This window comes from Fistularia commersonii, chromosome 18 (genome assembly GCF_037954325.1).
Source record: "Fistularia commersonii isolate RoL2024-O1a breed Wild chromosome 18, RoL_Fcom_v1.0, whole genome shotgun sequence".
Classification (NCBI taxonomy): Eukaryota; Metazoa; Chordata; class Actinopteri; order Syngnathiformes; family Fistulariidae; genus Fistularia; species Fistularia commersonii.
In genome coordinates, this window is record NC_141301.1 from 12,399,565 (window position 1) to 12,521,460 (window position 121,896).

The 121,896-nt window shown below is 45.2% G+C and overlaps 5 protein-coding genes across 14 annotated transcripts; 3 read left to right on the forward strand and 2 right to left on the reverse strand.

Annotated features, from left to right (window-relative positions):
- The first annotated feature begins 49,070 nt into the window (after positions 1-49,070).
- Positions 49,071-89,839, forward strand: dock10 (dedicator of cytokinesis 10). Of its 7 annotated transcripts, XM_086164804.1 has the most exons (56): positions 49,071-49,310; positions 57,411-57,530; positions 59,228-59,317; positions 60,632-60,714; positions 62,176-62,248; positions 62,569-62,742; positions 62,892-63,026; positions 64,233-64,419; positions 65,141-65,226; positions 66,303-66,386; positions 66,462-66,620; positions 66,719-66,967; positions 68,024-68,146; positions 68,578-68,660; positions 68,747-68,869; positions 68,954-69,033; positions 69,109-69,296; positions 69,389-69,454; positions 69,535-69,627; positions 69,712-69,835; positions 70,703-70,824; positions 70,907-70,990; positions 71,787-71,879; positions 71,971-72,089; positions 72,192-72,261; positions 72,778-72,891; positions 73,007-73,078; positions 73,160-73,306; positions 73,437-73,520; positions 73,616-73,712; positions 73,884-73,916; positions 74,099-74,277; positions 74,717-74,833; positions 74,924-75,041; positions 75,121-75,242; positions 77,321-77,435; positions 77,660-77,726; positions 78,033-78,080; positions 79,959-80,069; positions 80,607-80,719; positions 80,811-80,926; positions 82,278-82,415; positions 82,492-82,674; positions 82,784-82,894; positions 82,982-83,197; positions 83,293-83,350; positions 83,834-83,935; positions 84,219-84,325; positions 84,814-84,936; positions 85,019-85,132; positions 86,600-86,746; positions 86,831-87,041; positions 87,136-87,326; positions 87,411-87,511; positions 88,470-88,608; positions 88,892-89,839. In XM_086164804.1, exons 1-56 carry the CDS (start codon positions 49,152-49,154, stop codon positions 88,937-88,939), a joined length of 6,609 nt encoding a protein of 2,202 aa, XP_086020930.1. In that variant the 5' UTR covers positions 49,071-49,151; the 3' UTR covers positions 88,940-89,839. The 7 variants fall into 7 exon arrangements, with proteins under 7 accessions (XP_086020930.1, XP_086020936.1, XP_086020937.1 ...); XM_086164810.1 differs by lacking the exons at positions 49,071-49,310; positions 57,411-57,530; positions 59,228-59,317; ... (1 more) ...; positions 62,176-62,248; positions 73,884-73,916 and having other exon boundaries at positions 62,537-62,742; XM_086164811.1 differs by lacking the exons at positions 49,071-49,310; positions 57,411-57,530; positions 59,228-59,317; ... (2 more) ...; positions 73,884-73,916; positions 79,959-80,069 and having other exon boundaries at positions 62,537-62,742.
- A 4,695-nt stretch (positions 89,840-94,534) lies between these two features.
- On the forward strand, positions 94,535-96,887 carry LOC147224416 (uncharacterized). Its single transcript, XM_086164163.1, has 3 exons — positions 94,535-94,849; positions 96,354-96,579; positions 96,652-96,887. The coding sequence occupies exons 1-3, from the start codon at positions 94,555-94,557 to the stop codon at positions 96,779-96,781; spliced, it is 651 nt and encodes a 216-aa protein (XP_086020289.1). The 5' UTR covers positions 94,535-94,554; the 3' UTR covers positions 96,782-96,887.
- Positions 96,888-97,784: 897 nt separating this feature from the next.
- cep57 (centrosomal protein 57) lies at positions 97,785-102,657 on the reverse strand. Its single transcript, XM_086164161.1, has 11 exons — positions 102,430-102,657; positions 101,891-102,050; positions 101,333-101,527; positions 101,083-101,204; positions 100,628-100,756; positions 100,208-100,285; positions 99,938-100,033; positions 99,702-99,764; positions 99,388-99,617; positions 98,760-98,904; positions 97,785-98,669 (listed from the first exon to the last, which is right to left on the reverse strand). The coding sequence occupies exons 1-11, from the start codon at positions 102,472-102,474 to the stop codon at positions 98,502-98,504; spliced, it is 1,431 nt and encodes a 476-aa protein (XP_086020287.1). The 5' UTR covers positions 102,475-102,657; the 3' UTR covers positions 97,785-98,501.
- A 279-nt stretch (positions 102,658-102,936) lies between these two features.
- Positions 102,937-109,998, forward strand: mre11a (MRE11 homolog A, double strand break repair nuclease). Of its 3 annotated transcripts, none has more exons than XM_086164812.1 (20): positions 102,937-102,979; positions 103,365-103,417; positions 103,584-103,716; positions 103,845-104,005; positions 104,104-104,191; positions 104,654-104,795; positions 104,926-105,040; positions 105,573-105,758; positions 105,841-106,012; positions 106,107-106,187; positions 106,255-106,381; positions 106,854-106,954; positions 107,040-107,210; positions 107,284-107,343; positions 107,423-107,594; positions 107,693-107,770; positions 108,629-108,693; positions 108,781-108,833; positions 108,972-109,062; positions 109,644-109,998. In XM_086164812.1, the coding sequence occupies exons 2-20, from the start codon at positions 103,398-103,400 to the stop codon at positions 109,683-109,685; spliced, it is 2,058 nt and encodes a 685-aa protein (XP_086020938.1). In that variant the 5' UTR covers positions 102,937-102,979; positions 103,365-103,397; the 3' UTR covers positions 109,686-109,998. The 3 variants fall into 3 exon arrangements, with proteins under 3 accessions (XP_086020938.1, XP_086020939.1, XP_086020940.1); XM_086164813.1 differs by having other exon boundaries at positions 102,955-102,984; XM_086164814.1 differs by lacking the exon at positions 102,937-102,979 and having other exon boundaries at positions 103,030-103,417.
- Positions 109,999-110,176: 178 nt separating this feature from the next.
- tmprss4a (transmembrane serine protease 4a) lies at positions 110,177-121,576 on the reverse strand. 2 transcript variants are annotated; one of them, XM_086164816.1, is made up of 13 exons: positions 121,359-121,576; positions 115,856-115,904; positions 115,540-115,683; positions 115,140-115,292; positions 114,921-115,047; positions 114,033-114,152; positions 112,556-112,599; positions 112,307-112,469; positions 112,046-112,212; positions 111,814-111,909; positions 111,586-111,728; positions 111,340-111,492; positions 110,177-111,231 (listed from the first exon to the last, which is right to left on the reverse strand). In XM_086164816.1, exons 3-13 carry the CDS (start codon positions 115,649-115,651, stop codon positions 111,220-111,222), a joined length of 1,290 nt encoding a protein of 429 aa, XP_086020942.1. In that variant the 5' UTR covers positions 115,652-115,683; positions 115,856-115,904; positions 121,359-121,576; the 3' UTR covers positions 110,177-111,219. The 2 variants fall into 2 exon arrangements, with proteins under 2 accessions (XP_086020942.1, XP_086020941.1); XM_086164815.1 differs by lacking the exon at positions 121,359-121,576 and adding an exon at positions 118,952-119,298.
- Between the last annotated feature and the right edge of the window lie 320 nt (positions 121,577-121,896).

Genomic DNA, 121,896 nt, shown 5'->3' on the forward strand with positions numbered 1-121,896 from the left:
GAACGGGGGCCCCGGCGAGGTCACGCTCTATAAACAACCAGTCAAATCAGGATGCGAGGTCTACGTTATACACAAAGGGTTCGCTCGACAATTTGCGCGCATCTCTGGTCATTTCGGGTAAAATAATAAAAAAAAAAAAAAAAGTCCGTCTGAGTCGGCAGAATCAGAAAATCCCCCTCGCTTTGCACGATCGACAACTTTTAGAGACGTCTCTTTTTCTCCGGCTGTAACTTCTGTTTGGTTCACCAGTGTATTACAAGCTGCAGCCGCGCTTGACTTAAAATATATTCGAGTTTGATCAAAAGCCCCGAAAGGGTTCTGTTTGTTTTAACTGTAACGTCGAATACACAACGTTGAATCGCGTGTGCGATCTCGCGCTTTCGCACCGTGGACCGGGAGCTGGTAGAGGCTCGCCAGGCTCAAGGTCGCGCCTTCCGCTGTTCGCTTCTACTGAGCCGTGTAACCATAACAGTTTAATGACATGCTATTACAAAGCTATCACACTCGCAGCGTCGTGTTAACACCACGACCGCCGCCTCGCTCGCGCACACAGTAGGCCGTCTCACATTTAGTCCCGAAATCCTTCTCAATTAGGCTTCTTTTCTCTCCCACTTTCGGCGGCTCTTTCTCTCTTTCCCTTCTCGCTTCCTGCGAGGTTTTTCATTCGCTAATGCGGAGTGGAAAGTACCTGGAAGTACTTGGAAGGCTTGCTTTTGATTTTTTTTTTTTTCTAAAAGCCTGATGTTACCAGCCGCAGGGGATATTAAATCAACCATTCACCCTCTCATTCACACTTCATGCAACATTCACCCTCTCATCCACAGGCCAGATAGAGGCAAACCACTATTCACGTATTATAGATATTCAATCATTCACACATCATTCGCACAACATACAGTCATTCACCCTTTCATTCACGTGTAATAGAGTAGTTCACTCTTTTCACAAACCATACAACCTGTCATTAACACATCATATAGTAGCGTGCAACATTCACCCTTTCATTTCATTCACACAACATGGAGTCATTCAACCCCTTTCACATGTAATACAGATATTCAACCGTCCGCCTTCTCGTTCATGCGCCATTCAACCATTCACCCTCTCATTCACACAAAATACAGAGACATTCATCCACTCACTCCTGTGTCATCCAACCGTTCACCCTCTCACTCACATGTAATAGTAAACATTCGCTCTCTTCACACTCATTACATTACATTACATTACATTACATGTGGCAGACGCTTTTATCCAAAGCGACTTACAATGGAGGACATAAGGACTGCAAATAACACTTGCAAATACAAGATGCACAGGAAATATACAGAACAGTAAGCTTGGGTTAGTGAGTTTTTTTTTTTTGTTTTGACAAAGACGCACACAAACGTACACATACACACACACTGTATAGCCTAACTTGGTGCCTCACCTGATCTGGGGCAACTCAAGCATCAGTGCAGTAAATAGTCCTGAAAGAGAAAAGTTTTTACCTGTTTCTTGAAGGTTGAGAGAGATGATGCTAGTCATGTTGCTTCCGGAAGTTTGTTCCACCACTGAGGTAGTAGAACTGAGAACAGTATACTCCATACAAACATTCACCCTCTCATTAATACGTCATACAAAGGGATACAAAACTCACCCCTCTCATTCACAAAACATACAGTCATTTACCTACTCATGCATGTGTCATATTGAGGCACGCTACCATTCACTCTTTGCACACGCCATATAAATATTCACATGCCATAAAACAGTTCACCCTCTCATTAATACGTCATACAAAGGGATACAACATTCATCCTCTCGTTCACACATATTAAGACATGCAACCGTGCACCCTCCTCTCATTCACATGTGGAAACCCACGCAGGCCCGGAGAGAACACGGATTCTACACGCTGAAAGCGCCCTGGCCGTGGGAATCGAACCAGAGACCTTCTCGCTGTGAGGCAGAATCCTGAACCGCAGATTAACAGCGACGACCGCTAATAACGCATGATTTGGCTTTTCTGTAAATGGCCTTTCCTTTGCCCTTGTTGACCAGTCCTTCCCAAAAACGAGCCGCGAGATCCAAACACGGCCCAGACCTTGAAAGAGGCTCCTCTATTTCTTTTTTTTTTTTTTCTCAGCCCTCCCCGCTGTCAACATGTCTCCAGGAGAGCTATGTAAACAGCGAAGCCACAGCACAGGGCCCACTGTCAAAGTCTGATTGCCGAGAAACAACCTCCCCCCCCACCCCGAACAATCAAATGGAAATAAATCACAAGTGACTAGCTCTGCTTCAAGGGCTGGCGTCGGGCCGCCGTTGTGGCCGAATCTAAGGATCGGGTTTAATGCATCAAAATAAGCCTCGTTTGTTGTGTTCAATCAGCGTTTCTCTCGTTTTGTCGTTGTTATTTTTCTGATCGAGCTGAAAGAAGGGTTGCTCTTCGTGCTGTTTGCGGAGGAGTCCGGGTTGCAGATGTAGCCTTCCTCCGACGACGCTAAAATAGCGATGCTACAATTTACGGACGTGCTATTGCAAGTCAAAAGGACACATTCGATGGAAAGTACAAAATTATACTTTTAATCGAGAGAGGGGTCGCCATTATACAGACAGACAACCATTCACTCACTCGGGGCAATTTTCCCAATTTTTTTTTCCCAATAACCTGCTGCATGTTTTTGGACTGCGGGAGGAAACCGGAGAACCCGGAGGAAACCCACGCAAATGTCCCTTGTTGAACCACGGTTCTTCGTGCTGCGAGGCCAAAGCGCTAACCGCGAAAGAGAGTGAATTTTTCATCGTTATTATAATTTTATTTCTATATGACCGAGAGGGTGAATGGTTGGATATGAAATGTAAGTGAGGGAGTGAGTGATAATTCTCCGGTTTCCTCACACGTTTCAAAAACACGCAGGAGCGTCACCGGTGACTCCAAAATCCAGAGGATAATAATGAGAGAGTGAATTTTTTATTTGTTTCTATATGACGTGTGAATAAGAGGGTGAATGGTTGGATGTCTCCCTATGAAATCTAAGTGAGAGGGTGAATTATTATAATCTGGTTTCGTCCGACGGTCCAAAAACATGCAGGAGCTTCACCCGAGACCCTAAATGACCCAGATGTATGAATGAGAGGGTGAATGGTTGCATGTCCCTATATGAAATATGAATTTTTAATCTATTTCTGCATGATATGTGAATGAGAGGTTGAATGATCGGATGTCTCCATATGACACGTCAGTGAGAGAGTGAATTATCATTCTCCTGTTTCCTCTCAAGGCCCAAAAACATACAGGAACGTCACCAGGGACTCTATAATCCAGATGTTTGTATGAAATGTATTTGTAAGTGAGAGGGTGAATGGTTGTATGATTATATGGATTGTTGTCTTTTTTTTTTTTTAATTTGTTTCCATAGGACGTGCGAATGAGCGAGTGAATGGTTGTCTCTGCACGAGGTGTGAACGAGAGGGTGAACGTGTGATCGACAGGCGAGCCGTCCACATCTATCCGTTACATTACATTACATTACATTGCATTTGGCAGACGCTTTTATCCAAAGCGACTTACAATAGAGGACACAGGGACTGCAAATACACTTGCAAATACACGATGCACAGAAAATATACAGAACAGCAAGCTTGGGTTGGTGAGTTGTTTTTTTTTTTTGACAAAGACATACACAAACGTACACACACACACTGCATAGCCTAACTTGCTGCCTAACCTGATCTGGGGCATCAGTGCAGTAAAAAGTCCTGAAAGAGAAAAGTTTTTACCTGTTTTTTGAAGGTTGAGATAGATGATGCTATCCATCCTTTCACACAACGGCGACTTAACTGCAGGACAATCGATACCGACAACAAATTCCTAAATGAATGAATGAAATTTATTGTTCCTCCATCATGCAAAATGACCCTTCTCTCAAGGTTTGTGTGGGAACGAAAGTTACGGAAGCCAACAAAAGTCTCTAAAACCTACAATCCCAACACGTCCCTCCAAAATAAAAAAAACAAAACAAAACAAAAAAGCCGTCGCTGTCGCTCGAGCAAACAAAAAACCCTCCAGTCACTGCCGGGGCGGACGAGGGGAGGCGGGTTGGCGTTTGAGAACTTCCCAATACGAACCCGGCGGAGTATTGAACTTTTTACACATAACCTGGGAAGTTTCGGAGTGCCTAATCAATTTACCCAAAAGAGAAGAAAAGAAGTGTTTTCTTTGACAGCGGAAATCTTTGAAAAGCAGAGCCTGACATCTTCGGGAAAGGAAGGAAAAAAAAAAAAAGCCATACGTTAACCCACCCACCACTCTTTTGGTTTTTGTTTGTAGAGGCTTCGAACATGGAGGAGGAGGAGGTAGCTGGATCTGGGTATCAACCTTAAGTAATAGCTTCACACGCACACACACACACACACACTTTTTTGTGTTCATTCTTTAAAAGAAATGTATAATGCTGTTAGATATTATTTTGAGTCGAGAAACTGATTTCAATGCCAAATGTCAAATCAGATGTAGATGACTGGGAGGGCTCTTTATGCTAATGAGGTAGTTAATATTCTGATGATATGTCTACACGGAGCCTGAGTGTGTTTTAATGTCCCAGAGAAGGTGTGTGTGAGTGTGTGTGTGTGTGTGTGTGTGTGAGTCTACCTCCACGCAGAGCAGAAGATGGTGCACCCAGGGGCGAGCCGGTGTGCTAGCTAGCCTGTGTCAACTCAACAGAGCGCCTCGCTGTTTTACCGCAGGAAGTAACACTCACACACATACGCACATGCACACACTTTCTCTCACTCACACACACACACACACACACACACACAAAGAGCCGTAGAAATGTTTATGAACACCTCCATTCCCCGAGGACCTGCGGCTGACCTGATTATCGCCTGTCTGTAATTCCACAGTCGGCAAGGTGCTGTTACTCCTGGAGGGGTTTGAAAAGAGTGTGTGTGAGCGTGTGTGAGTGTGTGTGTGTGTGTGTGTGTGTTCCATCACTGATAGGTATCATTAAACATCATTAGAGGGTTGGAGGAGTCTCAAGCTGCTTTGGTTTTGCATGTAAGACTGTTTCTGTCAGACGCACTCGAGGAAGATCACTCACAGCGCAGCCCTGAAGATACACTCATATTTAAACACACACACACATACACACGCGCGGTGAAAACAGGGTTTTTATCAGTCAAGCTTGTTTTGTTATTGCATGCATTCTTTTGACATGAGCTCTGACTGTGGCCTTTGTAAAAGAGGAAATCAAATAACAGGGCCGACAGGAGCAGAGCTACCACCCCCTCCAGCATATACAAACAGAAATAAACCTGGGCTGTCTGTGTCTAACAATAGGACGGCAACTCTTACTTCAAGGCTATTGTGAAGTTCGAGCATAGTCATTTAAAGGTGCTGCGTGTATTTGTATATTCCGACGCAAACCTCCCCCACCACCGCCACAGATGGGGATTTATGTCACATGTATATATTTAGTATTCACCGCCGGGGTTGCGTCGATTCACGGGCCGCCCCGCCGATGCAGACGGCTCGCCGGCCGAAACCGGTCGACCGGGCCGCGGCTCGGTTGTGCGGCTTCTCCGACCGTCGCCGGACGGCGAGAAGGGCGGAGGGTGCGGGTCCGGGAACAGACGAGTGGACGCAGTAGGGTTCCCCCCATGCATAGCCGGGTGCTGCCATCTTCTGGGCGGATGTAACACCGGGGAGGTCGTCTTCTAACGCGGGATCTTTCTTGCTTTTTTTTTTTTTTTTTTTTTTTTTTTTGTCAGGAACACCTATTTAGCCGTTAGCCGCCGAGTCGGATTCCGCAGAAATGCCATCGACGCGAGCTTCTTCTTTTTCTTTGTATTTTTTTGTCCGAGGCAAACTTCACTCCTTTTCTCGCTTCAAACGGAAAAACACTTCGGGACGGTTAGCCGACCGGGATTCTTTAATCTCGGCGTCCGAGGCGAGCGGCTAATAAAGGTTCAAAAGACTAAAATAAGTATTTCTTTACCGTGAAAATACGTCGTATCTCCTTAGGTGATTCATCAGAACTGCAGAGCGACGGCTCCTGGATGCCCGGCTGAACACATCAGCGCTAATGTGCGGTGACACCCTGTGAGTTATTGCACTGACTACCAGGCCGCCGGTTCTGCTCGCAGGCCTGGTTTGATCTTTTATTTACACTCCTTTTTGCTCGGGATTTCAGGACAATTTTCCCGGCTCTTTGCAGTCAACAAACTACAAAGTAAGGGCCGCGTCTCTGGGAGGCATGTCGAGGGTAGCGAGCGAGCGAGAGAGAGAGAGAGAGGGAGATCTTTGCTTTCAGAAACACAGAGAGAAGCACGGTTGAGGAGAAAAGGTGCGCGAACGGGTGGATCTGGCGCCCGGAAGACTGACTGACAGGAAAAAACGGGCGGATGCCGCAGACACAAAGAGAGAAGGATCATTACATAGTCGAGGCGGAGGACAAAACATTTTGACTCCCCGACTACGGCTGCATAGTCACTCAAGTGGTTGTCTGAACCCCTCCTCCCCCCTCCACCGCCACCCCTTAAAACTATTATTCCGCCATTAGTTTTCTGCAGGTCACGATTGTGGCATAATGCAATAGCATTCATCTATTTCATTCATTTTAGGTCTTAGAGAGCGACACACAATTTAATTACCCATTCTCCTCCTCGGCTGCGGGAGCGGCAGCGAGCGTCTCGGCCCCCCCGCCCTCCCTCCGCTCACTCACTTCTCGTAAAGGATCGAGGGTGCCGAAACAATGATGGATAGAGTCTGAAAAGTGCATTATTTCTGATGCATTTTTGATTATTTCTACCCCTTTCCCTTTTTTTTTTTTCTCTCCAGGTAATGCAATAAACTTGATCCGCCCTGAGTTCTGTCAGAGACATGGATATTGCAAACAGCTCAAGCATCGCTTTCCATCGGCAAGAAAGTCATTGTTTCTGAAACAAGGGGTTCTCTCCTCTTTCCCAGTCTTTCTTTTCTACCTTTTTTTTTTTTTTTCACGGGCTTTACGATTTTTTTTTTTTTTTTTTTTTTTTTTTAGGTCCGTCTGTCTGTCTCCAGCTCGGAGACATTCTCATTTGGACCGGTGCCTCGGATGCCCCAACAGATAGTTCCTCATTGAAACAATATCAAGGATCTCTTCAAAGTGAATGAATCAATAGTGCTCATATGTGGGGTTAAAGCAGAGGTTACGCTGATATTGTTCAACTCCAGACACTCCCCTTGGCCCCCACATGCCAGGAAGAGACGGTACCCTGTTGTTTGGTTAACATAATTCACTCTGCAAATAGAGGATATCAATCTCTCCCCAAATATAACCTCGGTTTAGCCAAAAAAATAAATAGATAAATAAATGCATTAAAAAAAAAAAAAAGAACGGGTAGTCGGGCCTCGGGGCTAATTCTCTTATGTCTAAATTTGGGTTTTCCGCAGTCAAACAATGCAAATGTTTTGTGATGTCTGAGACGCAGGCGCCGCGAGCTAGCATTGATCCCCCCCGCGTCCCCCCGGCGGAGCTGCTCCCCGCCCGGCCAATCGCGAGAATAGTCGTCTTCATCCGCGCTACCTTTGACGAACACGTTTCTTATGCACGCGCGGCGCTTCTGTCCGTCAGCTCCCGTTTGGAGAAAAGTCACGCAAACGTCTGAATCCCGAAAACTTCTCGCGACTTACGTTTTTTTGCATTTGAAAAAAAACCAAAAAACAACTTAACTAAAATCAGCACTATTCAATATTACTTATAATGATAGCAGCCGTTTGCTTTCACTGCAGAGTATCGGCGGTGTGTGTGTGTGTGTGTGTGTGCGTGTGTGTGTATTTCACACACAAAAAGCGAACCTTAACTAAAACAAGGACTGATGCTACTTCATATGAAGTGCTAATTCAGTTTAGCCTCGGCTAAAAAGCTTTTCTGTTCCCGGTTCACGGGTGGTTCCGGCCCGACGTCCCTCCGACCGGAGGGTCGACGGTTCTATTACCCGTTTCTTCTGTCTGCACGCCGAAAACCCCCGGTTGATCCCGATGCCGTGGCTTTTCCCGCCTTGCAGTGTGTGAACGGGTCGAATGCTTCCCGTTGAAAAGCGCCTTGACACCACAAGAAATGAAAGTGCCATATAGTGAAAAACAGAGCGCTGGTTCGAACACATGGGGAGGCTGCTGGCCGTGCACTGTTTACACGTCAACATTTGACTTTTGTCCTTTTCTTCCCTGCGTTATCTTGATTTTTTTTAATCTCCTTTTTCTAATCTTAAGGAAAAACAACGCTAACGATACGGTAAATGGTATTTCATATCGTGCTTTGATACGTTTGCTCTTTTTACCTCCGGGTCATCGAATCGCGCATTTGGAAGTGTTTGAATCCGTCACTCGTACGGATGTGCAGCGGAGGAATCATCACGCTATATGTCATCACGAGGAGGCGGTTTTGTTATTTGGCCAAAGAACCATCATTTGGCACCGAAGAGCGTGTCTCATACTGCGAGTGTATGTCCTGCACCTCGCCAACCTTTGTCTTACACACCGGTGTTACACGCCGGTTTTCTTTGATTGACAACGCCGTTTACACGCACGCGGCGCTGCACCACACCACTGGGTCACCGACGCGGGTGAGGCGATCCAGGTGAGCTTGGCAGGAGAACGCAGACGGCCGTCTGTAGGGCGTGAGACTCAGATGGGCTCTGAAGCTTCATCTTGGCATCCCACTTCACACAGAAACACAATGTAACCCAGGTACGGTAATAATATACCGCGCACAGCCTTGGCCGAGCTCCATCCCGCGTGTTATTGGCCACGGTCCTTTATTTGTATACGATGAAATGCGATGACTGTTTAATTGGTGCAAACCCAGGCTTTATCATTCAAATCTGCGTCGTGAAAATTGATTTAAAGATTTAAAAATTTCAATGACAGCATATTATTATTATTATTATTACTTTTGGTTGTTCGGGGTCGTCCCCACTGCCCTTTTGCTGTAAGAGGACATTATTGTCGTCTTCACCGTCGATAATATTCGGTTCACCCTCGGTTGCTAATAAGTCCACCTGTATTAAAGGCTTTCAGTGTGTGTGTGTGTGTATGTGTGTGTGTGTGTGTGTGTGTGAGAGGCCCTCTTTCACCTACTTACATGCTAATAAGCAGTCCATAACCATCCTTCTGTTCACCTGCATTCTGATTCTTCTAGCTCACCTCCTGTTACAAAACACACACACACACACACACACACACACACACACACACGTACACATCAGTCGGCACATAACAGGTCTCCTGACACGGCCTCTCCAGTGACATTTCGTCAGAGGGAGAGTGTGTCACCTCGGCCATGTTGATGCGATTGGCTTTGTGCTTTGCTGTCGTGCTGACCGGGGGGGAAGATTGATCACGCAGGTGTGTGTGTGTGTGTACATGTGTGTGTGTGTGTGTGTGTGTGTGTGTGTACCAAAGGGTCTCATAGGGAGGGGACAGCGTGAAAAGGTCAGGCTCTGAGGTGATGCCTCTGGTATTGACTCTGCAAAGGTTTGATCTGAGGAAACGCCTCGACACCTGCGATCCCGCCAAAGCCGAGCGCCTCGGTGCAAACACGTGCGCGGCCCGCCGCCCCCGGAGAGCGATCCTCGAGTACGACCCGAGGCCCGATGTGAAGTGTGTGTTCACGCTGTAATCCTCCAACACTATTCCATCCTCCATGGTATTAGACGGATCCGGTGCTGCGCTTCTGATATCTGGAGTAGGAATGTCCGGCAGGTAAAACGCGAACAGCGTCGTACCGTCACCTTCCTCTCCTGCGACGTCCACGACCTCCCGTGTTTCCTCTTCTCGTCCGTCCTTCGCTCCCGCCTCTCCGAGACGTCTCTCACCGCCGGCTCGCGTGTTTTCTCCGGGACGTTTCCCGCCATTGTCCCCTCGGGTTCACAACACGACGTCCGCGCCCATTCGTCCAGCGGCCACCTGGCAGAGGTTTCCTCGTGTGACGCCGCTCTCCGGGCTCGGGCCCGTCGCCCGCTCAATTTGACGCACAAACAAACTCTAGCCGCTTTGTGCAAAACACCGCTTATTAAGAGTAAAAGTCCAAACTCCGTGATTCATTAAGGAGAGGAAGTCTGAGCAGACTGGACAGATGAGTGGGGTTGGAGAGCAGTGGAGGCGGAAATGGGTGTGTGTGTGTGTGTGTGTGTGTTTTGATTCACAAGCACAGGGCGGGAGAATCGACATAGAGTCAAAGACTTGAATCGCTTTTTTATCGCGGTAATTTACCACACTGAAGTGAAAATGGTTTGTTTCACAGTAATGAGTCGTCATTTCAGACTTTAAAAATTGTTTGAACACAAACACACACACACACACACACACACACTCATATTCACACACCCTCCCCTTTACCCCATGTGGTGCATGTCTGTTCTCAAATTGCTGTAATTTCCTCTAGTTAATGGGTTGAATGAAATATGGATGTGTGCGCCAAGGAACCGTCCGCACCTGACTTGGTCGTTGCTCCAGACCGCCTTGTTCCTCGCCGTTCGCAGATAAAGTTGCACATGCAAAAGATCTGCGCCCGTGTGGTGTCATCGTGCAGGTTTTAGACTCATCGGACCTTTTCATGCAGAGCCTCTACATGTCCCGATGCCATCTTCCGGGTCGGCATGGTAACGACGCGTCAATGAGATACCTGCATCTTCCCTCAACGGCGGAGCGGAGGTTGCCGAATCCTCCCGATGACCTTGACCGCCGACCTCCGGACGGGAACCCCTTTTACAAAAAAAAACAAAAAAAACATTTGAATTGCTCTGCTCCTGAGTTATGTATCACGGCGCTAGCAGTTAGCGGCAGGCCTCCTGGCTCGAAGCGAAAAAAAAAAAAGATCCGCAGAGTGTGTGAGAAATGCGCGCTATTAATGTAATTACCGCAGTCGTCGCATTACGGGAGTTTTTTTAAGTGAGTGCACCAGATTGCACGGCTCTGCGTGCACCCGTGCAATCGCTCATGCGCGTCGGTGTATATGTGCGCCGGCGTGCGTGTTTACATATGTCACCGGCACTTTGGTGTAACAAAGTAGTGCACATATCCGTATGAGTTTGTGTGTGTGTGTGTGTGTGTGTCGTTTCTTCTCTCTCTCCTCCAGCCTTCCTCAGTGTGATGTTTTCCTTTGGCTCTAATGAGTTCTAAGTGGCCAATACTTTCTTCAGCAGGAAACTCATGTCAAACTAATTAACTTTTAATGAGAGGAAACCCACTGATTAGAGTGTTTTTCTTGGCAAAGCATCCTATTAATTCTGTTCGTTTGAGAAGCGCGGCCGAAAGAGTCGGGTGAGAAGGCCTGTCTTCTGCAGTCTGCGCCTCTCCTTCCATCTCCCACACACACACACACACACACACACACACACATGCGTGCACGCGCTGGTCAAACACATCAAGTCCGTGCTCAGTCTGTTTGACCAGCTGCTGATTCCTGGACTTTCTGATTCCAGTGACGGAAATCTCTCTGCTTTCCTCTCGCTTAAATACACACACATGAATACGAGACCCGGAAATCTCCTCTTCTGCTGCCCAATACTGCTCTCTAGTGACTGGATAGACGCAGGAAAGCATTGTGAGGTTTTTTTTTTTAACACATTTTATTGAACACAAATAGTATAAACAGATAATACATGTGTACAAACAAACATGGCAAAATAGAATTGAATGTCAATGATACAAACGGGCATGAGGAAACATTGGTTTTGTACGCGATCAAATGCATGTAAGAGTGAACAGGATTAAAGGTTTGTGAGGAATGTTTAATTCTAGAAGAAAATAAATAAATCAAATAATGCTAAAAAAAAAAAAAAGTTGTGAGCTGTTTCTCCAACCCCTGTAGTTTTCCCGCTTCCCCAGGGAGCGGGAGAGGACTGATCACCCGCCGTTCCCACAGTCTGTCTAAAGATAAAAACACTTAACTGCTTTAAACTTGTTTGTCTATTTTATTTTATCTCCCCCTTGACCCAATGTCTTTATAACTTGAACACTAGTGGGGGGGAGGGTGCGTTTACGTACAGTTACACATACTTGTACGACAACCATATTTGAATTTGTAGACATGTTTAGAAACGTGTTTCTAATTTAAAAAAAAAACAAAACTGAAATATAATATTTATATGGTTCACGCGTCCACCGGGTTGGATTCTGTGTGTCTCATCACGTCTACGTTGGTTTCCTCGAGGTTCTCCGGTTTCCACGCATTTGGAGACCAAACGTGAATGAGTGAATGTTATGACGTGTGACTGGTTGTATTCAAGGATTCAAAAGCTTTAATTTAAAAGCACGGTGTCCCGTACGATCAAATGATTGTTTCGCTGTCTGCAATGCATCCGGCCGCCACGCACTGCGGAGCTAGCAAACACGTCAGCCACGTTGTGTAAAGAGGGAGAAGGAGGACAAACGGGGAAGGAGAGGGGAAACGCTCGTGAACCAGGCTGCTGTAGGGGGGGCTCAGTGTGGGATTCGGAAAAAAACACCTCGGCACATAAGCAACACGATAAGACGTTAGAAAAGTATTCAAGGCTTTCGTGTTGGGCGGGGACGGCCGGGTGTCTGGAGGCCGTGCACGCTGCCCGACAAGCGCTCGCACGGGCTTCCATAACGTCGCTCCGCAACGACGGGAAGGAGACGGGTTGGGAGCCGAAGAGGCGTTTAGCCGTTATGTGTCTTGGTGTCTTGGTGTCTTGGTGTACGTGCGAACCGGCGACTTCAATCTCCATTCAGTCCATCCAAAAATGTCTCTGCCGCCTGATAGCGATGACCAAAAAGACCTCGGAGAGTTCTGATACGGAGGCAAAGTTCAAAGTTTACCTATAAGATAAGATAAGATAAGAGCAACTTTATTTAACCCGAAGGAAATTGTTGTGCCAGAGTTTCAAGCAAAAACATCACAATAATAGATAATAGTAGGAAGGAGGGAGAATAAGAAATACAATAAAATATAAATTGTCAAGGTTAAGGCTATCAAGTGTTTTAAGGTCTTAAGTACAAAGATTTGAAGATTCCCTGCGGCTGAGGGAAGAGGAATTAAAAAGTCTGATAGCCTCAGGTAGGATATACTATCGACCGGCTGCTGCTCCGGGGGGGAACACGACCTCGAACCCCACCAAGGTGGTTTGGATGATGAATGAATGAATGAATGAATGGATGAGGGAATGAATGAATGAATGAATGAACCCCCTCGCTTTACCCGCTCTAAGATCAGAGAGCAGAATTGTATCCATTCTGCAGGCGACAAACCATAAAAAGAGTCAAATAACATTTCGGTAATCGTTTGCATGACTCTGTGCAAGAAATAAATCAAACTCCCATTATCTCAATGTAGTGCGTGGCGGAGGAGGCGCAGCTTCACCTGAGAAACGTAACTGACGGAAGAGAAATTCAATTTCTGCTCGAAAAACGACGGATAAAGTCAAATGAAAATGCGTTGGCGGCGGGGAAGACTTGGCAGTTCAACAGAAGCTACCGGGAAGCGGCCTCGTATTTTCACATATATTTTGATTAAACGGTAATTAAACCGCAGATTAAACATTAATGAAACTCTACAAGAGACTCCTCCTCTCCCGTCCTCGCTCTCCCTCCCTCTTTTGTCATCCATCTACTCTCTCTGGAAACCTTTCCCAAACAACTCTGCAGGTTTTTTTTTTTTGGTTTTTTTTTTTCCCGCGCTGCGCTGTTTCTGTTGGCGAGCGTTATTCCTCATAACACACAGCGCTGACAAACAGCAGGCACGTGGTCCAGGCTCCAGCGACGGACAAACAGGAGTTATATCAGGGTTTTTCAGCCGGCGTCAAAATCGGGGTTAAGACATATGTTGGGCAGCTCGTAATATAAATATTTAGCTAAGATAAACTATTGATCCCCATGGGGGAAATTCTTTTGACACAGCAGCGTAACAGTTATAGTGTCAATAAATAAATATAACTAGAGGGACAATTAGAAGATAGCAAAAGACAAAAAAAAAAGGGGTTAAAAAAAAAAAGGTAAAAAAAAACGACAACAAGGATGCAAAAACAGAGTGACATTGGCAAAGACAAAAATGAAGCAAAAATAAGCAGGATGCTAATGGGCTGAGATCGACAAGGATGAAAATAGACAACGGAGTTAGCGTGAGGCAGTGAGGTTGTGGTAGCACAGATGCACCTGTGGTTTGTGCCGTCCCGACCGCGATTGTATAATCTGACGGCCGTGGGCAGAAAGTAGCGTCCGAAGCGTCGGCCGAATGAGCTGCCTGTCAGCCACAGCTGGTCGTGCAGGGGGTTGGGAAGGATTGTCCTGGAGAGCTCCCAGGTTGTCCTTCGCCCTCCCCAGTGCCGGCGATGGAAGGTGCTCCAGGTTCAGTCCCGCCGTCGAGCGGATTTTCCTCGCCGGTTGACCTCACCAGTCCAGGCAGGCTATACCGAAGAAGAGTGCGGTGGCTACCATAAACTGGTGGAAGCTCTTGAGTAGCCCGACCTCAGTCTCCTCATGAAGAACATCCTGCATCTGAGCCTTGTGTCCGATCCGATTTATTGTCAGTCACCCCGGCTGGTGTTCGGTACCCGTCTCCTCCGATTCTCCCCCAAATCCACAACCACCTCCTTGGCCTTGGAGAAGTTGAGCAGGAGGCGATTCTGGTTGCTCCGCTACACAAAACTCACGATCAGACCTCTCAGGCCTGTTTTCATAGCGGTGTGTGTGTGCGTGTGTGTTACGCGGGGATCAGCCACCAGCCCATTTGACTTGTATTTTCATATTAAAGTTGGTTTCACTGCCAACAGACCACATTAAAAACTACATCTTATTTACGACGGCGTTAAATCCAGCGGGGGAGCGGCGAGCCGGCTTTCCCGCGAATCCCGAGTGGGAGGGTTTGATGTGCCGACTGCGGCGGGGGCCTCTCAGAACCTGCAAAATGTGTCCGTTTCATCTCTCAATTACTGTCAGGGTTTGAAGTGCTGATGTTCTACCTTTATCTGTCACAATATGGCTCAAGTTTGTTAAAGTATCTGGGAAAAAAAAAAAAAAAAACGAAAAATAAAAAATGCAAGCCAACGAGTCCGACGCAAGAGAGAGACAAGCAGGCCCGGCAGCTGGTGCCGTTTCAAAGCCTGCCCGAGCCCTTAAAGATGAAATCCATTTTGTTTCATGTCTCGCGCCCAGCCTGCCTGATGAGGGCTCAAGGGGTGAGGAAAGAGAGAGACGGAGATAAAGAGAGGAAGAGAACGACAGAGCGAGAGAGATCCGTTTGATTTGTCAGATGTTCTTTAATTTAATCTACAGCTGTCAGGATGCCGAGGATCCAGACCTTGTCGCTGCCTTTTATCCGGCTGATTTCACCCCCGGGCGCCCGCGCGCGCACGTGCGCGGCGCACACAACCGCGGGGAGTCGGCGAACGAACGAAGGGACGAATTTGCGGCGTTCGTTTATTTGAGAACGCGAAGAACGGCTGGGAAGAACAAAACAAAACGGAGAAGGTCAAGTCTTCCTTCTCAAGCGCGGCTTACATCTCTCGATTCGGAGAAGGGGTCGTCGGGATCGTTCCCGGCGAGTGGCGGCGGACGCGGCCAATCGCATCGTCTTATCTCACACCGCTTTTCCAACCTCCGCATCCTTCTACCCAGACCTTCACCATCCCTCCTCTGTCCAAGGCCAAACCATCTCAGCGTGACTTTATCTCCAGAACATCTAGCATGTGCGATCCCTCCGATGGACTCCTTCCCGATCCTCTCCATCCTCCTCACTCCCAAAGAGAACCTCAACATCTTCATCACTTGCTGGTCCATCTTCTACACCAGGGATGTCAAACTCAAATACGCAGTCGGCCAAAGTTCAAAATTGGGGCGAAGTCATGGGCCAACATTGATATATTCCTTCAGATATAACAATGAACCTTTTCATATGGACCCAAACAAGGTTTGCTTAAAAACTGAATATGGAACAAGCAAAGCTGAATACCATACAATATTTTGCACACATGCAAAATCGAAATTCAAATTAAAAACACATAAATGGCATTCATTTCTAAAATAAAAATCGTATATTTCTTGGCCCCAAATACAAGACAAACAGGTCTGTCCTTTACATATGTAAACAGATATTCTGCCTCCCACCTGTCCAGAAAGCTCCTGTTTTCTGCCTTTCTTTTCACCATTGTTCAGATGGGTAGCATTAGCTTGAGGTCGCTATGACGACTGTCAACAGAGGAGAGGGCATCTATGGGTCCTGTCGTGATTTTTGTGACGAAACACCAGCAGAGCATCCTTGGATTTGTAGAACTAGCGGTACATAGCTATAATACCGTTAGGCCAGCTGTAAAAGTCCTTCGATATGGCTTCGCGGACCAAATATAATAACACCTTGGGCCACATTTGGCCCGGGGGGCCAGAGTTTGACACCCATGTTCTACACCATTCGTCCTCACTCATACTCTTTTTATAACTACTGATCCTTTTCTTCAGCCATTCCAACCTGCTTGCATGTTTCTTCACCTCTTGTCCACGCTCTCCGTTGCTCTGGACTGTCGACCTCAACTGCTTAAAACCCCCCACCTTCTTTATCTCCGCTCCCCGTAGCCTCAGTGTTCCACCAGAATTCCTCTTATTCACATACATGTATTCTGTCTTGCTGGAACTAACCTTCATTCCTCTCCTCTCCAAGGCATACCTCCACCTCTGGATTTTCCTCCAACTGCTCTCACTATAGATCACAATGTCATCTGCAAACATGACCTGTCCATCACCATGTCAAATAAGAGGGGGCTCAAGAGTTGATCCCTGATGCGCTCCGACCGCCACCTTGAACCCACGGCTCTCATTCGTGTCCTGCACCACGCTAACATACCTCTCCGCCTTTTCAGAACTCCTCTTACGACCACAGTCGCTCTCTTTGCACCATGTTGTATGCTTCTGTTAGATCTGCAAAGGCACATTTTAGATCCCCAGGACCTTCTCTGTGCTTCTTTAGCAGCATTCTCAAAGCTCACACTGCAACTGTAGCACTCCATCTTGGCATAAAACCAAGCTGATGCCACCAACAGTCTGCAATGTGACCAATTTCCCAGTCCAAAAAGCACCAGAGTTGATCTGGATGTGCCCTGCACTCTGTCTTTGCGCCATGTTGTATGCTTCTGTTCGATCTACAAAGGTGCATTGCAGCTCCCTCTGACCTTCTCTGTGCTTCTCTAGCAGCTTTCTCAAAGTCCACACTGCAACTGTAGCACTCCATCTTGACATGAAAACAAGCCGATGCCACCAACAATCTGCAATGTGACCAGTTTCCCAGTCCGATAAGCACCGGAGTTGATCTGGATGTGCTCTTGAACCCTAAACCCAAATGGCTCATGTTTAGAAGGTGAGTGAGGAGGAATAACGATGAAGGAAGAGCAGTGACGTATGGAAGGCAAAGGTTTTCCGGTTAAGTGAAATTTAGATTTAAGTGCCGTGACTGTCGGTGCAGTCGCGCGTCAGTCAAAGTTCAGCGCTCTGAAGCTTACCGACTTCTTCGCGGTCCCGGATGACGGCGCAGCAGCAGGCATTCACTGGCAGAGACAGGCAGACTCAATCTCCCAAAATAGATATCCGTCAAAAACCATTTGGGACCTGTCATTTTCAGATGAAAGAGTTCCATGATTGTGTCTCAAGAAGGGAAAACATCCTGAATGCATTTCCTGAAAAGGCGCTGTCATGTTCCAAAGATTGATATTAACATTTCAAGAAAAAAAAAAAACAGAAATATATCTGAAGTGACGCCCCGGCTTCGCTCGACTTCTACTGATTTCATATCCTCGTGTGGTTTCGGATGTTTAGCTCCGCACGCTGAATTTTTCCAGATGACTTGCCCGTCACAACCGGAGCGGCGCGAGTCCTCGAACCGACGCTCCATGCGTGATTTGCAGGAGGTCTTTTACGTTTTCCGTGTTTCTGCCACGTCTTTAGTACTTACGGCGGACGCTCCCAGCAGAAAGCCTTGTTTTGAGTCTCAAATTATAATACTAACCATTTGGTCCACACCCACACCTCCCTCTCTCTGCCACCTTTTACGACGGACGCACTCCATTTTTATGTTTTAATGTCAGAGAAGAAATAAGAAACGGGTTTCGGGTCGTACCGTATTTTGCGGACCATAAAGCGCACGGGGTTATAGGGCTAAATAATAATGAACGGGTCTATTTTCACACATAAGGCGCACCACATTATGGCGCATGATAAAACATATGGTATCTAAAGCGAAACAAAACTGTCAGTTTAGTCGAACTTTATGCATCTCATTCATCTCGCTTCGCTCCCTCGGAAACTTGGTCTTCTTTATTTGGCGAGGTTCATTTCCGTACGTACCGGTATTACATTAAGTGGCGGAGGTTAGCGTACTATGTACTGTTCTCTGATTGGTTTATTGTTGTTAGCGATAGCGGACACCTGAAGTTAGTGTGAGATTGGAACAACATTGTATACCAGCATTACATAATTGGTTATCTAGCGTTGTCGACCAAGGAACCACTTTCGTAAGACGTCCCTGTGTCCGACAATCAATCAAGCGGAGCGGTTTCCTCGCTTGCCAAAGTCGCACTAAAACATTTTGACAGATGTTTGAGCGCAGTGTGCCACATAAAATTGGTTGGAGGTCAGTAAGTACAATAAAAATTCGTTCATAAGGTGAGATTGTAAGACGCACAAATTTTGAGAAAATGTGAGGATTTCAAGTGCGCCTTATAGTGCGAAAAATACGGTTCTGTTTTTTTTCTTTTTGGCTGGCATGTGGCTCAGTTGTAGAGGAGGACAGCTTTCCAGTCTGAGGGTTCCCAGCTTCTCCTGTCTGAGCATCGAAGAGTCGAAGTGCCATCGCTACATCTCACCTGCGCCTTCTTTTCTGGGCATAGGCACAACAAATATTCGTACCACCAGCGGCAAATCCAAATTATAACGTTTATTGCTCCCACGCAACAGGTATGAAGTCACAAACAACAACGACGAGTCACTCAGTGGAAGCAGCATTTGTGAAATAATAGCATAAAAAAAACAGGATTCTTGTCCCATTCGATTATCGGCTCATCGGGCGCACTGGGGACCGCTAGCTGGGAACACCGGATCTTAGCAGCCATCGCTAAATAGGATTGTTTAGTATAGTTTAGTATTTAGTAGATATACTGCAAAAGAGCGGTCCTCAACCTTTTTAGCATCGCAGACCGGACAACGATTGACAATTTTACCGCGGACCGGGTGGAGTGCTGTGTCCTCGTATGTAACTTTACTAACAGCTTCCTCATAACATTGCGCTAACAACATAACGTGAGTATACTGAAGGCTTCATTGCATGTTATGCAGAGCACGCTTGGTCTATGGGAATCACCTGTTGCAATAAGTCCATATTCCAAGTAGAACTCCTGGTATTGTCTGTTAAAAGCTTTCTTTTTCTCAAAAGTTGTACGCTCTTCACTGGGCTTTTTCCCCTTTTGAAAATAAACTACTGTTTTCTCACCTCATTTTGGAAGCTCGTGGGTTCAATTTTTGGCGCTCAAGTGACCGAGCGCTCATTTTTCAAAACAAAGATTGTTCAGACTCAGATAATAAATCCAACGGAAATAATTAATCGTTTTTTTTGGGGGGCCCGGCACTAATTGATCCACGGCCCGGTACCGGCCCGCGACCCGGGGGTTGCCACTGCTGTAAAAGCCCATTTCCAACATTTCTTACTGCTAAGAAATGAGTGAAAGTTGTGTTTTCAGACGGGAGATGAGGGGAAGGCGATTCAAAAATCACCTGAAATAGTGCTTTCAGATATTTTGTGATGATGGAGTCACATCTGCTATAGCGAGATCAAGCACTCGAGGAAGTCTGGAAAAGTTGTTGCTGCTCTGCCGCAACGAGTGGGATGCGGAGAAAATGCCAGAAAGCTGGAGGAAGCCGATGGAAAGAAGAAGCCAATCACCTTGATAGCTTATAAATGATTAATCGGTGGAATTAATGGCAGATGAGAGAGCGATCCGAGTATGTCTTCGGAAAAAAGAAGAGGCATCACACAAAAGTGGATTCAGTAAAGGGGAAGAGCGCAGTGGATTTTAATTATGTCTCTGGAGGATGAAATCAGAAACATTTCAAATAAACAGACAGTCAAGTGTTAGGGCCGGGTTGAGCCTCGTTCGAGAAGAAACCGCCGGCTCTGACCGGGGAAAGACTCCCGGCGACTCGCCATACCTGAGGAAAACACAGATGGTGAGAAAAAGACAAATATTTTATGATAATTTAAAAAACAGATATTGGAAAGTGAAGACACGGCAGAACTCGACAAGCATCCTGCAATCGGGGTTTTGTGTGTGTGCGCGCCCTCACATTAGATATAATAGTGAAAGAGTAAACAACTTTTGCATTTTTACTTTTATATTTGTATCACATGTCGACGAGGCTTCTCCAACTTCCTTCTACGTCATTGGGTGAAATCAAACTGCAAAATGCAAAATAACCCCCCACCACCACCATCACCATTTAAAAGTCGCAATTTGTCGCAATACAATTACCATATTATCACAAAACTATCTTTATTTTTGTTGTTCTTTTCACCCTTTTTAATTGTCTGTTCTATTTATTATTTACATTCATATTTTTGTTATTGTTGCGCTGCTGTGACAAACAAATTTCCCCTTTGGGGATCAATAGAGTATTATATCATCTTATCTTATAATTATGATCCTTTTTCAGCTGCATTGACTCTTTTGTGATATTTGTTCATTGATAAATATTGTGGCAGTGGTGCATTTTCACATCCAGACATATAATTCAGTTCTGTGAACAGTTTCAGCTCGTCCTTGAACAGGACGTGTGTGTTTCTGGCTGATGATGATGCAGGTCATCCACGATGTGATGCAGCCACCTAGAGATCACATTCGGTAAATCAGACGCGTCAAATTTCCCTGCTCCTGAAAAGTGCCACGCAGATCCCGTACAATTCTTTGTTGTTTTAATTACAATTGGAGTTTGACCCAGTCGCTCAAAGTGAAAGGCTCGCAGATTTAAGCTCTTGCACTGCAACCAAGCAAGCAGCTACTTTTGGGGAGGATGTTAAAATAACGGAGGCTATCGCTGTGCATTGTGACCTGACCACCTCCACCAAACCATAGCTTGTTTGTTTTGACATTGTGATCAAACTTGTATTTAGCTTCGCTAAGAGGCCTAGCAAACCAAGATTAAAGAACGTGAAACCTCGTCTTCTCTTCGACGCTGAATTAATTTCTATAGTATTGTGGAGAGCTGGGGTTTTGCAAAGTGTCAAACGGAGTCAACAATGAATTGCTCACGGGATAATGCTAATTAGAAGTCGGTTTTAATTTGGCAACCGACAAACAGGGAAAAACCAAGGGGGAGCAACTGTTAAACTAAGGGTGCAACCCCTGTTAAGACAGCTAATGGTGCAGGCTAGTGTAATATATCAACAAAAACATTTGGACAACTATTTGTACATCAGAACCATGAGAGGTTCCCAAAAGTCATTGGAGCCGCAAAGGATTTTGTGGCTACACACACACACACACACACACACACACGCAACAATATCCTCTATACGTGCGCGTAAAATATTGTTTTATTAAAACGTTCATTATCAAATTTTTATTATTGAATGATAAATAAAATACAGCTAAATAATTAACTTTAAAATTTCAAGAAAAAATATATTAACGTGATAAATTCCAGTTTCATTTTTCTTTGCTCTACATTTGTTGACATCAAGATATGCATACGCAGGTTGGTGTATTTTGGTTGCTAATATATCCAGCTGGTCTGCAGGATGCACACCAAATAAGATAAGATAAGATAAGATAAGATAAGATAAGATAAGATAAGACGAGATAATTTTATTATTAATTATTAATATTTATTATTTATTATTTATTTCATATCTTAACTCAATTCCCCATAGGGGAAATTCCTTTGTCACAGCAGCTTAACAGTTATTATGTCAAATAAAGAAATAAATACAATTAAAAAAAGTAAAATATGAATATAAATATGAATATAAATATAAATAGAGAGACAGAAGACAGAATATGGCGAGACATCCACGAATAAATAGACAGCAGCAATAACAACATCAGGGGTAAACAACATCAGGTGAAACAGATATAAATGTTCTTGATCCCGCTCCACTTTCAGTGCGACACAAATGAGAGAAAATCTGTTTACAAAATCTATTTAAATCTGTTTAAAAGCGATCAAATCTCTCCTCGGTGCACGGCCGTAAGCAAACACAAGAGGGAGCCACAGCACTGCAGCGTTCAAGTCAAAGCGGCATGAACGTCCGTTTGCCGCAGTACCGACTTTTGGCCACACGATGTCGCTGTTGTGCAACTTTTCTCCCCCCGAGTCTTTTCTTCAGCGCTGTAAGTGATGTTCCTCCTCTGGTCGTGACTGGACTGCAGATCAGCGTGTGATCGCTCACAGCTCCGCTTCCCGCACGGTGAACGAGGAGGAGGAAGCTTTTGTAGCGCAAGGCGTGTTAAAATGGAGGGGGGACATCCCACTGTGCTTGAACCCGTTTTGAAAATGTCCAGATCATTCAGATTAAAATTTCAATTTTTTTTTTTTTTTTGCTTATTTTTTCTGAAGGATAAACGTGTTAGTATATGTATGTTGCTTTGAGGTGGGAGTTACTCTCAAATTCGAGAAGATGGAGTCAAATCATACGCTTCCTTCATGTGTCAAGCTAGCGAAAGTCTATGTAGAAAGTGAATGCACTCAACGACGTGTCGCTCTTACAAAATAAAAGCATCGAACTGTTACGATCGATGATGACTTTTATTTTGAAAGTCTTACCGGAGGTACTGTGCGTGGTTGTTATTTAAAGTGCACCGACGCAGATACCGCAGGCATCTTCGGCTCTCGACTCGGTGTGTGTGGAAAGCGTGCGGGCGTCCTGCGTGTGCGTGTAAACACACTGGCACGGTCGGCTCATGTCCGGAGGAGCCAGGGCCGGGCGTGACTGCGGCAGATTCCCCCCCGCGGTCGTGACCGTGCAGATGTGGAGATGGCAGCCGAGTCCACGCGGAGATTCACCAAGAACCTGCTGAAACCCGGGAGCGCCGCGGAGATCCGGCAAACGGCTTGCAACGCCGTGAGGCACTCCGCAGTGGCGGTGAGTAGAACCCGCTGCAGAAAGAAAAATGGTGGGATAAAAAAAAAAAAAAAAAAAAAATCATCACCACCTGTGGACCGCGAAATATTTTCCTTTTTTTTTTTCTTTTTTTTTTTTTTTTTAATATTTGCATGCAGCCTCTTCCGGTTTGCACCGCCGCACCGGCGGCATTGAAATTCACGTTGCATCTTCACGATGCAGCTGCAGCGCCGACCCCCCCTCCCCTCCACCCCACCCCCCCACCCGCAGGTAACCGGCGGCTGCAGAAACAAAAACAAATCGTAAATAATTAAAACGTCACCGAGTTCATCAAACGAGAAATAAACAGTCGATTGCGTGGCCTTGTGTACTCTCGTGGGGGATTTTGAGTGGGAACCCCCACCATCCACACACACACACGCACACACACACCCTCATCGCTTGCAGGGGAGCGATGCAGTATATAAAAAAAAAGAAAAAAAAAAAAAGCCGCTTGTGGTCGAAGGGTCGTGGGGATGAAGCGTCCAACATCTGCCCAGATGTGATATAAGATTTGAATTTATGTTATCGTTTTATTAATATATGTGAAATATAGCTATAGTGTGAGTATGCACTGGTGGGTGTGTCACACCTTTGAATGGGAGACTAACATGTAAAATAGAAGAAGAGGAAGAGGAGGGTGGGGGTAATCCAGGAGAAACAAAACGCCCTCCACACATTATACACAAGGAGACAGGATTTGTGTTTTGATTATGTCCTTTTTATTCAGCTAGCAGACAAATCCTCTGCATGTGTGTGTGTGTGTGTGCATCTGTGTGTGTTTGGATCCATCCCGTAGAGATTAACATAAAGTAAGGTCACTCCACTCCGGCCTCTCTAGCGCTCTTCTTCATCCTCTTCTTCACTCGGGCGCTCAGTGTGTCAGTGGGACGAAACGTGTCGGAGCGCAGGATGGATTGGAATAAAGAGAGGGAAATGTAACGTTGCTTGAAAAGGAGGGGTAAAAACATCTCGGGGTTATAGCGTAAAGAAATTGAAAAGGTCTTTTTTTCATAGTCGGATGTGACTTTGACACATGGGGTGCAAAGGGAAGGTTCCCGTTGGCTGAGAACATCCATCGATTTCCTTACTGGATGCAGGAATGAACACGGTGCCGCATCGTCACCCGGGACGTGACATCGCGTGGCAGCGAAGCCTCACACACGTATATGCATGGGGTGTGAAAACCAAAAATTGAGAAATAAAGGGGAGGAAGTTGAGCGAGAGATAACCAGCGAGAACGTGACGCTTGGCTGAAATGAGACGAGACGCTCGGTTTTGTCAAACGTTATCGGTGATGTCTGTGGAGGTTATCAGTCCAAATCTTCTTGTCGTGGCAGCTGGACTTGAATTTCTTCACTTGTTCTTCGATTCAGAACTGAAGACGCCCCTCGGATGACTGGCTGAAAAGTGAAGAAATTCAGTTTCAGTTCCTAGCAATGCAAATCCAATGGTTTCAGTAGTTTTAACGGAATATATATATTTGAATCAAGTGAGACGATACTGATCCACATTGTGTGTGTGTTTGTGAGTGTGTGTGTGTGTGTAATGATGGCCTGAGCAAACCGGCGGCCGATGAATGCTGTTTTGCACTCGGTGGGAGGGGATTTATTGGAATATTATCATGGAGAAAAATGCTCTTTGTTTGCCTGCGAGCTTGGCATCGAAGCCGGGATCTAAAAAGTCACGCGTTTGACGTCGTACGCTGCACTTAATCTTACGGGGGAAACTGCATCTTGTCTGAAATGATCACTGAGTTCAAATCTTGCAGAGTTCCAGGAGGCCGCCTGGGCCCCTGCTGACGTCAAGCTCACGTGCTCTGCGAGATGTTTAGTTCGGAGGCACCATCTTGCGCGGATGATTGTAAGTCGCTGAACCGATTTCGCGACAGCGTGAGACCTCGCCTTCGCCGAGTTCGGGTCTTTTCGAGCGTGCAATGGATCGTGGAAGTGGAAGATGTCAGATCTTTTGCAGAAGGTGCGGAAAACACAGGCGGTTTTGATGTTAGCTCATTGTTAGCTCCATTGTATGGGTTGCAGACGGATGCCGGTCACGGCTAATAGTAGCAAGAGTTGTTTTCAGTCTTGATCAAATATTTTTATCGAGGTTCTTCTTGGTTCCCGATCCTGGTTGGGCATCTCGTGGTCTATCTTGTGTTTTTAGGTTGATATTTCTGAATCTCTGGACCTCAATGTTCTGCATGTCTGCACAGGGTTCCTCCGACAGTCCAAAGACATGCAACGGGTCCAATGGAGACCGTGAATCGTCGAGATGTGCACGTGAATGGTTGTATGTCTGTATCACGTGTCAAATGCAAGGCACGCGGGCAAAATGTGGCCCGCGAGAACGTCTCAAAAGGCCTGATTGTCTTAAAATAAATAAGACAGACGCGTGCATTGACCATAAACTACATTTCCCATAATTGTTACCCACAAAGTGACGGCTTCCCGCCATTAAATTGCAATGTGTCCACATCGATGCCATTTTCAACAATTGGAATGGAGAAAGACACTGCTCAATTAAATGAAGAGAACACTAAAAAAAACAAATCCTAGATCGGAATGAATGAAATATTCTTATTAAATACCTTGTTCTTTACATATTTGAATGCGCTGACAACAAAATCACACAAAAATGATCAATGGAAATCAAAGTTATTAACCCATGGAGGTCTGGACTTAATAAATTCAGTTTTATTTAACATTAAGGAATAGTTACATTTATTTTACATTGCATTTAGTTACATTTATACTGTTTCTGTTACATATGGCCCATCGAGGGCAACCATTATGCTGATTTGGCCCTCGATGAAAATGAGTTTGACACCCCTGGCCAGTAAGAAGTGGGGAATGAGAGGGTGAATGGTTGTGTTCAGAAGTCTAGATAATGAATGAATTAATCATTTAATGAATGATTGAATGTTTTCCGCTGATGTCTTTGGCATCAAAATGAGCAAATGCAATTCCTAAAAACCTCTGAAAACCACAAAGCGGATTAATATCCGGACAGTTTGTCAACTCCGCCTCCGCCGTTTAAGTTTCGCGCTTTCAGCGTTTACGATCGCCTAAATCGATCACTTCTGTTTCGGAAACCATTTCGTAAGTCCCGACCTCCGACGCCCTCGGGGAGGTTTGCCTTTTCACAACTTTGTGAAAAGGCCTCTGCAGCTGGATGCAAAACGCCTTTTTCGGAAAAGATATAGGGCGCGAAAGAGAGAGCGACGCCGCTCGCGGAGGCATCGCACCTATTTTTAGGCTGGTGTGCGCGCTGACGTTGTTGTGAAAGTGTTAATGCACGCGGGGTTTGTCGGTGAAACCAGGTCAGCGGAATTAGTCCCGATGGCATAACGGTCAGTGAAGCGTGAGCCCCTCTTTCTGTCTTTCACTGACCCCTTCTCCCTTTTCAGAGCGGTCCATTTTCCTCTTTCACCCCCGCCCCCCTTCCACCCTCTGACTTTTCACTCCCATCTCTTCCCCGCCCGGAGGGGATTCGAAGCCGCTTCTGTCCGTGTTTTTTTTTTTTTTTTTTATAAATAACATGCGTGTTTGCGGGACACCGGCCCCGATTATGGGACGTTTTCCCTCCCACGTTCTCCGCGGTCGCTCGACTCGCCCTAAGAAGCCCAATGTTTTCTCCGCCGGAGATATTCGTGTCGGTGGGCTAAAAAAATGTGACCTCATCGTAAATAGTCTCCTATGTTACTTCTGGAACCCTCCCACTCACGGGGTTCAACAATAAGCGCTCATTCATCCGTTCACCGTCTCACACATGCCAATGCTGATAGCAGAGGATGGAATCGGAGTCGAGGTCCGCGGCCTCCTAAACTATTGGACGTTATAAAAGTAGAAATCAAATGATTTTGCATGTGAATTTCTCAATTCGGTCGCGTTTCAAACGCCGCGTAGACACTGGTGTCGTTCTTGTTTTGACTCCGCGAGGTACCGGGAGGACGCCAGGCTCGCTAACCACACCGCCAACATACCCACCTGCCATCTCAGTGGATCTCTGCGTTTATTTGCCCAGAAGCACAGGGTCGCTAGTATGCCGTTCCCGCCACCGGCCGGCCGCTGTGGAACATTTGCGCGCTCCCGCCTTTCCCCACCTGGTATCCTAATTTTGGATGACATGTAAAACCGCGGCTCCTCGCTCATGTGGAGCCGTGCAGATTGCAGAGATGCAACCCTCCGCTCTCGACGTTCACGGTTTCATATCCAGACGCATTAGCTTTGTCTTCATCGCGACGAAAAAGGAAAATGATTTTGATGTAATGTATAAGTCCTTTAGGCGCATTGCAAGAAGGTCTCTTGTTGGATTCCGAGTTGGAATTGGAGTCTCCACGTTCTCCCCCTGTCTGCGTGGGCTTCCCCCAGGTTTTTGCGATTTCGTTCAAAAGGTCCAGTGAGTCGATCGGAAACTCTAAATTAGCCAGATGTGTCAATTAGGGAGTGACGTCTCTACGATAGAACCTCGGCTTACGGACGTCCCCAATCACGAGCAAATCGTCCTATGATCACAGTTTTGAATCGAGCCGCTAACAGGCTTCGGTGCGAGATCTTACAAACTCACAGGCTTTCCACGTTGTGGCGTTGTAGCGTAACAGCAGTCATGCGCGGGACTCCGTTGTTGACATCGTTCATAGTTGTGTTCTCGTTTGACGATGATTTTTTGGCTTTTTTTCAGTAGGTTGTGTCCAAGAAAGCTAGAATGTGCCTCTGATAGTGGTGTTAAGAGTTACAGTCAATCTGAAGAAGGAAATAAGAGCTAAACTTGAGAGCGGTGTTGGTGTTATTGATCTCACCAAGCACTGCGATATGGCTAAGACAACCATCTGCACAATCCTGAAGAACAAAGATGCGCTAAAGATGGATAAAGGGGTGACCGTGTTCACAACGGCCTCAGGTCTTAGAAGAAAGAGAAAAGTTATTGTTAGTTTGGATTAATGAAAGACATCTTGCTGGAGATAGCGTTAGTGTTAGCGTTAGCATTAGCGAGGGTCTCATTCCTAAGGGGGAAATTGCTTTTTGTTGAAAACAGCTCCTGCTCACATGGTAAAGTGGAGAAGAATCAAAATAGAACATCATACAAAAATAAAGAATAAGATAGCAAATAATAAAATAAAATAAAAAAAAAAACTGTAAAGATCAGAATAAATAGATAAAAATAAATTTAAGGTATGTAAAATTATAAAAATGAAAATGTATGTAATTTATATACATGTGTATTTACAAGTACATGTCTATGATTTCATGCAGAATTGATCCATTGCACAATGGAGAAATATTACACATGATGACTCCGCCGACAGCCAACCGACATCGAGTGTGCGATAGTCAAAGTGAGGAATTATACAGTCTGATGGCTGCCGGCAAAAGCGTTTTTCCTACGGCGCTCGATGGCGCATCGTGGCGGGATCAGTCTTGTGCTGAAAAATACGCAAGAAGGCTTTACTTCTGCATGCTGATTTAGCGACGGAAACACAGAGAACAAGTAGTGTGGCTGACAAAGGGGAATAAACACCAGAAACAGTAATAATTAAGCTTATCTTTAATTCCTTTCTGTATTTGTGTCACAACTGAACCCATAAAAAAGTTTCAAAAGAATACAATATGTGTTTTGGGGGCAGAAGAACAGATCAGTGGGATTCACATTGATTTCAAAGAAAAAAATTGATTTGTTCTAAGAACGAATTAAATTCCTATACCGACATTCTTCAGTATGTGGCTTGTCTTGAAATCTCACGTGTCAAACTCATGGCCCGCGGGCCAAATGCCGCCCGCCACGTAATTTTATGTGGCCAGTTAGAACGTCTTAAAAGGTTTGATTGTCTTAAAATAAATGAGTCAAACTCCATTTTCCACAATTCATGATCATCATGTTATCCGTGCCATTAGATTGCAGTGCATGCACATCTATGCTATTTTCAACAAGTGGAATTGGGAAATACAGATGATCCTTAAATATCCAGTAAGAGAAAAGTTGATGCAGATGGAAGGCTGTTTCACGAAAGATTGGAATGCATAACGTTTTGGATTTCAATGAGTAATAAATCCAGTTGTTTAACATTAACAAGGAGTAGTTACATGTATTTTACATTACATTCAGTTACATTTATACGGCTACCGTTACATATGGCAACCATTATGTTGATGTTGCCGTCGGTGAAAATCAATTTGACACCCCTGCTCTAAATGAAGTACGACCAATGACAGCTGAGCTCGGCTGCCCCCCCACCCCCGCGACCCCGAGTGCACGATAAGTAGTAAAGATAATGGATGGATGGCTGCATATTAATCATAGACCCCCCCCTTCCACCTCCAAGCACTGTATCTGCCACTGATCAAGCTGTAATGGTGTAGCTTTGGGTAAAACAGTGGCTTCACATGTGAATTTTTGAAGATACGAAGCGCGATCCGAGCTAATTTTATCCTTGAAATCCTAAAAAAAAATTGATACGAATACGAGCGCAAGCAAAAATTTGAAATTCGCTTGGTACGTGCCAAGGGAGCTCCCGAAACTCGAATCCGCTTCATGACGCTTCATCGATTAGCGCTGCTCGCTGTTTGCACATCCCGTATCGTGTTAATGTCTCTTTTTGCTTATGTTGTGTATTTGGGCCCTGAGAAAGCAAGCGGTGAACCCAGACAGAAGATGCTTTCTGTGGAAATGAAACACAAAATAATAGTGGACCCTGAATGTGGTGTACGTGTTACTGATATCACATGCAAATATAATTGCAATGTGAGTTCTGGGGTGCTACGTTTGGAACAAATTAATTTGTTTTCTGTTATTTAAAAAAAATTAATAAAAAAAATCAACCTACGAACCCACGGTATCTTAAGGGACCGCTATAATTTAGTATCTATAAATGCAGTGGAGTTCCTTATTATTTCTGGAAATGGTCTCTGCTTATGGAGCGCTGTCATACCTTGCAGTTCTGAAGCGCCGTTGCGCTCGATCACATTCGCTCGTTCACACACACTCAATGCCGGCCATCGGAGTGTGAGTGTGTGTGGCCACGCCATCGGGAGCCACTTTGGGGTTCAGTGTCCTGCCCTTCGACACGCAGAAAGGAGGAGCCGGGGAGTTGAACCTTCCACTTGGAGGGACGCCCCGCTTTCCCGACTGAGCCACGGCCGACCCATTTATAATCTTAAATTAGTGATGTTTGTCAAAGAGTTGATAAAAGCTTTGTGATGTTTCTCAAGCTAGTGGTTATGAATCTTGCACTTACTTGACAAATGGCACGCAATTAATTTTATCGAAGCTTTTGGAGTTGAATTTTTCCCGTCAGTCGTCAAAATAATGAATCACCCGGTCGTTTCCGCGTTAAACCGGCCTCGGTTCCTGATTTGAACTTCGCCCAGGTCCGCCAAAACAATCATAACTCCTCGTGGCCGATATTAAAAATGGCGTCCAAGTATTTACTTCATAAATCAGCCAAAGGAGCCTGAATGGGGAAGGAAAGCGGAATGGAAACGTTTGGACGAGAACGGCATTAATCACCCAAACCGCTCCGTCCTGCTCCAATATCACCTTGTTTTCTTAACCGCTTTTTTTGCAGATTTGACGAATGACCCAAAAGACATTCCCAGATTCTTAAACATTTTGTAGCCTATTGATATATCGATCACCCGTTATTGATTCGGGTGATGCGGATACAAGTTTTCATCTGCCAACATTGTCACATAGAATTCATTCATTATTCTGCCGGAGCTTGTCGTGCAAACGCACATATAGAAACATACATTCACTTCCATGTCTGGGAAATTTAGGGTCTTCATTGTACCTCCTAAATGTTTTTGGACCGTTTTAGGAAACCGAGAACCCGTTCAAACGCTTGGAGAACACGGAGACTCCGCGCAGAAAGGCCACTGTGTTGGAATCCAACCAGGAACCTTCTTTCTTTCAGACATCAGCGCTAACCGCTAATAATGTGATCGGTCCAACCGTGTCCCCACATCTGCACGGATGCGGTTCTTTAAGCCGTCTCAACATTAGTTTTTCCATTCAAAAAATAAAATAAAACATTATTAGTATGTGCTGTCAGAGCTGCATTACGTCGAGAGGTAACCATAATAATTGTATTTAATGTATTCCAGCACACCTCAGGTCACTGGCGAAACTGGATATCGGCCAATCGGGGTTCACCTCACTGACCGAATTTGCTTTTTCCATGTGCTCTGTCTGTCCGAGCGGCGGCCTCTGCTCGTCCGTCTGCAGATTTTTTTTTTTTTTTACACCGCCAGCGTCTGGTGATGCAAACGCGTGTTTGCGCTTCCGAAGACATACCACTACTGGGCATGTCTGGCTGTCTGGAGCTAATATGTGTGTCAGACAGAGAGCGGTGGCGGTGGCGGCGGTGGCGGTGGCGGTGGGGCACTCTGGTTAGACGCTCCTCGGTGACAAGCGCGCGGCGTGCGTTCGGCGGGGGACATGCTGTCGCCTCGACTCTCCTCTTTTTTTCATGACACACCCCGTCGACTGCCTAGGGTGCATCATGCATGACCGCCGCCCCTCCCGCTTCTGCAGGCGGCATGGTTGCGGACGATTATGTGCCAGTCTAGTCCTTCCAAACAAATAACAATAAAAGGAAGACATATATAGCACAACATATTTTGATGACATAGAATGTAGGTTTTTGTTTGCGGCTGCGTCTTTTTTTTCTTCACGTCACCGAAGCGTCGCACCTCTGCCGTGTTTCGGGAGGGTCGTCGGCGTGGCGGCGAACGGCCGACCGCGCTGAAAATGAATCGTTCCCGGAGGAGAGAAACCGGCTGCGTTGCGAGGAAGCCTCACTCTTCCCACAGCTATGCCTCTGTCACCATGGCAACAGAGAAAGGTCAATTAGGATGGAATTCTAACAGGAAGCGCTCCTATCACTCCTTGCATATCTCGCATTTGTCTGGAGCGGAGTATCTTATTTCATCTTATCTGCGGCTCCCTTGCTCCCATGCTCTTCGCCGCTCTGGAGCCTTTGCATGATTTTCAGATTAATTCATTTGTCTTTGCGGCTTCCACCGGTGCCGTTGTTGATGTCTACAATGCCGGGATTCGTCATTGTGTTCCTAAAATGAAGAAATGCTCTCTGGAAAAGAAAAAAAAAAGAAAAAAATTAAAGCAAAAGGTTTTTTTTTTTTTGTTTGTTTTTTTTTTGGCTCGGCGTCAAACCTACCTCCACCCCGGGAGTGGCCTTCACGCTCTCATCCGTCACACGCCTCTTATTACATCCGCACAGGATAAGATCAGACAGGACAAAATGTCAGTGGAGCCAGAGCTCGGCCGTCTTATCGCTTGCCACGAGGAGGGGAAGCCCGGGGATAAACTGGAGGAGGAAGGAGGAGACCGGGTCCCTCTCGTCCTGGTGGAGGAGCAGCCGCGGGAAAAACGAAGACGACTTTTTAGTTCTTCAGATTCTTCAGTATTGCTAGCTTGCGGTAGCTGATGTGTGAAATGGCGTGACAGAGTTAAGTGCGTTTTTCAAAATAAGGTCGGGAACGTCTGATAGAAAACTATAATTTGTACCGAGAAAGATTTTCTTTGCGTACCGGAACCACATGCTCTAGTTTGATAGCATTAGCATTAGCATTAGCATTAGCGGGCGTCTCATAAGTGAGAAGGCTTTACTTCTGCATCTTAGTTCAGATCTCAAGCTACTTGTCACATAAAGATGCAGAATTCATTTATTCATTGGGTCATTCTTAAGTATTTATACCGCTTATCCTGCAAGAGCCTATCCACAAGTCGTATAGAGAAGGAGTCACCAACTGTTTTTGCACCACGGACCACATTTTCATAGACCAGCCTTTAAGGTGTGGCGAACAAATACATATTTATCCATCCATCCATCTTCTGCCGCTTATCTTGCACTTAGGGTCGTTGGGGATCTCACCTGGTTGCCAGATATACCGACAAAACAACCATTCAGTCACTCATTCATCTGGGGCAAATTTCCCATTTTTTTTTAACCTGCATATTTTTGGACCGTGGGAGGAAACTGGGGAACCCAGAGGAAACCCACGCAGACACGGGGAGAACATGCAAACTGTCAGATTCGAACCAGGGTTTTTCAAGCGCCAACGTGCTGCCCTTAACGTATAAATATTCCTGCTTTTTTCATTCAAAATACACCAAAATGTTTGTTTTTTTTAAAGCAAGGTGCTTGGTCTTCATTGCCTCATTGGAGAGCCGATCGCCGGTTTGGAGCGTGGGAATCACCTGTTGCGATAAATCCATATTTTAAGTAGGTCTCCTGGTATTGTCTGTTAAATGCAGCTTTCTTTTTTCAGTGGTCAGAGGCTCATCTTCTGTCTCCTCACTTGGCCTTTGTAAAGAAAATTTGCAAAGACATTTTTTTTTTTTTTTTACTCATTTTGCTAGCTTGTGGGTTTAATATTAGCGTTAATGCATCACGTGACTGAGCATCTTGACACGCATCAACAGTGTGAATTCGGTCATTTTTCAAAATAAAACGTTCAGATTCAAATAATAAATGAAACAGAACTGGAGGAGGAAGGAGGAGACCGGGTCCCTCTCGTCCTGGTGGAGGAGCAGCCGCGGGAAAAAGGAAGACGACTTTTTAGTTCTTCAGATTCTTCAGTATTGCTAGCTTGCGGTAGCTGATGTGTGAAATGGCGTGACAGAGTTAAGTGCGTTTTTCAAAATAAGATCTGGAAGGCCTGATGGAAAAACTATCATTTGTATCGAGAAAGATTTTCTTTGCGGACCGAAACCAAATGCTCCAGTTTGATAGCATTAGCATTAGCATTAGCGGGCGTCTCATAATAAGTGAGAAGGCTTTACTTCTGCATTCTATTTTCATGAAGAAGACACAAACAACAAGAAGTGTAGCTGACAAAGGGGGAAACAACAGAAACAGGAACAATTAAGCTTATCTTTAATTCCTTTTCCTTATTTTTGCCACAAATGTACCCATAAAAAAGAGTCAAAGAGTACAGTATGTTTTTCGGAGGGGGGGTTAAGAACGGATGACCAGGATTTACATTGATTCCAATGGAAAATATTGATTCAGTTTGCGAATCGGAGTCAAAGAAATTCACAAAACTCTAAACTGCCACAGATCGTAGACAAATAACATAGAGGACAGTCCCGTGCCAAGACCGATGATCTTCTTCTCAGTCGTCACGTGTGATGACTCATCCGCTCGTCTTCACACAGGAACCTCAAGCTGCGATCTCCATCGCCGCTCTCGCGTACGTCGAGGTTTGTTTTTTTTTTTTCACAGCGCGCGTGCTTGCGCCCTGACATCGGGCCACAGGATGTCACGCCGGCGCTCTGCTGCGACAATATGCATCTTGTTTCCCTGCACCAGCTCAGCACGCCGCACGCTTCTTCACCTCCACCTTCAAAACGCATCCGCGCTCAAAGATGGCGAGCGATTATTCTCCTCCTTTCTCCGCCTCCTTGTTTCTCCTCCTTTTACTTTCACCTCCTCTTTTCTCACCACCCTTCCTATTTCCTTTCTCTCCTCTCGACTCACTCATTCTCTTCTAACCTCTCCTGGCTGCCATCCACACAAAATTCCCTAGCTACACACACCTGTATGTGTGTGTGTGTGTGTGTGTGTGTGTGCATGCAAGAGAACAGAGAAAGGGGATTACAGGAGATGAATAGCTCTTTGACATTTGTTATGACTGAGTTGCAGGCGACTCATCTCTGCTTGCCTGCTAGCTGCGGGACAGAGCGCTGCCAGGACCTGCTGTGTGTGTGTGTGTGTGTGTGTGTGTGTCGTTTCAATGACTCATTCAGGGAGGACAGAGAAATAAAAGCATAGAGGGGGGGAGGGCCGAAAAAAAAAATCTGAGCCTGTCAGTGTCAGTGGTGACAGTGTCTCTCGCTGAATTCCCTCACTGTTTGAACGGCGGGGCGATGCTGCTCTGCGATCTCTCTCCCCGGGGTGTCTGGCCTGCGAGCGTTTTAACGCCCCGGCGCCAAATCCACAGCTGGACGAGAGCCCCGGCAACGTCATTTTTGTTTATCGCATTTTTTTTTTTTATTCGCACATCCTACCATCCCGGTTAGAGACCAGCGTCGGCGACGAGGTCCCGTTTACGCGGTCGCTCGTATCGGCGCGTCTGTGCGCGTTCATGCGGGGTCAAGCCGGGTCCCCGGGGGGGGGGGGGGGGGGGGGCATGCATGCGGCGAAGTTCATTTACAACGGTCGCCCCATTCCTTTTTCGCCGCTGACTGGGCTTCGCCACACTTATCTTTCATCCTCCGAGCTCTCTCTCCGGCCCCTACCTTTTTCCAACGCCAACCCGGCCATCTAGACCCTTTTCACAGCCCCCAGGGGTGGAGATGGGGGGGGGAGATGGGAAGGGGTTGGAGGGGTCGCCGTCCACTTCACATAGCTGCACTAAGAATAGTCCGCTGACTCTCCGGCGAGTGAATTGAAGTGTTGTGTCTCTCCCTCACACTGCATTCCAGAGTAGGAGGCCTGAATATGCTTCAGCCATTACCGTCTGACCCCCCTCACCTCACACACACACACACACACACACACACACACACACACACGACGAAATGTGTGTGACTCCGGCGTGTGACGCGAACCCCTCCATCCATCACCTGCCCTCCCCGGGCAGATGTAAAGGAAGCGAGTGTCAAATCCGGGATTTCCCTCGTAAGAGTGATTGTTTTTCCTTACATGGCGGAATCCCGTCGCCCGGCCGGCTGTTCGTCCGACCGCTCTCGATCGGCGCGGCACGCCCGCCGTTAATCCCGTCTGACCGCGTCGGTCCTTTTGACCCTACATGGTCCTGGAAGGTATGAAAGGAAGAGGCAGAGGCACCACCCGAGTTCGCAGAAAAACACACCCGGATGATTTTATCTGCAGTTTCAGCGCGGCTGCGAGGAAACTTTCCGTGCGGAGTTTGAGAGAAAGTAATGCCCGGTGGATGATGCACAAAAAGAGCGTTGATAAATCACATTGAAGGTGGATTCACGTTTGTGTCACAGACGTCAACAGGTGCGTCCGTTTCCGATGTTGTCAAGCGTCACCGCCCACGTACTTCCCATGCTTCCTTTACGTCGTTGTGAAGCAGTTTGTCCACTAGAGGGCAGTGCAGAGTTCTGAGAACGACAAATATGGCGATAATGCATGTTGTCGCAGGAGACGGCGCCCGTCTACCAACCTCTTCTTCTTCTTCCCCGACGTTTTCCGAGACTCATTCGCATAAAGACGTAAACCGCTTCATCCTCACATTCATATGTGGAGACGTACATTCATATAACATACAGAAATAAACAACCTTTCGCACGTCGTATGGTGACAAAAAAAAAACATCTGCACGCACAACCATTCATCCGCTCGTCGAGACCGACGGCTATTCACTCTTTCATTCATTCACAAAAATGATTCTCTCATAGAGAAATACAACCATTTTCCCCCTCATTCCCGTGCCCTGCTTGTCCCCTGCTGGAATTGAAGCAGGCGCTGGACGCCTTCCCGATAAAGCAAGAGTTCAATGATGATAATAAGTCACGTATCAGGAACAAATGGAGCTCCAGCTTCGGAACCCATGTGTAATTTTTCTTTTTTTATCCTCATTTTATTTTCCTCCCTTCGGCATCGCAAGCTCTCAGCTCCACAAAAGCAAAGGCTGCGACCGTCGGTCCGAGCGTCGTTTTTCATCATCAGAATATTTTTTGGATGAACCGGGGAGTCAGTTGGCGTTTTTTTCTTTTTTGCCAAGTCAGCCTATAAACGGCGAATATGGGAATCGTAATAATAATGAAGTTGTTATTGGCAGAGCAGCAGCTCGGAGCCTGAAGACAAATACCGAGGTGAGCCAACGGAAGAAATCAAAATATGCAGGGATGAATACTAAAGTGTTGCTACGTGTCAAGGTCGTGTCCCGCCGCGCCGGCAGCTTCCTCTCCAAATGATCGTCGGTCTCATGAACGGCGCCCGCAGAAGGTCGTTTTTTTTTTTCGCGTACGACTTGAGGAGACGGATTTCTGGGGACGCAAGAGCGTCGCCTGGCGGCAGCCTGGATTGTTGACACAAAGCGATGAAGAAGTATGTACATTGCCAAAGAACGGAGGAAAAAAAAAACAAAAAACCTGAGTCTGCAAAAGAAATAAGGTCGCGGAAGAAAAAGTATGAGGAAGTGAGGGATGGATTCTAAATCAGCGAGTGGGGAGGTAAGTCGGGATAATACAAACAAAAACACAGGAGGAAAAGTCTTCAACGTCTTCCTTCTAAACCGGGACCTCTGGGACGGCGAGCGCTGCCGAGTGGGCGTCAGCCGGAGAGCCGGGCGCCGGCGTGGAGGTCACGCAGAGGTCACGTGTGGGCGTCGTGCGTCGGCGGTCCGAGTGAATGATTTATAGCGCAGGGGGGGTCGACGTCACGTATCGCGATTCCGCTCTCGAACGTTCTTGTCGGGCACGAATGCCTCTTTACGGCTGCAGCGCCGCGTACAAGTAAAATATATACATTTTTTTTCCCCATTCTTAATAAGGGAGGGAAGGTGATCTGCTCGGGGGAAAGTAAATGTTCACTCCAATCAGTGACCCAAACACGGGTCGGGAATGAAAGAGAGACTTGGGTATTTTTTAGAATTTCTCCTGGCGCTGTTGAAGAATGTAGCGGCGCGTCTGATTGGTTGGATGCTTTCTCACCTGGACAGGAAGCAGGGAGCGGAGAAACTGGTATTTATTGCGTCGTTCACCTTTCGGCGGCGTAGGGATTTAAAGAGGGGATGAATGCTGGCGCAGCTTCCTCTCCAGGGGACGAAGGGCAAAGGGAACCTTTTTTTTTTACCTGTTTTGGAATTAATGCCGAAGGAAAACCTCCGGTCGGAGCCGGGATAGAAAAAAAATGCGCGTCCAGGGCTCTGTCTGGGTTCCTCATTTAAAAGAAGAAGATGGAGGCCCTCGGTTGCGTTTTAAAACCCCCGCCCTCTTGATAAAAGGAGCTTCGCGTGCTCACGTATCGGTTTAAAAAAAAAAAAAAAAAGGGTCCGCCAGTGGGAGGAGGGGGGCGGGCAAGGAGGGACGCCATGTGGGAGGGTGAATTAATGAGGCAGCAGCTCCAGACAGTAGCTCCGTGTCTTTCTGCAACTACATTTTGACTCAATCACCCCCCTCTTCATCGAGCTCACCCTCAACTGTGTGTGTGTGTGTGTGTGTACGACATGTAGTTATATTACAAATACACGATTAGATACAAGTCTCCTGTGATAGACATCACTTCCTGTTCGGCAAGCTGGGAAAAGTTGTACATCTTGCACAGATGGGATAATTTGGAGGAGAAAGAATGGAATTTTTTAACAATACCTCCTCCACCCAGTCGCTGCCTGCATCCCCCCCCGTCTAATTCTCTACCTCATCTCCCCTGTGCCCCCCTCATTTCCCCCCTTTCCCCCGCCGCCGCCGCCTCAGGACTTCAGTTCCCCAGTTAATAGCTTCCTCCTCTTGCTAAACCGCCAGCCAGACGAGCAGATAGCATCTCCGACTCAAGAGCGCCCACCGGAGGCCGCTTGAAAAAAAATAAACCGGGCAGCAGGGAGCGGAGGGGGCCTGGCTGAGAAGCGTGAATGTTATCAAACTCTTCACAACTGGATTCCAGAAGATAGCTTGAGATTGAGGTTCCAGACGGTCTCGGCGGCCGCACGTCGTCCGTCCGCACAATGTGCCGTGTTGCATCGCCGGCACTAGAGGGCAACGGCAGAGCGTTGAAGCTCCGAACCCAAAACACATGAGCCAAGAGCTGTGCGTTCTGTTGTAGGTAAAAATAGAAAACATATCAATAACAAGGAGTTGTGCTAATAAAACTCCATTTTTTATTTGGTAACAAACAGCAAAGCTTTAGTGATACGTCTTTACACCAGGATTAGTTATGTACGACATGTCAACACACACACTGAATTTCCCACCTTGAGGTTTACACTAGATGGCGTTAACACACACACACACACACACACACACACATACACGCGCTCACACACTCGATGTCTCTACCCGGACCAGCTATCTTCCCGTTGGGCACGGGACCCCGTTCTCACACACTGAGAAAAAAATATGTTTAGATTATTATAATAGGAATGATAATGATGAATTATGATTATTATTATCATTCATAAGCATGGTGGTATTATTAAAAATGATAATTATAATAAAAGTCTTCATAATTTTGGTGATATTAATAGTCCTGATTACAGCTGGTTGCTGTTTGAATTAAATTATCGTGCTCACACAGTTCTGCTTTTCTTCACCAAGATGACTGTCTAATTTTCATCTGGCCGTTACTTAAAAAAGAAACCAAAACTAAACTTCTTGTAAGTTGGAGAAACTGACAGGTGGCACACCTTTCCACGAACACATCGTATATTCACTCCGTCGTGTTTATTCTTCTCTCCAAGAGTAACCCTTATGACAGACCTGGGCATTTTACGCCCAGTTTGCTTTTTTATCCGACCCACCAAACTGTTTTCTTTGAATATTTCAATAAGTATTTTCAATACATATTGAATTTAGAAACTCTTAATTTTTTCGTCTTGTTTAATTTTGTGTGGATGATTACATACAAAATAATGTTGTTTGTGCCCCAAAATTTAAATTGCAATTTTCATTTTGTTCAATGTACATGATACCAAGTTGGCCCGCGCATAAAAATTAAATAAGAAATATGGCCCGCCACCCGAAATTATTGCCCACCCTTCCCTTAAGAGGTTTTTATAATCGAATCCTTTGAGTGTTTGAAGCCCTCCAGTCGTACGGACCGCCCTCAGAGCACGTCCGTGTTCCTGTTTGTGCAAGAGAGTGGGGTTTTTTTTTGGTTGCAGGTTGAGGTTTTACTGAGAAACACTCCGGGGACTGCAGCCCTACCAGGCTCTGCAGTCGGTTCAAAAAGCTCCTGGGTCATGTGATGTTTTTCATCCACAACTCCTAACAACAACCCCCCACCACAAAAAAAAAAAAGAATCACAAGGTAGCTTTATCTGATTATGGTTGGCGCTGGCTGGTAATGATCCGTTATCTTTTATGCAGTTGTGTGTGTGTTTTTGTTGTGAATAAAGAGGCCAGCGCAGTCTGAAAAGGGGAGGGGCGATGTTTCCGAGGCCGCCGCGATCGACAGCATCCTTCCTTTTGTGGTTGCCATGGGAACAGTGGCGTGTTTTCCCGAGTAAACTCAGTGGAGTTCCGAGCCACATCAAAAACGCCGTCGCCATGAGTCACCCCCTCCGGCTCCACAGGGAACCCGGGTACGGCGGAGCCGATCGCTTACGACGCAAGGGGTTTTTACCGGGCCTGCGTTTCGTAAGCGGTCGACGCACCCGAAACCTTTTTCGCTGGCGGTTTGCCTCTCTCCGCTCGAAACAGTTAACGTCTCCTCTCCTCATGTGCGCGGCGAACGAATAGTCTGCAGGCCCGTCGTCTGCGTAATCCGGCCTGAGACAGAAGGATCACACAGACGGAGGCCGTGCAGCTGGTACACATTAGCTCCGCAAATGAGCGCTCCGCGCCGCATGATGTCATCCTTCGTTAGGAGTTCGCGTTTACACGGACCGTAACCCGGTCACGCCGGGAACCGCGGGCGCTCAGGGTCAACCGAGGGCGGTCGCGGTCCAGATAAAACGTGACTTTCAGCTATAGATGGTCTGATCGGTGCCTTGCATGGCAACTCAGCCGCCGTCGTTGTGTGAATGAGCGGATGCCTGCTGGTGTAAAGGTTTTAAGAAACCACAATGGTGTGAAAGTGTAGTATAAGTGGAGAGCGGTTCCTATTTATGACGGCGGCGCGGTGCTTAGCGCAGGCGAGAAGGTGTCTGGTTCGATTTCCTTTCTGTGTGGAGTCTCCATGTTCTCCCCGTGTCTGCTGGGTTTCAAAAACATGCACCAGTAGACCCTGCATTGTCCGGACGTGTGAATGAGTAAATTGTCATATGCCTCTGTATGAAATACGAATGCTTGGGTCTCTTTATGAGATGGTGAAAACAACCATCCACGTATGTCAAACATATTATGTGTGAATGAGAGGGTGCATGTTTCTATATGATGTGAATAAGTGAGTGATCGGTTGTATGTCTGTGCGATGTACGAATGGTTGTATATCTACGAAAGAGAGGGTGAACGGTTGGTCATCGGGCGAGAGGCGGGGTTCGGCCTCGACGCGTCGGCAGTCGATCACAGGACCACACAAAGAGACAAACCGTCACCGTAGAGACGTACAATCATTCACTCATTCACACTAACACGTCTGGACAATTCACTGGAGACCGACGACGATCTGAAAACATGCAGAAGGTCCATTCGGGACCTCGAATCGTCCAGATGTTTGGATGAGACTGAATGGTTGGATGTGTCTAGATGACCCGTGATTAACCGGCAATCGCCACTCGATGACCGCACATATCCCTGCCTTGGTGGCTGCAAGTCAGCCCTTGTTCGGATACCCAGGTAAACACACACTCGTGCCAACACGGACTACGGTTTTACGTGCTAGACTCCAGAGCGGTGCGCTGCCAACAAACTTTGCTGCTCATGTATTACTTGCGACCGCTATGGACTTCTTCTTCTTCTCCTTTCGGCTTTTCCCTTCAGGGGTCGCCACAGCGAATCAACCTTCTCCATCGAACCCTATCCTCTGTATCCTCCTCTCTCACGCCCTTGACTTACAGTAGCCCAGTTTCCATTGGTTCCCTGTAGGTCATCGGTACCAATGGCGGTTGTTGTTAACCTGAGCCTCGATCGATCCGGTTCTATCTGGTTATCATGATTGATTCGCATGTTTGTTTTTGATAAAAGCATCACGCCGATGCCCTTCCTGACGCTACCCTCTGCATTTTTGCGGGCTTGGGAGCGGCTCAGGGAGAGCATTATGGACAAGCAAGTGAAATTAGCGCACTGGACAGACAATTTTGAAACGACTTAGCTTCTTTATGGTGCTTCCAGTAATCGCGACCTTTTGAGCCTTAAAAGAGCAAAGTAGCCTGTCGCAGTGGTGTCCCTTGTTGTCGATGAGCCCTTTCTTTGGCAAAAGGGTACCGTCGGGAAATAAGGGAACATTTATTGGGTTCCCACCACAATTGGTCTGGTCTAACTTGGTAGTGTAAAATCACCTCTGTTTCTCTGTGCACTGTTGTATTGAGTTACATTTTAATATCCTTGGTCAATCTGTTGTTTAAACATCATGAGTTGTCCTGATGATACATCACCGCATGTTAAGTCATTGTTTGTGTTTTGTTGATGTGTGATAATGTCTCGTCCTGTGTTGGTAGGAAGGAGATTCTGCTTTTTTTTCCAGTGCGTTTGTCCTTGCTGCTATTTGTTCCCTGCATTCCTTTGAGACTTAGCAAGTTATTTCTGAGTCAGCAATTTGATTTTATCCGGTGTGTTCACCCTCACTGCAGAGTTGTTTGTTTATATCGGAGCCTCAGCAAGTTTTGTTGTGGGGATATGGTGACATATCCCAATAAAACATTTTACAGGGATCCCTCCTTTCCCTCTGCATTTTTGGCCCGATCCACCATCGCCTAGCTGTGTCCACTCGCCCGTCCCGTCTCAGTCAACCCGGCGACCCTCAGTGCACAATAAGTGTTATGGAAAATGAATAAATGAAATTGTTATTAATTTCTGTTTGAAGGAAATCAATCAGACACTTAAGGACCAGTAATGGCGTTTGACGTTCGCCGTAAACCTCTAATGGAGGTATTTGATTTCAGAGCAGATGGGAAGGACACAGAGGAAAAGGGAGGAAGCGTTCAGCCTAAGAGCCAATTGTTTAACTTGACACTTGCTGGTTTGGTGGTTTGCGTCGCAAAACATTATCTTCATTAAATTTTATTCTTTCAAAACCCAGAGGAGAACGGCAACCTTTTTCCCCAGAGCCGTCCAACTCCTCAATTCTCAGCAATCCTGCAAACAAGCATGACATATTTATTATATATATGCAGAGCGAGCATACTTTCAGTTTGTGCAACTCTATACAGTAATTTTTTAGAGCATACACACATTTATTTTATTTTATTTTATTTTATTTTATTTTATTTTATTTTATTTTATTTTGTTTTATTTATATATATGTTATTTTATTTCATTTTATTTTATTCTATTTTTTGATGTTCACAATTTGTTGCTGCTACCCCATGTGCCCCCCAATAGCCTCTTGGGGACAAATAACTTTTTTTCTCAGTCAGCAGTCACTGTCTTATTCAGTTCAAGCTGCCTCAGGTGTTTCACTTTCATTTCCCCTCTCCCTTCCAAAAGGGTGAAATACAGAATTTATTAAATTTTTCACATGTCGCGTTTTAATTTTTTTCAGCCATCTGAAATCACTTTTCATAGTTTCTCATCCCATAACGACCTCCATCTCTCAGTTACAACATATAACAGTTATCAAGTTATCAAATGGTTTTATCCCATCTTCTTCTTCTTCTTCTTCTTCTTCTTTCGGCTTTTCCTGTTAGGGGTCGCCACAGCGAGTCAACTTTCTCCATCTAACCCTATTCTTTGTATCTTCCTCTCTCACACCAGCTACTTTCATATCCTCTCTCACTACGTCCATAAATCTTCTCTTTGGTCTTCCTCGAGACCTCTTGCCTGGCAGCTCCAATTCCAGCATCCGTCTACCAATATATTCACTATCTCTTCTCTGTACATGACCGAACCATCTCAGTCTGGCTTCTCTGACCTTCTCTCCAAAACATCGAACATGTGCCGTCCCTCTGATAGATTCATTCCTGATCCTATCCATCCTGGTCACTCCCAAAGAGAACCTCAACATCTTCATCTCTGCAACCTCTAGTTCTGCCTGCTGTCTTTTGGTCATTGTAACAGTTTCTAGTCCATACATCATCGCTGGTCTCACCACTGTCTTGTACACCTTTCCTTTTATTCTGGCCGATAGTCTTCTATCACATAGTACCCCTGACACTTTTCTCCACCCATTCCAACCTGCTTGGACCCGTCTCTTCACCTCTTTTCCGCACTCTCCGTTGCTCTGGACTGTTGACCCTAAGTACCTGAAATCCTCCAGCTTCTTGATCTCCACTCCCTGTAGCCTCACCGCTCCACCCGAGTTCCTCTCATTCACACACATATATTCTGTCTTGCTGCGACTAACTTTCATTCCTCTCCTTTCCAGAGCATACCTCCACCTCTCTAGATTTTCCTCTACCTGTTGTCTGCTCTCACTACAGATCACAATGTCATCCGCAAACATCATGGTCCATGGGGATTCCTGTCTAACCTCATCTGTCAGCCTATCCATCACCATTGCGAACAAGAAGGGGCTCAGTGCTGATCCCTGATGGAGTCCCACCTCCACCTTGAACTTCTCTGTTACCCCTACAGCACACCGTACCAGTGTCTCACAGCTAGCATACATGTCCTGCACCAGTTTAACATACTTCTCTGCCACTCCAGACTTCCTCATACAATACCAGAGCTCCTCTCTTGGCACCCTGTCATATGCTTTTTCTAGGTCTACAAAAACGCAGTGCAACTCCCTCTGGCCTTCTCTGTACTTTTCTATTAGCATTCTCAACGCAAATACTGCATCTGTAGTACTCTTCCTAGGCATGAAGCCATACTGCTGTTCACAAATGCTGACTTCTGCTCTCAGTCTAGTTTCCACTACTCTTTCCCATAACTTCATTGTATGGCTCATCAACTTTATCCCTCTGTAGTTGCCACAATTCTGCACATCCCCTTTATTCTTAAAAATAGGCACCATCACACTTTGTCTCCATTCTTCAGGCATCTTCTCACTCTCTAAGATCCTGTTGAATAATCTAGTCAGAAAATCTACCGCTGTCTCTCCTAGACACTTCCACACCTCCACAGGTATATCATCAGGACCAACTGCTTTTCCACTCTTCATCCTCTTCAATGCCTTCCTCACTTCACTTTTACTATTTTTTGCTACTTTGTGGTCTACAATAGTCACCTCTTCTACCCTTGCCTCTCTTTCATTTTCCACATTCATCAGTTCTTCAAAGTACTCTTTCCATCTTCCCATCACTCTTCTAGCATCTGTCAATACATTTCCCTCTCTGTCCTTTATCACCCGGACCTGTTGTACATCCTTTCCATCTTTATCTCTCTGTTTCGCCAACCTGTATAGATCATTCTCACCCTCCTTACTATCCAACCGAGCATACAAGTCATCATAAGCCCTTTGTTTTGCCTTTGCTACCTCTATCTTTACCTTTCGCCGCACCTCCCTGAACTCCTGTCTGTTCTCTTCAGTCCTCTCAGTATCCCACTTCTTCTTCGCTAACCGCTTTCTCTGTATACACTCCTGCACTTCCTCATTCCACCACCAAGTCTCCTTATCTACTTTCCTTCCAGATGACACACCAAGTACTCTTTTACCTGTCTCCCTGATAACACTAGCTGTAGTTGTCCAATCATCTGGAAGCTCACCCTGACCACCCAGACCCTTTCTCAACTCCTCCCTGAAAACCATGCAACACTCCTCCCTTTTCAGCTTCCACCATTTTGTCCTCTGCTCTGCCTTTGTCCTCTTCATCTTCCTTGTCACCAGAGTCATCCTACAAACCACCATCCTATGCTGTCTGGCTACACTCTCACCTACAACTACTTTGCAGTCACTAATCTCTTTCAGGTTACCTCGTCTATACAAGATGTAGTCTACCTGCGTGCTCCTACCTCCGCTCTTATAAGTTACCCTATGTTCCTGTTTTTTCTGGAAAAAGGTGTTCACTACAGCCATTTCCATCCTTTTTGCAAAATCTACCACCATCTGTCCCTCTGCATTCCTATCCTGGATACCAAATCTGCCCATCACTTCTTCATCCCCTCTATTGCCTTCACCAACATGTCCATTGAAGTCTGCACCAATGACCACTCTCTCATTTCTGGGAATATTCTGCATCACTTCATCTAACTCATTCCAGAACTTCTCCTTCTCTTCAGATTCACATCCCACCTGCGGGGCATAGCCACTAACAACATTGAGCATCACACCTTCGATTTCCAGTTTCAGACTCATAAGTCTATCTGACATTCTTTTCACCTCTAGGACGTTCCTAACAAACTCCTCCTTCAAGATAACTCCTACTCCATTTCTCTTCTTGTCAGTACCATAATAGTACAACTTAAAGCCTGCTCCTAAGCTTCTAGCCTCACTACCTTTCCACCTGGTCTCCTGGACACACAGTATATCCACCTTCCTTCTCTGCATCATGTCGACCAGCTCTCTACCTTTTCCTGTCATAGTCCCAACATTCAAAGTCCCTACTCTCAGTCCCAGACTCTTTCCCTTCCTCCTCTCTCTCTGCTTCCGAACACGCACTCCTCCTCTTCTTCTTGTTCTTGTTCTTCGACCCACAGTAGCCCAATTTCCATTAGTACCCTGTAGGTCATCAGTACCAATGGCGGTCGTTGTTAACCCGGTCCGCGACCGATCCGGTATGGTATAGTTTTGGTTGTCTCGCATATTTGGTTTTGGCAAAAGTTTTACGCCGGATGCCCTTCCTGACGCAACCCTCTGCATTTATCCGGGCTTGGGACCGGCACAGGGAGACACTGCTCCGTGCCCCCCTAAGGCAGGCTTGGAGAGGCACGGGCCAGTGCCGCCCTGAGGCTGCATTAAATGGTTTTATCCCATAATGAATACATTTATGAAGTGTTGTGGCAAAATCATCACGCATGTGAAATAATAAAAACAACTCCCATGATGCCGCACTCTGGCACAAACTCGTGTTTTCTTCAGAAGAACCCAGATAGCCCAACTACCTTTTTTTTACTTAACTTCCCACACAACTGGACAAACTAGAGAAACCTTATTATGGGGTATTTGGCTACGGTTTGCTGTTGTTTGGATTCTGTGAAATTGCAGGAAATGCTATTCTGTTGGCGCACACGCTGTTGCTTGTCTCCACATGGTCGCCCTGTTTATATTTAGCCATGACGCATTATAATAATGACCCTCTGTGTGTGTGTGTGTGTGTGTGTGTGTGTCTGTGTGTGTCTGTGTGTGTGTGGGAGGTGGGCGGGGCTTACTGTCACATCAATATGGCTGTAATGACCCTAATTGTGACATTCCAGCGTCACCATGGTTACCTCCTCCCCTTTGCTAAAAAAGATCAAATTTCAAGACCTATACACTTGACTTGTTTGCAAATGTCGCAGTGACTTTTAAAAAACATGACAAAGACCGAGCCTGAGCAAGAGGGCACGCCACAAACGAACACGCGTGTTCTCTGGTTGATACCAATCACAATGATGCACATGAGTGAGGATGCGCTTCCCAAAAAGCATCTTCAGTCAAGAGTGCTGTTTTCAAGCATTTTTTAAAACATCCTCAAATCCCGTCAAGGACGGCAATTTGGGCCGTGTCATGTATTCACGTGCATTATCCCTGGAAGTTAGCGGTGAGCTGCAATAGCGTGATTTTTGATTGGACGCCAACAAAACTGTCTTTGTTTAACACCAAGCTTATAGTTAGCCAATAGTTAGCCAATAGCCAGTAGTTTGCCAAATACATATTTTATTGCCTGTTTATATATTGTATAGTTATTTTATTGCCTATCTGTATATTTTATATATATTGTCTATTTTGTACAGTTTTATATTTGTATTGTCCAGGACTACAGATGGAAATTAGCTATGAGCTACAATCTAGTACAAACATCTCTGCCTCTGTGCTTAATGTAATTGTACACTGTCCCAATAAACTTCTAAACAAACAAACAAACAAGCCCTAGGCTAGCCCCTATACTATTATATTTTATATGAAAATTAAATTCGCTGCAGTGTCTTGGTGTTTACAAAGCCGGAGTACTGTTTCACGTCTTCACGAAATGCAGTATTGCGGGCTTCCCTCCAATCGGAACATTAGCGCTTTCGATTCCGCACCCCAAAGATGTTCCCAATGGTCTGATTTGCACGTTGCATGGAAGCTTCACTGCCATCTTTGCATGAAAATGGGTGGACGCCATCTAGCGTGAAGCGCTTTGAAACTTCCAGCTGTGCAAAAGAGCCGATTGATGGGTATAAATGGAAAGAATCGGATGTTTGCTTTAAAATGGTGCCGCATCGCTGCAACATTCACCAGGTCGTCCCCTGTTTGGTCAAAACATGTCGCAGAAGCAGGGATTTGACATGCAAAGAGAACATCAGATCAGTGTGCCATTGTCTGTCCCGGCGCTCTAGTCAGCGGAATTTTTTCGTTCCCGCTCCAGTCCAAGAAAACGCCACATGCGTGCTCCATCTGCGAAGCCACCCACTCCTCACTTTTCCATCCACTTTCCGCTCGACAGCCTCAATCGACGCCGCCTCGTGTTTCTCATGCAGCCTGGCAGCCCCTCGATCCGCCCAAGCGCCTTTGATTCATGGAGTTAAATTAAATGTGCATTTGCAAAAGCCGCTCATCGCACCGTCCAAATTCAAAAGCAACAGTTTGTTTTATTAAATCAGCGCGAGCGTGCGATCCGGTGCTTTGGGTCGGATCGTCGGTGTTACCGGTGGAAACCGCAGATTCAGGAACCCGGCCAGCAGGACTGTCTTTAAAGGGCCGCTTCGACTGGGAGGGGAAAAGAAATCAAAGGGAGCGCAGCGGAACCGGGGAACATTTTGTAGACTCGCGCGCATGTGTGTGTGTGTGTGTATGTGTGTGTGTGTGTGTGTGTGTGTGTGTGTGTGTGTGTGCTGGAGAGGAGCGGCTGGTTCTGGTCAGCTGACAGCTGTTGCGGGCTCTGATTCGCTGGGAGAGCTGGGCTGGGCCTGGCTGAACTGCAGTCAGTGTGTGTGAGAGGAAGAGTGTGCAAAAGACAGGGAGGAGGAAGGCAGAGCCATGTAAGCCTGCCGGTGTACATGTTCAGCTCCACTGCCGCAAGGAGTCGGGCGGTGCGGGAAAAGAAAAGGCAGGATATTTCAAGCCGAAGCCGGAGGGGAAGGTGTGGGAGGGAGTCGGAAGTCAGGATGGAACCTCCGTTATCCTGCGGGGAGTGAACTCCTCCGAGCCGAGCGGCGGGATCAGGTGGACCGGCGCCGAGAAGCGGGCGAAGCCAGGCTGAACCGTGCGCCCCAAACGGGATTATGGGTTGCTCGGCCAGCGTGGTCCTACTCTTGCGGTCGGTGGGCGGTGCGGACTGCGGTCACATGTGTTCACGGCAAGACCAGATGTCGCTGGATGCTGCCACGCCCACCCTGGAGGGCTACACCGCGGCCACCTCGCGCCTGACCATCACTGTAATGGTAACCTCCAGCATCCCTCTCTGCATGAGGTCGGCGACACACGCCGTGCTTGCCCGAGTGTGTGCAGTAGCAATTTGAGCAGTACTTGTATGCTCGAGTGTGTCAGCCGTTGTCTGTCTCCACTTGCAGACATGAAAGAGCATTCGTCTGGAAACCAGGGTCTAGTTTTACTTTCCGCTTTTAAGTTCCGCCAGATTGGAACAGAAAGTCTTACCCTTCGTAAGATACCCGGGCTACTTGTTTCCCTCTCTATTTTCTCACGGGTCTCGTGTATTTGCTCGTCTTCTTCATACCGACCCTTCTTCTCCACTCCGTCGCTGAGTCGTGTGTGTGTGTGTGTGTGTGGGTTTGTGTGTGTGTGTGTGTGTGTGTGTGAGCCGGGCCGGGCTGTAACCCCACACAGCTGAGGGGCAGACGGAAATGGAGAAAGGGGGGTTGGTGGGTTCAAACTTGAGGAATCTAGTTTCTATGGGAAAACTCTGCAAAAGGCAAGAGAACATTAAAAATAACTGTCTATAAACAAACGAGGAGTAAGGTAGTTCTCAACGCTCGACTGACTGACTGAATGAATGGATGAAGAAATGTCTCCATGATTATGTACTCCGCAATATTCTCCCCTCGCAAACTTTTCAGTACAATATTGTGTGTTCAGCCATCTGTTTGGTGTCTGTGTCCAACAACATTGGCCAGATTGTAACTTTTTTTTTCTTTTTCTATTTCCTCAAAGACCATGGTTGCTCTTAGCCCAGTGGAAAACTGCGAGTTTTGCCAGGTTGTTTTCACAGTCAACCCCCCTCTTGTTTCCCGGCTTTCTTTCCCACCGTGGACCTCTCATCCATCCTGGAGTTTTGTTTCTAACTCTTGAGTTAAACTGGAGTCGGGGTACCAAATCCGTGTACATCAATACACGTCAACACAAGCAACAACGCCAAAGTTCTGAGTCTCACCCAGACGTAGAGCAAGGTATAAGACATTTCCCCCAAAAAACAAGTGGTTTCTGCACCAAAGATTGAAGATGGTGTGAGCGGAGGTGTGATTCAGATTGTGGGCCAGAGGTGTATTCCGTGAGAGAACTTTCCGGTTGTTAAGGCTCGTTCATGCTACCGTCACCTACGTAAACAGCCGCTTCCGTTTCAAACGTGGACAAACATCACCGCCCAGGTTCTTCCCCATTGAGCAATACGTCAAGCTAGATGGCGAAGTGCACTTCCGAGGTCCGAGCTAGCGAGAATGCACATCTGGAGACGGAGGCACCAAACGAGACGGCCAATAGATGCCAGCGTGTGGACAGAGAATTCTTCTCCACGGTTATACCGTCGCTATGTCGTCTTCTTCCTCTTCTCTGTTCCGTTTGCTGGTCATCCTTGAGCATACATGACTGCCTCTAAACTTCCAATGGTACCACCTATGGTGTCCACAAGCCCCTCCAGAACGTACACAGGAATTGACAGACAGAAGGCTTCAAATTTTACAATGAGAATAAATGAGTCTTTGCAATGATGGACAGATGACAACGAGGAAAACATGGCCACCGTTGTCAAAAAATGAATAAAATATACCTATAAATCAGCATTTGAGCATACAAAGAGGCCCCTGGAAGGCACCCTGTGGAACTCCAAGGCGTGATGTTCCATCCCGATGGTACGCGGATCAAATCGAAGGGACTCATGAGGTTTTCAGACGAGATGTTCCACTTCGACATCATGGGGGAAAAAAAATTGTCACGCGCTCGTGAATAACTCACCATTTTTTTCACCATCGAGATCAGTACTTCGGTTGCACGAAGGTCGTTCGACCTCCAGGTTTGATGTCCGTGATCCCCCGTCGCCGCCGTAGCGACAGACAATGCAGCTGTCACACAGCTGGATGGACTGTAACAGACGCCCTGCGTAGGCGGCTACTTCGGAGACGCGTCGTGTACTTTGGCACGAGACGGAGAATGTTCTACCACCGATCGAACACGTGGACTCCGGGGAAAGTGAAGCCGCTTTTTCGGCTGCTCCTCATCATGACAGGCACTCTTCCTGAATGTAAAGCAGATGGCTTCTATCTGTCCCTATCAATCCTTCTCACTTCCTCTCCTTTCACTCCCCCGCGTCCCCACCCCCTTCGGATTTCATCGGACCCGACTTGCGTCTCCCCGGCTGTGCGAGATCCTAAGCCCTTAAATACGTGCTTGAGAAACGAACTGGACGGCTCGGCGGAACATTGCGCGAAAGAGGCGAGCCCTGCTGTTTTCCCTCTTTGTCTCAATGGTTGTCAGCGGAGATTTATCGCGCTCTTCCTCCTTTCCTCGCTCCCTCCCCTGGGGAGAAAGCCACGTTGGGAGCCACCGGTCTGGTGGTGCTCTTCTCACTGCTTGTAGTTGACTAACATGGACGCCCACGCCGGCTCCTGCCTGTTGGGGGGAAACAGAGGCGCAGGTGACTGACTGAAGAACCTGAACAAAAAAAAAAAAAAAAGGATTATTAATAGGGTGAGAGAAAAGGCGGCCGCGAGCAGGCGAGGAGAATCAAAGGGAGGTGAAATGAAAACCAGCGGCGATGGTGTTTGATGGACCCGGGAGGTGACAGGAGGAGGAAGAGAGGGGGGGGGGGACCAAGGGATGGGGCCAGCTGGTGAAGAACAGAAGGAGGGAAGGGGAAGGACGGCGACATCGGTTGTGCTGGTTGTGTTTTTGCAATGACGTCAAACTTTTTTTTTTTCTCACCTCAGAGATAAAACCTCCTCCATCTCACCTTCTTCTGTCACACCAAGTAACATCACATCCTCTGTCACTCCATTCATAAATCTTCTTTTTGGTCTTCATCTACTCCTCCTGCCTGCCGATTCCCCTTCTATAAACATATTCACTATCCCTCCTCTCGCCATGACCGAACCGTCTCGGTTGAGCTTCTCTGACCTTCTCTCCGAATCGTCCGCTCCCCTCGGCCTCCTACCTAGCAGTTCCAACCTCCTTCTACCCAGATCTTCCCTCTCCTTCCTCTGTCCAAGGCCAGACCAGCTCAGTCTGACTCTATGTCCAGAACATCTAGTATGTGCCGTCCCTCTGGTCCCATCCATCATCCTGACGTCGATTAATTTAGGATATCAAACCGTAGATGGAGACATCTGTTTGCTTTCTCAAATTCCATTGTCTATATATAGATATATACATTTTATATATATTCATATTTAGCCCTGTTGGTGTCACTCCCTTTGCATCGTGTTTATTTTTGGCGTTGCTATTGTCACTGTTTCTCTCCTTATCCTTGCTGCTCTTATTTTGGTTGCCCGCTCTCACCATCATGCATTTTTTTTTTCTCTCTTGTCTTTTGTCCTTGTTGTTGTTTACTCTGCTGATGCCTCTTGCTATCTTTTAGTTGTTTCTGTTATTTATATTTATACTTTATATTCATACTCATTGTTGCACTATTGTGACAAAATTCCCCTATGAGAATCAATAAAACACATCTTATCTTATCTTATCTTATCTTATCTTATCTCTCCATTCTCATTCTGGTCACCATTCATTCATTGCAAGGTGCTACTGCCAATAAAAACAAAGTACACTGACATGTAAGATCTTCTATCTATTCGAAGGATGCTGAGGTCGGAGCTGCCAGGCTGGAGGCCTAAGAGGAAGACCAGAGAGGAGATTTATGGATGGAAGGGAGGGAGATGGGAACTTAGTGGGTGTGAGAACAGAGGATGCAGAGGAGACGGTTTGATGGCGGCAGGTGGTTAGTTGTGGAGATCCTGCAGGGGAACAGCAGGAAGGAGAAGTGCTTTTACTTGTTCGGGTTTTTATTTTTGTTCATATTTGCATTCTAACCACCTCGGGGATGCGCTTGACTGTCAGCCGAGGAGCGAGAAACCTTACAAACAGTTTCTGATCCTCAGTTCGGCCCGATGGGGGAGAAATATTCGCAGTTTAAAGCAGCGGTGATGTTCACGAATCCTGTACGGTTTGAGACATCCATCCATTCATCTTCTGCCGCTTATCCTGCGCTCAGGGTCGCGGGGAAAGCTGGAGCCGATCCCAGCTGTCATCAGGTGAGAGGCGGAATACACCCCGGACTGGTCGCCAGTCTGTCGCAGGGCCGAGCAGACATAGGGCGGCTCGGCGGCGCAGCGGTTAGCGCTTCGGCCTCGCAGCGCGACCCTGGTTGGACCTTTCTATGTGGAGATTGCACGTTCTCCCCAGTGTTTGCGTGGGTTTCCTCCCACAGGTCAAAAACATGCACATGGGAAAAATATTGGGAAAATTGCCCCGAATGAATGAGAGAATGGATGTATGCGACCCTGTGATTTTGCACCCTGTCTCTTGCCTGATGACGCCATCCCCCGTGACCCTGAATGCAGGATGTCTTTCACTTGTAAAGCGTCTTTGAGTACCATGAAAAGTGCTATACAAATCTTATGTATTATAGATATTATAATTATTATATGTTTTTGGCATGAACATGTTAGAGGCGCAGGGGTTCAAATAATAAAAACTTTGTCAGTTCACAGTATTAAATCTGAATACACCGATTTCACTTCATATTCAGCGATATTAAGTGGGACAGGAAGGCGAAGGTGGAAACAGTCGCCTTTCAAAAAAAAGGAAGGTCGAATTAAAAAAAAAACATTTGTACCTAGAAAGATTTTCTCTGCGGACCGGTACCACATGATGATGTTTGTATGTCTCTGTATGCTGTGTAAATGACAAAAAAGTAAAAAGCTGTAATTCCTTGTATGACGTTTGAATGCCATAGCGAAATTTTGAATATTGTGATAAAGTTCTTTATCTTCTGTAATGCAATAAAAAAAAAAAAAACTTTTTCATGATATTCTAATATTTTGAGATAGGATTTTTGAGTTTTCTTAAGATGTAAGCCATAATCAGCAATATTAAAATAATAAAAAGGGCTGCAATATTTCAATTGATTTGTAATGAATCCAGAATGTACGACATTTTTGTTTTTGTAATGAATAAAAATCACAAAAAAAAAAGAAAAACTTTTTCATGATATTCTAGTATTTTGAGATAGGATTTTTGACTTTTCTTAAGATGTAAGCCATAATCAGCAATATTAAAATAATAAAAGGCTTGCAATATTTCAGTTGATTCATAATGAATCCAGAATGTATGACATTTTTGTTACAGAAGATAAAGAACTTTATCACAATATTCTAATTTTCTGAGACAGTCCCGTGTGTCTACATGAGAGTTAATGTCTCAAAATTATGTGTAAATGAGAGTGACTGGCGGCGAGTGAATGGCTGCATCTCCCCGTATGACGTGTGAATGATCGTATGTGTCTATTTAGCGGTTCTATGATCGACCGGCCTCTCATCCAAGGATAGTCTCCGGCACCGCCATGGGCGAGAGTGCAAGATAAGCCGAATAGATGACGTCTGAAAGAATGAACCACTGATGTGGGATGCGTTCTAAGTAATACATTCTAGGTCAGAATATATAAAGGGAACACGTTGGACAAAAGCACCGTCTTCCTTCAGAAGATGTCATTCATCGCGAGAAAGTCCGTGTTTTGATTGCGGCCGGTGCTCAGAAGCTGTTAACTTCCTCTTCTGGCTCTGCTCTCTGTTCTGCCCTGAGGTTTGTACGTGAGGAAGTGAATGTTAGTGCGTGTGCATGTGTGCGAGCGTGCAAAGACAAATGCCCTCAATCCATCTGCAGCATGTGTCCATCACATTCACATATTTGTGATTATAATATATATGTTTCAGTATATGGACACACACACACACACACACACACACACACACGTGCAGTTCCACCATAACTTTCCAGCTTTCTTCACATGTTCGGGGGGGTGTATTGTGTAAGAAGCTGATGTGTGATACTAAAATGCAACATACACCACAAAGCAAGTGGTTTATAGAAACTAGGGTAGCTGATTTGTTCATTGTGTGAGTGCGCCTGTGTGTGTGTGTGTGTGTGTGTGTGTCGGGGCTCAGACTTCCACTTCCTCTGGATCCACGTGTGTTGACACAATGCTGATAAAACCCCCGGCGGCGTGGCTGTTCCGCCTCAGACCAACACGTGTCCCCAGACGCGCTCTTTGTTTGGCGCGGTCTCTTCAGGCGGTATGACCGGCGACTCTGACTGTTTGATTTTGTCACTAACGTACCGGGTGCGAAAAAAATCCCCCAAAAGCCGAAAATGAGCTTCAGGAGCAAAATCACCTTCAGGAAGAAAATAAAGAGCAAGCGGCTGAGATCGGATGTGAACCGCCTGATTATTGTACGTATTTTCCATAATGCTTTCCTGCTGCATCAGACTTACAGTGATATTCTCTATCTGAGTTTTAGACATTTTTATCTCGGCTTTATCTCCCGCCGGCCGCCGTTGTGCTCCAATTAGGACGACTTAAGCTTTCATTTTACAATAGTTCCAGTCGACCGGATTAAAAAAAATGTAGTAGAACAAAAGTTGCCCCTTTTTTTTATTCTATTTATTTTCAAATTGTTGAACACAAAGCAGAGTGTCTCTCTGGTTAACACCAAAATTCTGTCGAGGGGGTCCGTTTATTTGAGTTTGATCATTATGCAAATGCATCCACGCTGAGCTGATTTAGTGCCATAACCTTTATTACCTCTTCAGTTCCCCCTTTTTTTTTTGCAACTTGAGAGACGAACCCCGAATCGAGGGTTAACTTCAGGTTTCACTCGGCCGCAAATCGGCAGCATCGTCTCCCCGATCGCCTCGACCGTCTTCGGGGTGACGGTGTCTCAGAGTCGTCTTCCGCTTATTTCCCTGAAGCCACTTTGAATTGACTGACACACGCTATCCGACAACTGCGGTGTTGATAATGATCATATAAATATAATATAATAGTGAATCAGTTATTGCGCTACTTCGGGTTGTCACTATTTATTCCTGAATATTGGTAAATATATATATATTTTTAATTATACTTTATATATTTACAATTCAGATATTATTCATTTTTATTTATTTTTTTACTTTTTAATTTTTTTAAATTAATTTATTTTTTTAATTTTCTGTTACTGAACAATTTCCCAATCGGGGGATCATTAAATCTCATCTCATTATTCCTGTTGATTTCTGCAGTTTCCCCGTCTTAAGACTCGACCTGCTTTATAACCGCTCAGCCCGAGATATTTTTACCGACCCCCCCCCCCCCAACCCCGATGGTCAAATATAAATCGGACGCTGCGGAAATCAAACAGATGGTTTTCATAAAAGCGCCGGGTCAGCCTAAGTCGAGTTAGACGTCTACCTTTTCCTCTCCGCGTTGTCTCTCTCCCTCTCCCTCGCTGGCCGGCCGGGCCGAGAGGCCTTGTTTCCGGCTGTTCTGCGGTAGGTTGATCCCCCCTCCTCCTCCTCCCCTCCACCCCGGCCCCGTCTACTCGGCAAGCGCGCGAACCAAAGCAGAGATCATTACTTCCGCCCGCCCCTGCCGGTCCGCAGACGCCACCGGCTCCGCTTTCCCTGCGGTCGCCACTTTCTCCCCACTTTCCGATCGAGAGAAGTCACTTAACCTTGACGTTAATCTGTGGAACGCCGAAAAGCGCTCCCTTATTTTTTTTTCAATTTTTTTCCAACTTGTTGAACTCAGGCGGCCCCAAAGACGAGCGGTTTCCATGTCACCGTATTTATAACAAGCTCATAAATATATTGTTTTTTCGGGGCGCGTCTCAGCTCGACATCGGTCGCAAGGGCCTCGCATCTACTTCCCTAGCGACGCATTTAGATTCGACTGATGTCATGGATACCGCACAGGAAGCATCATGAGTTTTTATTTCCAGAATGGTGAGATTGTTTGCCGGCTCTGGACATTTTACTGTTTCTGTCTTTTTATTTTTAATTTTTTTTATATATTTTTACGGAACCGTCCGTCACGGAAACTGCAATTGTGGTCACATAATAATCAGTATCATGTTAAGGCCTTTTTTCAGACGGTTCGAACATTTGAAGTCGCTCGCGTCGGTTAGAAATGCCAAAATACGCTCGGTGTCTTACTTTACCGAGCGTAAAAACTAAAAAAAGTTCTTGCTTCTCGTTGCTCGGGTCTCTGTGATCTCTGCTGGTTACAAATCAAACCTATGAATATTTGAATCTCAACGTCTTTTTGCGTGTTTCGACAGCAGGAGAAGCCGAAGCTGATCGATCCTCTGGACTACGAGGCCGTCATCGGCGAACTCGGCGACGAGGTGAAGGAGGACCCCCTCAGAGATCTGCTCCTCTTCCCCGACAATGACTTCTTGGTAAGCCCCGCTGGCGGGATGAAAATAATATCGAGGAGCTGATTGGCCTGATTTGACCTGCGTTCATTCGTTCATTGATTCATTCATTTAATGCATGCATTACCTGAGGCTACCTGAGGCTATCAGACTTTTTAATTCCTCTTCCTTCAGCCGAAGGGAATATTCAAATCTTTGTACTTTTTAAGACCTCAAAACACTTTATAGCCTTGACTTTGACACTTTATAGATTTATTTGTATTTCTTATTCTCCCTCCTTCTTACTATTATTTATTATTGTTATGTTTTACTTGAAACTCTGGCACAACATATTCCTTCGGGATAGATAAAGTTGTTCTTATTCTTGTTATTATCTATACCGTTATCAGCGAGTCGAGGGTAGGGGTGGAGCATATCCCAGTTGTCATCGGGCGAGAGGCGGGGTTCACCCTGGACCAGCCGGAAGTCAATCATACATACAACCATTCACTCATTCACACGTCTGGACAATGAACTGAAGACCTCCCACGGTCTAGAAACATGCAGCTGGTCCATTCATGTGGAAGAGAGTGAATGGTTGTATGTCACTCTGTGACTTGGGAATGAATGGTTTAATGTCCCTATATGATCTGTGAATGAGTGAGTGAATGGTTGTATGTCTCTGTATGTCCTGTGAATGACAGGTTGAATAGTTGTAGGTCACTCTGATATGTTTTATCTATGACATATGAATGAATGAGTGAACAGTCATATGTCTATATTACCTGCGAATGAGAGGGTGAATGTTCTTTATGAATGAGTAAGTGAATAACTGTGTCTCTGTATGTCCTGTGAATGACAGGGTGAACAGTTGTAAGTCAGTGATGTGTTTCTTCTATATGAGATATGAATGAATGAGTGAATGGTTGACGTCTCTGTGTTACATGTGGATGACAGAATGAATGTTTTGTTTGTTCCTAAATGACGGGTGAATGAGCGAGTGAATGGCTACCTTTTTTCTGACAAATGAATGAGTGAACAGTTGTATGTTTTTATGACCTGCGAATGAGCGAGTGAATGGTTGTATGTCTGTATGACCTGTGAATGACAGGGTGAATAGTTTATGTCACTTAATGATGAATAGTCATAATTTTGTCTCTTTACTACCTGGGAATGAGAGTGAACGGCTGTTTTTTTTCTATATGACATTTGAAGGAGCGAGTGAATGATCGTATGTCTTTATATGACATATAAATGACAGAATGAATGGTTGTTTGTTCCCCAATGACGGGTGAATGAGTGAGTTAATGGTTGTACGTCTCTATAAAACGGGTGAATGACAGAAAGAATGGTTGTTCCTCAATGACAGGTGAACAAGGGGGTGAATGGTTGTTTATGAGTGAGTGCGTGAAGAATGAGAGGGAATACATTTCTGTATGAAATATGAATGAGTGAATGAATGCTTGTATGTCATCGACTGGCAACCGGTCCAGGTGAGCCCCGCTTCTCGCCCAGTGACAGCCTTGGATAGATGATGAATGAATGAATGAATGACTATAAGATGTGAGCCAAATAAAACCCAATATATTGCTTAATTCGGCATTTAGAGTGCAGTTAATTCAGGACGTTGTGCCTGTATTCTCACTTTCATCTGCCCTGCGGACGAACGCACATTAGGCATGAAATTAAGCGTCTTTTTCACGACCCTTTAACACGTCCTCTGGACCTTCTCATCTGTGAAGGTGTCCACGGTGCCTCAGGAGAGGAGGACCCTCAAGTCGTCAGTTCCAGAGGGCGCGGAGTTACAGGCCGAGTGTCTGCTGGTCAGACAGGTAAAGCCTCCAACGTGTGTGTGTGTGTGTGTGTGTGTGTGTGTGTGTGTGTGTGTGTGTTTGTCCACTGCACTCGACTGAAGTACAGCTTGACCTATAGTTACTCATACACAAGGTTTAGGCTGTGTGGTTTGTTGAATTGTTAAATAGTTACATAATTAGACTTCCTGTTGTCATCTCACAGTCATTGACATTTGCAGGTTCTCAAACGACTCATCTATAAAACTATTGCAATCATTAGATGTATTGCTCAAATTTATATTCCAACGATAAGTAAATATCAACTCCTGTCATTGTTTTATTACATTATCTTATTAAGTTGTTGTGGTTATAGATGTTATTATTAATAATATAATGTATGCTGTTACTAAAAAGTCATGTAAAATGTATTATAATTTATTTTATGCATTATTATTATTGTTGTTGTTGACAGTTATATGAATTATAATATTATACAAGAATAATATTGTTACTCATATATTTGCTGTAAGTGTCATAATTTCTATTTATTTTTATCTATAATTTTATTATTATTATTAATGCATGATTGATGCATGATGATAATATAATGCATGAATAATATTGTAAGTATAAATTGTTACTATATTGTCAATATAATTGCTATAACTGCTATAATTTCTGTAATTTTATTATAGATCATTATCATTATAATTGCTGTTGTTGTTATTATTATTTTTATTTACAAATGTAATGCATCAGACTCCCAATCTTCACAACCTAGACAATGAGTGCTTAAACCAAGTGTTGGTGGTACGGTGGCCGGGGGTTTAGGGTCGTCGTCCCGTCTCTGCCACGTATTCTAAAAGGAACCAGACGTGCACGTGAACATGTTTGCGCGAGGCCGTATCAGCTGCGCCTACCGTGGGGATCGTTTCCATAATCTCCCAGACTCAGCGGTGAAATACGATCCCAATCGATGGAAACTCCTGAGACGGTTCTGTCAAAAAAAAAAAAAAGACTAGACCATGTGTGTGTGTGTGTGTGTGTGTGTGTGTGTGTGTGTGTGTGTGTGTCTCCCGTCTGCAGTTGATCGGGCTGCTCGTTTATAATCAGCTAGAAAAAAACATGCACATCCGCTGCCCAGTAAGGGACGGGTGATGGATCAAAAACGTAGACCGTGTTGAGGTTTTAAAAAAATCTGCTCACCAAAAGTGCTCCAAAAATAAAGATAATTTATTGAACATATCATACAGAAAACCTATTCTCGCATGACGTTTCGAGCAAACATAGGCTCTTGCATATGAATATTTCACCGCATTTTCACATAACATGCATTCTCTCCCTGCCAAACAGGCCTGCAAGTATTACAACTCCGATTTAAACGTGGTCCAGTTCAAGTACGACGACTATGCCGGAGACTACCGCCAGCTGCCGAGGTGAGCGCGGCACAGGGGACGGGTCAGAGGTCGGCGTTCATCTTTTGGACAAGGATTTCGTTTTTAACGGATTCGCCGTCTCTTACGTTCTCACTCGATGGCTCAAGAGTTGGACCGCCGGACAAATTAACGATCGCTTTTTCCCACGTCATCATTGCGGTTGGCGTTGAGTGGCAGAGGAGGATATTCCGCTCAAACATAAATAAACATAAACTCCCCGGCCTCCTCATCCAAATGTTAAAATCAACTTTATTTTCAATTTCTCCACATGTACAAGACATACAGAGGAATCGAGAAGACGTTTCTCGACTTTCCCACGGTGACGTGAGATTAACAGAATGATAATAAAGTGCACCTTAACAGTAAAGTGCACAATAAATAAACAAACTTTAAACTATAGAGTATAAAGTGCACGCAGATACAATCTACCAAAGCTGAGGTGAAAGGATTATAGAGTTAACAGCATAAAAACCTGAAATGTATCAATATAAGTCATTTGACTATAGAGAGACGCAGCAGGCATGTAGTGCAAAAACCAGACCTTAAGTAATACCAGAGCAGGTGATAAATAAAGCAGTTTGAAAAGCATAAAAAAGTATATAATACAGTAGCAGCATGATGGACTTTACTGTAACTGAGCAAAAATGGTAATCGTGCAAATGGTGCAATATGTTGTCAGAGTCCAGTGTTTTGGGGGCTATTTCAATGTAGCCTGTCAGTCACTTATTTAAATTACAGTGTTTGTCATGCAGTCGGTGGAATAGCCGGGACTGCGTCCGTCCCGGGGGTGGGGGTTTGACCCCAGAACAGCCGTGTGGTCAGTGTTCTCCGCCACAGGAATGTTCTCTTTCTGCCCCCCTTGGGTTCTCACTGTATGCTTTCCGTCAGTTCACATGACCTATGCACTCACATCCAGGAAGTGGTTTTACAGTAAGACCCGGACAAACTGGGGAGCTTTTCTAGCCGACGGCGCGGCAGCATGAGCGTGACTTATCCTCCCGGTGGAAAACACCCGCAAGGGTACGATCGGGGGTTTCGAAAACAAGTTGAAGAGATATAAATTAGCATATAGCGGGAATCTGTTGTGTAGCGTCAGCACCCGACAGAGCTGTTTTTTGGGACTTTTTGCAAAGGGTGTTCCCCAGTGTGTCCTCGGCGGCCTGCAGCCTGCAGCCTGGCTGTCTGCAGCACACACACACACACACACACACACACACACACACACACACACACACAAGACATCTCATTGGTGACTCACACACACAAAGACTGGCCGGCCTCCCAGACCGCTGGGGCAGGACGGAGTCGGGCCCGTCTATTGCCGACGATTGCAGTCGTCAGATTGTGCAAATTGAATTACTGAAATCTCTTTCTCTGTGTACAAGTTTTCTCTTTTTTTTTTTTTTTTTCAATTTCTTATAATCTTCTCTCAACCTCTCCCCGGTCTTTTTTTCTGATTAGGAAAATGTACAAGGCAGAGAAGCTCCCGTCCCACTCCTTTGAGATCGACTACGAGGACATGGACAAGGATGAGGTCAGTAATGGCCGCCTCCCGGCAAATGCTTTTCAGAGCCAATCAATGACCCGCTGCCTACATCCTGAGCATCATGTTCAAATTAGTTTACGGTCGCCTTAAAGCTGTTAAAATATACTCTGCAGGAGTAGCTGGCTTGTTACGGGACAGTCGGATGTTATGTACGAGCGTAACCCGGCCGACTAATGGCCGCGATCGGACGGATTTCGTCTGGAAAGGCTCCGTCCTATCGATCGGCTTTTGGATGTTTCCAAAAGGGACGAAAGCCTCGCTAATGTATCCATATATTTCGTTTTTTTTTTTTTTTTTTTTTTCCGCAGGACACCACCTCCCTGTCTTCGTCCAAAGGGGGTGGAGGAGGCGGGGGAGGAGGGGGAGGAGGAGGAGGAGGTGGAGGCGGAGGTGGAGGAGGCGGAGGGATCGGCGTGTTTCGCTCGGGCTGGCTGTACAAAGGGAACTTTAACAGCACCGTCAACAATAGCATCACTGTGCGGGTGAGGAAATGCCTCATTTTCAGATCCTCTACCTACTCCGTTTTTTTTTTTTTTCCTATGTATTTCCTGGCTTTGCACACACTTCCACCCTTGAATTTTTGAAATTAAGTTATAAATTTGTGGCTTTGTCTCCTCTTTGCACGTTCAAGTCATTCAAGAGGAGGTACTTTCAGCTGACCCAGCTGACAGATAACTCCTACATCATGAACTTCTACAAAGATGAAAAGATCTCCAAGGAGCCCAAAGGCTGCATCTTCCTGGACTCGTGCACCGGTGTGGTGCAGGTGGGTCCGAGAGCGGCTTATCTCAGACTGCCGAATTCATTTCTCGTGTTGACTTTAGCATTAAATCCCCGATAAGTATAAATAACCTGTGTTTTTATAATATTACATTTAAAAGCAGTTATACGAGGGGTCGTCAATTTTTACTGTACAAAGAGTCATTTGGACCGGTTTCCCCCAAAGTAAAGAAAACACCGGGAGCCACACAATCCTTTTGAAATTTAAAATGAATTCACACGGCATATAACGCTGTTTTATTATTTTGCCAATATGCTACATATAAACAAAATATGTGTTTTATTTTTTTTTAAATTATTATTTATTATTTTTATTTATTTGTTTGTTTGTTTATGTATTTAATTATGGTTCTATTTTTTAAATCAATGAACAAGTGCAGAGAAAATGAAATTACATTTCTGCATGCAACGGAACATTTTGGCATTGGGTTGAAGGTTACTTTTAAGAAAAATACTCAATGTCTATTTGAGTCCTTGGATTTATGAAAAAGATAAAAAAAGCCAAACTTAAATTATCCACCGGCAGCAAACCAAAAATGCCGTCCTCTCTCTGTGTGCTGTCATCCTTTTACTGGCGTGTGCGGAAAGAGCGACAAAAATATTCTAACACGTTTAATTTAGATTTTACAATATCCCCATAATCTTCAAATTTAAAATTACATTTCAAAAATGAAGGAACTGAAATAAAATACATTTGAATTAAATACTATTATTATCAAAAGCTGCAGGGAGCTGCATGTGGGCTCTAGTGTTGTGGTTCGCCGACCCCTGAGTTATACAGAATATCTCTATTAACCTCACATATTATTTCAAGCTGTATAGATATCCATACAGGGATGGCACATTTTAATAAGATAAGGGGTCGCACTGTTGCACACTGTTAAGCGCTTCCACTGCACAACAAGAAGGTCTCTGGTTCACTTCCCTACAGGGGCCCTTTCTGTGTGTTCTCTCCGTGTCTACGAGGGTTTCCACCAAAAAAGAAAAAAAAAAAAAAAAGTGGAGTTCATTGGAGACCCTAAATTGTCCTTCCTTGAAATTACAGTTGTCTAACTGCACTTAGACAGGTTGTCCATCCCGGAAAATAGATAATGCTACTGCCATGCCATTTGATGACTAGATTACATATCGAGCTCCTGTTTTTTTTTTTTTGTGCCTGTAACACGTCGTACTCTGATTCTCCCCCCCGAAGAATAACCGGCTCAGGAAGCACGCCTTTGAGCTGAAGATGAACGAGGTAACGTACTTTGTGCTGGCCGCAGAGAGCGAGCAGGACATGGAGGACTGGATTAGCACGCTGACCCGCATCCTGCAGATCAGCCCTCACGACGGGCCAACTCCGGACCGCAAGAGTCTGGACCTCTCCGACCATCGCCAGGGTGAGCCTCGGTTCCGGTTTCCCGACATGAAATATGTTTGAAAAGTGCCAAGTGGACGGATTTCGCATTAGCTATTAGCGGAGGAAGGGGACCGTAAAGCACACATCCATCATTTCCATCACATTCATAAATAATAACCTTTTTCTCGCTGTTGTCAAACTGCAGCACTTAGATAAATACGTTATTACTGGTAATGGTGATTTTTTTTTTTTTTTTTTTTTTCTTCTGGATCCATCACAGAGAAACCAGGAAGTGAGATCTGACATGAACTAGGCACTGCCCTTTACTTACCCCATCATACCTTGCAATTAAGTAAAACTTTACATGTAACTAAAATCCATAATAGCCCCGTAAGGGCCTGGGTACGGGGCCGCTGCCCGTTGGGTAACGCGCAATGACAAATCATCGAGATGACATTAATGTAATCGCCGTCATGGTTCTGCGGTCGTTCAGCGAGCCTCTAAATCAGGCGGGTTAACTTCCTTTAATGACCCGTTTTGTTCAGTGTAGCGTTCGGGAAGAACTCCGCCCTCTGCTTGAAGGTATACTCCCGCAGATGCTCGACTGCTTTATCATCCATAAATGACATGGTTGGAATCACATTTCCCTCCCGGATTGCCGTTCGGCCACTTCCTCTTGCTGCTCCAATGAAGCCGGCCGTATCTTTCGAAGACAGAAGTAGCTTTATGGGGTTCTGACAGGGTTCTTTTTCTCTCTCCAGATGTGTTTGACCTTTCCGTGAGCGACTGCTGTCTGCAGGAGAACGAAGAGATGACAGAGAACGGCATTAATCCAGAGTTGGCAAAGGTTGGGCGACACCAATGAACCGTTGTTTACATTTTGATCATCCACAGTACAAACACAGCTGTTTACCTCAAAGCGCAGTGTTGGCAGGAACACACACACACACAAGGTAACAGTAAAAATACACAAGATGTTCCAAAAAAACTCGGTTTTGCCGATCGGGAGGTGATTAAAGAGCTCTACGAGTGTGGGTCATTCACCACCAGCAAAAAAAAACACCAAAAAAATAAGAAACTGCCGTGATGGACTAGCAACCGTTCCAGGGTGAACCCCGCTTGGGGGTTAGGGTTCTGCACCCTCCCACGATCCTGACAGATTAATAAACATAAACCCCCCCAAATTACATGTCATGTTGATTTCACTTAAGAAACTGTCCGTCCACCCTGACCGGCCCCTCCACCTCACGCCGGATAGACGACGGAGCGGCTTCTCCAACAGACTATTAAAGCCCCGCTGTCGAACGGAAAGATACAGGAAATCTTTCCTACGTCATGCCATAACGTTTATTGTCACGTGCACAGTGTAGAAACAGGGAAACACGTCTACGCTGTGCATGTGACAATAAACACTTTGAATTTTGAATCATAACCCTGTGCAATAACCCATTTTAATCAGTTACTGTGCTACTTCACATTGCCACTTTGCTTATTATTTATTATTTTATATGATATTAATATTATATATGATTATGATTTATTATTTACTTATTATTAGCGTCTTTGAGTACAATGAAAAGCGCTATACAAATCCGATGTATTATTATTATTATCATTATTGTTATTCTTATTATTATTGTATATTAGTAAATACGAGAGACAATTTTTATAGATTAAACTCTATACTTTTACACCTCAGAGTTTATTATTTATTATTTATTTTATTAATTTTTTTACAAGTATTTTAAGCTTGTCTTGTCCTTGTATGAATTGCTGCTGTTGTGAAATAATTTCCCAAATCACGAGGATCATTACAATACATCTCTTCTCATCATCTCATCTCAAAAACGCAACTCAAACCTTGCGTCTTGAAAAACACTCTTTGTGTGCTTTTGTCTTTTGTGCGTCTGTAACCTCTTGCAGTACATCTCTGAGACGGACGAGGGGATTCGCTCAGCCAGGAGGGAGGAGCGGTTAAACCTCTTCTCATTGGACCCCGACACACCCGTATGTATATGTGTAATTGAAACCCTAGAAATAGGTTGGCGTCAGGTTAACGCAGTGTGTGTTTGTGGGACGCAGGTTCTGAGGAGTCCGCGCACGGAGCACTCATCCGCTGAAAACGCCGCCGTGCGTCCTTTCGAGGAGAAGCTCGGCCGACGGATCATGATCACTTGCCGGTCTCTGATTTTCATGCTGCAGGGCTGCATCAGCGAGAGCGAGACGGAGCCCGTCACCAATGTGAGGATCAGCGTCTCTCGTGTTGTTCGGTGTTATTTTTGATGTTATTTCATCCAAAAAATGTAAAAGGATGACCTGTTTTCGACGTGCGCCCCCAGATCGAGCCCTTCTTCGTGTCACTGGCGCTGCTGGATGCGCGAGAAGGGAGAAAGGTGTCTGCGGACTTTCACGTAGACCTGAACCACGAGGCGGTGCGTCAGATGCTCGGGGGGGTCGGCAACGGGACGGGCAGTCCGGGTCCGGGGGTCAAAGGTCAGGAGAACGGCCTGTCCTCTCCCGCTGAAAAGAAAGCGGGAGATTGCAATCTCAGTCAGGAGCTGGAGCAATGGCTGTGCTTTCCGAAGCAGGTACCAGATGTTCTACAGATGTTCGTATCGTTGATTATCATTAGTTATTACGTGTGACACTGATTTTCTTAGGTTCTCCGCTTCCCTCCCACAGACCAAAAACATGCAGGAGGTTTATTGGAGACCCTAAATTGCTCAGCTGTGTGAATGAGAGGGTGATTAGTTGGATGTCCCTATATGTGAACGAGTCAATGAATGGTTTAACATCTATGCCGGGTCACTTGAAGGGGAAATGGTTATATCTATACAATGTGTGAATGACAGGGTAGGGAACCATTCACTCACGGATGAGTGGTTTACGTCTATATGAGGGGAATGAGAGAGTGAATGATTTTCTATTTCTATATAACTTTTGAGTGAGACGCCGAATGGTTGTACTCGCTATATGACATGTGAATGAGAGAGTGAATGTTTGTCTATATGACCTGTGAATGAAACGACGAATGGCTGTATGTCTATGACGTATGAGAGAGTGAATACTTTACATCTATATAAAGTGAATGAGACAGTGAATGATTATTTGTCTCTATATAAGTTGTGAATGAAAGGGTGAATGGTTGCATATCTATATATGAAATGTGAATGAGAGAATGAATATTTGTATGTTTTTATGACCTGTGAATGAAACGACGAATGGCTGTATGTCTATGACGTATGAGAGAGTGAATACTTTACATCTATATAAAGTGAATGAGACAGTGAATGATTATTTGTCTCTATATAAGTTGTGAATGAAAGGGTGAATGGTTGCATATCTATATATGAAATGTGAATGAGAGAATGAATATTTGTATGTTTTTATGACCCGTGAATGAAAGGGTGAATGGTTGTATATCTGTATATGAAATTTGAATGAGTGAGTGAATTGTATGTCTCGAAATGACGTGAATGAGAGAATGAATGGTTAGAACTTTTGTATATGTGGCCCTGTTATCCAACGGTCCAGGGTGAACCCAATTCTCGCCCAATGACTGCTAGGCAACCCTCAGCGCAGCACAGGATAAGCAGTATAGATGATGAATAAATTCATGTTTTTTCCCCTTTGCATTCATTCAGGCAATTTTCTCAGTGACCAACCCCCACACCGACATAGTGATGGTGGCCCGAGTGGAAAAGGTGCTGATGGGAAACATCACTTGCGGAGCCGAACCTTACATTAAAAACACCGACTCCAGCAAGGTGAGAGGGGGCGTTGTCGTCGCCGCAAAAGTCGCTGCTCTGAATTTCCGTTGCCGCCACAAACGAATGCAGAGAGCAACTTTTTCACAGTTTATCGCTCGGGTCGAGGCCGGGGAGTTGGCTGAGGTGGTCGATTCGGGGGCGTTTGGTGTGGAAATGGTTTCATCTCGTCTAATAAATGACAAGCGTGACATTTGCAGCGCAGTTTCCCGTAAGGTCATGGGTACGTCCCTGCCGCCAGCGGCATGTCCTCATCGGTGGCATTTAATGTGGTCTCAATTTGAAACCGAAAGCAGCCGCAGCATTAAAAAGCTCTTTGATTGTCAAACGCAGTTCGTCTAGACCCGCGAAATGTCTAGGACTGATCACATCCTGCCGGATAATAAAAAACAGCTTCCACATTCCTACCCTGTCACTGTTTTGGTGTGCAGACGGTCCAGAAAATTTTGAAATCCAACAAACAGTTCTGCAGCAAACTGGGGAAGTACAGGATGCCCTTCGCCTGGTCTGTCAGGTTGGAGTTATTTCTTAGTTTTTATTTGGTCGGGTTTTTTGGAACCCCGGGGATTTTAGCCTCACCTCGCTCTCCGTTTCTAACAGATCGCTCTTCAAGGACAACAACGGAGCGCTGGACCGGGAGTCCCGTTTCTCGCCTCTCTTCAAGCAGGAGAGCAACAAGATTTCCACCGATGACCTGATTAAGCTGGTGTCCGAATACAGAAGGTAGGAATAATTTTGCTATTTTCTAGGAAAGTGGGACGTCTCTGAGGTTAAAAATGCCCCTTCCATCTTGTTTTTCACCTGCAGGGCTGAGAAGACCAGCAAGCTGCAGACCATCCCGGGCTTACTGGACATCGCAGTGGACTACGTTCCATTGGAGCATCCCAGTATGGCCGTTCATTAGTCACTCCTGATTCCTCCCTCCATCCCGCATCTGTGACCCCTCTTTCTGACCTCCCCAGATTGCGTCACATCCTCGCACGTGCCGGTGAGGCCCTTCGAAGAGCTGGCCAAGCACCAGCCTACGGTGGAAGTGGAGGAGTTCGTGCAGGACGCCACCAAGTTCACCCAGCCGCACCGCGTCTACAAGAATCACATCTACGTGTACCCAAAGCACCTCAAATACGATAGCCAGAAGAGCTTCGCCAAGGTCAGGCGTGCAACCTCCGCTCCTATTTTCCTGTGTTTTCACAAACGTCTTGCGATTTTGTTCTCACCGCGGTCGTTGATGTTCCTTCCCAGGCTCGCAACATCGCGGTGTACGTGGAATTCCGAAGCTCGGACGACGACGCCGCCAAACCTCTAAAGGTAATCCTACGCCTAGCGCCAGATTTCTCACCGATCCATCCGCCGCATCAAGGACCTTTTCCTCTCCTGTTCTTCTCCAGTGTATCTACGGTAAGCCGGGAGGACCGGTCTTCACCACGGCCGCCTGTTCCAACGTCCTGCATCATTCTCAGAACCCCGACTTCTACGACGAAGTAAGTACGATGCGTCGAGATGCAACGTTAGCGGCTCGCGCTATTTTTTTAAATTGCATGAACACCAGACGTTTCCCTCGACAGGTGAAGATTGAGCTGCCTACCCAGCTCCACGAAAAGCACCATCTTCTCTTCTCCTTCTATCACGTCACTTGTGACATTAACGCCAAGACCAATGCAAAGAGGAAGGAGTCCCTGGAGACGCCGGGTGAGCTGCAGGGCCACGTTTAGCCCGAAACTTGTCCATTTTCTGCCTTTTTGTCCTTTTTGTGGCGTGGGGTGTCGCACATTTGAGCTCAGGTCGAGAAAAGATGGAGGACACTAGCATTAAAAAAAAGCCCACTGTAATGTGGTGCATCATCTAGCGGTACTGAAATTAAGATTAATAATACCTTGATTTACAAGTTTAATACCTGCCGTGACCAAGCTCATAATTCAATTTGCTGAAATTAAAGTTCACCATTAAAATGAATTGAGACGCTATTAACCCATTCCAGCCCCCTGTTTTTATTTGTGTTTTTAAATTAGATAAATATATTTCGTAAATAATAAATCATTCATATATATATAAGGGGAGTCTAAAGAAATAATTTGTTTTTTTGAGTGTATTTATCTTGAAGGTGGAGGAGGCCGGGGAAGTTTGTGCTCTATTGCTTCACTTAACTAATTCGCAATACACTTAATGCTGCAATGTATTGCAAAATTTAATTTGCACATTGTACTGCACTTTATTGCTAAACATAATTTAAGGACAGAGTGAATTCCATCCCTGGTTTTAAAATAATTAAACCGTCCCCGACTGGCATTGACATTCCCGCCATCTGCTGCACCAAATTTGGTGGACGAGTTGACAAACTCACAACAAGCCCATGTTTTTCCATGATTTTCACTTAGCTATCTAGTGGCGGGCGGAGGATCTGTTTTTAAATGCCAGTTCACGGGCAGCAGCAAAAACTTGCAAGCGAAAAAAACGATAAAACTTAGTTTGCCAACCGCTGTTCTGGAATCACACACACACCTCGCGGAGGTTTTTTCCGTGTCCACTGGTCGGTAAACCTGCCTTGTGCTTCTCCAGTGGGCTACGCCTGGCTGCCTCTCCTCAGAGAAGGTCGCCTCTCATCCCAGGAGTTCAACATCTCCGTGTCCTGCAACCTGCCGCCCGGGTATCTAGCGATCAAAGAGGCCAGCAACAGCAAAGTAGGATCGTAGTGCAAAAGACAATAAAGATTTTTTTTTTTTCCTCTGACGTTCTTCATGCAACTTCACGCTTCTTTTCCAGAACGGAGCGGACGTGAAGTGGGTGGACGGAGGAAAGGCCATCTTCAAAGTGTCGACCAATGTCGTCTCCACAGTATACACTCAGGTAGGAGTCGTTTTTTTTTTTTTTTTTTCAATCCTTAGACTCCGGCAGATATGTGGCATCCCGCCCACAGATCTCTGTACGCTCGTAACCGTCACCACACAGCGACAACACCTGGTTATAACCTCCCGTGATGATAGCAGATCTTCATGCTAATGCAGATATCGCACACTGTCACTATCTGCTGCTTCTTGTCAGTCTTCTTGCCTTTTTGTGAAGTGTTAGACAAAATCAAGCGATAATCACCACATGTTTCTTTCACGGCGGATGATGATTGCACTCAAATCTTATCTTCTTCTGTTCCTGGGAGTTCCCGCGAGCTGCTCAGCCAGTCTCATGCCTCCATCCAACCTTCTCCTCTGCAACGTCACGTCCTCCTCCCTCCTTGTTTCTTCCCAGATCTTCACCATCCCTCCTCTGTCAATGTCCAAATCATCCGAGTCTGACTTTATCTCCACGTCTAACACGTGCCGTCCTTCTGATCCTCTCCATCTTCTACACCTTTCCTATATCTCACTCTTTAATCACTCTTGACATTTTCTGGAAAGTCTTTCGAAGCTCAAAAAGATAGCGATAGATAGCAAAATCGATTTGTGAGTGAAAAACGATATGGAGAGCCAAACGGATGTGAACTGTAAAAAAAAAAAAAAATAGGTAATCGGAGGATAAACATGAAGTACCACGTTATGGCTCCACGTTTAAAATGTAGGGACGTCTCCAGACGTCGTAGGGAAGTTATCGTTTCGGCTCTTTAGCTGTCTTTTTACTCGATTCCGATGGAATTCCTTCCCCGCGCCAGGACCCCCACCTGAACCGGTTCTTCCAGCAGTGCCAGAAGAGAGAGCTGGACCTCTCGCTACCTCCTACCTCCAACTTCCTCAACTGCCTGAAGGTCAGCGAAGATAAGAATCTAGACAAGTTTTTCACAAAATTATTCTACCTAAAAACCACTAATCCCTTCTCCGTCCCCCACCTTCCTCCAGGGTCTTCTCAGCATGGAGAGAATCCCGGTCATCATTAGATTCCTGCCGGTGCTCTTTAACCAGCTGTTCAAGGTTCTGACTCAGAACGACAACGACGAGGTCACCACCGCCACCACCAGGTAGCCAGAGGCACTGCGGACCTCGCGCGAGTGTGTGTGTGTGTCCGTGTGTGTTTGTGAGTGCAGGCCTGAGCGTGAGCGCTGTTTGTTCGTTTCCCGCAGAGTGCTGGTCTACGTCGTCGCAAAGTGCCACGAAGAAAACCTCGGCCACTATCTGCATTCCTACATCAAGGTATGACGGGACGCGGCCGTCGGATGCCGCGGACGATTCTTAAAATCGGAAACAGACGGCGCGGAGTGGCGGCGCAAAAGAAGGGCGCGTTGTGTTTTTGCATGTGTGGATATTTGGGTCTTCGCGTGCCCAGAACGCTGTGCAAACACAGAGAGCGAAGGGGGGAGAGGGGGATGTCGAGGAGAGGAAGACGTGGGTGATTTATTTGGAGGCGGGCGAGGATGTCGAGGCTCGATCGTGAAAAAAACACAGGCCGCGTTTGTTTGAGAGGGAAATCGGAGAGGGGAAAAAAAAAGAGAAAGAGTGGCGAAAGCACCGCTGGGAAACATGAAGAGGTTTGTAGCAGAGATGAATGGCGGGAGGTTAAAAGAGAGGATGTGTAGAGCTAATGGAACTCCTGTTGCTATGGTAACAGATTGCGAAAGACGAGTGTGCGCGCGTTCCCTTTGTCGTACTTTTGATTTCATTATCTTTTTTGTGATACTGTTTATCGCCCCTCCCCCCACCGTTTCACAGTACGTGTTCAAGTCGGAGGCTCACGGATTCAGAACCGTCCACGAAGAGCTGGCCAAAGGGATGACCTTTGACCTGAAGAGCAACGAGCAAGCAGCAGTCAGGAACGTCCTGAAGGTTGGGCCGACAAATGATTTCATTTTTTGAAATCATCATTTTCCCCTCTGTTCTTACACAAAGATGAACCGTCAGGAAATGAACGGCACCGCTTCCTCTCGCTCTCCCTTTTCAGTTTTCCTGGTTCTTCTTCGAACTCATCGTCAAGTCCATGGCCCAGCATTTGGTCGACTCGGACAAAGTCAAGGTTCGAGGGATTTATTTTTGCAGGGTCGTCGTTAATGACGCAAAAATAAACGGGCCGGGTCTCTCTTTCTGATACATCCAGCTGCCAAGACCCCAGCGCTTTCCGTCATCCTACCTGAGCCGCGTGGAGACCCTGGTGGAAACGGTGTCCGAGCATATCTTCTGGAAAAACAAGGACCTGACGGAGGAGACTCGCAGCGCCAACCTAGCCGTGGCCGCGTTCGTCAAGGTAAAGGCATCTTCTGCGACAATGGGGATCGATATGACCCAACGCGAGGTTCTCATTAGTCGACCCCGGTTCTTACGCAACCCCTTCAGAGATAAAAAAAAAATTGTGGTCTCGGTCTGTTTTTCCGCAGCGATGCTTCACCCTGATGGACAGAGGCTTCACCTTCAAGCTGATCAGCAACTACATCAACATGATCACCTCCACCGACAGCAAGGTGGAGATACCCGTCCCGACGGTCGCGAGATCACCCGACGCCGCCCTTTTCGACACTTTTCCGTTATTCCGGCGTTCCCCTCTTGTGTCCGGCAGGTCCTGTGCGAGATGAAATTTGAATTCCTGAGGGAGGTGTGCAACCACGAACATTACATCCCCCTCAGCCTGCCCTTGCCGTCCGCTCGAATAACAGGTAGGAGCTCGATCCAGAGCCCGCAGCTCGGAGGTCGCGCCGTATACGTGTTAGCAGTCATACATTGAGCGGTCACTCACTCTCATTTGTTTATTAACAGTCTGTCTTTATCTCTCTTTTTTTGTTTTCTCCGCCATCTTTTTTTTTTCTTACTTCATCTGTCCATATCAGACCATGCATCTCCAGAGCCACAAAGCACTCATGGTAAATATCGTTCCCCTTGTAACGTTAGCGCGCCACGCGTCACAATAACGAACCCGGCGTTAGCTTTTCGCCACCCGGGTTTTTCCCTTCCAGGAACGGCTTAACCGACCCCCCAACCCACCCACCCCGTCATGTCGGAGAATAATATTGACGCTAGTGGCTGTATCCCGTTCTGCCCCTAGTGTCGGTGCCGGAATACAACCTGACCGGGGAGTTCTGCAGGAAGCACTTCCTTACCGGGCTGCTGCTACGAGAGCTGGGTTTGGCTCTGCAGGACGAGCAGGACCTGAGGCACCTGGCTCTGGCCACTCTGAAAACCCTCATGGCCAAGCACTCTCTGGACGCACGATACGCCACGAAGGTACCGAATGCCGTGTTTCCACGGGAACAAAAAAACGCTGGTGGGATTTCTTCTCATCTTCTCACTATTTATGGCTTTCAAGAGCGAGACGTTCACAGCCGCTGGGAGAAATCACGTTATTGTTGCTCCCTTGTGTGACTAACACCAAGCGTTCGGGGCAACAAAACCAGAATTGGTGTAGAAATCAACCAAAAAAGAAATAACCTCTGCTTACTTAAAGTAACCTTGAAGTTCTTGCAAAAGATCTGTCCAACGGTCGTCAGGTATCTGTCGGCAACGGTTATCAACAAAGTTTTGGATTCTTTCCCTGAAGAATGAACCAGGAGTAGAATCGGGGGGAAATGATGATAATGAAAAAAGAATAATGATTTCAAAACAAAAAAAAAAAAAAGGCAGATTATCGGGTTTCCAATATATCGAATGATCCAATCCTTTTCAGGAAAAGCAGGCGAGAATCGCGTCCCTCTACCTGCCGCTGTACGGCCTCATCCTGGACAACATGCCTCGATTCTTCCTCAGGGACCTCTTCCCCATCTACTTCACCTCCAGCGATCAAGTGAGAGTCACGAGACGTTTTTCCGAGACGTAGCCGACCGGCCGAACTATTAAACTGTCCCGCTTTGCCTCGCCTGTGCCCCCCCGCCAGGGCTCTCGGGACGACCTGAGCGTGGGCGTAGGGTTGGCCGGTGGGGCGATAGCAGTGACCCGCCACTGCAACTCTGTGGACGCCTCCTTTTCCAAAGAAGTTCTCAACTCCATCACCGGTGGGCGCGCCTGTCGACGCCACGCGTTTCCGTCGATCGTGTTAAAAGAGGACGCTTAACGTCCCTCCTCCTCCTACAGCTTTCTCATCTTTGGCGGTGGCGTCGGGCACCCAGGCCGACTCCCGGGGCTCGCTGATCAGCGTGGACTCCAACCCTTGCAACAGCGACAGGAACAGTGAAAAGATGGACGGATGCGAGAAGGTGAGGAGGCGGATGGGTGAGCGTTCCAGCTGTTCATATGATGAGTGGGTTTCCTCCAGGTTCTCCTGTTTCCTCCTACAGTCAAAAACACGGAGGAGGTTGTAAATGATTGTATGTCTCTGTATGAGAATGAATGAATGAATGAATGAATGAATCTGGGTTCCCTCCAGGTTCTCCTGTTTCCTCCTAAAGTCCAAAAACATGCAGGAGGTTCATTGGAGACCCTAAATTGTCCAAAAGTTTGAATATCAGTGGATGGTTGTGTGTATATATGATGTGCGAATGAGTGGTTGTTTATATTGATATGATATAAGACGTTAACAGCATTCTTATAGATAAGATAAGATAAGATAAGATAAGATAAGAACAACTTTATTTATCCTGAAGGAAATTGTTGTGCCAGAGTTTCAAGCAAAACATAACAATAATAGATAATAGTAGGAAGGAGGGAGAATAAGAAATACAATAAAATATAAAGTGTCAAGGTTAAGGCTATCAGGCGTTTTAAGGTCTTAAGTACAAAGATTTGAAGATTCCCTGCGGCTGAGGGAAGAGGAATTAAAAAAGTTAAAATTAAAAAGATGACATATTAGGTAAGATAAGATAAAATAAAATATAAACTTTATTGATCGGCATAGGGGACATTCCTTTGTCACAGCAGCGTAACTGTTATAATGTGGAAAAAAAAGGAATAAAATATGAGTGTAAATATAAATAGAAAGGCAGAAGACATGATATAGCAAGACAAAGAAAAAATTTTATGAATAAATAGACAGCAGATAAGTAGACAACAGACAACAACATGAGGGATGACAATGGGCAACATCAAGGAAGAGTGAGGGTGAAAAATACACAACTAGAACTAAACAACAAAACAAATAGAGTGACAAAAGTAAATAGCAATGAATAAAATAAATAACAAAAATAGGCAAGATGTGTGCGGGCTGGGTCAAACAGGGAGAGGCAGCAGAGTTAGGCCATGACGTGAGTGGGTGATGTAGTGAATGGGGAAGGGTAGTGAGATTGTGGAAGCATATCTGAATATCTCTGAATAAAACAATGAATGGTTCTCTGTATGTGATGTGAATGAAGTGGTGAATGTTTGTTGTTTCTATATGATGTGTGACTAAGAGGATGAACGGTTCTTTGTCTCTGCATGACCTTTTAATGATAGCGAATGCTTACCGTAATTTCCCTGACTATTGGGCGCGCCAGAATATAAGCCACACCGTCGAAAAATAGCTAAATGAATAAATCTGCACACACTTGTCTATAAGTTGCAGGTGTCCATGTTGGAACATTAGATAGTAACACAGAAAGGTGTCAAACAGATTTTTTTTTTTTTACTTTTTATGAAACATATACTGGTAACATCCACAAATTTGTACCGGGAATGCTATTTTCCAAACAGTGCATGTGACACGGCTGTTGAAAAAGATTAATAATAAATAATACAAGGAAAAGTCTCCAGCTATCTTGGTCTTCCTGCACACTAAAACCATTAAAGTGGTCTTCTTCAGTGTTTGCATTGAACGCCTCAGAATTTCACGGTAATTCCATTGGTCCAATGTGACGAGGCTAAATGTTTTAGCGGCATGAAGCTCGTTAGCCCGAAAAAAAAACAAACATAAATTAGCCGCATCGTTGTTTAAGCCGCAGTGTTCAAAGAGTGTGAAAACAGTAGCAGGTTATCATCCGGAAATTACGGTATATGTCTGTTTATATGATTTTATATGACGTTTATATGACCTTGCACTGCTTTGCACGACCAACCATGATCGCCCTGACCTCACTTTTATTTTTCACTAATTTAATGCCTGTTACATGTTATCTGTTTAACAGCGTCAACCAAAGCGAACTCCTCGTAGCTGCAAAATTATTTAGCGAATAAAGCAATTCTGATTCTGATCCGAATGACAGGATGAGTGGTTCTTTGTGCATGTAATGAATGAGGTGGTGAATAGTTGGGGGGTTTATTTGCACATCGACAAATCAATTTCATCTAAAAATCCCGGCCCTTGTAATGTTTTTTCGAGGGAGTAAACACGTCTGGTCCTGTTGTTCCTGTCGTCCCTCAGTTTGCCCGACCCCAGTCCCTGATCGGCTACGGCTCCCGCTGCGACAAGCTGGACCAGGCGGAGACCCGGAGCCTCCTCATGTGCTTCCTGCACATCATGAAAACCATTTCGGAGGGTGAGCGCGGACATTTGGAGCTCGCAAACTTCCGCACGCAGATTCCTGTTGGACAGATTTTGCCTCTAGCTGAATTCCGGCTACATCAAATGTTAATTTTGAGATATTTTCCTTGCTGTTGCTCATCAAGGCTGATTATTCGCAATTGTTTGACCTGCTTATTTTCCCAAACAAAGACGCCCGCCCCGGTGTGTAACACCTCTTCTTGCGTTGCCTGTTTCCAGATGTCTTGGTTTCCTACTGGCACCGGGCCATTCACCAGGAGATCTCAGACTTCTTTAACATACTGGAGTAAGGGCTCTTCTCTCTTGCTGCGACTCATTTTACAGATTTTGGAATACTGACACGGTGAATACGATAGAAAAAAAAAACATGGAGGCAGACAGTCGGGAGCAGCCAGATGAAAACAGGGGGGAAAAGCAGAAGACAGCCAGAAAGGAAACAGATGAAAGTATCGACGCAGCGAGCGAGAGAGGAGAACAGACCGTAATTCCAATGAGGGCGAACGTTGCAGTGTGTGTTTTCCTGTGTGCGTCATGAGTCGAGAGCCCCCGGTTGTTAAAAGGGAAACCTTTTTTGCGTTTGACCTCTCCCCAGGCTGTGTCTGCAGCACTTCAGGTTCCTGGGAAAACGCCATATAGCCAGGTAACCCCCCCCTCCCCCTCTCTCTTTTTTTTTTTTCCACATCTGACAAACTGCTCTGGAATACGCCCCCCCCCTTCCACCCACTTATCCATAATTCATATAAACATACGCGCGCATGAGTCGAGTCAGTCAGACAGAAATACTAATATGTGTTCTGTATGCGTCCGCACACTCAGGGATGAGCTTCAAGAAGGAAGAAGAGGCGAGGGGGTGGGGGGGTGGGGGGGTGAAACTCCTGGATCTGGCTTTTGAGAGCAGAAACGCTGCTGGATATCTCCGCCGCCGCCGTCGTAGTTGGCAAGTGTCGAGATCGAGGGGGGCGGGGGGCCGCTATTGTGCTCGCGCGCTTTTACTGGAGCCGAGCCACCGGGGCTGCGAGACTCCTCCATCTTCTGGTTCCTCCCAGCTAATTAAATTAGCCCCCATTTTCCCTCTCGGCAATACGCTGCTGGGATGTAAGCCGACGAAGGTTCGCGTTGGGGGGGGGGGGTTACGGGAGCGAGGGGGGGGGGACGCACACGGCGTCACTGGTGCCGAATCCTTGACAGAATAAAGCAGTCTGGAAGCCTCGCTTGACATAGCCGAGCCCGTCTGGGGCCGCGAGCTACTTAAAATTCGTCTGTAACACCGCCGTCTCTCGGCGAGACAGTCAGCCAGCCAATCCAGGGAGGGGTTATCGGTTAATTTCGATGTGTGATCCTGTCTCGGGGGGGGGGGGGGGGGGGGTCGTGTTGTCGACCCCGTCCTCGCCCAGAAACCCGCACCGATGAGGTAAAAAGGATGGTGGAATAGTTTCGTCCATGTTTGACCTTGCTGCCGTCGCCTCCACCTCATTGCACGCCTCAGACCGCCGCCACCTGCGCACCTCCGTCCTGCATGCAGCTGCCAAAGGATTGAATTATTGATTTTTTTTTTTTTTCCATCAAGTAATCAGCTCTGCATTTGCATAAGTGGTATATAAACAAACTGTTTTGCTTTTTCTGTGCATCTTTAACCGCCTTTCTGCCTCCGCTCGGCTCATATCAACCGGCTTCCGCAGGCGGGTCGGTCTCTCCGGCCCTGCTGATTTGTTTGTTGATCGGCAACATTGTGATCCGGCTTCATCCAGGCATTATAAGATGATTTGTTTAAAGGGACAGTTCACCCTGAAATGAAAACACTATGTATTTCCTATTCCCTAAATCCCCCAAATGGCCAATTATATTGTATTCCAGATTTTTTTTTTTGTATTTATTTGGAAATATCTAAACTGGGTGACATGTTTACTATATTAAAGGACAACGGTAGAAACAGTGCCGTTCAATTCTTTTGCAAAACACCGATTTTCCTTGCCTATGGCGCCATATCGGGTAAGGCTTTATTTATATATCCATTATTTTTGTTGCTTTTCCCATTCAGTGGGAACTGTCCCTTTGATTTTTTGTCACTCAGTCTCATCCGCAAATACAAATATCAAGCCGTCACTCTCCGCCAACACACCGGCCCCCGCTTTTACGCAGTATCCGACTAATGGCGGTCTGAAAGCCGTCGGCTCTGTTGCGCCGCTAACCCCTCCATCTGGCTGGGAGATGGCTCGACGGCTCATATCGCTTTCCCATGTGAGCCGTCCGCCCCGTCTTTCTGACTCTTGCCGCTCTCACCACACCGAAATCCGATTGGACTTTCTCCCGTTCTCCTTGCAACTGTTTTAATGGATGACCGAGTCGCCCTAAAGCACGCGACCGGGTCAAAAAAAAGTGCGCGATGTTTGCGCTAACGAGTCAGAATGTCACGCCGCGTTCAGTTGATATAACCGACTAACGGCGATGGACACAAAAATGCTGTTCGTCTCAACTAATCTAACTAACGATAGCTGTGATGTGATTGGCTCATGAACAGGAAGCTAGCAGCGGCACTAAAGCTGGCCCAGTCCACCCAGGCCAATGGCACCCTGAAGGTCTCTAACCATCCCTCCCAGTCCTCTCAACCCTCAAGCCTCCTCCCACAATGGTAATCACCTTCCCGCAGGAATACATGGCCGCCATGACTGATGATGTTTAAAAAAAAAAAAAAAAAAAACGATCTCCGTTCTTCTGCAACCGTCCTTTCGGCTCAATGTAAACATTATCCTTTAACGGCAAAGTCCAGATCGCCGAATTAAAGTTAAAAAGCCCACATGAGCACTGTTAACACTGTTTAAAAAAAAAAAAAAAAATTGTGTGTTTGATGTGTATCCGCCATCGATGCAGCCACTCTGTGTTCTCACGTCACGTGCCGTAAGTTTGTTCTCAGCATGCTCCTCCTCATACCTGCTGGGTTTATTGTTGTTGGTGTTGTTGTTGTTGTTGTTGTGGTTGTCGATATCTCTGTCACACCACCCGGAAACAGACCTCCGTCAATAGATATAGGTGCACGGGGACGCTCGCTCAGGTAGTGGAAATCTCTCTTTCCCAGGATTGAGAAAGTCTGACTCACCGATGTACTTGTGGATGTCGGGTAACACCGTAAACGGTAAACAAGGCGGCTAACGCCTGCTTTCGCCACCAGGATGGCGTCCTCAGGAGGGGAGGGTCATCGTCACGCTCGCTCCCAAACCATGCCGATCATCAGGGGCAAGAATGCCCTCACCAACCCCAAACTGCTGCAGATGATGGACACAGGTAGCATGTGATAACACACGCGTGTGTGAGCTCCCGCCGAGCTAGCCAGACGTCGTGTATTGAGCTATCTGCAATCTTGTCCCGTGTCCAGACGGGAACATCCAGGACGGGGACACGCTCAGTCCCACAGACGTTGAAGCGAACCTGTCCACCGAAGTGGCGCTCACCGTGTTGGACGTACTGGAGCTCTTTGTTCACCATCACAAGGTAGGTGTCGATCTCCAGTCTAAGTCAGGTCAGATTTTATGTGTACGGTGCTAAATCACAACCCCAGCTGATGACACTTTCTATGTGGAGCAGATCTTGACCCGCTCTTAAATTAGCGAGCACTTCGCGACAGCGCCGAGGGGCGACAGGGCGACCTTTGGCCTTGATTGGTTGGGGTAGAACGAGAAGAAGGACAGAGAGCTAGAAAGTGTGAGGAAAGAGACACAGAAAGGGTTTGGGGAGAACGGACACAAATGATCTATGACTAAACTACTGTTAACACAGACACTTAAATGCTAAAACAATACATTGATAGCTTAATAGCTAATATTTTAGCGTGTGTGGTGGGAAGACTGAACGGCGGAACCCCACCATACTTTGCAGCAACAACAACCTTTGGAGCTTCCTGTTGTTTAAATAGTCGCACAATGTTGTTGTTGACGTAATACGCAATCCTGCATAACGTAGATGATCATAAAGGAGGGTTGCACCTTTTGTTTAACCGTTAGCGTTGTGAAATACCCCCTTGGTTTTGCCCCGTTCTGTTGGTGGTTGAATTAAAAACCCTTTTCCAAAATGCAAATATCCCACGACCAAGACATCCTTGACTCCGTTTGTTAGATTGCAAACGCTTGCTTGCCGCAATATTCGTATTATTGTCGGTGGACGCCCCGCAAAATGTTGCATTAGATAAAGTGGCAAACCCGTGAAATGGGGAAAAGGTTTGAGGTTGCTATCAAGCACTGAAGAAGGGACACGGATGCTGACAGGATGGGACGCGGTGGAGGAATGAGGAGAATTTTGGGATATCCTTCATGCAGAGTAAGCCTGCGGCAGTAAAACTAGGGGCTAGCTTAGCGCTAACTATGAGCTTTGTCAAAAGAGCAAAGAGAGGTTGTCTGTCACCCCTCTAAGTTCATTCATTAATAAGCCCACTATTATAAACCTTGTGATCGTCATGAAAGTCTGTGGAAAATTTTCTTGATAAATTTCTTCCCTTTTTGCCCAATGAAATGAAAAAACAAAACATCTTTCAAAGGTGATCACATGAAACCGCTACGTGTTCCGCCATGATTCCGATGCACAGAATCTAGAGTGCATTAAGATATGCACGCTCGGCTTGTTGTGCTCGGAATAGAACTGGCAACCTTCCGATTGAAGCTCAGTGTACCAACCGGGGTCTGAGCTCCAGTTTGTCTTTTCATTTAAATTGCGCCTGAGTCATTCCGAATGGCGCTCTGCTGCCCCCTGGTGGCAGGAAGGGTTCTTGTTTTGTTTTTTTAATCTTCCATCGCCCCTTCTCTTCTTCTGAAAATGTCCTAACCGTGGACCTGAACCCATCTGGTTGCAGAAGCAGCTGCTGGTGGATGAAGGACAGAATGCACTGATGAAGAAGGTGCTGGACACCTACTTGCTCTTCTTCCAAATCAACCAATCAACAGCCACCCTCCGCCACGTCTTTGCGGCTCTCAGGCTCTTCGTGCAAAAGGTGACCCTCGATAAATCGCCCCCGCCAAATTCGCGACTCGAACGAACCCCCCGGTGTTTCTCCTTCCCCGTCGTAGTTCCCCAGCGCGTTCTTCCAGGGCAAGGCGGACCTGTGCGGCTGCCTCTGCTACGAGATCCTCAAGTGCTGCAACCATCGATCGAGCTCCACCCAGACGGAGGCGGCGGCCCTGCTCTACTTTTTCATGAGGAAGAACTTCGAGTTCACCAAGGGCAAGTCGATAGTCCGTTCGCATCTTCAGGTTGGTTTCACCGCGAGGTTTGTAAGAAGCGTGTACCTTCTAGTTTGCGGTTTTTTTTTTTTCTTTTTTAAAAAAAAAGGCCTCACCACGCCAACTCTCGCCACCCCAGGTCATCAAGGCAGTGAGCCAACTGATAGCAGATGCCGGTATCGGAGGCTCGAGGTTCCAGCAGTCCCTGGCCATCATCAATAACTTTGCCAACGGAGACGCTCCACTCAAGGCAAAGCTAGAGCTTTATCAATACATACTTATAAATCATTTTTTTTTTTGTGAGTTCTACGGTTTTTCATAGCCGCTTTTCTAACAGAACACGCCGTTCCCGGCCGAGGTGAAAGACCTGACCAAGCGGATCAGGACGGTCCTGATGGCGACGGCGCAGATGAAGGAGCACGAGAAGGATCCCGAGATGCTGGTGGACCTGCAGTACAGCTTGGCCAACTCCTACGCCAGCACCCCCGAGCTCCGCCGGACGTGGCTGGAGAGCATGGCCAAAGTCCACGTGCGGAACGGCGATCTCTCCGAGGTCGAGAAACGTTCCGTATCTGGAAAAAAAGATATTTTGGTAAACGTCAAAAAGGAATAGCGTCACCGTAACGTGTGCGTGTCCGTAACCCTCAGGCCGCCATGTGCTACATCCACATCTCAGCCTTGATTGCCGAATCGCTCAAGAGGAGAGGTAAGCGCACGTGCACCCTCCTCGACTATGAAAGCTGTCTGGCACGCGCTTCTGTGTGTTTGTGTGTGTGTGTGTGTGTGTGTGTGTGTGTAGCGCTATGACATTTCTCTGTGTGTGCGCATCCCCACATGTAACAAATACACTCATCTTTCGGCCTCTCTTTCGGCTCACGCGATCATCGCAACATCTGGGCTTTTTTTTTTTTTTTTGTTCCTCGTCGTCGGGGTTTTTTCTCGAGCGCCTCGGGTGACGCGGACGCGCTCTCGCACTCTCTGGCTCTCCGGCTTGCAACTGTCAGCGTAGCAGATCCCGCTTTGCATCCGACCGCCGTTCCCGATCGCTCTTTAGACCATCGCCATCTTCTCTCTGCACGCCTGCTCCCGTGTGTGCATGTTTCACCGACGACGACGCATCCGGATCTCCTTTTTTGACCAGAAGCGTGTAAACCTCCTCCTCCTCCTCCTTCCCCTTCCACCGAAACAGGCTACTGGAGAGCTGACAAGGCCAGGACGTCCGGCGTGTCCCCCGAAGAAAGCCCTGTCTTTAACTGTAGCTCCTTACTAACTACCTCCCGAGATCAAGACAGTGAGTGTGTGCGCCTGGGGCCCGCTTGGCGGTGGGAGTTGGGACGCGCAGGGATCCGCGTTTTTTTTATTTTTTTCCAAATGTGACACGTTTAAATCTTTTGACGGTATCGGATCACTTTCCACCCGAAAATGACGCGGGATGTCGCTGGCATTTTGACAAATCCTGTCTTTTTGTGAAAATGTCCTCAAGTATGGGATTCACTTTGTTTCTGAAAAATAAGAATAACTTTTTGATTGATTTTGCAATTTTTTTTTTTTTTTTTGAAACCTCAACCCTCCAGCGTCCTTCTCCATGGGCTGGGCTGCATTTATGTGCATTAGTCCCAACGTCAAGGAGGAGGGCGCCATGAAGGAAGACACCGGAACGCAGGACACGCCGTACACGGAGGTCAGTGTCGCTCTGGCTTTTTCACTCCAAAACAAAACCAGCGACTTATTATTGAATCCAAATCGGAGCGACGCTGAGTAGCAAAACTTCACAAATGGATGTTAAATTGAAGGCGACTTGGTGGAACAGCCCAGAAAAAGCGCAAAATGGCCGACTCTTAAGACTTATCGTAAATGCGAGTGGGTTTGCCGAAACTGTTTCATTTGTCCACTCTGACGTGTTGGCAGAAGGAAGCTACCGTGATTACACTATAAAAATCCACAAATTAGCCTCTCAAAGCGTGTGAAAAAACTAGCGGCTTATTTACCGGGATTTACGATATATCTCAATATGACGTGCGAGGGAGCGAGTGAATGGCGATCTCCCGCCTTTCGCCCAATCAAATGAATTATCTCGCTAGCGGTATCGATAATTCATGAATGAATGAAAGGAAGATGAATCGGTTGATTTCTCTGTGGGCTTTGTCGTCTTTCCCCGGTTCTCCGCAGGACACCTTGGTGGAGCAGCTGGAGATGTGCGTGGACTACCTGTGGAAGTCGGAGCGCTACGAGCTCATCGCCGACATCAACAAACCCGTGATCGTGGTCTTCGAAAAGAGGCGGGACTTTAAGGCGAGTCGCGTTCGAGTCCGCGTTTGAGACCTCCACGAGCGGGGTTTGACCGTGCACGTGTGTCCCCTCCCCCGCCCCGCAGAGGTTGTCGGAGCTGTACTACGACATCCACCGCTCCTACCTGAAGGTGACGGAGGTGGTGAACTCGGAGAAGCGCCTCTTCGGACGCTACTACCGCGTGGCCTTCTACGGACAGGTGAGGGAGCTCAGGGCTCCGACGCGCCAAAACATACCATTTCTGGAAACGTCCTCCAGGTCTTATTCCCCCCGCCGGGGCTCCGAAGTTAAACCCGTCTCTTTGGACCAATGAAAAAAAAAGGGGGAGAGCGAAGAAACGGTGGTTTGACGTAACTTGAGTTCGCATCCTAAATGTCTCTGTCTGCTCTTTCCCCTCTTTTTCGTTAAATCTGTACCAAGATCGCGGTAAGTTTTGGATGCCTTCTACCGTCCACGCTCCCCCCCCCCCCCCCTTGTGTGCTAACAGCTCTTCACCTCTCCTCTTCCTCCTCCTCTTACCAACACGATTAACACTCGCTGCTCTCACCACCCCCACGCCTTTTTGAAAAGGTTCGTTCCAAGCTTGCCGTTATCCATTTTGACCTCCTCTAATCTCCGATTTTCCGAAGACACCCCTCCGCCATCCCTTCAGCTACGAGGAGAGCTGACGCCACCCGACCCGAGAGGATAAATAATATACCTCATTCACCATTTTGCCCTCCGTGGTGCTTTGATTAAACGATGTTTGACATTTTCCCGCCCGTAGCCTTAACACCGACTCCCCCGGCCGTGACAGCTCCATGCAAACCGGAGGTCGGCAACTTTTAACACTCAAAAAGCCATTTGGACTCGTTTCCCCAACGAGAAAAGAAAACACCGGGAGCCACGAAAACTTTTTAAAAATGAAAATTACACTGCCTATGGCTTTTTTTTTTCTCTGTAATGCTATATATATGTATATGTATGTATGTGTGCGTAAAAAAAAAAAAAAAAAATGTAGTGTGCTGCAGTTTTCGCCAGGGAGAAAACAGTTTTATTCCCGTGCTCCAAAAAAAAACGTTTTCAACTCAGAACAAAAAAAAGACCTTGGGTTGAAGGTTACTCTCTGAGAACATCTGTATGAGTACTACTCGTATTTAGGAAATAATAAGCCCAACTTGAATAATACACCCACGCTATTATGTTGCATAGCAGGGGCATGCAGTCAGTAGTCAACCTGGACAAAAAAAAAAAAATTTCACTGAACAATGTAAAATATATTTGGGCAAAATAATAGCCGGTTAAAAGTGTTTACCTGGTTAATGAGAATTTTGCTGCACGTCAGGGCTGGGAGAGCTGCAACTCAAGTGGCGTTGAGCATGTTTTGCTATTTTAAATATCACAAAATCACCATAATCTTCAAACTTATAATTGCAAAAAAAAAAAAAATTATAATTGATTAAATTGTATTTATTGATTAATTACTAACTTAAAAATAATTGATTACAATCAAATACCCTTATATTCTTTACTTTCCGAAGCCACAGAGGAATGCATGCGTCCGATATATCGTGACGGCGTCGTGTTACACTTGCACGTTGCTTATTCTAGTGTGTGTGTGTGTGTGTGTGTGTGTGTGTGTGTGTGTGTGTGTGTGTGTGTGTGTGTGTGTGTGTGTGTGTGGCAGGGGTTCTTCGAGGAGGAGGAGAGCAAGGAGTTCATCTACAAGGAACCGAAGCTGACGGGGCTGTCGGAGATCTCGCAACGGTTGCTCAAACTCTACTCCGACAAATTCGGGGCGGATAACGTCAAGATGATCCAGGATTCCAACAAGGTAAACCAGGCTACGTAATTCCCCGGCGACCCGCCGCCGTTTTCGCGCCAGCATTTCCCGCCGTCACCCGTTTTATGTCGGCAGGTGAATCCAAAGGACCTGGACCCCAAATTCGCCTACGTCCAGGTGACCTACGTGGTGCCCTACTTCGACGAGAAGGAGCAACAGGACAAGAAAACGGACTTCGAAGGCCACCACAACATCAACCGCTTTGTGTTCGAGACGCCGTTCACTCGGTCGGGGAAGAAGCACGGCGACGTGGAGGAGCAGTGCAAGCGACGCACCATATTAACCAGTGAGCCCCATTTCTTCGTCCCCACTAAAATTTCCAGGTTTTATCAAAATGGCGATTAAAATTTGTATCTTTTTTTTTTTTTGCTCTCTCTAAGCGAGTTCCAGCTTCCCCTACTTGAAAAAGCGTATCCAGGTGGTGGAGCAGCAGAGCACAGAGATGAACCCCATCGAGGTGGCCATCGACGAGATGTCGCGTAAAGTCTCCGAGCTCAACCAGCTCTGCAGCATGGAGGAGGTGGACATGATCCGACTGCAGCTGAAGCTGCAGGGGAGCGTCAGCGTCAAGGTCAGTATGGCGAGGACCCTAATTCGATCATAAAAAAAATATATACATATAACAATTTTTTTTTTTTTTTTTTGTCCCTGGCAGGTGAACGCAGGGCCTATGGCTTATGCCAGAGCATTTCTGGAGGAGAAGAATGCCAAGAAATACCCGGACAACCAGGTCAAACTGCTCAAGCAAATCTTCAGGTATGCTCTTTATTTTCGCAACATTGTTATTTGTTGAACAATAATAACAATAATAACAATAATGATAATGATAAATTGCTGACTATGATGATGATAAAATAACAACAAACAATAATAATGACAATAATATTAAATTAATGGTGATGATGATAACAATAATAATAATAATAATGATAATGATAGATTGCTGACTATGATGATGATAAAATAATAACAAATAATAATATTGACAATAATATTAAATTAATGGTGATGATGATAACAATAATAATAATAATAATAATGATAATAATAATGATAACAATAATAATAATAAATTGCTGACTATGATGATAATAAAATAACAACAAATAATAATATTGACAATAATATTAAATTAATGGTGATGACGATAATAATAATAATAATAATAATAATTCATCTGGGAGTCCAAACCCATGTTGTAGGTTCATTGCAGACCTTAAACCCAGACTAGTAAATGGGTGTGTCTCTATTGGACGTGTGAATGTGAGGGTGAATGGTTGTATGTATGATTTGTGAATGAATGAATGAATGAATAAATAATAATAATAATATATTGGATTTCTCAAAAAAATTCTGAAGTCCTTTGCAGGCTTTGTGCTCCGAGGACCCTGTTACGGCAAATCCCAGGGCTGTTTTTGTGCAGGTGTGTCAGCTTGCATCCACAGACCACCTGGATTCAACCACGTTCTGGGAATCGCACATCTTCCGTAGTCTATCGTTTGATATTATTGTCCACCGGTGCCCCGTAATCACACGTGGGTGTTTCCTTGGGGTCTGGTTTAGCATTAGCGGGACGCAGGCAGCATTTTACGGCCGTAGCTTTTTTAACCGCACCTTCTTAACTCGCAAGGCGAAGCAGTTTCCCCCCGAGCGACCGCGCGTCGGCGTCTCGGCTTTTTCACATCGAGTCAACGCTCTTTGTCTTCCGCCGCAGGCAATTCGCCGAAGCCTGCGGTCAGGCGCTGGACGTCAACGAGCGGCTCATCAAGGAGGACCAGCTGGAGTACCAGGAGGAAATGAAAGCCCACTATCGGGACATGCTGACCGAGTTATCCGGCATCATGAACGAACAGGTCTCGCTTTGACCTCGGAGCTTCCCGCCATCCCCACCCCTTCTTCCAACTTGTGTTGTTCTTCCAGACGTTGCTCACCTCCTTCCATCGTCATCCACGTGGCTTCTTCATATGCGCTCATTCCAGAATTCTTCCCGCCTTTCTCTCTCTTTCTCATCGTTTCGTCTCCCATGAGCTGAAAATGACCGACTTTCAGAATTTTGTCCCGATTCCAACGCCAGCTTTTCTTTTTTTTTCTTTTTTTTTTTTTTTTTTTTTTTTTTTTATCTTTGACCCTGTCCAGATCCCTCACACGAGACAGCCAGGAACGGAGCGGCACAGCGTTTACTGAACGGGCCGGCGTGCTCCGGCGGCGGCGGCGGCGGACGCACGACGAGCACCTTGAAACCGTCCCTCTATCCGGATCGCCGGTTCGAGTCTCGAAGAGACCCCCCCCCACTTTCTTCTTTTTTTTTCCCGCTTGTGTTTGATGGTAGTTTGTGGAACAGTTGCCGGTGGCGAGCGTAGAGAAAACAAGGGTGTAGACTGTGGTTGTGATAGTTTGTCGTCCCGTCGTTGAATGTTTAAATATCTACAATAGAGACCGGGCTGCTGGACTGTTAGATCTCATTGGTTTCGGTTTTCAAACCCGACCGATCGGCTTTGCGCGCGTGAGATGATGAGCGTGCACGGCCGCACACAAGCATCGCGCTTTCTCTCCACCCCCCCGTTCCCTTTTTTTAGAGAACCGTGACCTTTCCGAGCTCGGGGTGGGTTCAGCTATATTTGTAAAAAGCGTAGCTCTCCGGTGCGTCTTCTTTTTCTTCGACGACAGTTTTTTCTTTTTAAAAGTCTTTTTTCAAGGAATTTCACCGTCGACTCTCCGCAGGTTCTAGAACTCGAAACGCAACTCCAGTTCCTGTCTGAATGTAGAGCAGCTCCGCATCGGGACTTTGTACCCCTCGCTAACATGACGGGAACGTCCGCTCGCCCGATTTTTCAAAACGGAAAGATTATGTTTTGTAACATTTCTACGACCAAGATCGCATTGTTACTGTTATTATTTCACTGTGCTGTTTTGAAATGTATATAAGAAAAATTAATATTTAAAATGTTTGAATTTTTTTTTATAAAATATACAATATATAAATATTTGTTTAGCTGAGAAAAAAAAAAAAAAAGGAACGGAAAACTAAAGTTTTATGTATAACATTTAAATAAAATTTTGTTATTGTCAAAAAAAACAAAAAAACTCGTCAATCAGTGATTTTATTCTTATTCTTCCGGAACCACCATCCCGTCGATGCTGTGGTAACAGTCGTATCTCTGCAACTTCATGATATGTGCGATTTCAGGTCCTTTTTCCGCTCAGAAGCTCGTCGCGGCTGTTACTGCGGCATCCAAGACCGGGCGGCAGGTATTACTGACACACACTTTTGTTGCTCAAAGGCAGGAAGTGAAGGAACGACATCATACCGACGCAATGATGACGAACAGTCACAGAAAAGGAAATGTACCAGTGAAGTAGAAATGGATGGATGGATGGATGGATGGATGGATGGATGGATGGATGGATGGATGGATGGATGGATGGATAGATGGATAGATAGATAGATAGATAGATAGATAGATAGATAGATAGATAGATAGATAGATAGATAGATAGATAGATAGATAGATAGATAGATAGATAGATAGATATGCTCATTATTAGGTGGAGATAGCATAACTGAAAATGAACAGAATGGTATCAGCATGTGTGCATACATATCTTTGTATATACAGTTTATATACACACACATATATATATGTATAAACTTGTTTGTATATATATATAAAATGTATGTGTGCAAATATATATGTAGAGAGAGAGAGAGAGAGAGAGAGAGATCTCAATGTATGTGCAGCTTTGTTTTGCCATGTGAATGAATGAGTCATTTGTTTCTATCTGGCATTTGAATGAAGATGTGAATACTATAAGATTTGTGTAAAGTCATATGTTTACACATGTGGCCCTGCGATCGACTGGCAACAGGGTGAACTCTGCCTCTCATCGCCCGATGAGAAGATAATAAAAGATAATAAGATAAGATAAAGATAGATGTTATTGATCCCCACCGTGTAGAGCAGCAGTCCCCAACCTCTTTTGTACCAGGGACCTGTTTTATGCATGAAAATATTTCCGCGGACCAGCTGGAGGTGCGGGGTTTCAAATGATAAAAACTTTTGTCAGGTTACAGTATTTAATCTGAATACGATTACACATTATATTAAGCAATTACAATAAGGCGGAGGCGAAGGCAGAAATAGTAGTTTTTCAAAATAAGATCCAGAAGGTCTAATGAAAAAAAACATTTTGTACGACATGTATCGATGACCCCGACCTCCAAATCGACGCTTCCACCACGTCGCCCTGCGTTTTCGACTCGGGAATGACACACATCTAGTTCGGACTACATTCTGGATGGGCTTCTTTTAAAAAGAAACTTATAAGTGTGTGAGGGGGAGAGGCTGCAGTTCAGGAACTGCTGTGAAATGAAAAGAAGATGGGTTTTATATCGTAGGTGTTCTGACTAACCGTCTTCTCGGGATGATGTGTGTGTGTGTGTGTGAGAGAGAGAGAGAGCGCCAATGGAGTGGCTGTTTACTTATTGATGCGGTGGCTGAGTTAGGGCAAATCAGGTTAACCGGTCCCAAACTGGTAGAAGTTGTTAAAAGATGTTGGCATTCAGCTTTCTCTGAAAGTAGGCATCTCTCTCTCTCTCTCTCGGATTCAGTTTCGCCGGCCTTCTAACTCCTCACAAAAAACCCAAACTCTTTCCCTTCCGGCTCCTCGCCCCACTCTTCCCCTCCGTCCTCCGTCCTCCATCCTCCGCTCCGAAGCTTATTTTGTGAAGCAGAAAGAGGGGGGCGATTGGGTTTCTCCCCGCCGCGGACCGCTGTGTGCGCCGGTCTCCATTCCAGCAGCCAGACCGCGGAGGGGTCGGGTTGCTCTGAGCCGCCGGTATTCAGTCCAGGTCACAGTCTGCAGAACCTGGTAACTCTAGATGTGCAAGGTTTCAAACCAACTTCCAGTTCCATTCAATGAAATATATAGTATTTCAATATATGACTGATTTCATACGATCTGATCCGTTTTACAACTTCCTCTAGCTGAAGCCCACCCGGACCGGCTACCGTAATCTTTCATTTTCTCCCTCTTTCGGCCTCCGCCGGTCTGTTTTGATTTTCCCGTCGCAGTGATTCTTTGTTTCCCCCGTCACTGATTAATTTTTTTTTCAAATTAAGTTTTTTTTCTCGTCCCTTCCCCCGGCATGTCCTCCAACCTCGACGCTCCACCCGAGTCTTCACGGAGCGAGTCGGAAAGGCATCTTTAATTTCCCCGGGATTAGGGCGCCGTGTGTCATCGACTCTGGCTTGAATGAATGAAACCTCACTGCCAATGGGATCCAATTGCACGTCTACAATATACACACATACACACACATACAGACACACACACACAATCGCTGTTATATGAATGAGTCACAATTTGCAAAAAGGAAATATTGACATTACTCAATGCATGGAATAATGGTTAGCATGTAATTAATTGCAATTAATTACATTATTGTTATTGTTATATGTTATTATTTTTCTATTTTTATCTTTGTTGGTGTCACTCCACTTGCATCATGTTTATTTTTTTGTCATTTTTATATTGGTATTGTCACTCTGTTTCTGTTCTTATCCTTGTCGTTTTGGTGTCTGTTCTCATACTTGAGGTGATTGAGGACTCGAATGTCTAGCGTTTGAAAATAATATTTATTTTCTTATTTTTACCACTTTGTCACTTTTATTGTTTCTTTTAAATACCTATTTTTTGTAGATAATAATAATGATAATGATAATAACAATAATAATAATAATAATAATAATAATAATAATACATTTTATTTAGGGCCCCTTACTTGACACCCAAGGACACCATATACAAAAAAGAAAAATTTAAAAGAAATATCGAAAATAAGAACAATGAAAGTGACGTAGTGATAAAAAAAAAAAAATCCATGTATAAAGAATATACACACTAAATAGTATTCCAAGATTCCAGGGAAATTAGTGAATGAAATTCTAAATTTGCTGTCTGCAGTGCATCCAGATAAGTAATGATAAATAAACAATAATAATAAAAATGCTGTTGTAACCAGATGTTAACAGTGCAGGGAAATGCAAACAGTGTTAGCAATGTAAACAGTGTTGGCGAGATGTGCAAGTTAAGGTTGATTGCAGCTTTGAGTGTGCAACTCACAAAGCACAAGTGCAAATTGTACTCAGAAAATTCGATAAAATGTACTTATGATCAGAATTAGTTCTTTATTTACACCGGCGTCTTTGTTAAATGATGATAATGTGTGAAAATAACCTTTCACGTTGTTGTTTTTGTGAACTGTCAGATTGTCATGATCCCGTTTTAGGTGGGCCGCTCCAGGAGCACCCAGACAGGAAGTGGATTCGGACCTCACACCAACTACCTTCCTGTCCTCTCTCACGACGTCCATAAATCTTCTCTTTGGTCTTCCTCAGAACCTCCAAATCAAGGATCCGTCTACTAATATATTCACTCTCCCTCCTCTGTACGTGACCCAACATCTCAGTCTGGCTTCTCTGACCTTCTCTCCAAAACATCTAGCTGTTCCTCTGATGGACTCATTACTGATCCTGTCCATCCTGGTCACTCCCAAAGAGAACCTCAACATCTTCATCCATGCGACCTCGAGCTCTGCCTCCTTCCTTTTGGTCATTGTCATTGTTTCTAGTCCATACAGCATCGCTGGTCTCACCACGGTCTTGTACACCTTTCCTTTCATTCTGGCTGATAGTCTTCTATCTCATAGTACCTGTGAAACTTTTCTCAAACCTGCTTGAGCCCGTTTCTTTACCTCTTTTCCACACTCCCTGCTGTTCTTAACCCCAAATACCTGAAATCCTCCATCTTCTTGATCTCCACTCCCTGGAGCCTCACCGTTCCAGCTGAGTTCCTCTCATTCACACATATATCTTCTGTCTTGCTGCATCTAACTTTCATTCCTCTCCTTTCCAACGCATACCTCAACCTCTCTAGATTTTCCTCAACCTGTTCCCTGCTTTCACAACAGATCAAAATATCATCTGCAAACATCGTGGTCCATGGAGATTCCTGTCTAACCTCATCTGTCAGCCTGTCCATCATCACTGCAAACAAGAAGGGGCTCAGAGCTGATTCCAGATGAAATCCCAACTCCGCCTTAAAAGTTCTCTGTTACACCTAAAGCAAACCTCACCAGTCTCACAGCAAGCATACATGTCCTGCGCCAGTCTATCATACTTCTCTGCCATTCCAGACTTCCTCATACAATACCAGAGTTCCTCTCTCGGCACCCTGTCGTACGCTTTTTCGTGGTCTACAAAAGTGCTATGCTCCCTCTGACCTTCTCTGTACTTCTATATTTGCATTCTTAAAGCAAATTCTGTATCTGTAGTACTCTTTCTAGGCATGAAGCCACACTGCTGTTCACAAATGCTTACTTTTGCTCTCAGACTAGTTTCCACTTCTCTTTCCCATAACTTTATTACATGGCTCATCAACTTTACCCCCCCCCCCCCCCCATATTAATGCTAATTGAAATCCCTATCTGTTTTTTTAGGGTATAAAACACCCCATTGGAGTTGTGAGCGCCACGGGGAGCTATTCAAAGCGGGTTTCATTTCCCGCCCCCCTCCACCGGCGGTTCTCCTGAAACGGGACGCCGGAGCCGATGAATAAAACATCCGCCCTCCCTCCCTCCCTCCCCGGCGCGCCTTCAGTCGATCGCCGCCGCTGCGAGGTGGTGAAAGGCGACATAATCCACCCTCCTCAGAACAAGATCTGGACTGAGATTTAAAGGCAGACGCAGGGGGTGGGAGGGTGAAAAGATAAATTAAAAAAAAAAGACACCCTGGATCAGGATGTTAAAACCCCAGCAGCACCGTCACCTTCTCCTGCGAGACCCCCCGCCGCCGCTCCCCGGGAAGCCGTGGTTGTGGCCCCGCGGCGGCGCCATGCAGAGCGCCGGCGTCCTGGCGCGGCTCGTCTTGGAGCTGCGAGACGAGATCGAGAAGCTGGAAGCGGAGAACCGCGTCCTGCGCGGCGGCGGTGGAGGCGGTGACCCGCGGCCGGGCGGTGAGTCCTCCGGAGCGGGGAACCCCGGCGGCAGCCTCCGGCGGAACGCGTCCGCGCCGCTCCTGGACGCGCCGCGCCAGGGTAAGAAACGCAAAACCGGCCCCTTAAGGCCTAAGCTGTTTTTTTTTTTTTACATGCATTTTTTTTTATTTCTTTTTGCTATTTGGGCTTATTGGAACCTAATTTTGATATGATATACTTTTAGAGAAAAAATGATGTCCCTATATGTGAACTCTTGTTCCAAACTTCCACAAAACACAATTAAGTCACCTTAGTGTAACAGAATGAAAAACTCTTTATTTCCAACTTGAACACAGCAGTTTTATCCCTGACTGCTTTTGCATGTACTGATAACACATATACACATTTTTGAACATGTTTTGAATATCATAGAGTAAAAACAACATGTTAAAAATCCATTTTGCCCCTTTTGGACAGTTAAAACTATTGAAAAAAAATGATAAAACGTTGTTTTGCCCACATATGTCTCCAAAACACCCATAATTCCACAGTGCACACGCTTGTGGACACAAGAGCTAGTAAGGGCCGTTCACGTATGTGTTCACTAAGCCTTAGGAGGTTAAAAGGCGGAGAGTGAAGATTTCCTGGAATCAATCTTTTACTTCATGAAATTGAAGCTGCTGTAATATTTTCTTGTACTAGTTATTCTATTTCAGTGCACGTTCAGCAGTTCTATCTATCTGTCTATCTGTCTATCTGTCTGTCTGTCTGTTGATCCGTCCATTCATCTACAATTCCATCCATGCATCCATTCATCCATTCATCCATCGACGTGCAAAGTAAAATAAAAAGAAGCCCAGATGTTTGCTTTTCTCCTGGCTCTTAACGCACAGCTTATCTTTTTGTCACCTTTAAGATGCTCATTCTTTTGTTCCCTCATTGGCTTATGGAAGTTCTTCCAGGGCAAACAGGGCGAAGGGTGGGGTTCACCTCACACTGGTCGCCAGTCAATCACAGGGCCATATATACTGTACAGACAAAAAAAAAACATTCACTCACTCATTGATTCGGGGCAATTTTCCCAATTTTTTTTCCAATTAACCTGCTGCATGTTTTTGGACTGTGGGAGGAAACCCACACAGAGAGGTCCCCTTGTCAAAATCGAACCAGGGTCCTTTGTGCTGTGAGGCCGAGCGCTAACAAGTGCACCACTGTTTGCCACCGATTATTATTATTATATTTGTATTATTATTGTTATTATTGTTATTTTATTTGTATTATTATTATTATTATTATCATTATCATTATTATTATCATTTTATTATTATTATTGTTGCAGTTATTGTAATTGTGGTGGCACAGTGTTTAGTGGTTCTGCCTCGCGGCAAGAAGTTCCCCGGTTCGATTTTAACAGGGGACTCTTCTGTGTGGAGTCTCTTTGCTTCCCTGCGTGAGTTTCCTCATGCAGGAAGACTCAAAATGTCCAAATATGTGAATGAGTAAGTGTTGTGTGTACTTGTGTGTGCACCCTGCATGTGGGCTGGGATCAGCTTCAACGCTCCTGCAACCCTAAGTAAGATATGCGTTAGACAATGGATGAATGAATATTTTGTTTATTTCATAGAGAACACCGCTGTCATGACCGTCCGGAGGTACTCCACCAGCTCCAACCTCTCCAGAACCGCCACGAGAGAGGTTGCACCCGGGCGTGACTCTGGATGGACCAGGTTACAACAAGAGGTCCGTCACGGGAGCGCCGTTTTTGGAAACTCATCGTCGTCATCGTTGAAAGGAGAGGTGGGGAAAGTGACCAACAGGCACTCCTTGCAGGAATACGTCCACAAAACCAGGTAAGCAGGGGCTCAGCTTTTCCTTTCGTCGTCAAGGCAACCCGCGCGATCGCCGTTCTTTTTTTCTTTCAGGGCCAAAGTAAAAACCGTGACGTTTCTTCTGCCCGTGGACGACATTTACACCAACAGACCGGTTCTGGCCAACTCAGCAAAGGAGGAGGCCAGAATCCCTGAGCTGGCGTCCAGAAACAACACCCGTTAGCGGTTCTCGAGGAGAAATTCCCAACGGGACCAAGCGCGAGGCATCCGGGTCACGGCGTTCTCCGCCGGACCCTCACAAAGACCGATTTTATCACACCTGACCAAACAAACAGATGACTCTGGTTACAGGTGTTGTTTTCACCCAACCATGGAAATCCGGGCCCCGGTCAGCACTGATGAGACACAGGACCCTCTGCGGCGAGGATCGGGTATCTGGATTCTTCTCACTTTGGAGCGAGATACTCGCCGGCAGGTGACAACCCCTTTTACGGACAATTGTGGACACCGACTCGGTCCTCGTGAGCGTCATCGGACTCAATTATTTATTAATCTTCGTCCATTTTTCTCTCAGTGACCTAAAAGGAAAGGCTCCGAAAACACAAACATGACCTATGTATTTTTTTTTTCCAGTCTAAAAAGGTGGATTTTCTTCCATGTGTGAAAGTGGAAAATACATACATGTTATAGTTAAATGGGTTTTAACACCTATTCAGGTTTGCCGCATTCTATTTTCCTTTCACAACAGCAGTGTGCGCATTCAGGTTGTTAGAATAAAAAAAATCTGCCTTATTATAGATTGGCTTTTCATGAATGCATTTCCAGGGGATTTGACATTCATACCTTAATATCTTCGGATTAGGCTGCTGTTCGGTGTATTCTCAAGATTAATAGAGCGTCGGCGACAGGCGCATTTATTATTTATGAACCTAAGTAAAGCCAGAAATGGCACGCTGGATTAAAATATCATCCATAGCAAACCAGTCTAGTGTTAAAGTAACACAAAAGAGATTGCCGATTATCGCGGCTGCTTGGTTGATAGTGAAGGCCCGCCGGCGTTTCCCTGGTTTCTGTCTTGAAAGTGGGTCGTCCCTGACCCTGCAGCTACACAAACAAACAAAGGCGGAAGTGTGTTGTCGTGTCAGTACTTGTTTCCAACAACATCCCGGGTCCAGTCAGAGGTGGAGGTGGGCGGGAACCCCAACAAACACCGCTGTATCATTTACTTGCAACTGTTCTCATTTTAATAATCTGATTATTTCCATACAGCAAACACAGCCCGAAGGTTAAAAAGGGTTCAATGAAACAGTTTATTTAACCGTTTTACTTTTTGCTTTTCTCTTGACCTCTCAGATTCGAGGGAAGCCGCAGAGTTGTGATTACAAGAGGGTAAAATAAGTGGAGTCACGCGACACAAACAGATTCTTAGTCCAGGCTTTTAAGCGTGCGCAGTACAAAAGAAGCGTCTCACTGCAGTTGAACCTTTATCAATAGATTTGTCCAAAATAATTTCATGACTAAAATGTATTTTAGAAAAAAGGATTTAAATGTGCAGCAAGAAGAAGCCTCCTCTCGCTGCCTTTCTCTCCTACAGAAAGCACCGCCTGATTCACTTCCTTTTGACAGTCCGTGTAACGACGGGTCATTTATAAATAATAACTACCGAAATTCTCTAATTGTTCACTTAAAGATGACTGACGTTAGCACCCTCCGCTGGTGGGGAAGCCCCAGCAGCCGTGCGAAACAACCCGGCAGCGAAACCACTTCGACAAGACTCACATGAGTCACGTGACATGAGGATGACGGAGAGCTAACCAATCAAAGTCGATTGAGGACGATAAAAAACAAGTCTTGGGTCACAAGATAACACTTCTTTGAATAATAAATCCAAGGGTGTTCAAGTAGGAGACGCTCCCCCGGTGGATCAGGATCAGATCCGGCTTTCAGGACCGCAGCGAGGTCTGCAGCGCCTTCATCTCCCTCAGCAGTCGCAGGTTCCTCTTGCTCCTCTCCCCCGGTTTGAGGTTGACGGTTCGCGCAGGGCAGCCTCTGGTGGACGCCTCGCTCCTGCTCGGCCGCCTCGCGTGGGCTTCCTTCCTTATCTTCTTTATCTGGAGCGGACAAGCGCGGTCCAGGCAGTCATGAGCGGAGGCATCTCACTAACTGACTCAAAAAAAAACAAAACAAAAAAAGAAATCTACCTGTGTTTTGTGTTTGTAGAGTTTGCTGATTTGCTCGCCTTTCCTTTCCATTTTCAGAAGCAGCCTCTCTTGTTCCCTCTGAAGCTGTTTTCTCTCCTGCTGAGAAATACTGACCTCCAGTTGCCTTATCAGGTCATCCTGCTCCCTGCAAGACACGCAGGATGTGAAGTTTTTTCCTCTTAAAAATCTGTCTGACCGGGCGAAGGCAGGTGCATCTGGCTTCCGGCATTCCCATAGGCATTTTTAATTTAACTTGGAAAATATGTGGAAGTGGATAAAATAACATGATGAAAATCAAAGAGCTTGAAAAGGAAAACACGCACATCTGCCACCCAGTTAGGGATGGCTGCCGGATCCCAAAAAAAAGGTGACTAAGTAAGAGTTTTAAAAAAATCTGCACACCAAAAATGCTCCAAAAAGAAAAGATGGTTTATTTGACATAGAACACAAAACACACACATCTCCGCTAAGCATCTGAGGAAGAGCCTATGTTTTGCTCGAAACGTCATGAATGCGGGAATATGGTTTTTGTGTTTTATGTAAAACAAATCATCTTTTCTTTTTGGAGCATTTTTAGTGTGCGTTTTTTTTTCGTGCCGAAAATGTAACACACGCAATTGAAACTTACAAGCTCATTAGCCGGAGCTCCTCCTGCAGCGCCTGCAGAAGCTCGGACAGCTCCTCCCCGCTGGCGGACGAGGAGGACGAAGAGGAGATGTCCGAGTGTCTCCGGAGGCCACCGTCTGGCCGCGGCCGGTGGGAGAGGACGCGGTTGTTGCAGAGGTGCGGCTGATGTTGCTTCAGGAGAGACAAAACCGACTGGACGTTTGCTCTGACCGAGTGACTGCCGCCTACGGACTGAACATCAGGGAGGAAAAATTGAAAAGTGATCCAAAGTAAGTGAAGAGCGGCGGGAAATCTCAGATTCGTCTCGTTTCGTACCGTTCCGGTGACGAAGGGGACGTCTCTGAGGTTTAATCGGTAGTGTGGTTGTGTCGCAGATTTCTGCAAAAGTAACATAAAGACTCGTGATCCCGATGGAGACGTCCACATGCACGACACAGGATTGCCTTCACCTTCTCATTTTGTGTTTCCGTGAATTCACTGATGGTTTTGGAAAATGTACAATGTTTGCATTGGAAACCGACATTAAACTCTGAGCCTTCTGAGATCTTCACCTTTAGATCACACTTCTTTTCCCTGGACGGTGCGGTGGACGGCCGGGGTGACGCCGACTGGCCCAGGATCCTGCTGGCCTCCAAGCCAGACTGCAACTGAGGAGCGAAGGTGCAGTGACACACAAAGGCGAACACTTAAGTGGTAATATTTGTTGGATAAAGACAACGGGAAAAAGTTTATTTTTCTGTCTGCTTATAAATAAATGATTAAGATACCAGTAGTCACCTCTGTTAGAGAGCATAACCAAGACAAAAGTTTTGCTCACGTACCTGGTTGGCCTTATCCTGAACAAGCTTCCTCTGGTGCTCCTCTTCCTCAAGTTTCAACTCAAGCTGGTGAATCTTTGCCTGAAAAAGACACCTTTTCATATTTAATGTCATAAGCAGAACAAACATTTCCTGTGAAATGAAATTTACAACATTCTCTGGCATAGAAAGGAACCGTGACCGTTCAGAAAAAAACAGTAAAAAAAAAAAAAAAAAAAAAAAATTATAAATACTTTTTTTTAAAACAAATTTGTCACAATAGATGAGAGGAATTACTTTTCAACACAGATACACAATCTTTTTTATATTATCTTTGAACAACTGTTAATCATAATTATGGCATGGCTCCAGGATTTGTTTTTTTTTTTTTTTTTTTGCATTTTTTTTTTAATTACGGGCTATAATTCATGCCCAAGTATGTACCTCTGCTTGGTTCTGAGTGCGCGTGAGCCTGAGGTACTCCTGCTCCAGGCGCTCCAGCTTTTCCAAATGGGCATGCTCACCTGCGATGTCAGGTTGTTGACCAGCTGACCTGGCTGACTCCATGGAGGCCTGGGGGTGGGGGTAAAAAGCGAGATTAATAATTAATTTTATACTTTATGGTGGGGAAATTCCGTCTCTGCAATGAACCCATTAGTCGGGTGCCATCTATCAGCGCCATGGGACCAGTTATGGTTTCAGTGTCTTGCTAAACAACACTTTATCACACTAGAAGGAGCCGGGAATCAAACCGGTTGTTCGGTTTCCAAGACGATTGCTCTACCTCCTGCGTAACGCCGCCCCCATTTCCTCAAAAGCATGTAATTATTCCATCCGTATTAATTGTGTAAATGAACAGAACCCTCATCTGCCACAGAATGAAGGAACAGTGGGCTAACCTGCTGCTTGAGTAGATCTGTCCTTTCAGCCCTGGCGTTGCGCAGCATCCTCTTCATGTGGTCCAGCTGGCGTTCCAGCTTCACACAGCGAGACTCCGCAGCAGCGAGGTGGGTGATCAATACTGAAGCGGCCATCGCAGCATATGAAGAGACAGCAAATCAGGAAATTAGCATGATGTGAACGGTAACTGGAGAATGTGATAACGGTTGGATACGGCAGATCATATTATATCCCCATCCAGCATCTCACCTTGGTTGCAGTTGGACTGGCCGCCTGGCTTTCCCTCGCTGTCCGTTTGACTGGTTGAGGGTTTCTGCGTCATTCTGTCTCTCTGTGGATGCGACACACGTGCTCTCATAGCCTGCAGACTGACTTCTCCGTTCCCCTTTTCCAACTCCAACCTCCGGATCTTTTCTTGAAGGTTCTTCAGAGCGGATAGGATTGCTACACACACACGCATGCTCGTGAATTATACAAATATAACAAGCATGAGTTATAGCATTAGATTCAAATGTCATTAGAGCACATGTCTGAACATGAAACAAATAAAATCATGATTTTTAAATGCCATGAGAGGATAAGGCGATGCACTGCATAGATGTCAGTGCAGATGAGACATTAGGATAGCATAGCATCATGTTGCACACTCTGTTACCATGGAGCATTCAAACACTGCAATGCCTGAATAAATACTTTGAATGAGAAAAGACACACACACACACACACACACACACACACACACACACACACACACACACACACACACACGCGCGCGCGCGCGCGCGCGCAAAACACTAAAAAAGTTACCTGCACAGCTTGTCTCCGGTAGGGCCTTGCTGGATGATGGTGAGCGACAAGTTTTAGGGTTTCGATACACAAGTTTGTTTAAAAATGGATAATGAGCTGGATATTCCTTGTAAGATGGCAATGATAGGCTGTCAGCTCCAGTGGGTGGTGGTTGCAGCTCCTGCAGATGGCCAAATATATTATAAACTTCTCCATGTACTGTTTATCAGTACAAGCATAACACGATCGTTAGCTGTAAACAAGAGTTTTAGCACATAAATGTGACCACTGGAATGGGATTAAATTAATTAAAATTAATAACATTAATTGTCAAAATAATGACATGAAGTGAAACGCTTTAGCCAGATAAGTTAGCAGCAACTGTAACTAACTGTATTATATGTTGACAGTCAAGCTAACCCCGAGGCAACAATGGAAAGCTATGAAACAAAAATAAATACGTTGATAAATAATTATTATTCCCTTATTTCTATAAAGGTGTCAGCCTTTGATATTCCCTTCAAACTTGTATGTGATAAAGTGTAATCGAGCTAACAGACCTCCTCCTTCGCGGCATCAGCAGATGTTTTTGACTGCGTCTCCATCGAAGTACCACAAATTCACTCTCTCGTTGGTGTCAAACGAGATTGCAAATTCTAAATGTGCTCGATTTAGTTTAAGTCATTAAATTGAATAAAGCTATGCCGGGTTTGGCGGCATCTTCCGAGACTTTGTTCCCTCCTCTGAACCGAGCGACCACTGGTCGTGTGTTAAGAAAAAAAACAAAACACGATCCATGGTTTCAGACTGCTTTGTTTGTTATATATACCGTCTTATCCCGTATAGGCGGGGTTAAACTAAGCATCACCATACACGAGGAGCTACTTACTTCGGTGTGTCCTTGTAATAAAAACAAGCGCACAATTTTTCGTCACAGGAATTGTAGTTTTTATTACCTTGTGGACAATGTCCTTAAAGGCGCAATGGTTCGCATTAAAACTACAATAACCGTGATTCACATGGGGAGGGCGGGGAAAACGTTTGCAATACTTGCCGGGATATTTGTTGGCGAATTTAGTCCATAAATTCAAGCGCCGAGGGCACCTGCATGTAATGTACATTTATTAATTTATGAATTACAATTACAAATAATATGGTCATGTTACTGTGTACAGTTAAGTTTAACTCGTGTTTATGTTAGTCTTTTGGTTTGCTAAAAGCTCCCTCTCGTTGACTTCTAGCAGAAACGAAAGCTAGCGTCATGATTTGCTATCCTCACTAATAAACCGCTCCTATCCTGTTAGTAGATAAAAAGCTAATGTATCTCACCGTCCACTATAAAGTGTATTACTTTTGTTCTCGCTGACATATGTTTGGATTTATTTGCATGCATGGCAGACACGTTGTGCCTTGCCCCCGCCCCATCACACGCTATATCAGTGTCTGCACATCTTCCAAATGCAAACTTTTAAAAAGGTGTGTCACTGTTTTTCAGCAATAGCCCCGTGTCTCTTTTCCCCGCATCACCATGTCCATCGGTAACGATTTGTAAGTCTTTTGCAAGCCTTGTTCTTAAAGAAATCCCTGAACTGTTTTATGATTGACCCTAAAATATCACGAGTAATGTTAATATCAGGGTAATATGCTGTTTGGTCAATCCAAACGTGATGTAACTCGTATAATTCTCAGTATTTATAAAGTGTTTGCTGTCCAGGGAAGATGAGGATACCTTTAAGATCCTGATCGCCACAGATATTCATCTTGGTTATCTTGAAAAAGATGCCATCCGTGGGAATGACTCCTTTAACACATTAGAAGAAATCCTTGAATGTGCCAAGACAAATCAGGTATTGAGAGATTTGATGCAACAAGTACTATTAGACAAATGAATCTTTTCTCTTATGAATTTCAGAGATTGTCACAAATCAAAATTTTATTTATCTTGAGCATGCCGTCTGCTTTTCAAATATCCCAGGTAGATTTTATCCTGTTGGGGGGGGATTTGTTCCATGAGAACAAGCCAAGTCGACGGTGCCTCCATTCCTGCATCTCTATGCTGCGGAAATACTGCATGGGGGATTCGCCCATACATTTTGATATAATCAGCGACCAGACTGTTAATTTCAACACCACCCAGTGAGTACCTGCCTGCTAATGCACAAGTTTGCTTAACACTGCGTTCTTGTTGGATAAGATGTTTCTCAATGCTATAAATGATTTGTTGACGCGTTTAGGTTCCCGTGGGTCAATTACCAGGACGGGAATCTCAACATCTCAATCCCTGTATTCAGTATTCATGGCAACCATGATGACCCAACTGGGGTAGGTTATTTCGCACAACACGAGTGTAAGGCCAAAAGTATATTACTCTTTTCCACTGGTTTGCCTCAGAAGGGAGACAGATTCCATAAAAACATATGATTCCATTCAAAAATTAATACCCGCATCTCGATTATTATTCCTTTTTTTCATTTGAAACAAGAGTTTAAATTTATCTCAGTTCATTCAACATGCAGCCTTTTACTTTATCACGATTGCTTGATGGGGGTTATTAAAAAAAAAAATCTGTTTTAATGACATATGTGTTTACGAATATATATTTTTTTAGTATGAATGAAACCTCATGGTTTCATGAAATTGTAGATTCAGATTCAGATGAGTGTAGCAATAAAGATAATGCTTAATGAGATATTTCACTTTATAAAATAATTGCACACCAGAACATTTTACTTTTGTGGAAATGGCCATGCAGCTCATGGCTACTTTGTTTTATCCGTTTTCAAGGCTGAAGGTTTGTGTGCGCTGGATCTTCTCAGTGCCTCTGGTCTCGTAAATCACTTTGGACACTCCCAGTCGGTTGAGAGGATAGAAATCAGCCCCATCCTAATGCAAAAAGGAAAGACTAAACTCGCATTATATGGTCTTGGTAAGTACATCTGATTGAGGCTGGTTGATTCACCTATTGGGTAATTGTCTAAAAAGTCTTTTGCCAGGTTGATATTAAAAAGTTAAGCTTGTTTTTAGTGGCTCTTGCTTATACGTGTCTGCGTCTGCAGGTTCTATCCCAGATGAGCGTCTGTACAGGATGTTTCTCAACAACCAGGTGACGATGCTCCGTCCCAGAGAAGACCAAGATGAGTGGTTTAGCCTGTTCACCATTCACCAGAACAGGTGCAAACATTCATGACGGGATCTCAGCATTTTAAACTCAGCAAACTAATTCATCACATATACATGTAGATCAAATACTGTCAGCAGAGGATGAATATACCACACAAGGTCTGTGTTTACCGCAGCACATTGCATAGGAAGTAGCAAAGACTGAGCTTTACTCAAAAGCTGTTGACTTGAAACAAGATGGGTTCAGCAAAGCCTGACCATGAATGAAGTACGGACGTTTTAAGCTACGAAGGTAAATAACAGATAAGATCACAGATGACCTCTGTGATTATTTGAAATCGCAGGTGGACCCCACATCATGCTAACTGCAACAGGGGCTTTAAGCACTCTGTTCCCTCGTCGTGTGGGATGTGCCTGTCCTGCGGAACAAGATACAATGCTTGTTGAAATGCTTTCCAAATGTTGGGTGTTGAAAACATCAGGTGCCTAAATTTACGGAGTCAGAATGGAAGCCATTTTCAAACGGTCATTCCCCCCTGATTTTCAGTGTTTTTTTCTTTGTTTCTGTGTATATTCTTTCTAGGAGCAAGCACGGTCCCACAAACTACATTCCCGAGCAGTTCCTAGATGATTTCCTGGACCTGGTGGTTTGGGGTCACGAACATGAGTGTTTAATAAATCCGACCAAAAATGAACAGCAACTCTTCTACGTGTCGCAGCCTGGCAGCTCTGTCGCCACATCCCTGTCTCCCGGAGAAGCAACCAAGAAGTAAACAAGTCGCACGTAGACACACCACGCACTCCAAACCGATGGGCACAGAAGTCCCAGTTTCCTGTTTGTGTGTTTCCAGGCAGATCGGGCTGCTGATGGTGAAGGGTCGTCACATGAATATGAAGGCGATCCCACTGAAGACGGTGCGTCAGTTCTTTATCCAGGATGTGGTGCTGGCTGATTACGAAGACATGTTTATGGTGGACACACCCAACGTCACCAAGAAGGTGGAGAATTTATGCCACGCAAAGGTACACAAAGACTTATTGCGCAATTAACTACACAATGCCAGTCTTATGCGAGTAGTTGACACACATGATTATCCTTCTGTCACTTCCTTTGCAGGTCTGTGAAATGCTAGACCAAGCGGAGCGAGAACGTCTGGGCTGTCCACGCACTCCGGAAAAGCCCTTAATTCGCCTCAGGGTAGGAGAGGCCCATTGGAGTGTTGGGGCGCGACCGATGTGAATGTAATCACTGTCTCCCTGCTCAGGTGGACTACAGCGGGGGGTTCGAGACATTCAACACATCTCGTTTCAGTCAGAAGTTTGTGGACCGTGTCGCCAACCCGAAAGACCTCATTCACTTTCTCAGAAGTCGTGAGAAAAAAGAAAACAAAGGTGTGCTGCAGAAGGAACACTGACTGATACCCGCCATAGCAACTGAACCGCTACCTCACCTCATTCACGTGTCATGTCTTTTTTTTTTTTTTTATTCTACCCATTTTTGTTTATTTATTTTATTCTTGTCATTGCAATTGTCACTGTTTATATTGCCTTTTAGTTTTGGTGGACAATTTTCACCCTTACTGTCTTTTTTTTCCTCCATTTTTTTTTTCCCATTCTGTTGTTTATTCGTTGTCCATTCTTATCCTTGACGTTGTTGCTGTTGCTGTTCTCTGCTGTCTATTCATTTGCGGATGTTTTTTGCGATTTTCTAATTATCTCACTCTTTATATGTATATTCATATCTATTGACACTATACTGTTATGCTGCTATGACAAAAGAATTTTCCCTATGGGGATCACTAAAGTTTATCTTAACTTATCTTAATTGCTAATCTCTTCACACGTTCCCGTGTTTTGATTTTAGACGAAGTCACTGTTGATTATAGCAAGGTGCTAAGAACCACAGTAGCTGAGGGGCTGAGAGTGGAGGACCTGGTGAAGAAATACTTTGAGGCTGCAGAACAGGTACCGTGCCGGGATAATCTGTCGGTCCGCGCTCGGCCCTGTACGTCACACGTGTACCCCTGATGAATCATGCTTGTCTGCGCAGACCGTGCAGTTGTCTCTGCTGACAGAGCAGGGCATGGGGAGGGCCATCCAAGAGTTTGTCGACAAAGATGAGAAAGATGCAATCGGAGAGCTGATTTCTTACCAGCTTGAGAAAACGCAGCGGCACCTCCAGACCAGAGGAGTCAACTCAGAGCAGGACATAGACACGGAGGTTAGTGGAGGGGATCAGGCATGGAGCTGATGATGCAGAGGTCAGTTTAAGAGTTCACAATTGACTCTTTCAGGTCCGTCGATTCAGGGATTCTAAGAAGAACACTAATGAAGAAGAGAATGAAATCAGAGAGGTAAGAAAATAATAAATACACCGTCCTTAAGTCTTGCACGTGCCTCGGCGTCTGGCGTCATTTGCTCTCTCTTCATCAGGCAATCGACAGAGCCAAAACACTCCGCGGGACACGTGGAGGAGAACAAAATGACGCGGACCTAGTCGATGAGTTCCGTGACGTTACCATGTACTCTGACGATGAGACCATCCCGCCCCCTCAGCCCGGCAGAGGCAGAGGCAGAGGGAGCAGGGGTCGGGGCAGGGGAAGAGGTGAGAGATCGCAAACGTCAAATCAGCTGAGGTTGAGCCTGCGCTGCTTGGGCCCCCCAGTCCCGCTCACCTGTCGCCTACATAATCCCCTACCTCAGGCGCTGAACCCAAACCTACCGGACGGGGCCGGCAACAGAAAACCACGGCAACAGCCCAGCGAGGGAGCATAATGCAAGGTCGGACATCGTATGTTGGTCTTCATATCCGCGGACACAAACGGCGCAAATATATTTATTGGTTCCTGCGTGTTTTTCCCCACATACTGCAACACTGTGGGCCTGCACATAAAAGGAAATATCGAGCTAAAGAAAGAAAAAGTATGAAAAGCCATTCAATTTTTCTTTCTTAGTAACCATAAATAGGCCAAGCTACATTGGTGTCCCAATAGTTACCACAGAACAGTTGGGATAATGTTCTGTGCCTTGCATACACTACGTGGGAGAAAAAATAAAATGAAAATAAATAAAATAAAATAACCCAGGCCACATGTTAAATTTTGATCAGTCAGCTTATGAAATCGCAGGAGATGTATAAATACATTAATTAAAATATGTTACTGAATACATTAGTGTAAAATCAAGTAGACTAATGGACGTCAGGAATCAAGCTAGAAGGATCTACAAAACAACCTGATGGATTATATTCTTCCTTGTGGATTGCATCTTGTTTATGACTTAGAACAACACAATACACAGAGTTATAGTTTGTTTAACAAAAGCCATGCAAGTAAAGTAGGTGATAGCTTATGTGAAACCTTGACGTATTATTCATTCTCTTTATTTCAAGTTGTGAGTATAATGTTGTTTTAGACCAACATTGCCCAACATTTAGAAATCCCGATACTTGTAAGGAATCCAAGGGTAATATAGCAACGTCATCTTTGGTTTGGAGAATTTCAGGATATTTCACCGCAGGTCATTTTTCAGATTCACTATGGATGACATTGACATCCCTGCGATCCTCCAATCACCGTTGTCGTGTGTATACCCTCAATGATATCTTTCTTCTGTTCTTTCCTCTGTTCATGTCTTTAGCATTTCAAACTTCCACCCAGAGATCGTCCTGGTCTGCAGCAGCCAAGTCTTCTACAGCAGACGAAGTAACGCAAGCAGCCGCACAAGTTTAATCAGTTGGATGTGAACTTTTGCACCCTCCGACCTTGCATTGTCACTTCCTGTATCCACAGTTAACAATTGAAGACTCCGATGAAGAAATGATGACTACTCGACCAAGTCAGAGGTACGTCTCTGAAGAGCCTGCAGCAATAGTAGCATACGGACGGGAATATAAAGTAGCTCTCCCTATTCTTAGGGACTTAAAACACTTTTTTTTTTTTATCTCGTTTGTGAATATGGTTCTGCTTCCTGTTCAACACAGAGCTGCAGCCACCCAGTCATTCTCAAAGCACAGCTCTCAGAGCCAGAGGGCGTCAACCAGAGGAGTTCTGTTTGACAGCAGTGACGACGAGGTGAGAGTCCAGCAGTCAGTACTTCCTGTTGCCGACAAAGTGTTATCTTCGGTCATGAAGTACACGTCAGGCGGAGTTGCGGCGGTGTGTTCAAGCGGTGGCATGTTTTTAACACAAAGCCCTTGTCATGATAAGTGTTCTGGGTGTCACCGTCTCATGTGCCATCTTTATACAAGGAGATAAACCCGTTTGGATTCACGGTAATCATTGATTAGTGGCACAGAGTCTCATTCAAGCCACCGGGGGTGACGTTTAGCCATTAACATGATTGTCAAACCCTAAAGCCTGTCATACTCGACTACTCTTGTGATTGAACCATTATTTACTGAATGATTGGAACCCCGAGGCTTTATTTGTTCTTCAACAAAATGAAAAAAACATCTTATTTAAAGGATGTTATTTAATCCGGTGCCAGATAGCATCCCGAAACACCACCTAGTTTACCCGCGTGTCCTGCTGTCCATCAAAACCCGTCGGAAGATCAATCCGTTTATTTTACGCTGTGTGTGTATATTTCAGCCGACAATTAGACTTTTCCTTGATTGACTGATTGGTGGGTTTGTCTGTTTTTCTGTGTGCAGGACGATCCGTTTAAAGAGCCCAGCCATCGCGGCAAAAGATAACCCACAGCGTTCCCTAAAAAGTGACTTTATCATTGTCTTAACTGTTTCTAATTAATCACTGTTTTACATAATAAACTCTGCTCTGAAGGACAAGGCGAGAAGAAGATAGGGAGTGGGTAAGGTGGCCGCTTTCTTAGGGAATACTTATACATATGTCATGTAGCCCTGTGGTTTAGCCAAAAACAAGAAGTCCAAAATGGTGGAACTCTGTTGACGATCAACATCAACCCTGTTTGATTTCACGGGCGTCTCGGATTTCACGCGGAATGTTCTGATATTCAGAAATTAAAATTGTTTTTTCTATACACTCAAACACTCACGACTGTTTCTTTTTATTTGTTTGTTTGTTTTGAAATACCCAAAGTTGTGAGTTCACAAAACACCAACACACACACACACACAGTGATTTGCCAGATGATGTCAACAACCTATTGTTTGGTGAAGTTGTAGTAAATATGTATTTTGTCCAATAACACTGCCACTGTACTCTGTTTATAGAACAGTATCTTTTAATATCCACATCATATGTACAAATATATAAAACCCTATGAAAGTGTTCCATATGTACATTCAAATGTTAGCCACCAGGACCAGACTGCATAAAACAATTTCAAAGTATCAAACAATATACAAACACAATTACCCTTTTATTTTGTCGTGAAACACTAATTTCTGGTCCAGTTGTCACATCGCTACCTGAAACAAAGACACTGCACGCTAAAATCACAAGTAATCACACACCTTCGCACATATTTAAATATTCAGACACAACTGCAAAATCAAAACCGGCAACTTAAATATACTTTCACCGAAAGTCTCTCGTACAGTATTACAGTGACAGCTATTTTTGTGTTTGGTTGCATTATCAGACCAAACATACAGTAATGTCAAGTACTTTTCACATAAAGTGCTTCTGTCAGTTATCCTGTTTCATACACAACGTGCGTGGAATGTGTGCATTTAATTTGGAAACATCATCAAGGAATTAAAATCCCGAGACCACAGAAACACCAACATCTAAAATGACAATATCTGACCGCGGTTTACTCAAGTAATATTTCTTGTATTCTATATAAAGTTTCCTGACTTCTTCACACCTATAGTTCATTCAACAATCCAAAGAGTTGTGTCTGCTTGGTGGTTAAAATCCCAAATATTGCAGAAATTTGTGAAATAGTTTCATTCTTGTTACCTGTTACCCTCATGTCAGTGCCAGTGATCAAATTATTGAACCCTTTTCAAAATGTTATGAAACAGTTATTGCCTTGATAATTGTGTCTTGAAGGTTTCAGACTGCCCAGCAGCAGATACCATAAATACAATTGTTCCCTGAGACAACGGCCTGAAATGGCAGAAATACAAGATAAGTGTGTGTGTGTGTGTCAATGGTTATAGCTGTTTGTTCATTTTTCCACCCAAGAGATTTTCTCCTGCTTCCAGCCACCGTTTGACCTCTTTGACCAGAAGCTTCCTCTTAGTTTTAAGAGTCCGTCAACTTCATCCTTGCGGTGACTGATGTTCACGCCCGATGACCTCAGGGGTTTTTCTGGACAACATCAAGCAAGGTGAGTAGAATTGTCAGTGCAATTCAATTCAAAATAGTTCACGTTTTCAGGAAGCGTGTGAGAACTTGTCGGTTTTAGTTGAACCCTACCTCGACAACCGTGTGAATCCAGTTGAGCATCTCTTCCACGTTGCAGTACACACCCGGCCGTCTTTCCCTGGCACAGCCGACCCCCCAGCTTACCACTCCGACAAGATACCAACTCGAGGAAGTTAAGTGCACCAATGGACCCCCGCTATCCCCCTGTCGTTCGTGACAAACCGTTTTGAATATACGAGCAGATAATACCGGACAAGTAGCGAAGAACATTTTTTCGAGTTAGCTGCGGTTGACTACCTGGCAGGCATCCACTTTCCCCTCCAGGAATCCGGCACAGAGCATCCTTTCAGTTATGGCACTGCCATACACAGCGGGACTTGAACATTTGGCCTTTTCTATCAGCGGGATATTTGCCTTTTGAAGAACCGGGGACACGTTTCCTGTCGGGAAAACAGAGTCAGTACACAGTCGATCTGCAAGTTTTTTTTTTTTTTTACGTATGTGCGCCATGTAATATTCGCTCACCGTTTTCCTCCAGGTACCCCCAGCCGGTCACGGTCACGGGAGCAGTCGGAGAAAGGCCGAAGGCTTTCGGAGGTAAGCACACCGGCTTACGGCTGACTGAAATACAAGGACAGCAGACGGTTATTATTATCACCTTGCAGTTTCTGTTTCATATCTAATATTCCTATCACAAGAGCACACTTAAGTGAGGCAGGTACTATCTGTATGTGTTTTGAACAAGTTTGTCAGCTACCTCCCACTTCAATGGGCCGGCGTAGTCTCATCAGCGCTACGTCGTAGTCATTGCGGGCGGGGTCGTAGTCCCCGTTTACAATGATCCTGTCCACCGGGGAACCTCCCAGGGTGCCCATGTAGGTCTTGCCAGACACCACCCTCCATCGACTCAGCTCCTTCTTACTCCTGCAAAGCCCGAGAGGACGAGGGAATGAGATATTCATAAATGTAAAAAATCCAATAAAATAAAAGGACAGGCGTAGGGCGAAACTCTTCTGACCCGCTGAAGCAGTGGGCAGCGGTGACAACCCAGCGAGGCGACACCAGCGAGCCTCCGCACGTGTGTTGTCCGCCTTGCTGTAGGCTGACCTGCCACGGCCAGTCCTCAATGACAGCATCTGTGCCGCCCACAACGCGGTCCTGAGAGCCAACCTGGCCACAATCTGCCAACGAAAGGAATCAGGAATCAGCTCAAAGGCTGTAGACTGCAGGCTGGCCTCGGCCGCTTTACTGTAGTAGAGAAAATCACCTGAGCAGGACAAGGAAACCACAGATCCTGATCTGCACGCAGTACTGTTGGAGAGGGAGAACATCCTTTTTATATCAAAAACCAAGTAAAATCAACCACACAGATGTAGACGGACAAAACTCACAGAGAAATGTACATTCAACCTCCATACTGAAGTTAGGTTTTACTGCTGAAAGAGCGAAAGACTCCTATTCACATAATGTGAAGGAAGTTCAATAAACTTTTGTTTCCAAAAAACTTCAGTTTGAGTGAGGAAAGAAGAAAGGGGTTCGATCATGAGGGGGCAGGAGGTCCTTAAGTTAAATCAGAATTGCATGTTTTCCTCGTGTCTGCATCGATTCTCCACTTTCCACAGATACATGAGGTTCATTGGAGACCTTAAACTGCCCATAATGTGTGACGCCGTGCCGAACATTCCTGATTTGAGTCCTAGCTCCTTCTAGCCCAGGGGTCGGCAAGCCTTAACACCCAAAGAGCCATTTGGACCCGGTTTCCTCGGAAAAGAAAACACTGGGAGCCGCAATTACTTTTTTTACGTCTAAAATAAAGGTACCACTGTATATATTGCTTTTTATTACCTTTACACTTTGTATAAACAAGTGTGTAGTGTGTTGCTTCTGAAATTCACAAAGTATTACAGAGAAAATTAAATTTTATTTATGTAATGAACTCATTTTGAGCTTTGGGTTTTCAGAGCGTGTAGCGGAGCCTTGACCTGAATTTTAAAAATAAATCGGGAAAAAAATCACTGTGTCAGTAAACAGTAAGAAATAAATATATGCAAAATATCTTCATAAATATTTATTTTACCTGGTTTATGGGACTTCTGCTCCTGAACTTCTGCGCACAGCATCTGCTAATCGTGACTTTACCGCCTGTCGGGTTTACCAGCTTCCGCAAGTGTGACGTTATTTTAAGCGACGAAAAATAATGAATATAATTTTATTTAATATTTCAAGATCACAATAATCTTCCAACTTTAAATTTTAAAAAAAGGAATTAACACAAGTGAAATACACTTTAATTTAATATTTAAAGTTTATTTTCCCAAGCCACTTGGAGCCGCAGTGTAAAGATGAAAGAGCCCGACCCCTGGTCTAGCCTGTCTAAGTATTGTCGAGCAAGACACTGAACCCCTAACTGCTCCCTCGTGCAGCTGCCTTCTGCTCATGGTTCATCCATGATGGGCGACTTCTTGTCGATGGGCTAAATGCAGAGGTCAAATTTCTCTCATGTTGCGCTCGGAGTATAAGTGATTCTGACAATAAAGGTGTTTCTATATTCTAAATAATGAATGAATTGATTCAAAGGTGACGTCTTTTGTTTGCCGCAAACCATGAAATCACGTGATCGCGCAGCACCGAACAGCAAACCTCCACAGATCGATTCGATTTTTAGTGCGTGTCGAACTCGCCGCAACGCATCGTCCGAAAAGGTACGGCGGGGTCTCATCGGTTTGCGATGTCAGCGTCCTCACCGGTCGGTGGTCGCCTGATGGACGGGCGTGGTGGCACTGGCGGCCCCGACGGCTGCGAACGGCCTGGTTTTCAGGGAGGACGTCAAGGTTTTTACCGGGATGTTGGTGCTCTTAGGTTTGCTGTTCAGAAAAAAAAACAGGGTTGTACGTTAGAACTGATCTTTACATTTGATTTCTACACCGGGGTGTCAAATCCATTTTGGTCAATTACGGCCTAATTTGGCCTCGAAGTAACCTTAAGTCCAAATTTTTCCTTTGTTTTAGTGTAAAGGAGTACAGGTAAATTATAACAATCATGAAATGTAATGAACTGTTTCTTTAAAAAAATACATGACGAACAACTTGAGATTCATTAAGAAAAGTAAGCGCAATGTCAACGACACGATGCCTCACTTCTGTCTTTTCAGTTCTCCGTGCACTTTGTTTTATTTTTCGCCATGGCAAGTTTTATCGTGACACCGAAACTTGCTGCATCGACACCAATTATGCAGGTTCCTTATTAACCTCAACAAACAAATAAGAAGCGATCCATTTTTCTGAGAAAGCTCTACACTTGATGTCCACTTTGCTCTTTTTTGACACCTATTTCTTGCTCATGAGGCCAACGGAAAAGCAGGTACATTTCTAACAAAAAGTAAAAATGCTATTTACAGTCACATAGTGTTGTGCCATGTTGCTAACACTGACTCAAACACTGCGTCCTTCGCAGACATTCGGAACTGCATTTTTATTTGAAAAAAAGAAGTTTTTGATTTTTATGTATTTTTTTCAAATTGTAGATTTATTCCACGGGCTGGATTGGACCCCCTGGCGGGCCGAAACTGTCCCGCGGGCCGTACGTTTGACACCCCTGGTCTAAATAAACCTATGCGGTGAACGCAGACTCACTTTGTGTATCCCAATTGTTTACATGCTGTCAACGTGTGCTGATTGGTCCAGTCTTCGCTGCACACCGTCCTCCATCCCGGGCCGGCGCTGTAGACCTGCAGGACTCTCCGATTCGATACGAGGCGCACTTAATGCAGGAATGGAAAGAAACAGTGAGTCTCTATCCTCTTTTCTCTTGTTTTGTCGTGTCATGACCTGGAGGCGTGGCTCCTGATTTACCCGGGAAGGTCGTGTTGACTGAAAAACTGGACAAACACGTTTTTTCATCCTCCCCGCCGGTGCAATCGTTTTTCCCGTCGCAGGCTTGGTCGATGGGGATGAACTTAAACGAACGGGTGCAGAAGAAGTATTTGCTGTCGATCAGCTGCTTAACTGGAGATGGGAGTGACATTTGGAGATGAGGGAGAAGCACAGAGTCGAATCATATTTCATTTAAATTATTTCATTATTGCCATTTTTGACATCATGGCCGGGGGACTTGAGATGAAAAAAAGCCTCTTTGGCTAATTCTGGCTTTTTTACTCACGTTGTATTCATGTGTTTTATGAAATTCCATTGTCCCCTTTTGAAATAAACTAATTTAATAATTGAAAAATTGATATAAGCGGTGGCTACTCACTGAAAAAGGCGGCGGTGGCCAGTATTCCCAGCAGCACCACCACGGTCAGGACTGTCAGCAAGATTTTCTTCGTCTTGGACGTCTTGTCTTTCTGTGTCCTTTGGGCCGTCATGGGCCTTCTTCGGCGGCCGGGCCGGGGAACCACTTTCGAGGGGGAAAGCAAAAGGAAGTGGGAAGAGCAGAATTATATGCAAATGAAAGAACCGTTGGAGTGAGAGTCATAGATAATGAAACACAGCGGTTTAAGAATAACATGTACCACTAGGAAATAATGAACTTGGTATGATATCAAGTAACATAGCGCAGAACAACTCACCTGCCTGAGGGTTCAATGGGCTATTGCTATCTTCAGGCAGCTGGGCGATCTGAGGATGGAATAAGAGATGCATGAGATGAGACTGCCGCTAGTGTCAGCATTGTGGGAAAAGGAATATAACAACATTAATCAGCAACAGGAAAGACAATTAAATTTTGGAAAATGAGTAAGCTAGTAAGGCTTTGCAGATATGTATTTCTATTCATTTGGCAGTGGAAAATGGCCAAAAATAAGAGTGCAAAATATACACCTTAGTAGTGCTCAGAGGTGGAGACGCAAAGCTATTGTCAGTGGATGTTTAACAGCTTGTGGGCGACGAGTTGTCACGTAACACCCCACGCGTCTTCCTGCAAGGGACCCCCCTCCCCCCGTGCCTTTCGTGCTGCGGGCGATTCTCATCAGCCACATAAGTAACCCGTCTGTGCGCCGCGCCACGATAAGTGACAAATGCGCAGATGGGCCAGGTGTAGTGTGGCAGACCCGCAGATTTCACCCGTCCAGATGCAACCGATATTGTAAAGATGTGACAAACGATCGCCGCCCTTTAATCTGCTACGACGCCCACGTCGGCGGAGTAACCTTGGGCGAGGTGTCACATGAGTCCTAATTGCGTGGTTGCGTTGAGTACATTTCACGTATATCGCATATTACATAAGGATAGGTATTGTGCTTTTTGTTCTGAAACAGGGTCAAGCTCCTCTGAATCAGCGCCATCCCAAATTTGAAATAGTTGGGTCCCTTTATATAAGAACAGAGCATTGTGTTATTTGCCCTTTTTTTATCTTTTGAAAAATGGAAAGCCTCAGAGAGAGCAATTTGGAACCAGTCACCTTTTAACTGCCCTGCCATAAAGAGACATATGTCATTTTACTGCCTTTTCTTGCTTGTTAAATATTAATTTTTTTACAATGAGGCTGTGCGGAATAATACATTTCCGTAGTAGCCTGCATTGGCCGGTGAATTTACCGAGATATATTTTGTTATCTAACTTTAAATTCTTTTTCTTCTTTTTCCTTTTTTTTGCTTGTGCGATATAGCATTTTCATGCTGTGAAGATATAAGTCTTGTGGCGACAAAATACTCACGGGAAAGACACAATAAAAGAGCGGGAACAGTGTACTCTCCTGCTCAGCCAAGGATTTCTATCTTTATTCTCAGATCTCTCTCAGGCCCCTATACATTCCAGGAATTACATTGTTTGCATTTTGAACATTGATATTTCATTTTGATGAAATCATATTAAAAAAAATAAAATAAATAAAAAAAAAAAAAAATATATATATATATATATATTTATTTATTTATTTATTTGTTTGTTTGTTTGTTTGTTTGTTTGTCCCCTTTTCTGACTCATAGTGAATGAAGCTTTTCATTATCAAGATCAAGATATGCACCACTACTGTATATGAATTATCTGAGATCTACAATTGGACCACATGATCTCTGTTCTTTCTTCTTTTGAAGCAGTTTTTGTTGCTGGACATAAATACCGTGTTCAAATAAATATTTTAAACACTGGAAAGTTGGCCTGGTTTCCCATAAAGACGACCGAACTGCACCGGTTAAGTCAGAATGGTGAAATAGGCGAATAAATAGATGATAATCCATCGAGGTTAATTTGATTTGTTTTGAATAAAAAAGCTTGGCTGACGCAGGTGTTTATGTCAAATCTCTGCTTTCTCTCTCAGTATCTGCACAAACAGCTCTGCGGTGATAAAGTCATAAATACTATCCCGTTGAAAGTTCAGGTGAGCCGGCAGCTGATCGGCCACGGCTGAGGATGGCAGCGGAAGGGCTACTATAGTTACAAAGCGATTGTTTCCATGTTTGCTTCGGTTCCCCCTTTGCTTCTTTACTGCATCACAAAGTTTGATTTACATGAACGGACACGTTTATTTACAAGTCTGCTGTCATGTCTGCGGATGCATTGCATTCGTCTTTCGAGTGCAATAAGGGAGACAGTGGAGTTAAATTCACTTTTTTATTATCACTTTATTATCATCTCAGCTACGGACACCAAACCCTGGAGAAACACCGATTAAAACGACGGCGGCGTTTCACACTGCGTGTCACCGGGTCAACAGATTTTGACGCGAGTCAAGCTAGTTATGACAGCAGTGACACATCACGCACCGAAACCAGGGGAACAGGAAAGGGGGGAATGGAAGTCACTTTGCAGAGAGTATTCAGGATTATTTCTAGGACCTTTTGCCAGATTCGGAAGGATTCTGTGCGTTTTTAAAAAGAATACAAAACCACGTTGTCCGCCATCCTCAAGAATCGAATGCTTCAATATTATTACGGAAGTGAGCGATATATCTCCACTGGAAAACAACAAGTTGCACTAAGCGCCACAGGTGCCGTCATCCTTATTCGTGTCTCTTTTTTTTTTTCTTTCCAATCAGACTTATCTTCCACTATGGTGGACTTCAAACTGTTGGCCGGCTTTACTGGGACAAGCGCAGCGCAGGGGGAAAAAAAACAAAACAAAACGGGTAACTGGGTCGTCCAGAGACGGCCCGAATAGATAAAAGCCTCAAGAAAAAAAACCTTTTGTCCGAGCCAGGCGTTCGCGTTTCTTCTTTCCACCTTTTTTCGGATTGAGTTCCTCTTAAGCGGTGCAGTAGGTTTAAGATACTTGGAGTCATTTCCAGATAATGAGCGGCATTTACACAAATCTGGACACGAGCGATTAGTTAACGGTTAACACACACAGATACACTTGCGTCTAACGTGGTAGATGTTACATACGAACACACATACGCAAATTTTATTCGACAAGGTGATTTTCTAGTTCGACGCCACAGGAGAATTGTTATTTTTACACAAACAAAAAAGAAAAGCGGCCCATAAAATCCACACGCTCCCAAATCTCTGAGCCGAATCAAACGTACGCTTTTATTTTTTTCAAGCAAGACCGCCGTCGGAATCCAGCGCTTGCCGTTGACTCTCCCGAAACCGGGTGAGCACGTGCAAGCGAACGTAACCCCCAAAAGCGCTGAGATATTTTTTTAAAAACGGTTAAGTCTACCAGATCCGGGATACTCGGCGGACATCCGGGAGAGGTGGCGACCCAATTTGTCCATCTCCACTCACCTGCATGATGCAGTTGTCCTTCTCGGTCGGAGCCAGGAACGCCTCATTCGACCCCGAGCAGAGCGAGCGCTGCCCTCCCTCCCTCCCGAGAGGTGGGAATCTCCAGAATCTCGCAGTAAACCACGTCCTCTCTCCTCTTCCTCTTTACGCCAGTGACCCCCAATTCGCAAAACCTGGTGCGATTTAATTCCTCTCACGCTTTCTACAACCCTCCCTCAACTTTTTTTTTTTTTCTATTGGAATGTAACCGAATCCACGTTGAAGGGTGTCTTTCCAGGAGATCTATTAGTCCCGGAGGCTTCGCTGGAGACTGCCGGCGTGTCGCATTGAGTTTCAGCCCTCCACAGATTTGGAAAGACCTGTTTCTGAAAGGCCGTTGCCCCCGCTGACAAAACAAAAACCAAACTATTCCAAAGTAACCCGACACCTGAATCCTCTTCTCTGCACTCTGTCTTTTCCCGACTGCAAGCCTTTAGTCCCTCCCCTTGCTCGCTCACCGATTCTCACCTGGATATGAGAAAGCGATTGCTCCTCATTGCGTTCGGTGCGCCTTTTTTAGGCTCGTTTTAGACGCACAACCACAAAAAAATCCGTGCGAGGAACTTCGACGTGGCCCGCATGTTTCTTTCTCTCTCCCCTTTTAGCGAGCTAGCAGGGGGTTATGAGTGCTTGCGCTAACCTGCCCCGACGCAAAGGTGTGTTTTCTCGCCTGCGTTGTTTTGACACAAATGGAGACGAGCGCCTTGACGTCAAACCGTGATTCAAAGCTCGCGTGAACGCCGGTATTTTCGGAGAAAGTGCTCGTCGGGAGAAAATGACGAAAAGTAATATCAGTTTAAGTACTTTGGGTTTTTATAAAGTTTAAGTATTCATCTGTTAAGGGGAATAAGGAGGGAAGGAGGACCTCTTGACCGGAACAATATTGCACCACCCTCAGTGGGTCACGTGATCAAATTCCGTTCATACATGGTTATTTTAGCATTTTATTCTCTTTTTTTTTAATCTTTTATGTTTCCAGCGGTTTTCCCGTCACCTACATCATTTAATCTCTTCAATTTCAAGTCCGGGGTGTTTGAAATGGTCAAATGTCGTCGGGGAACGTACTCCGCCTTCGCGTTTTCCGTTTTTCAGCAATGTTTATGCGTCGCAAGAATTCCAAACTGCCATCCAGAAAAGAAATAATCCGAAATGGAGTATTTTTACCACCCTAACAATTCATGACCATGTCGGGTGTGGAAATGCAGCTCCCACTTTCAGCCCATGCAACATTTTTCCGTTAATATCTCGGTAATGACCAGCATCACTTGGTTTTACTTTCGACACAGAGGTTTTAATTCCTCTGTCCTCCATTCCTGATTGGGTTTCCCTCAATTTAAACCTCCACCAATGAATTTGCAACACCTCCAAATCACCGCTTCTTTCCGTACATCTGTGCCGACAGTACGTCAACTCCAGCTCTCTGACGATAAGCTCGTTCATCGCTTTGCCGCTCAAAGTTTTATTTGACGCCGAAGGTGAACTCGGGTGAATGTTTGAGGAAGTTCTGCACAAAAGAAAGATCCACTGTCATAAACAGGAGTTTGATGCTGATTATATCCATTGCACCGAGTTCTATCTCGCAAACCTGGTTAATGTTGAACTAACATGCAGTCTGAAGCAGACAGGCAATAAATAAGTAGATGTAGACTGATATAATTACGCTTGAAGCATATTGTTGTTCACTTTCCGGTCACAAACTTTAACCCCTTTAAATCCTCAACTAACATCTGGCAAAATGACTCCAGGCGTATGTCTTTGTTTTACCCCGGCTGAACTAAATTAAAAGTGAATTATTCATCTGCAAATGTCTACGAAGTAGACTTTCTGAAGAGCATTAAGACTTTGGGACAAAACCTTTAAAAAAAATAATTTTTGTGATTTTTTTTTTTTTTTTGTGTGTGTGTGGGGGGGTTAACTATAATTCAATTTTAATTATAATTCTGTTATATCATATACTGTTATAATACAACAACAACATCTGTGCAACCCCAGACTGAAATATAACATGTATGATATAGATATATTAGAATATTGAATAAAATTGACTTTGTGTCCTTTCACCGTTAAATCAATCTGTGCAAAATTAAATACATAAATAAATAAACTAATTAAAATTAATTTGAAAGATTGAACTTTGTTGGATGGAAAGAGCTTAGGCAGAGTGATAAGGCAAGAGCACCGATAAGGACGGCTGTAATGATTTTAATAGCAGAAAAGTTTCTTAGTAACAGACCAAAGTTTGACTCATAGTCAGCCAACCTCATCACACCACCCACAATGATATCCACCCCTGGTAAAAAGAGCTTAGATAAATATAAACCACTAGGTGATGTTAAAAAAGATAGGAAAAAGTGAGAAAAACAATTACCCTTATCCTTCAGTGTCGGTGTTTCTTGGTTAAGTCATCGGAAGCGACGAAGAAGATCTTTGTCAGGTCAACATCGGATGATTTGATGGTTGCTGAGTGAGCGAGTGGAGAAAAGTTCTCAAATGTTTTAGGTCTCTTGCTCCAGAGGAACCTCCTTCATTGTTACTTCATTCCTCTTCTCTGCTTGGTCCTCCCATGGCACATAATCTCTCTCTCCTTGTTTTTCCCTGAAGCACACACACACTACTATTTAAAAAAGAAAAAAAAAAAAAGCACAGCAATACCTTCATCTTTGTAACCTGTGTTGAAATCCGAACATTTCCTGAACAAACCAAAATGGGTACAAGGTGAAGTCTGCGCACGAACCAGTTAATGATTAAAACTCTCACATTTTTGTTTTCTTAGGAGTTTGAATTTCTCTGTCCCGTCTGTCAATATGATAATTCAAAATAAAATCACATTGTATTTTTGTTCCATGTTTTCAAATTGTATTTTTTATTAGAAAAAAATCTAAAAATAGGTTTAAAAAAAGACCATA

Excerpts from the sequence above, each read along its gene's own strand:
- dock10 (XM_086164804.1), top strand. The coding sequence starts at position 49,152 with ATGGGTTGCTCGGCCAGCGTGGTCCTACTCTTGCGGTCGGTGGGCGGT. Across the intron at positions 57,531-59,227 it reads TCCCCGACAATGACTTCTTG|GTGTCCACGGTGCCTCAGGA; the intron begins GTAAGCCCCGCT and ends TCATCTGTGAAG. Across the intron at positions 87,327-87,410 it reads AGGGGAGCGTCAGCGTCAAG|GTGAACGCAGGGCCTATGGC; the intron begins GTCAGTATGGCG and ends TGTCCCTGGCAG.
- tmprss4a (XM_086164815.1), bottom strand. Across the intron at positions 115,293-115,539 it reads GGCCACCGCCGCCTTTTTCA|TTAAGCAGCTGATCGACAGC; the intron begins GTGAGTAGCCAC and ends TCCCATCTCCAG. Across the intron at positions 111,729-111,813 it reads GGGGTACCTGGAGGAAAACG|GAAACGTGTCCCCGGTTCTT; the intron begins GTGAGCGAATAT and ends TTTTCCCGACAG.
- LOC147224416 (XM_086164163.1), top strand. The coding sequence starts at position 94,555 with ATGTTAAAACCCCAGCAGCACCGTCACCTTCTCCTGCGAGACCCCCCG. Across the intron at positions 94,850-96,353 it reads CCTGGACGCGCCGCGCCAGG|AGAACACCGCTGTCATGACC; the intron begins GTAAGAAACGCA and ends TTTATTTCATAG. Across the intron at positions 96,580-96,651 it reads GAATACGTCCACAAAACCAG|GGCCAAAGTAAAAACCGTGA; the intron begins GTAAGCAGGGGC and ends TTTTTCTTTCAG.
- cep57 (XM_086164161.1), bottom strand. The coding sequence starts at position 102,474 with ATGGAGACGCAGTCAAAAACATCTGCTGATGCCGCGAAGGAGGAG. Across the intron at positions 100,034-100,207 it reads TTCAGGATAAGGCCAACCAG|TTGCAGTCTGGCTTGGAGGC; the intron begins GTACGTGAGCAA and ends TTCGCTCCTCAG. Across the intron at positions 98,670-98,759 it reads TCTACAAACACAAAACACAG|ATAAAGAAGATAAGGAAGGA; the intron begins GTAGATTTCTTT and ends TGTCCGCTCCAG.
- mre11a (XM_086164812.1), top strand. The coding sequence starts at position 103,398 with ATGTCCATCGGTAACGATTT. Across the intron at positions 106,382-106,853 it reads TGAGAAAAAAGAAAACAAAG|ACGAAGTCACTGTTGATTAT; the intron begins GTGTGCTGCAGA and ends TTTTGATTTTAG. Across the intron at positions 106,955-107,039 it reads ACTTTGAGGCTGCAGAACAG|ACCGTGCAGTTGTCTCTGCT; the intron begins GTACCGTGCCGG and ends TTGTCTGCGCAG.